The 139236-nt window shown below is 37.9% G+C and overlaps 14 protein-coding genes, 2 long non-coding RNA genes and 2 pseudogenes across 28 annotated transcripts in view; 9 read left to right on the top strand and 9 right to left on the bottom strand.

The window, feature by feature from the left end:
* The window catches only part of LOC137941819 (protein DETOXIFICATION 16-like), a 4516-nt gene extending 1984 nt beyond the window's left edge, over positions 1–2532 (bottom strand). The window contains exons 1-4 of one of the 2 annotated variants that reach the window (XM_068787408.1): positions 2078–2532; positions 650–1110; positions 259–345; positions 34–90 (exon numbers count right to left, since the gene is read on the bottom strand). In XM_068787408.1, coding sequence (XP_068643509.1) covers positions 34–90; positions 259–345; positions 650–1110; positions 2078–2368 — 896 coding nt within the window. In that variant the 5' untranslated portion in view covers positions 2369–2532. Of the gene's footprint in view, positions 1–33; positions 91–258; positions 346–649; positions 1195–2077 lie in introns of both variants that reach the window. The other variant, XM_068787407.1, reaches the window with a different exon arrangement.
* Positions 2533–4180: 1648 nt separating this feature from the next.
* Positions 4181–5866, top strand: LOC137941483 (uncharacterized). Its single transcript, XR_011110407.1, has 3 exons — positions 4181–4360; positions 4933–5060; positions 5223–5866. It is a non-coding gene; the product is annotated as an uncharacterized lncRNA (long non-coding RNA).
* Positions 5867–6964: 1098 nt separating this feature from the next.
* LOC137941652 (sec-independent protein translocase protein TATC, chloroplastic-like) lies at positions 6965–10422 on the bottom strand. Of its 2 annotated transcripts, none has more exons than XM_068787154.1 (4): positions 10142–10422; positions 7941–8266; positions 7563–7853; positions 6965–7461 (listed from the first exon to the last, which is right to left on the bottom strand). In XM_068787154.1, the coding sequence occupies exons 1-4, from the start codon at positions 10371–10373 to the stop codon at positions 7252–7254; spliced, it is 1059 nt and encodes a 352-aa protein (XP_068643255.1). In that variant the 5' UTR covers positions 10374–10422; the 3' UTR covers positions 6965–7251. The 2 variants fall into 2 exon arrangements, with proteins under 2 accessions (XP_068643255.1, XP_068643256.1); XM_068787155.1 differs by having other exon boundaries at positions 7941–8257.
* Positions 10423–10951: 529 nt separating this feature from the next.
* Positions 10952–28549, bottom strand: LOC137941213 (peptidyl-prolyl cis-trans isomerase CYP21-4-like). Of its 2 annotated transcripts, XM_068786529.1 has the most exons (9): positions 28314–28549; positions 28028–28199; positions 27902–27941; positions 27739–27783; positions 25486–25571; positions 24520–24657; positions 24237–24387; positions 15427–15472; positions 10952–11370 (listed from the first exon to the last, which is right to left on the bottom strand). In XM_068786529.1, the coding sequence occupies exons 2-9, from the start codon at positions 28177–28179 to the stop codon at positions 11363–11365; spliced, it is 666 nt and encodes a 221-aa protein (XP_068642630.1). In that variant the 5' UTR covers positions 28180–28199; positions 28314–28549; the 3' UTR covers positions 10952–11362. The 2 variants fall into 2 exon arrangements, with proteins under 2 accessions (XP_068642630.1, XP_068642629.1); XM_068786528.1 differs by lacking the exon at positions 15427–15472.
* Positions 28550–33812: 5263 nt separating this feature from the next.
* Positions 33813–35562, top strand: LOC137940857 (palmitoyl-acyl carrier protein thioesterase, chloroplastic-like). The gene is made up of 6 exons (XM_068785975.1): positions 33813–34199; positions 34351–34484; positions 34574–34687; positions 34783–34951; positions 35048–35116; positions 35230–35562. The coding sequence occupies exons 1-6, from the start codon at positions 33813–33815 to the stop codon at positions 35560–35562; spliced, it is 1206 nt and encodes a 401-aa protein (XP_068642076.1).
* Positions 35563–36579: 1017 nt separating this feature from the next.
* LOC137941172 (CDP-diacylglycerol--serine O-phosphatidyltransferase 1-like) lies at positions 36580–43682 on the bottom strand. Of its 6 annotated transcripts, XM_068786466.1 has the most exons (14): positions 43514–43682; positions 43225–43305; positions 41055–41252; positions 40498–40563; positions 40314–40373; positions 39606–39696; positions 38813–38867; positions 38623–38702; positions 38403–38519; positions 38238–38322; positions 37886–37977; positions 37115–37368; positions 36942–37030; positions 36580–36851 (listed from the first exon to the last, which is right to left on the bottom strand). In XM_068786466.1, exons 3-14 carry the CDS (start codon positions 41240–41242, stop codon positions 36724–36726), a joined length of 1305 nt encoding a protein of 434 aa, XP_068642567.1. In that variant the 5' UTR covers positions 41243–41252; positions 43225–43305; positions 43514–43682; the 3' UTR covers positions 36580–36723. The 6 variants fall into 6 exon arrangements, with proteins under 6 accessions (XP_068642567.1, XP_068642566.1, XP_068642570.1 ...); XM_068786465.1 differs by lacking the exon at positions 43225–43305; XM_068786469.1 differs by lacking the exons at positions 43225–43305; positions 43514–43682 and adding an exon at positions 43414–43472.
* Positions 43683–46307: 2625 nt separating this feature from the next.
* On the bottom strand, positions 46308–50049 carry LOC137940856 (DExH-box ATP-dependent RNA helicase DExH5, mitochondrial-like; annotated as a pseudogene).
* A 6627-nt stretch (positions 50050–56676) lies between these two features.
* LOC137940040 (T-complex protein 1 subunit delta-like) lies at positions 56677–58615 on the bottom strand. Its single transcript, XM_068784946.1, has one exon. The coding sequence runs from the start codon at positions 58399–58401 to the stop codon at positions 56809–56811; it is 1593 nt and encodes a 530-aa protein (XP_068641047.1). The 5' UTR covers positions 58402–58615; the 3' UTR covers positions 56677–56808.
* Positions 58616–58916: 301 nt separating this feature from the next.
* LOC137940041 (fructose-bisphosphate aldolase 3, chloroplastic-like) lies at positions 58917–62742 on the bottom strand. The gene is made up of 6 exons (XM_068784947.1): positions 62528–62742; positions 61618–61887; positions 61443–61552; positions 61181–61271; positions 59704–59973; positions 58917–59373 (listed from the first exon to the last, which is right to left on the bottom strand). Exons 1-6 carry the CDS (start codon positions 62681–62683, stop codon positions 59095–59097), a joined length of 1176 nt encoding a protein of 391 aa, XP_068641048.1. The 5' UTR covers positions 62684–62742; the 3' UTR covers positions 58917–59094.
* A 387-nt stretch (positions 62743–63129) lies between these two features.
* Positions 63130–67305, bottom strand: LOC137940506 (WAT1-related protein At3g18200-like). The gene is given in 9 exon segments (XM_068785611.1): positions 63130–63389; positions 63482–63633; positions 63715–63873; positions 63991–64039; positions 64041–64238; positions 64322–64438; positions 64541–64603; positions 64696–64899; positions 67280–67305. Coding segments are annotated over 9 exon segments (1134 nt in total). The 3' UTR covers positions 63130–63223.
* LOC137940505 (probable protein phosphatase 2C 8) lies at positions 65884–77266 on the bottom strand. Its single transcript, XM_068785609.1, has 11 exons — positions 77123–77266; positions 75635–76100; positions 75257–75365; positions 73228–73264; positions 70385–70429; positions 70158–70210; positions 69538–69687; positions 67244–67327; positions 66568–66657; positions 66417–66464; positions 65884–66193 (listed from the first exon to the last, which is right to left on the bottom strand). Exons 2-11 carry the CDS (start codon positions 76054–76056, stop codon positions 66086–66088), a joined length of 1146 nt encoding a protein of 381 aa, XP_068641710.1. The 5' UTR covers positions 76057–76100; positions 77123–77266; the 3' UTR covers positions 65884–66085.
* A 3121-nt stretch (positions 77267–80387) lies between these two features.
* Positions 80388–90685, top strand: LOC137942087 (protein PHYTOCHROME-DEPENDENT LATE-FLOWERING-like). The gene is made up of 14 exons (XM_068787769.1): positions 80388–80519; positions 82358–82445; positions 83919–83983; positions 84193–84273; positions 85265–85345; positions 85427–85588; positions 85671–85769; positions 86496–86582; positions 86667–87207; positions 87286–87589; positions 87673–87887; positions 87966–88114; positions 89005–89043; positions 89172–90685. The coding sequence occupies exons 1-14, from the start codon at positions 80388–80390 to the stop codon at positions 90474–90476; spliced, it is 3348 nt and encodes a 1115-aa protein (XP_068643870.1). The 3' UTR covers positions 90477–90685.
* Positions 90686–94534: 3849 nt separating this feature from the next.
* Positions 94535–101302, top strand: LOC137941552 (2-oxoglutarate and iron-dependent oxygenase domain-containing protein CP2-like). 2 transcript variants are annotated; one of them, XM_068787011.1, is made up of 9 exons: positions 94535–95054; positions 96203–96250; positions 97538–97714; positions 97858–98008; positions 98108–98194; positions 98616–98740; positions 98880–98998; positions 100547–100658; positions 100927–101302. In XM_068787011.1, exons 1-9 carry the CDS (start codon positions 94758–94760, stop codon positions 100960–100962), a joined length of 1152 nt encoding a protein of 383 aa, XP_068643112.1. In that variant the 5' UTR covers positions 94535–94757; the 3' UTR covers positions 100963–101302. The 2 variants fall into 2 exon arrangements, with proteins under 2 accessions (XP_068643112.1, XP_068643113.1); XM_068787012.1 differs by lacking the exon at positions 100927–101302 and having other exon boundaries at positions 98890–98998; positions 100547–100652.
* Positions 101303–101839: 537 nt separating this feature from the next.
* On the top strand, positions 101840–107909 carry LOC137941070 (nuclear poly(A) polymerase 1-like). Of its 2 annotated transcripts, XM_068786315.1 has the most exons (13): positions 101840–101896; positions 101986–102694; positions 102781–102858; positions 102954–103061; positions 103487–103549; positions 103646–103807; positions 104966–105079; positions 105165–105227; positions 105316–105645; positions 105747–105911; positions 105995–106915; positions 107497–107558; positions 107651–107909. In XM_068786315.1, the coding sequence occupies exons 2-13, from the start codon at positions 102578–102580 to the stop codon at positions 107691–107693; spliced, it is 2226 nt and encodes a 741-aa protein (XP_068642416.1). In that variant the 5' UTR covers positions 101840–101896; positions 101986–102577; the 3' UTR covers positions 107694–107909. The 2 variants fall into 2 exon arrangements, with proteins under 2 accessions (XP_068642416.1, XP_068642417.1); XM_068786316.1 differs by lacking the exon at positions 101840–101896 and having other exon boundaries at positions 101907–102694.
* A 2784-nt stretch (positions 107910–110693) lies between these two features.
* Positions 110694–111567, top strand: LOC137941964 (E3 ubiquitin-protein ligase RHA2A-like). Its single transcript, XM_068787605.1, has one exon. It carries the CDS (start codon positions 110847–110849, stop codon positions 111327–111329), a length of 483 nt encoding a protein of 160 aa, XP_068643706.1. The 5' UTR covers positions 110694–110846; the 3' UTR covers positions 111330–111567.
* A 3825-nt stretch (positions 111568–115392) lies between these two features.
* Positions 115393–122034, top strand: LOC137940855 (uncharacterized; annotated as a pseudogene).
* Positions 122035–125486: 3452 nt separating this feature from the next.
* LOC137941735 (uncharacterized) lies at positions 125487–134092 on the top strand. Of its 3 annotated transcripts, XR_011110437.1 has the most exons (5): positions 125487–125703; positions 130500–130843; positions 130936–130971; positions 131073–131168; positions 133478–134092. It is a non-coding gene; the product is annotated as an uncharacterized lncRNA (long non-coding RNA). The 3 variants fall into 3 exon arrangements; XR_011110438.1 differs by lacking the exon at positions 130500–130843; XR_011110439.1 differs by lacking the exons at positions 130500–130843; positions 130936–130971.
* Positions 134093–134518: 426 nt separating this feature from the next.
* On the top strand, positions 134519–136435 carry LOC137941827 (uncharacterized). The gene is made up of 2 exons (XM_068787417.1): positions 134519–134822; positions 135624–136435. The coding sequence occupies exons 1-2, from the start codon at positions 134661–134663 to the stop codon at positions 136185–136187; spliced, it is 726 nt and encodes a 241-aa protein (XP_068643518.1). The 5' UTR covers positions 134519–134660; the 3' UTR covers positions 136188–136435.
* Positions 136436–139236: the final 2801 nt, after the last annotated feature.

Genomic DNA, 139236 nt, shown 5'->3' with positions numbered 1-139236 from the left:
AATAAAGAAAGCTGATATTGACCTATGACTGACCTGACCGCTCCACCAAGGCCAAATGGAATCATAAAGGCCAGTGAAGCTGTGTTAAGGCTGCAGAGGTTGATGAAAGTCAGTACTACAGAGTCTGCTTTTAGATTGTTCAATCTATTCTACTAGATATAACTGAACCACGAAGCCTACAAGATGATTACAGCTGTATAGATCTAGCTCTAGTTCATGTATGTGAAAATTTGATAATATTCACTGCAAACTACTAACCTTATGGATAATACTGATGTTTCTAGTTTTGGATTCGGAAGAAGACCAGACAGTAGGACTAGAAATTCGAAAGACCAGAACTCCAAGCTGTTTCAAGTCAAAAGAACAAGCAAACTTCAAGACATTAAGAATCAAATTTTCAATCAGTTTGAACATAGTTTCAGAAAAAAAGATCGAGCATATAGATCACCATATTGATTACTGTAAAATGGGCAGAGTTACACCACCCAATTGAAGGATCTCACTACGAACCGCTAAATCAATATGATTTCATAAAGCGTACCAAATATCCTGACTAACATGCAAGCCCATTGCTCTGATACGATGGGTAAGCCCTGACATGAGAATAGAGTCATGGATCCTCAATTTATTCAAGTGTCAGATAACTTACCAGACCATAACAGCAGAAGGCACAGCAAGCTGTATAAAATGGAATACATCATGCAAAGATTCCTTTGATAAACCAGTCCAAGTTTTCTTGCAGGCTGGAGAAAATTTGACATAGAGTGCCAACAATAACACATTAGCCCAGTAAGAAATGGAATTTGCTAAAGCGGCTCCTTTGAAGCCAAGTCCCGATTCAAACACCAATATCCAACAAAGAAGGATGTGAACCAAAGCAGTCATTCCAGAGCTTATCATCATAGGAAATACAATATTTTGTGCTTGTAGAAATCTGACAAGGCATTGCAGAAGTCCATAGGCAAAAATACTTGGGATCATCCAACGGGCATATAATCCTGCTTGTGCTGCTATCTCTGGATCCTGTCCGATGCTAAGGAGAATGAAGCCTGTGTAGCCCCAGATGGTTGCAAGAGGAACGCTTACAAGTAGAAGGACAAACATGCCTCTCTGCATATGGATACCAAGCAAATGATACTGTTTTGCTCCATATGATTGCCCGCACAAAGTATCCAATGCACTTGCCATCCCCAGCTATTTAATTGAAGAGCCAAATATTCGAAGTGTGAGGGAAGAGAAAAAGACTTATCTATATTGATCCTAGAATTTAAGCTACGCCCATTTACTGATTCAGAGCTGAACTGCAAAACAAGTTAAAAGACGATGAATTGTACAAGGAAGAATGCAGAGTTGAAATTCCTTTCGCGTTAATTTCTTTGAGAGAAAGTGATTGTAACTACCCATATTACAAAGTCATCAAAGAAGAGACACAAATAATAGCAGATTGAAAACGAGCTTTTCAAGATTTGGCAAAAAACTATAAGATTCTTTAAAATTTGGATGATGAAGCATTTTTTTTTCATCTGTAAACAAGTGAGAAAGGCGAATTCATTAAGAAGAGAGCCTCCAGAGGTGATTGGAGGACGAAGCAGTTGGAAATAATATTAAAAAACATCGTTTTGAACTGCAAAAACAAACAGTCGAGAGAAAAATGCTTTTTAATCTAGCAATAAAGTCTTCATAATGTGTTATATCGAGGTCTGATAACAGAGAAGCAAAACAGAGATAGTGCTTCTAAACACTAGATCTTCGGAAATATCTTATCAAGATGATGTACCACAAGATGGGCGCCCTCTAAGTTAATTCTACAGAGAAAGAAACAAAGCATTTATAAAGAAAAAAGACATCGCCCGTAACAATGAAATTTGTTTATAAAAATTTATATTTCCTATTTTCGTAATTATTATCCACCACTCGTGGAGTAGACTTTGAAAAAAATCAGGTTAATCAATGGTACTATTTGGATATAGAAGATGTCGTTTCAAGCTAGTTACAGGGGTCAAAGAAAACGAAAAAGTTATACTGCCTGATGCAGAACACAGAAAATCTATTGAAGAAGAAAGGAAGGCACACTTACCAAAAAGCTAAAACCGGTGACCCCAGCGAAGGAAGTAGCCATTGCAGCACCAGAAAGAGCAAGCTCCCCGAGATGACCCACAAACATAACAGAAATGACTTGCAAACACATCTGCAACAAACTAACAGATATCAAAGGCCCAGACAACCACAGCTGCCTCTTTACTTCTTCAAATACAACGTTGCTTTCACAGCTATCTTCCACAGCCTCCCCCGCAAATACGTAGCCCTTCTCAGAGCTCGAAATGAGAGAAGATCGTAGAGTCGTCCCAGGTCCATCTTGTTCTTCCATTTCTCTTTCTTGCCTGTGTGTCTATGCGGACTACTGCAGAGCCGCGACAACGAAGAAGCCAGATCCTAAGCATGTGTATAAAGAACCACAAGTTCAGTAGGCATTGTTTTGAATGACAAAAATATCCTTGTAGTGCTGCAGCCTGGAGGATTGACTCTGGATTTTAAGATGCAAATTAACAGGAAATAAAAGCTCTCCAATAATTCTAGTGTGCATGCAGAAAGAGCCAATTATCAACCCAGTGCAAGTACCCAAAAAAACAAAAAAAACAAGATCAGAGCAAGAAGTGATTAAAACCAGGGTTTTGCCACTCGGATCGACCTTCGGCATCGCCCAATCCCAAGTCTTCTAGGGTGAGTCGTGTCGGCTCTTCCGACTAGGCTGGCCGAGTACCATATCTCTCTAGAACGCGACTCATGTAGAAAAGTCGGAAGGGATACGACAGAAAATTTGATAAGACGTGATGAGTCAGATAACAATGCAGTGAACATTCTGTTCATTGTGCAAATATTTTTATTAAATACTTTTAACGTGATAATATTTATTAACTTTAGGTTTTATCAATCAATATTTCTACCACTTATTGATTATTGTTTATTTATTATAATTATAATTATAATTTTATATTACATACAAATTTAAGAGCTTCATCCATCATAAATGGCTATAAGGTGACAATTTTATGGAGGGAGGAGACAGACGAAAGAAGAGTTGAAGAGGCTTGAGGTGGAGATCTAGTGTCAATGACGGAGGAGGACGGTTCGGTTCTGGTTGCCGGTGGCCATGAGACTTCGACAAGGCAGCTTCGGAATCTGGCACGGATGCGGCGATGGAGGTTCGGGGACAGCCAGGGCAGTAGTTGAGGCGACGGCAGAAAATCCTAATCTCTGTTTTTTTTGCCGTCGTGACTGTTTATACCGGGAGATGGATCGGTGAGTCAAGTATACGAACCGTGACCCGCCCTCAGTCTGGTCCCGACTCGCCCGTTGAGTCACCAAACCATGATGGAAACAGAGTCTCCAGGTGGTTGTCGGGTTCCATCATTAAATTATCACGACTAAAGAAACGAACAGAAGCGTCAGCTGTGTACCATTTTTCTTTCCTTTGGTGCAGAGAGTCGTCAAAGATTATATAAAGTTGGTCGTTTGGAAATGAGCTTTAGACGAGATACCAAAACAGGAAGGGAACAGAGTCACGACTGTGGCTGAGTCATATCTTGATGGCGATTGATTTGGGTAAAACACGCAAGGCAATTGATTTGGAAATGGTTCTCTTTTGTTTGGTTTGGACTGAAAGTAGATACAACCATCAAACAAATATAAGAAGATTTGAGAGAGAGAAAACAAATTTGTTCGGACTGAAATAGATACAATGATCATGTAAAATTGTTGGAAACAAGAAGAGAGAAAAAGGAAATTATCCTTCAGAAACCTTCTCAGTAAAAGGTTTAAGTAGGCAACCCAAAGCGTTTCTAATCTACTTAACTAAACTTGTTTAACACGACTAAAACTCTAAATTTTATAGAATAGGGTGGATATTTGATTAACTTGTCATGGGCTCCTCCCTCCATTTCGTTAGGATCCGAGCACATTTTGAATCTTAGGCCCACTTTACTTCTTTCGCATACCTTGCAAGCTTCTTGGATGTAAATGGTCTTTTTCTAAACCCAAAAGCCCACAACAAGGAGCCACGAGACGATTTTGGCTTGTGGGTTCATATCACCTAGAAGTCACGTTTCCATGTTAGGAGAAGGCGACTTCGACTTCATGCATAAAGTTTGGCTGGAGAGGACGTCTCGCTCGCATCTCTCCGTAGCCCAGTCTTCTCTTCGCATTCAGCCGAATTTTCCACTTCCCGACAAAATTTTCTGTTCCCCTTTCTCGTTTATCTTTCCCTCTTTCCGTTTTCCCTCCCTCTCTCGTTATTTTCTCCGGATGATGGAGCTGAAGCTCCTCGCGTGTCCCTTCTCTCACCCGCTCCTATCTCCGGCAGGTATATTTCTGATTCCTCACTGATTGTGTTTTTTTTTTTTTTGGCCGTGTTGCTGCTATCTGGAGAGTTGTTTCTGTAACGCATTACGGAATTTTGTACCTCTGTCTGAGATTGCTAATGGTATCTTCCCCTTTTTTCTCTGCTACTGCCTATTCTAAACTATATATGATGAGTTAAAATTGTTAAATAATGTTAATATGATGAACTAAATAACGTGAGATCTTTATGGCGGTTAGAGAACATTTGACTTCAAATGATTTATCTTTCTCTTCTCTTCTCTTTCCCGTCTTATCTTCTCCACTCTAAAATCCTTTCAGTCTAAATATAGATAATTTCTTAATTGTCTACTCATTTCAGGACAGATTATATAAATGTTAGAACAAAGTCATTGATTAGCCCTTAGATATATGTGGATTCTAAATCAAACGAAAAAAGCCCGTTTTTTTCTTCCAAAATCTTTTTCTCCCCCCATTTTGCATGTAGTTTATGGTCAAGTTACTCTGTTTTCCTTTTCTCTTTTATGTTATTATTATTGACCTAAAAAATATAATACTGGTTTATTTATTTTCTAGGGTGCTTATGAACTTGGATCAGTTGCAAGACAATGCTGCTTCTGTTGCCTCTTCTGATCTACTCAGAAATATCAATGAGCATCTAATGGTTAGACATGAAGCTGCAAAGGCCCTTGGCTCTCTTGCAGGTAAACAACAAATTACCATGAATTTTGTGGATGTAACTGATGGAAGTTTTTTTTTTTTTTTTAAAATAAAAAATTTCTGTACAGATTTGTCTGATTTCTGTAGTCCTTTCACCTGTTCCTGAACTTCATCCTTACTAAGTACTGTTTTCACTTGCTTTTCAGCTTCATGCCTCCTACTGTATTTGTTTCTGCATGCATGGCCCTTCTCAGAGTTGTGAGGTTTCCTCAGCATAACTGTTCTAGCACAAAGATGCGACGACCGAATAAAGAAATATCTTTCACCCTCTTATTTACTTCATAATAATGATCTTATTTAGCTGAGACGATCCATAGATACACATCTTCATTCCTAGAAATGACACCCCACAGACCATACCAGATGAGAGCAGAGAGTAGCATAGTAGTGTTTAGTACTGAGTACAGATTCAAATAGGCAGAAATAAAGTCATCGCACAAGTTGCTGCTCGAGGGCCTGCTTTGGTCTCCAGCACCTCAATGTACAAATCCATAGAACCTGTCTGAAGTATCCATTTCATCTTCCTAATAACAGACATTCATGATGCAGAGTTGTTGAATTAGGGTAGTTTTAGCAATCAATTAGACTATGAATTTATGTAGCATTTCGTCTGTCTCAAATTCCTCATCCTCCAGCAATGTCTCCTTGTCACTTTTATTACTTTCCTCTTGGGAGGGGTAGTGAGGAAGTAATCCTTGCTTTACATTTTAAAATAAAGAAACGAGATTTAAATTTTTTTTTATTTTTTTTATAAAGAATGAGATTTACATTTACTTGGGATTTTCTTGGATGTTACTGGAAAATGGAAATCTTGGCTTGTGTATTGTACTCTTGCAGAAATAAACAATCCATACCCAGGTAACGAAGAAATCCACGGAAGGTTTCATAAGCTAGAACAGATTCTTTTTCCATCTCCCATAAATTAAAATTAAAATTGATACCTTCTTTTGAAAGGGAATTAGCTAAAATCCAACGGAATGTCTGCGTTCATAGGTTATGTTATGACTTTCATCTTCCAACTCCTGTTTCTCTGGGTCTGCTTTCATCTTCCAACTCCTGCATCTCTGGGTCAGCTCTGTGAATTTCCTCTTCAATTCATCTATACGGCACACGATCTACTCACCTTTTATCCTGCTAACAATTACAAGAACATGCAATCCGTCGACAGACTCAACTTCCCTACGCCGCGAATGAAAAACCCAGACTCACTTCCTTTCTCCACCTCTTTCATCTTTTCCACCCTCCCTGGTTTCAGCATCGATTTCGTTCTCCAGAGTTTGAGTCTATGACAACAACTGAAGCAAAAATTTCCTGTACGATTGAAAGGATTCGAGCAGAACTCACAATGCTTCCCGAAAGGTTTATATCAGGCTTGTGACTATTTAGATTGCTCCTTATTAAAGGAAATTTGACTTCCTTCGGGGCCATTGAATACTGGTATGGGAGATAAAATTGAAGGCATGTCCATGAGTTCGTAGTCTGTATAATTTATTACATGATACACGTTATCTACTTCAATATATTGTAATACAACTTGTGAATCAATTGTAAACATCAGTTAAAAATCTTTTTCATTTTTTGAAGCGATGAGAAAAATCACACTCAAATCTGACTATTAACAATTGTTTTGTAAATTAATAGGTACAGAAGAGTCGTTTGAATATACTACCTTCATTTATTAGCCATGATCCTTTCGTTTGCGAACACGACCTCACCATTGAAAAGCCCATATAATAATCATTTTACGACCTCGTATTCAATAACATGCAGGCAAATCTGATTCCTTTTTTGGAAAATTTTGCAACCTCTTTCGAGTATTTATAAAATCCAATTCAGCCAAAAACCTAAAATCTCATCATAGAACATGAATTTATGAAATGGACTCGAGGATGATGGATTCATCACCTGAATTTCTTTTTTCTTTTTGTGAATCTTAATCCATATCTACGGAATCATCAAATGAATATGTTCATTCTGCTGTAGTGAGACGAAATTCCACAGCAGTAAGTTTCCTTACCAGCGGTGAAAAAGAGAGCCACTGACCCGAGAAGACGACAACAAAAAAAAAAAAAATAGTAAAATTATAAACAAGAGGGTGCTTACCCTCTACTTTGCCATATAGTACATTAATGGCTCTCGTAATGCCACGGAAACCAACAAAGCATGGAAGCTCGTTCAACGACCAATTAGCTTAACCGTCCAAGCTCCACCCAAGTAGAGACCCAACAGTGGCCCCGCCAGGAGTAATTGAGTAAGAGGATCAGTTGACGGCGTAAGAATAGCAGCAGCCACAACTGCACCGACTACAACATATCTCCAGATTGATAGCATTTGGTCTCCAGAGACTAAACCAACCTGTCCTAACAGAAGTTGGATAACAGGAACCTGTGGAAGAGAGAAACCATCTTGAGATCAAATGACAGAAAGTTGGTTTAAGTTGCCATAAGTCTCAACCAGAATTAATCTACAACAACTGAAGATCATACCTGGAATGATAAGCCTGTGCTGAACATGAGCACCAATACAAACTCGAAGTACTGATCAATTGACCATAATGATTCCACAGCCCCTTCAGCATAGTTGATAAAGAAGCTCAAAGCAGCAGGAGTGAGTACAGAATAGGAGAAGAAGATACCAGCATAGAAGAGCACTGAAGAACCTAAGACAATAGGCCCCAAGAATCTTCTCTCATCTCTTGTCAATCCAGGGAGCACAAAAGCTATTATCTCATAAAGAATAACAGGGCTTCCAAGAAGAAGACCAGTGTATCCAGATACCTGTTTGGAAGATTGTTACTAAACTGAATCCATCAGAATTGCATTGATGAATATGAGCCATAGCATAAAAAAGGGTCTAATCGTTACCTTTAGAGTTGTAAAAAAAAATTCCCCAGGTGATAATTGGAGAAATCGAACCCCCTGAGAACTAACAGGAGCCTCAAGAAGCACTATCAGTTGTTTAGAAAATGCAAAGCAGCCTAAAATTGCAGCTCCGACGCCCAAAACTGAGACAAAGATTCGCCCTCGCAGCTCTTCTAGATGATCAAATACACTCATCTCTTTATCATCCGGGAGAAGCTCTTTACTAGGATAGAGAAGGTTATAGAGGGAACTGCCTTCAGAGTTTTCTTGCTCTTTCTGTGAAGATTCTGCTTGTGTGGCTGTTCTTTCTAGTGAGGAACCTGCCAATCCTGCAGTGACTAGTAAGTATGAGAATTTCAAAAGAACATCTAGACTTCTTTCCTCAAAAAATGTTTGTAATGAATAGATTACCCATTTCGTACAGGCTTAATTGAGTGAAGACAGAACCCACTGTGAAATAACAAAAAACCACGATAGAAAATGACAAAACCAAACACAAGGCAGAGAATGACACACCACTTTAGTTGGGTATTCCACAAATTTGTTATATGTTAGTGAGCATTAAAGGCGTAAATAGATGCCTAGTAAAGAACTCCTGTGTACAGTAGATATTCTCAGGTGCCTTATCTTTTACAGAACTCCCTAACAAGAGATGGTTGACATCTCATGCGGATATTTGATATTTGCTGACAAATTTCTTAGAAAAATCTATAAAGAAACAACCAAAAGAAGATTTATAAAGAAACAACTCTGTCCTGTCTGTAGACTCGTCCCTTACCAAATGACAATACCTTCAATTTGATACACAGTGAAGAAGGTAATGATTTATCCTTAAATTTATTGAAAAGAAAGAAAAAGGAAAAAGGTATGACAAATAAATAACTCAGGTGATCCTACTTAGGCCCGTCGCATTTGCAATGATGGTCAGACAAATAAGGAATGATTTTGGGCCTCACCAGCAGCATAAATTACTATTTTCTACTCCTCTTTAATGTTTATATTTGCTATACATAAATAGTTTTTTTGACTGAGCCACCATTTAGACTGCCAAATAAATGACCTCTGCAATTTGCCTGACCTTAACAGTTTTCTTTTGCATTTTCTTTTTAAATAGTGACCTCAAAAGCGTTTCTTTGAGACAAACCCAGAAATAAATTATTTGAATGAAATGCAGTTCATTCAAAATAAGGGTTAAATACAGTCAACTACCACAAGAATTGTGAAACTACATTCACTTCCACCCAATCAAATCCCTTTTCCCCTTGCTCTTCCCTCTTTTATGACTTTAACCCTATTAAAATCATTAAAAAGATTTAGATTTTTTTACATAATAATTTAGTTAAACAATATAATTTAAAATCACTAAATAGATTTATATTTCTATACTCAAAATAATTTATTTAAACAATTTAAAGAGTTATATTTAAAAAAAGGGTTGTTTTGCATCTTCTCCTTCTCTCTAAGCACCAGGACAGAGGGGAAGGTACTTTCCTCCTTCATCATGCAAATTGATATACAGTTTCCTTCAAGAGATTGTCATGATCCTCCAATTTTAGAGTATGCTTTAGTTTATAAGATCCCTGTTCCTGATATCTTCTTGTCTCTGTTTCCGAATTTCTTAAGCTCTATTTATGATTTGCCTCTATCCAGCTCTTCCTGTATGGTCTCTCTCCCTCATTGTGCTTTTTGATTAAAAGAAGAAAAAAAAGATAAAAACTTCAGGATAGGAGGGAGCAGAAAAGTAGGGTCAGAAGAGTGAACATGATACAGAAGACTCGATAACAGGGAAAAAAGAATATTCGAAATTATCTAACAGAAATAACAAAATTAGCAGAAGCAAGAACTGACAAAAACCGTCTAATCTAAAGTACGGAAAGAAGGAAGCAGCTCACGAGAATATATAGTCATCTAAGACAAACCAGAAGTTAAAAAGAGCTGGGATCTGAATCAAGCAAATACCTAGATATCTATCTCCAGACATCCAAAATGCCAAGGACAAAGAAAGCTGATTCTACAAAATCAAGCAAGTAAAACTAAAGTAGAATCACTAGATTAACAAGTATGGTGTGTATACATGAGTAAATCCCTAATTAAAGAGAACTCCAAACAACATAATCCAAAGTACTAGGAGAAACAGACAGGTGAGTCATTTAGGGAACAAACAGCAGAGGAGCAACAACCAAACCCAGGAGTTTTTACGTTACCATTCGGCCTCTCTTCAACAGCAGAACCAACGCCACCAACCACAAATCCTTGTTCTGATTCTTTACCACTTTCAACAGCACAACAAACGGTTCTAATTATCCTCTTTTTGCTTTCCAGGCTCCGTAAGTTCAGTCTTTTCCTTCCAATCAGTAGAGAACTCGGTTTCCTACTTGAATCAATACAGCGAAAGCAATCGACCTGAAGATTAGGAACAAGAGCCGCGCTCCCCATTTTTTCCCTCTTTCTTCGAAGGCCAAAAAAATTGGTCGGAAAAGGAGGATTGTTGAATGTTGACGGTTGCAGGTCAATCGGGATTGGAAGATATATTGCGGCCGTATGTACGTGCAGGTTGTGAAAAGCCACTCGTGCGTAACGCATGCCATGGGCTAACGTAGTATAGCTCTCATGGGCCCAGAATAATGTTACAAAATATAAGCTAAAAAACATTTCCATCATTCCTTTCTCCTTCATTTTTCATGACCTGTTAAATATGAATTGTGCTCCTGATCTGCATCCACTTAGGTATGGCTTGAGTTGCGACTTTTTTGTACCTTGAGCAAGGCTTTAAAATTAAATCTGTTGCCTTATAGTTACATAAATTTTTTCACCAAATTACTCATGTAATCTTACTGGTATTAAATAAAGTCTATTCGATTTTATTCAATCAGTGCTCATTTTCAGCCAAACTTCTGCCTCTGCCCCCACATTTTGGGCTTCCTCGTTGGATCCATTAGTCCTGGATTACTTGTACAGGATTTAATCCTTTCCATTGCCATATAATGTCTACGGTAGCGCGAATGCAAGGCTGCTTTCTCCGTTGGAAAACCCAACATGAAATACTTCATCTCATTGTTTTCTTTAATACAAAGAACCAACAAAAATTATTCGTGAAACTGAAGCATGGGCCATGGGGACAAATAGAATCATAATGATACAACTGACAAAATAGAAGTTGGCGACCCTTCCCGGAACAGGCATATACGAGCTAAAACATTCGTATCTACTGTATCCCAACAAAAGCCATCTTCTTGTTAAAGCCGAGTTTACATTCAGAAGGTGCCGAGGTGTGAGCAAAGTAATATCCCAGACAGAGGTTGAAGTAACTCAGTGTCAGAAAGCGTTCAGCATCCAAGAATGAAGATCATGGTTCTCGTTTCAATATGATATTGATGATCCCTATAGGAGACTTGGGGCGGAAGTGTTCGTCGGTATCAACCTCTTCAATTTCCTGAAAGCAGAGAAAAATCACAGTAAAATAAACACTTGAATCAACTTCTCCCAGTAACTGTGAAAAATAAAGACAGTGCATAGCTATATAATTAGAGAAAATTATAAATTTGTGCAAAAAATAAGTTTAAACAGAGTTTTGATAATAATTATGACCAACCTGTTCAGTGCCCTTATCAGTTTGGCAAAAGAAAACAAATGTTATTTTTTTATCAATAAAGGAATGCAGAAAGTTATGCAATGAAAGAAGATTATTATTTCCCACTACTTAATTTAGGTATTCGGGCATCAACATAAATAATTTAAACTCTTCCCTGTTTTAATTAAACCCAAAATCATAGCAACTTTTATATTATAACAACGTAAATGGTGCAAACTAGTTTAGTAATTCAATGACAGACACAATCCTACTTTCTATGAGTACAAAATTCTGTTCCAAAAAGGCAGAGCAAAGACTTATTGGATAGACAAACCAAAATTGATAAAAAAAAGCTGGGAAGTATGATGGCTACAAGAATTCAGCAATCCAACAAACTTGCAAACAGGTGGCATTGCAGATTTTGGTGATCACACTTGATACCAAAGTCACTAGCTGACAAAAAGGAATAGTTGTAGAAGTGTATTTTTTAAGTTGTAGGAGTAAAAACTGAAACATTTAGGTATTCTCAAGGTAACAAATAATCTTCCTCTATTAAGAAGTCACCCAAAGGACCTCAAGTTAATGACCAAAGCCCAAATGGGACAAGAAAGTAAAATCCCAAGTAAGGGGCTCAAATTCTTCGTTGCAAGGACATAAACAACCTCATAAAATTTGTACCAGTTTCAGGTTTCACAATGACATCAGCCCCCAATTTACAATTCAGAATACTGTTCTTCTTCTTTTTTTTAAAATTTACTTATGGACAATGCAAATTTTATTTAAAAAGGGTGCAGATGGTTCAAAATCATGCACAGTAGTGAAGTAAAGAAACCATATTCATGACAATTTTAAATACTAAAAACTCCAAAAAAGTTGATGAGACAGCATGGACATAAAGTTGATGAGCCATCAGAGTTCATAAGACTTCCAAAAAGGATTTACCACAAGCAAAAATAAGATATTTAAGTAGCTGTTGCGAACCATAATAACAACCCATTTTCACACATAAAAAAGAAGTTATCCTTTTAATATCAGCATAGGCATATTCAGATAACAATTAAGAATTTTGCATCCCTAAAGGTCCTTAACTATTTCGACAATTTACAAACACACAGAGAGTCTCTAGCAGACTAGCAGACTCTGACATCGGAATACTGATACCAAAGCACTATTGCTATGATATCGACAACGAATCTCTAGCAGACTTGTACACAGCGGAAGACAACCTAGGGAAACAGGGCAGCGGAACAAGAATCCTAGGGACTGCTACCTGCCAGTCTCGGGATACAGGCAGTGGATGACATCTACAGGCAGCGGAAAACAACAATGACTCACACAATACTATTCCTATAGTCACACTTCGTCCGTCCTATCAGTTTACTATTAGGCTACTTTCCTGCTTCCTACCACATGTCACCGTTATGTACTCGTTTGTGTCTATTTCATAGCTATCTAGTAGGCCCAACATGACTTTTGCTGCTACCTAGAACTTCTTCGGGGTTTGACCCTATTCCTGTCGGCTTACCACCACGTGGGCAATTCCGTCGATGCGGTCCTCACGGTCTTCAGAGGGCCCCGAGCCGTTCCTATTAACCGTTGCGGCTCCATGGCTGCTTCAGCAGGGTAGAGCACAACTCCGTTTCGTTTTCTACCTCGAAGCGTAACCGAATAATTCCAAGTCTCTAGCTTCTGTCCTATTTGGCACTATTTCGATACTATTTCTTTTTGACGAGTGAACAGTAAACATGAATAGTAATCATGAATAGTAAAAATGAACAGTAACTTTGGAACACTGTGGAGATTAATACATAAATGCGGAACATGAACAGTAAAAACAACTACTGTACGAATCACAATATTACAAACATGCGGAAATATAAAAAACATTGTCTAAAACAAAACATAAAATACATACCTTTAAAAAAAGGAAAAAGAAAAACTACTTATCTACATAACTCCCGAAGTTACCGACCGTGGCACCGGTCGGTTCCCTCTTTTCTACTCAGCCATTACGGCTGTTAAGCACATACCGTGCTTGAGGAACTTGCCGGAGAAAGATCGCCGGAAATCTCCTTCTTCTTCGGAACTAATGCTCGGCTATTGTTGAGTTGCTCCAAGTTTCGATGTCTCAACCTCTGGAGGAGCATCGTATTTATAGCTGAAGATTTTTCAGTTCTTCCACCTTTACCCTTGATTGAAAGGTGTGTGTTTAAAGACAAAGGGTAACTTTTGTCTTTTTGGCATGTCTTTTTTACCCTTGCATTATTACCTTTCGGCGCCGAAAGCAGGGGTAGAAATGTCGTTTCTGCTTGTGACATCATGATGATGACGTGCAGGAATCTTGTTTCGCCATCTTTGTTGACTTGGTGTAGCCGTCATTGATGACTTTTGTAGCCGTCATTGCGGATTTTTGAGCCGCCTTTGCTGACTTTGTTTTCGTCGTGGGCCTAGTCTGCTGACTTGGCTGCTGACTAGTCGGTTGACGTGGCTGCTGACTGCTCATTCGGACAGCTGCCTTTCTGTGCACAATTTACAGGTGTGCTCCTTTGGAAAAGTCTTCTGGGCCATCTGGCAAAAGCTTTCCTTTGATGTTTTGCTAAAGGGGATATTTCCTCCAAGAAGTTTCTTCAGCGTAGCTTCGAGACTGGTCTGGACGGTTGCCGGAGTCTCTTTATAGCTTTTCGAGATGATCGTCAGTGGAACGGAGGTCTTGTAGACGAAGCTTCTCTTTTTCTGAATCAGCTGTTGTATGAGCTGTATCAGCTTCTTGAGCCCGTGGATACGTCTGGTTGGCCAGACTGCTTCTGGGCAAGGCTTGGCTTTTGGAACATGTCTGGGATCATATTCCATATTTGCGTCACCTTCTTTGATGCTTTCAATAGTCACAACAGAAATGCTTGGAAACATCTTTGTGTCAGTAACAATTTCAGCAATACAGGAAACGAAATGAAGTCGAATTCCTTTACTCTTTGTTATGGAGATGAAACTTTTGCAAGCCTCCATAATTTCCTTTGGCATTTTCTCCAATACTGATAAGTCGGTGGAGGGCAATACCATTTGTTTTATGAATCCATATGCATAAAGCATGGATGCATATTTTGAGTCTATTTCATGACTCAGCTTCACTTGATTCCAACTGTTGCTGGGCTCAGTGGTGAAGAAGGGAGTGTTCATCCCTTGTCCAATTTGTTCATTCCATCTCTGGAATTGAACAGTATGATCGGATTCAATCTTTGAACGAACGCTGTCCACCTTTTGAGGGCGTAGCGAGGGTTCCTCAGACATAATGTCCGAAAGTTTTAAAGGTTTAAATTTCTTTAAAAACTCAAACTCATTAAAACTAGTTTTATCTGGTTTATTTAGGCTTTTCAACCTTGTAAACTCAGACGGGGTAACCAATTTTGTCTTGAATGATTTCTCATTCCTAGACAAGTCCGTTTCCATCAGGGATGGATCCGTTAAGACTTCCTTTTCAGTTCTAGACTGACAGGTAGAAGTCCCTGATTCCGATTTCAACGAAATCGTTAAGGTTTCCTTTCCAGCTCTTGACTGGCAGGTAGAAATCCCTGATTCCCCTATCTTCAGAGAAGATTGGGTTGTGATTTCCTTCTCATGCCTGGCATGACCGGTAGAAATCCTGGGTCGACCTGTGTTTATCAAAACGCTAAAGTCATCCGTCTGCTAATTAGCTGACGTTGTGGCTTCCTTTTCTCGCGATGGAGATCCGGTAGAAGTCCCGGAGGAGCTTGGCATTTCATGCCGTTGAGTGAGTTCTTTTAACTCTTCGGTTAATTCCTTAACCTTGAGTTGTAAGACTTCTCCACTTAACCCGTAACGGGCACAATTCTCATGTATGTCTCCTCGTTCTGAAAGAACTAAAAGACTGTCGAATAGTGACTGTAGGGTTGAGAGCAATACCGTGAGTGTGGCAATTGCTGCTGCTGAGGGGATCCATTTTACCTGTCTGTAACACAAGAAAATTCTCGAGTGGTAAGAGTATGGTTAATTATAAAAATTCTCTATAATGCATGATGCAGGAGTAGAGAAAGTATTTTATGACAATAGTGGGAGATAAATCAAATCACCACGCTTGCTACCATTTCTATAACGGGAAGGCAAAAGCATAACCGAATATTAGGCAAAAGTTGTGCCTGAAGAGTCACTCATATTTTCTGAGTTTTCCGAGGAGGAAGACTCAGTTTCGAGATGAAGTTCATATACTTCATCTTCTGACTGGATGTCATCGTAATGGATGATTTCCAATCCATTTTCTTCGGCTAGTAACATGTATATACTGTACCGCCGTTGTTGTTTATCATTTGGACAATCTCTGGCGAAATGTCCTTCTTTCTGGCATATCCAGCATTTGCATTTGCTTGGGTTTTTCTCCTTTGGGCAGTATACATTTGACCCTTTACTGGATGTGGTGGGGCCAGAATTTGTTCTTTTCTTAAAGTATCTCTTTTTAGGAGTATACCTTGTTGTAGAACTTTTTTGTATCCTAAATTTTTTCTGTTGAAATTTCTTAGGATGTTTTCGTTGCTTATGGGAGGTGTTTTTGCAACCATAAGCTCCTACATTTTTGTTCTGGTTTGAACAACATAATGTTTGTTTATTTGCCTTACTACTTTTCTTTTGTAGTTTTTGGGCTTCACAAAGATTTGCCAACATGTCTTGTACAAATCTATGTCTTCTTCCTAAAGTATCAATGTTTAGGAAAATATCCATGGTTAAAGTACCAAGTTCTGGGTTGTTTTGCCAATACTTTGTAATGTAGTCTTTTTCTGCTACATGTGCAAATGGTTCTGGCAATTTTGCATAAAAGATAGACAGATAAGGTTTTTGGTCTTCTTTTTGTGTTTGTAAATGGTATTAGAGCCTAGTATTAGACTTGGTTTTGTATGTGTCAAAGAAGTCAAAGCTTATCTTTGATTCTTTCTGTTTAGGTATACATACTCCCAAACAGTTACGACCCATACCGGTCACATCCCAAGTAACATTTGTAAGGAACAAATGTACAAAACCAAAAGTCCATTATGGAACGAAATAGGTCTAATCCAGAGATAAGACTTATCAACTATTTGCGACTGCGAGAGTATATCATGACCAGAAGGTATGATAATCAAATCGAATTCCAGAGGGTCTGGATTCGACAGTTAAAAGATCGACTCGCACGAGTTCAAGCCAAACTCAAAGAGCTCGAAGAAAATCCTTTAGTTGTAAATTATAACAACGAAGGAAGAAGAATAATCCGAGATGGACGATTCTTAGGACTCGGTCCAGTAGGATTAAAACAAGTTATCAAAGACCTGAAACACCAAATCAGGATTGAACAACTTGAACTTCAAGAATATACTATCTAAGCAATTCTTAGAAGATTTGGTAATCATTCTGCAAAGAGAAATCTACAGAATGACCCATGAAGAAACCGTATCTCAACCTGTAGACACCGCTTCAACAGGAGAAGCCTCTACAAGTACATACGGAAAACCAGAAAAAACAAAATACTGGTATGTTGTCTTCATAGGAAGAGAAACAGGAATATATGACAGCTGGGAAGAAGCCCAAGCTCAAGTCATAGGATTTCCCGGAAATTCTCACAGAAAATTCCGGACAAAGGACGATGCTGAACAAGCCTGGATAGCATCCCAAAAATAGATGATCTATTGGCAAAAACTTTTAGATCATTTGCAACGAAAGAGAGAAGGTCTAGCCTTCACTCTCTTGCTAAGAAACATGCTTCAACCAGAAGATGATACTATCTTCGCCAGGGAAATGTACAATTTCCATTGGGAAAGGTATACGAATCGCATCCATCTATTTCGATGCCAGATCGACAAAATCAAACAAAAGCTAAACCTCCTAGCTTTGTAAAAATGAATGAGTTTTTATATTTAATGGATATGGAAACTCCATTACCATTAGGCCTTCCTGACATCACCGGATGACTTAAAAACCTAGTGTACTTTGCAACACCCTGCATAGCACCTAGAAGAAAAAAGGATCCAGCACCACCTGCTTTTAGGATCGCTTCAGAAGCATCATCCTCCACCGATGATGAAGTTTACGCAGAATATAATACCTTCGGTCGACAACCGATTTATTATGTTCAAGAAGAAAAACCTTCTTCTAGTAAACAACAAGAGCAACACGACAGTGAACCAGAAGCCTGGGAATCTGATGAAGTTGCAGAAGAAGAAAATACCAAGAAAACAGACTACTCTGCTAAAGACAAAAAAGCAGATGATCTTGGTAAAAGGTTTCGAATGCTTCGTGGTAGCGACCATTTTGAAGCAGAAACTTCAAGGGTACGAGATACCCACATGGAAGATAGCTTTCAAGATAACTTCCGAAACCGTACTGCGGTTCATCCGCAAGAACGAGAAAGTTTCTCCCACTCCAAAATATCCCTGGGAGGACAAAAGTATTCGACAAAATACACAAATGTCGATCCTTCAAATGCTACTAAGGGACACCAAACCATAGATAGCATAAACCCTTTTGGATTTTACCTCAACTTGGATTGCCCCAAGGATGGAGAAAAAGTCCTTAAAGATTGGGAAAGAAGCATGAGCAATGCTGCAAATATGCATGAACCTTGGAACCAAGAATCAGCATTTAATTTCTTTACCCATGTTTTACAGGGTAATGTAGCTCTTTGGTGGGACAACCTTCCCGAAGACCAAAAACGAGCTAATACCTCAATATCGATAGCCAATATCTTGAAAGGATTAGTGGCTAAGATATCAAAAGAATTTCTAGGAATACATCCAACCCTAGAAGCCTACAATGAGAGTACTAAGCAAAGAAAACGTTTAGAAACTCTTCAGAAATTAAACAAGTTACAAATCTGTAACATTTGTTTTTATGAGAAGTATTACTGCGAGTTTGCAAGCTACTTCTATAAACTGCAAAAAGAAGATCACAAACCTTATCTGTCTATCTTTTATGCAAAATTGCCAGAACCATTTGCACATGTAGCAGAAAAAGACTACATTACAAAATATTGGCAAAACAATCCAGAACTTGGTACTTTAACCATGGATATTTTCCTAAACATTGATACTTTAGGAAGAAGACATAGATTTGTACAAGACATGTTGGCAAATCTTTGTGAAGCCCAAAAACTACAAAAGAAAAGTAGTAAGGCAAATAAACAAACATTATGTTGTTCAAACCAGAACAAAAATGTAGGAGCCTATGGTTGCAAAACCACCTCCCATAAGCAACGAAAATATCCTAAGAAATTTCAACAGAAAAAATTTAGGATACAAAAAAGTTTTACAACAAGGTATACTCCTAAAAAGAGATACTTTAAGAAAAGAACAAATTCTGGCCCCACCACATCCAGTAAAGGGTCAAATGCATACTGCCCAAAGGGGAAAACCCCAAGCAAATGCAAATGCTGGATATGCCAGAAAGAAGGACATTTCGCCAGAGATTGTCCAAATGATAAACAACAACGGCGGTACAGTACATACATGTTACTAGCCGAAAAAAAATGGATTGGTACTCATCCATCACGATGACGTCCAGTCAGAAAATGAAGTATATGAACTTCATCTCGAAACTGAGTCTTCCTCCTCTGAAAACTCAGAAAACATGTCAGACTCTTCAGACTCCTTCTCTAAATGAGTATCCGCATAAACGCAGAGCATGTTGCATCTGGAAATTCTTATATCACGGTCATGCTTAAACTACCCGGATATATCAAATTCCATATACACGCTCTCGTAGATACAGGAAGTTCATATTGTCTAGCTAGACAAAATCTACTTCCCATGGATCTATGGAAACCTCTTGAAATACCACTTCAAGTAACAGTTGGCTCCGGAGAAACAATCTCTCTTCCGGCCGAAGCCCGCAACATTCATCTCGACATTGGAGGTGAAAAGTTTCTGATTCCAAAACTCATTAGTTTAGGATCAGACATAAATTCAGGACCAGATTTAGTCCTAGGCAATGAATGGCTCATGTTTCATGCCCCTGTAGAGCAAACACCAGCCTACTATAAACTTCGATGTCGCACTCGACGTGAAATCGATAATATTGTTGTATTTGTCTATGCAGTAAAACCCACTGAAGCCTATGCCATTTCTGGCAATGGAGCTGTCCTCCATCAGGTCTTCAAAAAAGGCCTCAAGCGTGGTGATGAGATTCCTCCCTTAGAAACTCTGCTCCTCGCTGAGTCCTGTGAATCTGAAGTTCAGCAACTTCTCGAATCCACCTGTTATGAGAAACCCTTAGAATGGTGGCATAAACAAAAACCATATGCAGACCTCGAACTTCTTAATCCTGAAAAAGAAATCCGAGAAAAACCTATGGTTTATACTCCTTCTGATGTTGAAGAATTCTCAACACAGATACATGATTTGCTGGCTCAAGGTTTAATCCACGCAAGTCATTCTCCACATACATCTCCTGCTTTCCTGGTAAGAAATCACGCAGAGATAAAACGAGGTAAAGCTCGAATGGTCATTAACTATAAAAAGGTTAATGAAGCCACAAAAATGGATGGCTACTATCTTCCTAACAAAGAAAGATTAATAGCTGCCATAAGAGGAAAACAATGGTTTTCTAAATTTGATTGCAAATCTGGGTTTTGGCAAATTCGTCTAACCGAAAGAGCTATTCCCCTAACTGCATTCAGTTGTCCTTCAGGACATTATGAGTGGCTTGTAATGCCCTTTGGGTTAAAACAAGCACCCAACATATTTCAAAGAAGAATGGATGATATCCTCAAACCATTCTTTAAATTTTGCTTAGTTTATGTTGATGATATCCTAGTCTTTTCAGAAATCAAGGATCAATATAAAGAGCAATTACTGAAGGTCTTAAATGCCTTAAAAAATGCTGGGATAGCACTCAGCAAAAAGAAATCAGAGTTGTTTAAAACCAAGATAGATTTCTTAGGTCTAAACATCTCAAAAGGAGAAATCATTCTTCAAAATCATATTCTGGAAAAACTAGCTGCTTTTCCGAATGAAATTGAAGATATAAAACAATTTCAACGTTTCTTAGGATGCCTAACATATGCTGAACAATTCATACAGAATTTAGCAGAAATTAGGAAACCCCTTCAAAAGAAACTAAAGAAAGACGTCAAATGGGAATGGACACCCACTGATAGTTTTGAAGTAATCCGGATCAAACAAATGATGAAACACCTCCCGGTGTTAACTCTACCCGATCCAGATGCAAATCTGATTTTAGAAACTGACGCCTCTGATCACACTTGGGCAGCAGTCCTAAAATGCAAAATCAATGATTCTGAAAGAATATGCAAATATACATCAGGAACATTTTCATCTGCTGAAACAAACTATCATTCTTATGAAAAAGAAATTTTAGCAGTAAAGAATGGGATAAAAAAGTTTTATATTTATCTCGCTCCCAAAGAATTTCTGGTAAGAACTGACTGTAAAAATTTTGTCGGTTTTATGACAAGAAATTTAGAAGATTCACTTTGTCGCGGTAGGTTACTCCGTTGGTAGCAATGGTTCTTTCAATTCTCTTTTACTGTTGAACACATTAAAGGAGATAAAAACTATTTACCTGACACTCTTACTCGAGAATTTTCTTGTGTTACAGACAGGTAAAATGGATCCCCTTAGCAGCACCCTAACGGACCTAGCAGCAGCAATTGCCACACTCACGGTATTGCTCTCAACCCTACAGTCACTATTCGACAGTCTTTTAGTTCTCTCAGAATGAGGAGACATTCAGGAGAATTGTGCCCATTACGGGTTAAGTGGAAAAGTCTTACAACTCAAGGTTAAAGAATTAACCGAAGAGTTAAAAGAACTCACTCAACGGCATGAAATGCCAAGCTCCTCCGGGACTTCTACCGGATCTCCATCGCGAGAAAAGGCAGCCACAACGTCAGCTAATCAGCAGACGGATGACTTTAGTGTTTTGATAAACACAGGTCGACCCGGGATTTCTACCGGTCATGCCAGGCATGAGAAGGAAATCACAACCCAATCTTCTCTGAAGATAGGGGAATCAGGGATTTCTACCTGCCAGTCAAGAGCTGGAAAGGAAACCTTAACGATTTCGTTGAAATCGGAATCAGGGACTTCTACCTGTCAGTCTAGAACTGAAAAGGAAGTCTTAACGGATCCATCCCTGATGGAAACGGACTTGTCTAGGAATGAGAAATCATTCAAGACAAAATTGGTTACCCCGTCTGAGTTTACAAGGTTGAAAAGCCTAAATAAACCAGATAAAACTAGTTTTAATGAGTTTGAGTTTTTAAAGAAATTTAAACCTTTAAAACTTTCGGACATTATGTCTGAGGAACCCTCGCTACGCCCTCAAAAGGTGGACAGCGTTCGTTCAAAGATCGAATCCGATCATACTGTTCAATTCCAGAGATGGAATGAACAAATTGGACAAGGGATGAACACTCCCTTCTTCACCACTGAGCCCAGCAACAGTTGGAATCAAGTGAAGCTGAGTCATGAAATAGACTCAAAATATGCATTCATGCTTTATGCATATGGATTCATAAAACAAATGGTATTGCCCTCCACCGACTTATCAGTATTGGAGAAAATGCCAAAGGAAATTATGGAGGCTTGCAAAAGTTTCATCTCCATAACAAAGAGTAAAGGAATTCGATTTCATTTCGTTTCCTGTATTGCTGAAATTGTTACTGACACAAAGATGTTTCCAAGCATTTCTGTCGTGACTATTGAAAGCATCAAAGAAGGTGACGCAAATATGGAATATGATCCCAGACATGTTCCAAAAGCCAAGCCTTGCCCAGAAGCAGTCTGGCCAACCAGACGTATCCACGGGCTCAAGAAGCTGATACAGCTCATACAACAGCTGATTCAGAAAAAGAGAAGCTTCGTCTACAAGACCTCCGTCCCACTGACGATCACCTCGAAAAGCTATAAAGAGACTCCGGCAACCGTCCAGACCAGTCTCGAAGCTACGCTGAAGAAACTTCTTGGCGGAAATATCCCCTTCAGCAAAACATCAAAGGAAAGCTTCTGCCAAATGGCCCAGAAGACTTTTCCAAAGGAGCACACCTGTAAATTGTGCACAGAAAGGCAGCTGTCCGAATGAGCAGTCAGCAGCCACGTCAACCGACTAGTCAGCAGCCAAGTCAGCAGACTAGGCCCACGACGAAAACAAAGTCAGCAAAGGCGGCTCAAAAGTCCGCAATGACGGCTACAAAAGTCATCAATGACGGCTACACCAAGTCAACAAAGATGGCGAAACAAGATTCCTGCACGTCATCATCATGATGTCACAAGCAGAAACGACATTTCTACCCCTGCTTTCGGCGCCGAAAGGTAATAATGCAAGGGCAAAAAAGACATGCCAAAAAGACAAAAGTTACCCTTTGTCTTTAAACACACACCTTTCAATCAAGGGTAAAAGTGGAAGAGCTGAAAAATCTTCAGCTATAAATACGATGCTCCTCCAGAGGTTGAGACATCGAAACTTGGAGCAACTCAACAATAGCCGAGCATTAGTTCCGAAGAAGAAGGAGATTTCCGGCGATCTTTCTCCGGCAAGTTCCTCAAGCACGGTATGTGCTTAACAGCCGTAATGGCTGAGTAGAAAAGAGGGAACCGACCGGTGCCACGGTCGGTAACTTCGGGAGTTATGTAGATAAGTAGTTTTTCTTTTTCCTTTTTTTAAAGGTATGTATTTTATGTTTTGTTTTAGACAATGTTTTTTATATTTCCGCATGTTTTTAATATTGTGATTCGTACAGTAGTTGTTTTTACTGTTCATGTTCCGCATTTATGTATTGATCTCCACAGTGTTTGTTTTTACTGTTCCAAAGTACTGTTCAAAAGTACTGTTCATTTTTACTATTCATGATAACTATTCATGTTTACTGTTCACTCGTCAAAAAGAAATAGTATCGAAATAGTGCCAAATAGGACAGAAGCTAGAGACTTGGAATTATTCGGTTACACTCCGAGGTAGAAAACGAAACGGAGCTGTGCTCTACCCTGCTGAAGCAGCCATGGAGCCGCAACGGTTAATAGGAACGGCTCGGGGCGCTCTGAAGACCGTGAGGACCGCATCGACGGAATTGCCCACGTGGTGGTAAGCCGACAGGAATAGGGTCAAACCCCGAAGAAGTTCTAGGTAACAGCAGAAGTCATGTTGGGCCTACTAGATAGCTATGAAATAGACACAAACGAGTACATAACGGTGACATGTGGTAGGAAGCAGGAAAGTAGCCTAATGGTAAACTGATAGGACGCACGAAGTGTGACTATAGGAATAGTATTGTGTGAGTCATTATTGTTTTCCGCTGCCCGTAGATGTCATCCACTGCCTGTATCCCGAGCATCTCAGGCCCCCTTTGGATAAGTTTCCTTTTCTGCCTCCCACACTCCTCTTGCCACAGTCAAAGAAACAACCAAATAATAAGCAAAAGGCATGGTTGCACTAATGGACAATGATGTCAATACTTATTTCATTTTTCCACCATGAAGGGGTCTAGCTGGTTTCAGTTCAATCCATCTTGTCAAATATAAAGTTCTTCGGAAGATGTGATTTAGGTGCAAAGCCCTCAGGAATGTGACACTGTTTAGTTCTGAAGACAAAACTAGTTAAGCTTTTATGCTTGGACAAAATTAATACAGTTCTCCTAAAATGTTCTAGACAAAAACAAAAAAGAGAAGAGAAACTTCACTGAATGGAAACACCATGACCCATTTCGCAAACTAACAATGCTTGAGTATTTGGCTTACCTGAACAATATCCTCGCCCTTGATGACCCGGCCGAACACAATTAGCTTATCATTTAAATCAGGGATAGGTGCAGTTGTGACGAAAAGCTGAAACCCTGAGTTATCTTGCTTCATCTTCGAAGTTCCAAGCATAAAAGCTTCATGCTTTGGACTGGAAATATCATAAAAAAAACAATAAATCATTATTTTACTTTTTCGAATGGCAAAATATCATTATTGTGAAAAATGATTTTACATAAATCAAAGAAGAAACAGAATCAACAAAACCTAGAAGCAAACAAACCTAGTTGCAAGTTGACTCTGAGTTTTCCCACGGGAAGTCCAATCTTCTGCAGTTCCAACTCCTTGAGGCTCTCCTCCCTCAATTACAAAGTTCTTCACCACACGATGAAAAAGCATGCCTTTGAAGTATCCCTTGTTGCTGCATGAGGAGATTTTTATCAGCTTTTCCATTCTGAAGAAAACCAAGAACATGGAAGAAACAGATAAATATTATCCTGAAAGTGCAAACGTCTTCAATAATTCAGAAAAGCCAGAACAAAAACAAAATGAAAATGACAACTCCTTTCCACAGAGACAATGAAAGCTCAGAAAACTAAAAAGCCCAAGAAAAAAATAAAATAATGTTTTTTCTTGGTCAAAATATTTCAGATTGCAGCTACAACAATGCATTGGCAGCAAAAAGTAAAAAGGAGAAAAAAGAGAACATTCAATGTCCAACACAGGGTTCATTGTACCAATGCAACAATTTGTCTCTCAGACAAAAACTTTTGGATATTGAACCATCTGATACAGGCTGCATTGCCTTATACAGATTAATAATGCTCCATGTTAAAGGTCAGGGGTATTTTGGTAATTTCACTTTAGGGTATTGTGTTCTGAACTTATAGTTACAGACATGAATGAGATGTGTTCATCAATATAATTTTTACTTCGGTTTTTTAACTGTTTGGAGGCTGTAAGAGAGATAGCTAGAGTAGGGATATTTTATCCTTTTCTCTTGTAATTACTAGAAGCTAATAATAAAGAGGTTAGGGGTTGACCTTTTCCCCTGACCAGATAGTTTCCTTCACTGTCTTCTCTTTCTTTTTCTCACTTTCTTCTTCCAAGATTTCATTATTGTACACTCCGTAATTGGTAAAAGATTTTTAAGTACCTATCATGGTATCCAACCCTGTTGTAATTCATCCAGGCTCCCCTTCTCCACACATTTATAGTTTGCATAATAGCATATCTCAGAAGAACTCACCACAGGTCAAGGAATCTATCCACAATCTCAGGAGAAGACTCTTTGTGAAGCTCCACGGTTATCAAACCTTTTGAGGTATTTAAAACCTAGTACAATACAATAAAAAAGGTAAACAGCATGCCAATAATGAAATCAAAATTACATACAACAATTGGAAAGAACATATCAGTCTGAATAGTGCTTAATAATTCAACTTTGTATTTCAAGCAAACCAAGCAAAGATTAGAATATCATGAATCAGCCATTTCCAAAACAATAAAAACTAGTAGTCTGGTCCAAGGATGGACATATTTCATAAACAATGACAATATGTTATTTATCACAAGAACATATTATCGTGTCACATATCACATTATCATAAGGTTCTTTGGTCCAAGGATGGATCTATGTCATTTACCAGAGAGGCTGTTGGACAACCTCCAGCAGTTGGCCAAGCAAACAGATCAGAAACAGCCGCTCCTGGTTGTCATAGGCCCAAGTAATTCACCATAATTTAGTTAAGAAGTGGAAGGTGGACGATGATTGTGGAGGACAGATTAATAAAAAATATAACAACTTTTTATACAAAGGTCTAACGTCAATAAAAATACCAAACCATATGAACTTCTAACATTGGGAACCTAAAATGATGTCATCAACAACTTCAAGTGAATGTCCTTCTCAAGAGGGTGTTCTTCTCAGTGATATTGTTGTAAATAGGCTCTCTTGATAATTTCCCCTTGTTTTTCTTTTTACTTTTCTGCTCTTTTTATTTTTAGCGGCTTCCCCCATCTCCAGTAGGGGGCCCACCTGTTTCCCCTTCTCATATTACTCTTCAATTTTCAAATAGCAAACACAACATCAGGCGATGAAAGAAGAAATAAGAAGATTTTGCAAAACACAAATGTATGAGAAATTTTAAAAACAACATTTAGAGAAAATGGTAACAAGAAGAGATAAAAATCGTTATTTTACTACCTAAATATTAATACTAAAACAACTTGTAACATAAATATTAATAAATTAAAACTAACAAGACAAACAACCTGATATTTCTATCTTTCCAGTGAAAGTAGAACAAAATCAATAGCCAGTTCTCTTAAATCAATAGCCATGGTAGTGCTCTTAAATATGGTCAAGTAATTGTAGACATTAAATTTCATATAACACAATAGCGAAGATCAGTGTCAATTCAAAATTTATCTCTCTAAAAGAAATACCCTCACTTGTCAAATGGCATATGCATAGTGGCATTGATGGTAGACTTCAAAGTATTACGTCATCATCAAATCTATAACCATGATATCAATGAGAATTATGAAAGTGGATGAGTGCCAAATTAATATATCATAAATTAAATTATTTATTATTTAAACTCCCTCTTATCAATTGTCATTACCATTGTAGATGCAAACAAGAAAAAGTAAAACCAAGCACACATCTAATTTAGTATAACCAAGATAATACTCAAGGACAAGGAATACCACTGGAATTAATTAACAACTCAAAGATTCCTTTTGAAAAAATTCAATGACTAAAGAGTTACATCTATGAAAAAACTCACATAGGTGATTTTGGCGTGTGGGAGACCTAAAGCAATGGCCTAACTGCCTAGGTTGATGCCTCTAATAACACCAGAGGGAGCACTCTAATGCAAGCATCAGAGACATGGATTCGTTTTCGTTCCAGCTTAAAGTGACCCAAATCCAGCTTATAACTTGTCAGTGAGCAAAGTCTAATCCAATGAAAATAGCAATCCCACTGAGGACATCTACTTAATGGTTTTATCACAGTAAAACAGCTTATGCATATGACATGTGTCTGCTGTATAACTTTAACCCGTTGGTTTTCTATGTTTTGTAGTGGCATATGCTCATACCTCCTGATAACTCAAGTCTCCTGTATTTAACAGGAAGACCATCATTTCTAACCTTTAGATCTGGGTATTGGAAATTGTTCTCAAAGTTGAGTTTAAGAAATGTGGAAGCAATATTCCGGGATGAACATCCATCACAGTTGCAACAAATGATAATCAAAACAACAGAAAAAAGAGAAAATAGTGAGGTCCACATAAAGGAGAATTTCCAGATGTAGATATATGTCTGATAAACCGCTAACTCTTCCCCTTTTCTTCTCTTTCTATATTCCTAGATCCACTGTGGGAGATGCAACAAAGGTTTTAAGCTGGTTGTCCTCTTTTATGGAGCTTGAATCATAAATATAATGAGCAGTCATAAATCGATATATTAAACTACTGTAGGTGAAGGAACTTACAGCATAACTAGGAAGCTCAAATTTCAATTCTCTAGCTTCAGCATCCTGTAACCAAAAACCATCGATTTGAAAAAATGTCGCTAAAAAATACACTAGTAGATGAAAGATCCGATAAAGAAATCTCTTAAAAAAGTAAATTAGCAGAAAGTGTGACTGAACATGCCTCGATATTTTGCGAGCCATCTTCCAGTTCAGTTCTCGACCTGCAAAAGAGTGATCTCAACAGCATGATTTGCAATTAAATAAATGAACTCGAGAAGTACGTATGAAAAGAGGAAATACGACCAACCTCAGCGACCAATGTCTGTATGTTGCAACCAACGACAACACGATCAAGACAACAATCAAATTGCAAGTGACTATAGTGCTGATGCTGATGCGAGTAGGACCTTTTTTCTTCTTGCTTTGAATTAGAAGAGCCTGAGGTTTGATTCTCGCCATCTAGGTCTCTTTACACGTTCCTGACGAAATTAAAAAACCGGAACTTTTAAAATCGCACAAAATCACACTGACAATACTTAAAATAAATAAGAAATTATCGAAAATTTTAAAAGCAGAAGATTAAAGAGGCTTACCAGAGTAAGCGTACAGCAGAAATGGAAACAGAATCAGACTAGGTTGTGAGGAAATTTTTTTCCTATATTTCTCCGTCTGAGCAACTGACTACTTTTTTTCCGTTTTTTTCTCTCTCCCTTTCTCCACTCTCGTCTTTCCAGCGATCGATCTGCTCTCCCACACTTTCCTCGCCGTGTCCGCTTCGGTTCGGGATACTTCGGTGCCGTTAAAGATCTTCAGCTCCGCAAATTTTATCTATAAACTGCGGATCGTGCGAATGTTGGAAAATGGAGCTGTGAAGACATGCAAATGTCATGGGCTGAGAATGAGAAGCATCGTGGGTCAGAAGCCTTCATGGGCTGAACTTAGGTCAGAAGAAAAATCAGATAGCCGCCTATTTTGATAACCAAAGAGTCATATAAGACGCTTACCAATAAAGAAAAGTCATATACATTTTTCCGTTCATTTGTATTTCCATGATATCCATTTAATTATAAATGAAGATGAAGAAAATCTTTACTCATACAACAATGGCTAAATGATGGATTATGTCATAAGAATGAAGTTTCCAAATAGTTCTTAGAAACTATAATTTGGGGTTAATGACTCAATTAATGTTTGAGCATCATCTAATAGTTAGACCCTATTGTTAGCATGTAAATATAAGTCGATTTATCACTCTAACGACGTAACTTCTTGTTTTGTTCTATTCTTTTTATAATAATGTTGTAGAAGGTAGAGGGTTGTTGCTTTTTGGACTCCATAACGTTTTAAGTCTTCACCGTTGAGATAATGAAGTAAAAAAAAAAGGAGAAGAGGAGAAGGTGACGGATGAGAAGCAGAAAGAGAAAAGGAGTAAGACGTTGAGGAGAGAAAAGGGAGACAATTTACGGGTTGTCAACTTAACCAAACCTTCTCTTTTAAACTTTATTTATAAATATAGAAGTACTAGTATTACAAGTATACCTAAGCTAGCAAGTTTTGCTTTTATAAATGGGTGTATAAATATCTTTTCTACTTCTATGAGTAGAATCATGGTGCTCAAAACTTGCTAGCTTAGCTTTTACACACATTGATTCTTCTCAAAAGATATTTGTATTGATCTGTGGGGCGCTAACTTCGTGTTTCTAAAGATGGTGTGTGTTTCTTTATCTCATTCTTTGTTGACTTTTAAAAGAAGGTTCAAGATCTTTTACGAAGGAAAAATATGAAGTATTCACCAAATTTAGGCATTGAAAATAGAGTTGGGGAAATAATTAGATAAGCAACTAAGGTTTTAAAGTCTAACAATGGTAATGAGTTCACTTAAAAAAAATAGAATTTTTAAATAATAAGGTATTGTTTATCATCCTACTACTTTTTTGTACAACATAATAGAATAGGGTGGTGAAGATGATGAATAGGAAGACACTCTTAGATATAGGTGCATGAGGCTCTTTGCAGACTTAGAGAAAGAATTTTAGGTAGAGACTATTCATGTAGCATGCTATATAATAAACATGTCTCCCTCTTTAGTGGTTGAACTTAAGATACCTGAGGAAGTATGGATCGGTAAGCCAGTTGATTACTTTTACTTTGCATATTTAGATGTCCCACATATGTATATGTACAAAGGAGTAATGCACCAAGTTAGATGTAAAATCAAAGTATTGTATTTTTCTAGGGAATGAGAAAGAGGTAAAACTCAATGTTTAAAGAACTCCATGAAGGTAAATAACAAACAAAAGAGATAGAGAAATCCTTTATGCAAGTGGAGACAAGCGAGCGGAAATAAAAAGTAGAAGAGTCTCATTTTGAAGCTTACATGTTTCATATGATAAATACTCTACTACCAAAAGAAAATAAAACAAAGTATACAAAAACCATTGAGATACCAAGATGAAAATCATATGCCCTGATGATGGGATCCGATAAGCCATGTTCATATAAAGAGCAATTAGAGGAAATGATAATGGGAGTTGTATGTTTGGAGTTATGATAGGGAAGATCGAATCTCTTCAGAAGAACCAAACTTGAGAGTTAGTTCCTTTACCAAAAGGAAAGAAAGCCAAAGGTAACAATTGGGTCTATAAGATACATGAGAGGGCAAATGAAGAATTGGATACTGTAAAAAGTGCAACTAGTTGCCAAGGAGTATGCACAAAAGGGGTGGATTTCAATTAAACTTTCTCAAGCGTGATTAAACACTTCTATATAGATGCTCTTAGTTATGATTTGTTATGTATGATAAAACTTGAACAATTAGACGTCAAAATCATTTTCTTTCATGGTGATGCGGAGGAAGAAGTATCTATGATAGGACCAAATGGGTGTGTTGATCAAGGAAAGGAAGATTGTGTATGTCAACTAAAAAGGTCACTCTATAGCTTGAAACAAGTACCACAATAATGGTATAAACATTTTGATTGATTCATGTTAAGGCATGTAGGGCTGTAACCGAAGCAAGCATGATACATGTGTTTATTATCATTTGTTTGATGATGGTTGTATTATTTTGCTTATGATCTATGTAGATAACTTATTGAGTTGTCTCTAGCAAGAGTGAAGTACAACAGTTGAACTCTTTGTTAATTATAGAGTTTGATATGAAAGACCTAGGGGGTGTTAGAAAAACCTTAGGCATGGAAATAAAGAGAGACCATTCTAAAGAAAAAATATAGTTGTTAAAAAGGAAGTACTTGGAGAAAGTGTTGGCTCATTTTCACATGAGGGAGGCCAAACTAGTAAGTACTCCATTGGCTAACCATTTAAATTATTTTTTAATTTGTGCCAAAGACTACATAGAAGAGTGCATGTATGAAGTTCCATATGCAAGTGTTGTTGGGTGATTATTGTATGTTATGATTCGTACAAGGCCTAATACTTCACAAACTGTTAGTTTTGATAGCAGGTATCTAGGCAATCTCGCAAATGGGCTGACATATGCATTGTATATGAAAGGAATGTGAGGTCAATGTAAATTTTGATTATGTACATGATATTGATGATATAATGTCTATGAAGGGGTAAATGCGAAGGACCTATTAGTTCGTCGATAGCCACTGAGATGTACATAAGTTTTCTTGCTATGAGCTTGTCCTCTAAGTGAGACCCCTAATGGCACCCCTCAGACATTGCAATTGCAAAGGTCGTTGGCTTGAGTGATTTGTCGAACCTCCCTCTTACTATTTTGGACCCACTTGCTACCATACATACACATCCCTTGGCTCCTTTACGCAATAGTGGCACTCATGCTTCCCTTGCAGGTGTGACCATTGTCAGCTTGAGTGCTTAGGTTTTCGAGCCTCCCTGAATCATAGTTTGTTGGCTAATCCTTGTTTGGTCATAAGGATTATTATTCTTACTAGGCCAAGGGCGGCCGGCCTAGGGGTTGCTGTTTTCTCCTTTGGTCATTAATCTCCTTGTCAACTTTCATTGACACTAGACTTGAAGATCAAACTAGTCATTTAAGAGTGTATAGCTACCTTAAAGCAACAAAAGAAGCAGGTTGAAGGGGTTAGTTGGTGAGTTTGCATTGTTCAAGAAAAGGTGAACATATTATGTGATAGCCAAGTTTTTTTTTGTCTTACAAAGAATCCAATACTTCATACAAGAACCAAGCATATAAACATCCGATTTTACAAATTAAGAGAACTCATTGAAGAAGATGATGAAACTCGGTCGGGAAAAGTGTATATGAAAGACAATGGCTAATTTTTTGAGAAAACTGGAGAATTTAGATAAGTTCAGGCATTGTATAAACCAGAAAACCTTCAAATTTGCTAATAACAGTAAACATATCCAAATTGAGTTAGTAAAACAAGAGATTTCACATTAAGGTGGAGGTGACTCATATCTTTGTCAGCTTCAAATTAAGGTGGAGAATGTTAAGTCAAAGGGTGACTTGAACCCTTAAATTATTTTGGTTCACTTAAGTCGTGGACCCCATCAAGTTAAGGGCCCACATTGGCATCCAATATGATCAATCTTTCGTATGGATAATGGGAGAGGGTTTTAAGTGAATAAAAAAAGGGAAAAACATATGAGATTTGTGATTATCACATCTTGTAGAAGCTTGTATTAAGTATGAAGGCTCAAAGGTGAAGGAGAATAAAAACCATAAAGCGAGTTTTTCTTTATAATACTCTCTACAATAGTGAATTGTTTACTCTCGTCCTATAGATGTAGGCAATTGTCAAACTATGTATATTTGGTGTCTTCTTTTAAGGTTGTGTTTTTTTATATTTTTTTGCATCTCTTTGATTTTTTTTTTTTTTTTGTTCATCTGATTTGATTTGAACATAAGGATCATGGTTTCGATCTTTAAGTTTGTATTGCATACATAATGTCAACGTAGATGGATACGTCATTTGGAGAGCAAATAGCAAGAAGAGAGACTTTTAGAGAGAAGAAGAGGAAAAAAAGTGAAACATTGGGACTAAACCTAATGTCAATGCAATGTCACCTACACTTTCTTCTCATAATGTATTGAACAAATTTCTTTAGCTTGCTTTTCAAATGTTCTTCATCAATTTACCTTCACTTGGGGTATGGATAACAAGTCAAATCCAAAATCATACAACTGTCCAATTACTGCACCAATAGTAATTGAGACTAAGTTATTCCTATCGATTCACCATACAAATCAGTGCGTGCCATTTGAGAGATTTATTTGTCTCAAGTTGATTCGATCCTTGTCTGTCTTGCGTCCTCAGTTTTCTCCACCAAAGACGCCAGTGGCTGCCCAAGAAAAGACACCGTTCGAATTTCCTTTGCTCGATTCAAAGTGACAACAAATTCTGGTGTAAGAATCTAGTGTTGAGTTCCAACTTCAGTTTAAAGGGAAAAAACACACTTTTATTATATTGGGATTGTAGAATCTGTCGAAGAGAAGTAATTTAAAGAGGAATCTGGTACACAATTCTCCACCAACCATTGTATATTAGAAGGTTTCTTGGAGTCTTTGGATTCTATTAAGGGGAATGATTCCTGAGAAAGCTTTCAATTTTAGCACATTGGAGATGTTTTTAGAGTGTAACGCTATGTGACGTGGAAGAGGTCTTACCCATTATGTTAACCAGCAAAAGGGACCCAAATCGATTGGATTCGAAGTCAGAATATTGCTAGAGAGAGAGAGACCGAGAGAGACAGAGAGGAAGAATGTTTGGCCAGTTCGATAATTTCCAGCCCAAGCACGAAGGAACAGATGGGGGGAGTGGTGTCAGCTAAGCCTCATTCCCACAGCCAAATGACAAGAGCCCCTTCAACCAATGAGTTTGTCCTGCACTGGGAACGATCTTCCCAATGCTTTAATACCATAAATCCCACCATGCCCACAGACCTCCCTCCCTCTCCCACTACAACCCAGAGCCTCGTTCTAGTCATCTTTCTCTATGACAAGAGCTTCACAAGTTTGTCTTTCAACCGTCACATCACTTCGACTGGTCCGCCAGCTCCCCTCTATAAGATCATCGCCAAACGCCTCCCGCCTTTTCAAACTTTTCTCTTCGTCTCTCTTACACGCAGACCCACGACGAGCAATGGCCTCTCTGTCCTCTTGTATGTTTGCTTATAGAGTCAGATCTTGGGCCATCAGAGGGAGTGACCCGTCAACCCAGAAGCCAAAGATGAACTCCATCAAGATCAATGGGAACACTAGTATAGGAGGAACAGGTAAAGGTGAGGCTCCTAATTATACATCCAGCACAGCGGCGGCTCTTTCTTCCGTAGCCTCCGTCGCCAAGCCCACCTACGTTGAAGATCAGTATCGTCAGAATATCCCCACCAAGAAGCAATTGGTTGATCCATTTCGACATGGACTCATCATCGAAGGTGGGGTTGGGTACAGACAAACGGTTGTCATCAGGTCCTATGAAGTTGGCCCTGATAAGACCGCAACATTAGAAAGCATTCTTAATCTTCTTCAGGTTCCAATTTTCATTTCTCAATCTCGTCACTCTCTATTGCTCTCTCTCTCTCTCTATTAGAGTTTCAGAATCACGGATATGAAAAAGCATTCATTCACCCAACTAACGTTTTCCGGGTTTTGCTAATCCGTGACTTGTTCTGAGCTTGTAGGAAACTGCGTTGAATCACGTCTGGATGTCTGGTCTTCTTGGCGATGGATTTGGTGCAACGCATGGCATGTTGAGAAATAATCTCATATGGGTTGTGACCAGAATGCAAGTCCAAGTAGATAGCTACCCCATCTGGTGAGTTCTTCGTCTATGACTGATTACTACTGTTCTCTCGGTATCATGTTCGTCAACTGGGTTGACGGCTTTCTTAACTTGGATTATAGGGGAGAGATAGTGGAAATTGACACATGGGTTGGAGCATCAGGGAAGAATGGTATGCAAAGAGATTGGTTGATTCGAAGCCATCTATCAGGACAAGTATTTGCTCGTGGTACCAGGTTGAGCAACCTGAATTTATTGCCTGTGTTCTTTCACTACATCTCTTCTCCAATATAGTCGAATCATATATCTAAAAGAGTTCTTCTGTGTGCAGTACCTGGGTGATGATGAACCAACACACCAGACGCCTCTCCAAAATGCCAGAAGAAGTGAGGGACGAAATTTCACCTTGGTTTACTGACAGGCAGGCAATCCCAGAAGAGGCTTCTGATAAGATTGAGAAATTGGATGATAAGGCGAAATATGTGATCTGCAACTTAAAGGTATATGCAAATACAGAATCAACCAAATAAAGCTTCATTCTCCTAAGAAGTTACTCATAAATCGACATTTCTTCCTCCCTAAATTTCTATATGCAGCCAAAGAGGAGTGACTTGGACATGAATCACCATGTCAACAATGTGAAGTATGTCAAGTGGATGCTTGAGGTAAAAGAAACCATAAAACACAATCAATTTTGTTCATTCGTGGGGCTATCATCCACAGTGAAATGCATACAAAGAGTTGAGAAAGGCTAAACACGGAATTGTTTCTTCTGCAGGCCATCCCCGACTCCTTCTTGAAGAATCACCAACTTTACAGTATAATACTGGAATACAGAAGGGAGTGCGGAAGTTCAGATATGGTCCAGTCCCTCTGCCATCCTGATGAAGAAATTGTAAAAGAAGAAAGCAACGAAACGGAACTGGTCAGAAGGTTCTCTCTAGCACCGGAGATTGTCAATGGCAACGGAAAGATGAGCTCCCTTCAGAAATGGCCACTAAGGTATACACATCTACTCCAGATAAAGGGGGAGAGCAAAAACGAAGAGATTGTAAGGGGAAGGACAAGTTGGAAGAAGAAACCTTCTCTAAAGCCCTTCTCGAACATTTAGGAGGTTGGCTCAAGTTGGGCACTCCAATTGTTAATTAAGCAGTTATAAAAAAATGTCAAGTGCATATATTGTTTTTGAAGATTTGATGCTGCCAAAGGGGATTTCTTGAACTCATTGTGCAAATAAAAAAAAGGTGGCTGATGTTGTACGCAGACAGAAGGCTCGAATTTTTGGAAGCCATTAGTGGGAGAGCAGTTCGTTAACTACAAGAAGCGTTTGTGCTGGTAAATGTAATGTTGATCCAAGGAAATATCAGTTCATATGTGACTTTTTCGTTTTTCATACTTGACATATGTTATTTCGACAAGATGTCGGTGCGTCTATGATGTGGACAACAGAACAGGTCATGGAAAGAAAACGATGAAGAGGGTTCTTAATAAAATTCAAGCAACGACAAGTGAAACCTCAGGGAATAACGAACTTGAAATTATTATTTTTTTTGTTTCAAGGCTTTAGAGTCAATTCACTAAATACAGTGATTCTCGTGCATATAACTAGATTTTAATAAAACAAAGATGCAGCGCTTATGCCTATGGATCTTTTTGTTTTTTTTTATAATTTGACAGAAGCTAAAACCGATCACTTCAAAAAATACTCTTAAACTGCGCCCACGTCGTTTCATCATGATCGGACAATAAATTCAATCTTGGCTTTCTCAGTTACTGTTGGTACGTAATGTCGTGGTGGCTTTAACTGATTGGTCACACCTCAACGTTTCCGATCGGAAGAAACGGGCAACCGTAACTATATGCCAAGAAGAGGGGGTTTCTATTAAGAAGCATGCAGTTGTCATTTTCATGTCCTTCACTTGTTGTAAGTTGAACAAATCAACTTGTCCTGTGCCCTTCCCACCATGATAACACACATTTTTGCATGTAGATTCATACTCGAACAGGAAACACAGGAAGGAAACCATATTTTTTTCTATGACGACAAACCGGAAATCGTGAAAAGTAAACGATGCAACAACGAGATTGCTAAATTCAAATGGCAGCTAACTGATGAGCGCGTAATAAAGAAAATCTATTAAGACCTATTCAGATCAAGTAATGGCAGAAACATTTACAAAACATGAAGGTAATACATTTATATACAGGAAGAATATCCCGCAAAATCGGCAAAAGAAATAAATAATAATCTACCCTCAAAAAGGCAAAACCATTATGGCCTCTTCTTCCCTAAGGTCCGATTTAGCTGCCATGACCATACCAGAAGAAAGATCACAAGAGCCACTCCAGATGTTGCCCAGAAAACTACCAACCACGCAGGCATTGGGTTGGGAAATAACCCTGAGAAGATAAAAGAATGAGTCGTAAAACATTTGTCAAACTATAGCAGACTCATTAAACGTGACATATATTTAATGGTATAAAATTTACCATGACCAAACTTTATGCAGATCAGGAGCTCCACAATACATATGGCAAGCGATAGCCAACAAAAAGCTCCCACTTTTTTTACTGGTTTCCTGGAACAAAGAAACACGTGTGAAACAAGAGAGAGCAAAAAGAGAAAGTGAGAGAGAAAGCAAAAGAGAGAGAGAGAGAGAGACCTGTCTTGCAAGTATGAGTTGTACTCACGAATGGTTGGTATTGCAATTAACCACCATAAAATCAATCTGTATATAATCACGGGGTTCCTAGGAGGAATCCAAAGGCAGAACTTGAGAAAGAAGGTATTGAGCTCCACAGTTAAAAAGATAATACACAAGCTTAGCACTTGTATGAACCGCCATGGGCCAAGAAGAGGGTGCCACTCATCCTTGTCCCAGTGAGCTGGTGTGAATTGGCCCAATGTCCGCTTCACCTTTTTAGAGGAAGCAAAGAGATAGGTCAGGAAAAGAAAATGGGCACCAAACAGTCCCTTTTAGTTTGTACCAAAAAGAAGAAAAAACATGAAAATTAGCTTTAATCTCATGACCAACAACATTCTCACATTTTATCCCTATCCTGTACTTCACCATTCCCATCCTTCTCTGTTTTCTCTCCTCTGTGTTTGTTATACATTCCAATGTTATTTCAGCCTATTTCCTGTTTCTTTTGACCAAGTATAGATCAGGTAATGAATGCTAATAATGAAAACAGTGATCTTGAATATTATTTGCGATGACCTAGAGATATTTAATTGGGAGGATGAAACATATATTTATTAGGTTTATCCTTACACCTCGATAAGTTACAGAAACTACAAAAACTAACACATGATTGTGGAAAAAAATTAAGAGTAATATGTTAAACTAGATACACAGGAAGATTGGTTTAGCTTTTAGTGTGAAACTGTAACCAAACAAAGGCAAAATACAGAGTCATGCCAAAGGACATACTTTACTGATGATATTTGGCTGGCGACTAATACCAACCCACTCATATGTTTTACCATCAAAGTATCGCACAGTATGCATTCCTGCCCATATACCTGCATTATTAAACAAAAATAGAGAAGAGTAAGCACCAACCAAAGTTTTATACTGCTTCCTGAGTAAAAAAAGTCAAGATGTAAAGCAATTGATCAGGCTAAGTATCTGATGCTTAGTTGGGAGAATGAGCTGACTGAATTGGAATAACCACCAATCTACCTAACCAAGCCAATAGGTACCAATTTATCCTCTTGACAAAAATAAATCATTAAAGAAAACAATAAATAAAATAACATATTGGTCAACAATATTTGCTTACCAAACCAATTGCAAATTAGAATATCGAGTATGATACTGTCCCACCAGCACTCATTGAAGTTTGGTAACATATGGCGAAATGTTAGCTGCAACATATTAACATTAGAGTTCAAAGTACCCAAATACAAGAAAAACCAAGCAAATAAAAGCACCAAGAGAAGCCAACCTCCATTAGTTCAAAGCCGATTGACAAGACCCACAGAAGGGGTTGATTACGAATCATTATAGCTTTCCCCCACCATCCAAAAATATGAGCAAGGACAAACTCATCGAATAATGTTTCCTGAAATTTAAATAAGCCAGTGTCGCTTTCACTCAATTTGATGCCATATCTAAGGGACTGATAGCGGAAATCAAAAGATGGAAAGTGAATGAAGTTATCATACATAAACATTCTTAAACCTGCTTGTGGGGTTTTCTGGTAGATATATGCGGCAGTCAGCTCCATATGATCTTTCAGGAAGTTCTGTGACAAAGTCAATAAAATATAAGTAGACAAAAATAATCTCATTATTCACGTACATTAACTGTCAATAAAACAGAGAGTGTAACAGGTTGCAGATTCAGAAGCAGTACCAACACCAAGATCTGGATGGAGGTATTTCATAAATTGTTGAGCATCATCGCGTTGCTGGAGACAAAAAATTGAAAAAGTAAAAATATTAACTGTGTCATCTTTGCAGTTAAAAACTCAATTAGATGTGAATATAGTTATAAAGGAAATGTATCTTTATCAATAGCAAAACCCTATTCCTAACTATAAAAATAACATAACAATGACAAAGAAACAATGAAAGCATGGAAAAGACAAATTAGTACCAATATGATTTCTGGAAATCATCCTTGTCATCAAAATCTCAAAGCCTTACACTCTTTCACTTATTAATTTGATTAAAAACCACACCATCCAAATGGGCAAGCGGAAGAAATGTCTTATTATGTAGTCTACTTAAGTGGAAAAAATGGGAACCCAAACTACATAATCTGGAAGAATTTTGCAATTGACATCATGGAGATGCTGTTCAGGGAAACCAATTCATCAACTAAGTAATAAGCAGTTATGATCACATTGAACCGTATTTTCTCTGCTTTACCCAAGGTTCTTCAAGTAACTTTCATTTGAACCTCTCTTAATGGGTGAGAAAACCACTCCACATTGTTCTCCACTATGCACTTAATACATACTATATTTCTTTGATTGGAAACAGAAACCAAATAAATAGAAAAGAAGCAGAATTGTACATTTTCTAGTTTGATGTGCATACAAGGTAAACAAATTTGATGTGCATACAAGGTAAACAAGTTTGATGTGTATACAAGAAAAGTAAATTCTAGATATTTAATAAAACAGAGAGAATAGAAAAGGTACCTGGAAAAGCAAAAATGTAAGGGCAACAAGGTAAACAACTGACATCCCATGAACTAAACGCCAAATTGCAGGGTGTGGCCGAATAAGTACACTGGGAAATATAAAAGAGAACCTTACTATTGAACACTTGCAAGCACAACAAGAACACAACGAATATATCCATACAAACTTCCACATAATTTAATTGTTTTCCATATTATTCAGCAGGGTAAACTACATAATCCATTTTAGCAAACAAATCCAATAAGAATTTCTTTTCTTTCCTTTTCTTTTTGAGTGTGTTTGTGGATTTGAAAGAGGTGAACAGGAGGTTGAAGGACATAGCAGTCAAAAGTTAAAAAAGATAAGCCAAACTATGGATACGACCAAACTCAAACAAGAAAACACCATCATCATGCATATGAAATGTGATGGCTGTCAAATCAATGTGACAGGATGACAAAGCATACAAAATGAGGCAGCCTAAAGAAAACCCATGCATACCACTCTTTTATGCTTGTGAGGAGTCAAAAAAACACACTACTTTTTTTAAACCTTAAGATACTATGATTGTTAACAACTAAAAACATCAGCAGTACCATCTTAAAGAAGTAAGACAATACCAATACAAATGAAAAGGGCAAAGCAACCTTTCAAAATACAGTTCAATTATTTTTCAAACAGGAGTTTACAAGACAGAAGGGAGGGCACAAGATGGTTGAAACTTACGTTGGAGGTGCTTGAAGCAAGCAATAAGCAAGAAACACTACAATCATAGCCCATACTCCTCTGTGAAAAAAGGCGTTGTACCAATTATGAATTTGACATATGAAGTTAAAACAAACAAATAGAAAAAGGGGAACAAATATTAAATCATATACACCAAATTAACAGATAGATGAAAATGCAGTACCTCTTAACAGATGTAACAACATCAGTAGGAGAAATGTTTTCTGGATCAAGAGCCCCACTAGCCCATCTGAAAGAAAGTAAAATCGAGCATTGGATTAACTACCTCTATCTTTAGAACCAACAACATTGTAAAATCCAGAAAATGTTCCTTCCATCATGCATGCCTTTATTAGCCAGTAGAGTACCTCCTATACTGAGCACCATTGTCACATATTCCACCTTAAAAACATGACTAAGTGCTCTCACCCCACCTAAGAGGTAACTCCTATAAGATGTGGTCTTATAAGAAACCAAAATGTGTCAAAAAAAAAAAAAACAGCAATTTTGTGCAGATTTAACTCAATGAACATTGAAAAATGAACAGTGTCCTGATTGTAGAGTATGATAACAAATAATGGTTAGCAATCCTCTAAGCTGTGTAATTATTTTGGGGTTTTTATTCGGATTTGGGTGGTACAAACTAAAAGAAGGTTTGAGCAAATTTAGTCCATAACTAAGAATAAGCAACAAAAGTCGATATCCAATGCACATTAGAAGTTAAAGAGCTCAATGCCTCACATGAGCAGGCAAGCACCGATAAGCAGCAATGTAATAGTGCGGGGCTTGTAGGCCCATGCTGTCCATGGATCAAGTTCCTCAACATCATTCAACCATGTAATTTCACGATGCTCTTGACATACAATATCCTTTCTTCTCATTTTACGGTGACCATTAAGCTCCATCTGCCCCATGCCTTGGACATACATAGACTGCTACCTGTGTATAGACAACAATAATAATAATATAAGCATTCGAGAGGGGTGTCATCATTTACATGGTAGCATAGAATGAATCTGCAAAATACAGATGTGTGATATATATTATGGTAAACCTGAAGCCAGATTCATTTCTGAAACATGATACTTTTCTCAGTGTTCTTTTGTAAGAAATAAAGGAATTGAATATGTTCATAGATGACACCAGATATTTCTGTGTGCCATGATATATAATCAAAACAAAAAAAAATCAACAAAGGCAACCTTCAATTAAAGTGCCAACAAGAGGTACTGTTTATTACCCTTGTTTTTAGTGAACAACTCCACAATAGTTCACAGGCTTCATAACAGTACAGCTTGAGGGATCCATGTACATGAATATCATATACGGTTGACCAGGTGACATCTTAATTTGGCTTCTCAGTCAGATAAACCTAAAGGTTAGTCCAACTCCAAACCTAGCATGCTAATTGGATAAAGATTTGCAAAGCCCAGAGGGCACAGAAACAGAAGGTCCAGATAGAAAAAGATCAATCCACAACAGCCAGTGAGTTAATACAATGAAGCAAATAGCATATTTGTTAAGCCCAAAGGTGTTTTTTATGAGCTTGAAGATTTATGTATAGACCTAAATATTTCATGGCTTCACACTCGGAGTGTGCCAAAAGCATGGCTGATGCTTCAGCACAAGCAGGGGTTGAGTAGTAACACCTCGCTGTTGAAGACATCCTCCCACTCTGAGCTTATCATTCTCAGTTTTCATTCCTTATTCATTGGCTGGATTTTGTATTCTCACTAATGAGTACCCTCATAATTGTATTCTCTCTCCCTAGAGAGACCCTGTTCTAATGAATTCAATTTTCTCACTGGTATAAAAATAACCATACAGTATGCACCTTTGATTGTATTCATCGTTTCAAATAATTTCTTCATCGAAAATGATTTCTTTTCCTCATGGCATGTGGAGAACAATTTCTTTTCTCTCCTTAATAAAAAATGGTTTAACAAACTTTACAAGGATGTGCATCTCAATAACAATGTCCGAACTCTCAGCAGAGATTCTACACATGAATACACACTCGAAGAGGCTAACTTACAAAAAACCACCCTACAATAACCGTGAGTCTTGAGAACATGAAAGCTGAAGCTAACTGCCTTTCACGAACTGAAGCTTCAAAACCATAAAAAGGACCCGATTCATGTAATCGGACATAGTTGCTGGCAGTAAAACTTTTACCATGAAATCAACAGAACATGAAAATCGTCGAGTAATACATTAAACATCCAGCAGCGGGAGAATCACACAGGCACGTTCACAAAGCAAATCCCAACAAACGAGAAAGTCAAACATTTGATGAAATTCCGGCAGATAATGAAATTTAACCACATGTTTGGGGATTTTACAATTTGCCATATAAACCATTTTTACGAATTCCAGCTCAAGTATATTACATCTTCTAAATAAACAGATAAAAGGATTCACATAATCAATTAACTGCACTAAGCAACATCCAAAGTGACCACAAGTGAATAAGAAGCGGAAGAATGAAAACACTTCTAGTGAGTCCAGTAAAAGAAACGAAACCAAACCGGCCTCACTTACTTGATGCGTGCACGCGAATTAATGGACAAATCTTAGTCAGTACAGGGAGAGAAAACGCATCGCAACCGACGAAAGCCAATTCCAACACGAAATCTTCGCTAGAGAGCTCGAGAAAAATAAAACTCCAATTCAATCCAAAAAATATAAGTAGATCAACAATTGAAACCGGAACTCGAACAAAAGTCCAAACGTTTGTTCCAAAACAATAAAAAATAAAAAATATTTCCTCTTTGACTTCGAACACCTACACCTTAACGATATCACACTTCTGCTTCATGTTTCAGCGAACAAGAAAAAGCACGAAACATAAATGCATACGAGGAAAGATCTGAATCATAATAAAAAGTTTGGCAGAAGAGTTACGAAATACCAAATGCATGTAACGTCGAATCGCCCATCAATAAATGTTTATATCGAACAAAGTATCAAGGAAGTCGAGAAGAGAACCTCTCTGAAGTCAGAAATAAAAAGAAAAAAAGTAAAATAAGAGAATAGATCATCACATATAACCAGCCATCACAATTATCAAATCGAAAAGAACATTGATTCCCTACAGTACCTTCGTTGCAGAGCAGGCAGGAAGAAGGAAATGAAAACCAGGAAGAGAGAGAGAGAGAGAGGACGGAATTACAAAATAGTAAAAACGCAAGAACTTTTACCGGAGTATATTCGTTTCCATTCACCTACGTATACTCCGCCTGCGCTGTACGATCAACAGACGAGGAGATCTGAGGCGTCCGAAAACCCAAGTGAGTGACAGAGGAGTTAAACCCGACTCAGAAAGCGTGAGGCAAGATTTGGCGAAGAAGCGCGAGAGAGAGAGAGAGAAACGAGGCCAAGAGGAGGAAATCAAAGAGAGAGAGTACGACGGTCAAAGCTAGTTTTTAAGGTGTTTTAGATACGGCGGCAAAAAGCGCCTTTTCACTTAGATCACCAATTTGCCCCTATATCTCTCTCGCATTTAAACCCATCAATAAAATATATAACACCTGATGGTATCGAAAGGACCCAAATACCCTCCCTTAAGGATCCTGTACGTACACTCTCAGGATTAGGTTGTTCATCATAACCACCTTGTCATGGAATATTTGCCAGTTCAGTTTTGTTCATTATATCTACCGTGCATTTATGACGGGCTCAGGGTCATCAATTCTGCTCTGGGTCCCAGCTAGTTGTCACACAAACCCATTCGGAACTCCATAATCATCATTACTAAGCGCGAGGCAATCACACTAACTAAGAATATTATTAGCAGTTACTTGTCAAAAACAAAAAAAAAAAAAAGTTATCATTATCTTCATCATTACTGATATCTATGATTGATTTCGACTGACTGGTTGTGATTCTCGAAGACTTTCATTTATTCAGCAATGATGATAATTTGGACTAAGTTAAAGGAGGAGGAGATCCACCGAGATAAAAGGAAAAGAGCCAGGTTTAGGATTAGGGAGAGATGGGTAGTTTGGTCAAAATAGTGTAGATGAGGTTGAGCCGGCGAAGGAGGTAAAAATAGCTAAAAAGGGGTTTGAGAACCGCCCCCTACCGTGGTCTGACAAACAGTCCGTCTGTGCATTTCTATGTTTATCATTATTTCAAGTACTGTACGATTATGGGCCTAACTATTTAATTCGAATATTCTCCCTAAATACCTCATCCCCAAATTGCGTAAGCTTGTGGTATACTTGAAGTGATGACTCTTCACGGAAACCCAATATTTCTCTGCTTCTTCAAGCAATACCATTTAGGATTTACTAAAATGTTTTTTTTTTTTGCCTTAATAAGGAATCAGGATAGGGAAAGATGGATTGGGAGGGAAGGGTAAGAAGGTAAATTGGGAGGAAAGCACAGAGGGAGAGAGTTCACGTGCCTCGGACGCCGAATGCGGTCTCGAGAGGAAGCGAAGCAAGGGAAGAGGCAAAAAAAACAAACAAATGGGGGTGGAGGGGGGAGGCTTTTATGTCTGCTGACTTGGCAGATGTTGCGAGATGGCAGGCGTAATCGCTGTGGCGGGGAGGGGCAGAGAACAGATTCGTATAAAAAAGCGACTCCAATAATAAATAAGGAGAGAGAAGAGGACGAGGAAGAAAAAACTGAAAATGTAAGTGGGACCCATCTGCAGCAAAAATTCTTTTTAAGTGGACATTGATTAATAAATGAGTGGAAATCGACAAGATATAGGGGGGGGCCACCGTCAAATCTGCCGCTCTGCCAGCCAGCCCGGGACTAGTTGACAAACACACTTCGCCTCCACTGTCGACACTCGATACTGAGATAAAGCTCAAAATCTCCGATTCCTAATTCCAGGCTCGCCACCCGTCCCTTCTACCGAATCAGATATTTCGGATTCTCTACACGAGGGCCCACATCCATTGTCGGGCTTGGCTTAGTTGGCGGGCCCAGGTTTGGATGGTTTTAGCTGTCCGAACGCATTAACAGAATCGCTAAACATGAAAACTGAGAGGTCAGGAATCCTGTCTACATGCCTTTAGGGTTTAACCCAACCCAATCTGGCTCACGGCGGAACCCACGGTTCCGAATGATTAAGAAACAGGTGGGTCCTGAAGTCTGATATTCGCGAAAATGCCACTTCTTAAAAAACGGAGCCCGTGATGGGCGTTTGACCATTGACCAGCGTGACTAATTGACCGACGGAGATTGGATCAGATGGAGTAAATAAAGAAGGTTGGAGCCAATAATTAGATATGTCTTCACTAGAGAATAAAAATGGCACGTGAAGATAGATATGGCGAAGCTTTTGCGATTCAAAAAGTCGGTTCGTGAGTACGTTTTGGGAAGGAAGAGGGAAAAAGTGGGGGAGAGTGGATGAGTATTAGACTCTTAGTCTTAAAAGCCGAATCAGATTCGACAGATGAAAAAAGTCATTAATTCTGCTGTTAACATGACGTAATGATCCTGGAACCAGCTGATGTGATAGGATTGATTAGAAGGATCCCCAGACCATGTAATCTATAATCTATACCTCTCAAAATGCTGAAAATCCACGCAAATATCTGTCGAATTATGGAATAAAATGGTGGTCGTTCGTGTCAGTTCTTATGGCTCCCACCCCCCGGCGGAACCAGACGTCGTCCAAACAAATAAATTTACAACCAATCTCATCCGATGCGTATTGAGTCCAACGACAAAAAAACGAGGAAACCACCTGGTCTACCATGATTACGTTACAAAAAAAAGTTTTATCGCCTTCACATGTCCAGACACTTCTTGGAAAGACTCTTCAACAGTTGCGTCTTTACATCAGATGTTCCAATTCACATTAATGATACAGCTGTGAAGACAGTATATACACAGAACAACAGAAAATTGAAATTTTGACAATTATCTCTATTCACAGTTGTCATGCGGGGCAAGGAGCAAGCTCTAGTTTAGAAGTCCCTTCTTCTTAAAAGAATCGGTATTTCTTCCTTTCTAGCTTGCTGTTGATAGATCAATTTATGACCGTCTACGCTGCTGCTTTTTCCTCTTTTTAAGCAGCAGAGACATGTGATTGACATCTTTCTGGACGGGTACAGCACTACCTATCAACCACTCCTTTGCCTCAACTGCTGCTTCTTTTTCTGCTTGCTTTTTGCTGGAAAAGGGCTGTCCAACAAATTGCATGCCATGGAACTCAAAACATGCTCTGAACATACTGTTCTTCAATTGCTTAGTCCTGCAAGTTGGAGGCTCATGACCAGTTCGGGCTAACGGTGTTTGAAGCTGATTCTTAGAGTTACTTCCACCAACGCCTTTCCCACCTGTTGAACAAGGTGCAGCTTTCATCGTGGGTCTTGGTTCACGTGGGTCCTCCGAAACCAGTATCCTCATAGCTGAGAGGAGTTGTTCATGGACATAAATGTTTGCTTTTGGATTCAGGAGCTGCCAGAGAGAAATACTTTAGAAAGAAATTTAAATAGGCAAGAAGACCAGATGACATCTGTGTACATAGAAATCTTTACATCTACAAAACAAGGTTTAGAAACCAACAAACAATGCATAAGACACTGCAAGGAATCTAGCCATATGTAAAAGAAACATAGGCAAGTAACCAATTGGAGTGTCTTTCTTTAACTGGAGTGCCTTTCCTTGACAGACACAATGCAAAGCCCACCTTTCACATTATCTAAATGTGAAACCTGATTCCTATCTAGAGGAAAGTAACAACTGGGTTTGACTGCAAACACCCACACCGAGAGACTCTGGACGTCTATGAGAAATGTTTTGAAGTAAGATATTCGAAAAAAGTTAAAAGCACCCAAAGAACCTTTTCAAAAAAATCGGAATCTTGTTTCAGCTCAAAACAATCATAAGGTCCAAATTAAAGAATCTAGGGGCTAAAATCTGAAAATTCAACAACCCTAGAAAGCATTTGGGAAGCTCCACTAATGAGCTTAGGAGTGCTAATTCTACTTTTGGAAGTTCCAACTATGAGCTAGAAGTTACTAATTCTAAGTTCAAGAAATGAACCAAAACAGCATATTTTACAAAGACAAGTGAACAACAACGAAATCAAGTCATCACAATTTAGTAAGAAAATCATCTTATAGTTCACTTCCATTTCTAAGCTATTTTAATCCATTACTAGTTTAAATTATAATCTCCATGTGAAATGTGTCACAAGCTCTTATTCTGGATATCAAATAAAAAGAACATCATATCCTGGTCTAAATCAAGTTAATTCACTTGATATAGAATATAATAAAAATGAACTTTAGAACTAAATTTAGTGCTAGGCTTAACCAAAGTTGCCTAAGATTTTACTTTCCTGTTTTAGGTGTTATAAGTGTAATTGGAATAAGACCTTTCAAAATGAATTGAAAAGTATACAGAGATCATATTGTTCTTAAATAATCTATCCAATGACTTGAATTGCCAATTTTCTGTAAGTTTAGACCCAAGCTACTGTAGTTTGTTACGATCTGCAGATTATACCATCAAGCCTTTACAACTTCTTTTACACCCAAGACGTTCCCCATGCATTTCGTCCATCGACATTTGGACTGCAATCAAGTGTGTCATCTCAGCTTGATGATCTTCCAATTCTTTTGTCCATGTAAACCCTGATTTGCATCAAGGTCTCTTTCAACAAAGAGAATTCTTACTCAGGTGGCACAATTAATCTTCTTGACTTAAGGGTACCAGTAATCACCTTTTTTTTTGTGGGAATGTTGATTACACACTGTACAACCCAACACCCTGGTGAAACTTGAACCCAAGACCTCATATTAGAAAGCCCTCCATGTGGCCATTGAGCCAAGGGCACCAGTAATCTCCTTGATTTGAATTCTTACTTGACAGTCAGTCAAGCATTGGACACTTATTATCCAGAAACGCCAGACTTGAATGGCTGAAATATAATTTTCTAGCTTAAAGTAAAACAGGATAGAGCTTACTTTTGTATGAATTAGCTCATCAAGCTCTTGCTTTAGAGTCAGGTAAATATCCGCTAAGTCAGACTTCATGAAGAACTCCAAGTAACCAAATAACATTTTCAAGCATCCATCCTGTGCAATAGAGAAGCAAAAAATATAAAATTTAGTTTAGAAAAGAAAAAAATATACTGCAGTTCATGAACTAAAATGGACAAGGCAACATATCTCAGCTGAGATGTGACCAAATGGAACTTACAAAGCCTCTAGAAGAAAATTATCCTCCACATAGTAGTAACATTGAATCAGACAAGGCAGTTGAATTTCGAAGGAATACCGCATTTACTTTAACTTTCTCATTGAAGACAAGCCATGGATATGGAATTTTTGGTTCCCGAGCATTCACTGAATTCTGAACCAAACAGAACTAAAAAGATAAATAAACAAACAAGCAAAACTTTAAAGCACCAATAGCAGAAGATCATTTCAGATAGCAACACCAGCCACTTCAATTACAATGGTACAGAAGAACTTACAGAATGAAACAAGACCTGACCATCCTCCATAGTCTTCAACTTTACTGATTTCTCCTTATTCTGCAAAAGAACAAATAAAAGTTACTGATATCTGGATCACAGAAAAATGCCACTTGGTAAAGTTTGTGTACATTTTCACCCCAAATCAATATCATTCTCCATGTAGATAATATACTAAGACTAATGCAATCAATTTCAGACCAGACATAGCCACCTACACCACTCAACTGACTGGAAAACCAACAGTTAGAAACATAATCGGGATTGTCAACCTCAGTTTCGGTGACATTAAAATTAATTGCAAGAAACATCACTAATCACAACAGAGGAAATTCTAGGATAAAGGCCAGCACCTATGACTGCCCGAACAAGATCTCGTCATGGCTCCACATGTTGCATGTGCCAGAATTCTCCTCAATCAGACCAGTGTCCTTAAGCAGAGAAAAAAATTGCTTCCGAATGGATTCAATAGCTTTTAGAGTTTGCACTGAAAGAAAAATCCTCCAACCATATTCATGTCCATTCAGTGACCTTTATGCGTCTTTCCAGCCCTCATAAACCCCAGGCAGAGAACTGTGCTTTAGCAGTTTCAGCAAGCAGCAAATAATGAGTAGAAACATTAGAAAAATGAAAATCTCTCATTTATCAAATATTAACAAAGTCGACTCGGCTGTATAATAGATTTTTACTTTAATCGGCCAACTGCTTTTCAGAAAGCTCCCACAATCTCATCAAGATGTTATACCATTGGCTCAATTGCAGAATTCAAAATTTGTTAACCTTTGTTAATGGGGAGTCCTATTTTGACACTTTTTCTTCTATTTTTTCAGGGTTCGATTTCTGCAAGAGGATTCTTCATGGTTCTCTACTACTGATTGAACAGTTTAATATACTATTACTGCCCCTAGAGGGTCATCTCAAGGTTCTATACGGGAAAAAGCTGTCTGCATCACCTATCCTTGTGTCAGCCATATATTAGTTACGTTTCTTAGACGTTTTGATTGCTAATTTGGTGAATTTGATGATAGCAGGTGTTATTCATGGCTTAATAGTATACTACTGATTTTGTAGCATTTTTATGCCCTAATCTGCACAAGTAGGATTAACTTTCTGGTGTATCTTGTGTGTTGATCAAATTACTCCAGCATGGCTTGTGTGTTGTTTTGGGGCTGTTAGGAGGTACGTGTAATTAAATGGATAGATTTATATGAATTGGTCGAGGTTTGTTCTTATGTTTCTAAAGGTAAAAAGGAAGGTGAATTACCTCAAAGAAGATCCTCCTAATCCCATAGCTGAGGATTGGGAGGCAGAAGATAATCAATTATTAACATGGTTGGTTAACAACATAGAACAAAGGTTTAGTGATCAAATTATAAGTTGTGGGACTTTTAAAGCAATATGGACTACATTTGAATCTATTCTTTCTCTAAAGAGAAATTTTTTCAAAATATATGAACTATATGTGAAATATTTCAGCATGCAGAGGGGTGATCAATTAGTTACTGATTTTTTTTTTTTAAATGAGAGGTATTTTGCAAGAGATTAGTATCTTTTGAAATGCAGATGAACTTCGCAAGGAGAAAAATCAAATTCGGGTGGCTTAATTTCTTGATGATCTTGAATATGAATATGATGTCATTTGAGCCCAGCTATAAGTAAATAAAAATGTATCAACTCTTGAACAAGCTTTCAATCATGTAATCCATGTCGAAGGTGCAGTGGGCAGTAAAAATGAGATAGATAACAAAACCATTGATGCTACTACTCTTAATCAATTCTTCCCTCAACAAATATGAAGCTGCACGAGGTCATGTTGGAAGTGGGAGAGGTTGAGGCAAAGAGTCTTCCACTCGAGGACATAGATCGTCCACTTGTAGATAGTCCACTACCTATAGTTGTTATGAATGTTTTAGGTACAGGTACCTCGAATTCATTACCTAAGCCACTACAAGTGTATCAACAACGATATCGTGGCTCAGAAGTTCCACTTTCACAGGACATCCAAGTACATGAGGCCCCTACTCTAGTCCAACCATCATTTGTTTGCTTCCACACCTTGGTAATCCGATTTACATCGACCAAATTCTCTTTGAAAGCTAGAAAGTCATGATTGTCTTGTCCTATATATAAACATGTATCTTTTGGTTCTTTATCACCTTCCTATAGATACCTTATCATGTCCTTGTCTACATCTTCTATTCCTAATTCATTGCAAGATGCTCTAACTTTTCCTCAATGATAACAAGCAATGGATGAGGAGATGGAAGATGTTATTTATATGGGTACATAGAGTCTTTGCGATCCCCCTACAGAACAACTATTGTAGGTTGTTGGTGCATGTACACAATCAAGTATATCGCAAATGAGAGTATTGCACAATAAAAAGCTCAGCTAGTTGCAAAATAGTGCACTCAAGCATTTGGAGTAGATGTGTTAAACTTTTTCTCTAGGTGCCTATCGTACTTCTGTTTGAATTTTGATATGTGTGGCAATGAATAAAGGATGACTCTTCTTTCAACTCAATATCATACATATATTTCTCTATGGTGATTTGAAGGAAAAGGTCTACATGGAGCAACTTCCTGGTGGGTCAGTTGAAGAAACCTATTAATGGCCTTAAGCAAGTCATAGAGCGTAGCAAGGTAATTATGGAGTTTGGATTTTTTTAGGAGCCATTATGATCACTCTATGTTTGTGTTAAAAAGATAGTTTGGGTTGTGGCTCTAGTTTTATATATGGATGATATTGTATTATCTTAGAGTAATTGTACCGGGATTCAAGAGGTCAAGGAGTATCGAGTAAAACACTTTCAAACAAAAGATTTGGAGCAGTTGAAATACATTCTTGGAATTGAAGTAGCACAAAGTTGGAAAGAGATTGCCCTATCTTAGAGGAAGTATGTGTTAGATATGGTAAATGAGTATGGATTATTGGGTGCTCATCCTATAGAAAAATCCGTGGAAGTTAGTCATAGTTTTCATAATGATAAGAGCCCTGAACTTAAGACTACAACACAGTACAAACGTCTAGTTGGGAAGTTACTTTATGCTATGATTATAAGACCAGACAATTCCTTTGCAGTAGGAGTGGTTAATCAATTCATAGAATATTCATCACACAAATACACTTAGAAGTTGTCCATAAAATTTTGAAGTATCTAAAATAAGCTCCTGGAAAAAGGTTAAGGTACACTTCTCATAACAAAGTTGATGTTAAGGGATTTTTCTTATGATGACTATGCTAGATCAAATCAGATAGGTCTACAACCAGATATTATTATTATGGGGTGGTAATTTAGTTGGAAGAGTAAGAAAAAAAATGTGGGTGACTTGATCAAGTGCAAAAACCTAGTGAGCTATGGTGCATACTGTAAGTGAACTCTTGTGGGTACAATCAATTTTGGTTGAGATGGAGATTTAAGTCAATAATTTTATGGTCATGAAATGTGATAATTGGGGGGTTATATTTATTGTTAATAATCCAATATTTTATGAGAGGACCAAACATATTGAAATTGATTTACTAGTCTACTGAAAAAGTTAAAACAAGTCATTGTTGGGATTGAACACAACCCCCTGTTCTCCCTACAATCAAAGTCAAGAGAGTGAGTTGTCATGCCGTCAGTCATGGATGACGCGATAGCGGTGCGTCTCAATGAAACAAATGCATAGCCCATGGCTCGATTTCTTAAACTCACAAATAGGAACGAAGAAGAGAAAAATCTATGACTTTTGAAGGCTTAAGCAAAGGGGCGTGGGAAGAACAAAGGACCTCAGAGACATGGTAAGTTGAGGGCCATAGTCAATAGAGCCACGCAAGAACGCGGAATAGGGCATGTTAAGGGGTTTTAGAGTTGTCTTGCAAAACATCTTATAAATAACTCTTAGGGTCACAGAGGAGGAAGGCTGACAACAAAGCCTCTATAACTAACTAGTGGAGAGAAGTAGACTACTAAAATGTAGGGTCGATTCAAGGGGACAAAGTAGCTTCATTAGTTGTACGCGCCAGAAGCCCGCATGTCCGGTCGCCACCTAGGACAGGTCACAGTTACCGGATCAGTAGGAAGCATGTAAATTACCATTCGACCAGAAAATTAAGTCATGCCATTAGACTCTCAATCGATTTCACTTGGGAAACTAGCTGCAAAAGCATGTGTTGTGTAAGTAGAGAGTAAAAGTGAATTCACTTTCATTTGTCATTTCACTCGACACTCAACATTGAGACTCCTCTTTTCCTCTTTCTTCTTTCGGCTCGTCATGTTGTTCCTCGTCCTTATTTCCATTCCATTTCGACTCTTTTTGTAGCACAGATATTTTTTTTGAGGTAGTGGCAATGCCAAAACAAGACTGAAAAGGAGAGCTCAAGGTTCCCCTTCAGTCTCCTTCTACATATACTCCATTGGCAGAAGTCTAGAAAGTTGAACATGGCGGGGTTATTGTCTGTATCAACAAATTCCTGATGGAAACGAGCTTTAGACGATTTTCGTCGAGTTAGATTCCCAGGAGGATAAGGATGTCTTTGGCCTTGTCTGCAAGCGCTAGCTCAATTTGCAGAGCACTGAATGGAATAAGCTTTGTAATAGAGCCGATCCGCTCATGCTCCGAAAATTGGCCACCAAGTTTACTCGTCACTTGGAATTGGATCTCTCTTAGTCCATATCTAGATCATTTTATCTGGGTATTACCAACTCCGATCTCTCCATTGTTGTTGCTGGTTTTGGCTGCTTGTGCCTCCTTAGTTTGCAGAACCATAAAAGTACCAATTTCCGTTTGGGTCTTATTTTCTCTTTTTGCCTACTATTGAGGGCTTAAATGTTTTGTTATGAGCGTTTTTTACTAGTAACGTAGTACAAGGATGAGATTTTCGATCTCAGGTGCATTGGCCAAGTTTTCAATTGATTTATCACGTTGGGTTATTTTGGTTAGAAAAATAAAATTTTAACTCAGAAAAAGAATTGCGCCTTTTGTTTTTCTATTCGTTGGTCTACTTCGTTTATCATCTTGTTGAATTTTTTAAGATTAGAAATTCAGCTTCTTATAATAAAGTAAAAAATTATGGATGTTATTACTACAGTTTATCGTTGTGAATGTTATCCTTTTTTTTTGGGTTACCTTATTCTTTATCCAAATCCCTTTTTTTGTGAATGTTGCTACTAGGTTATTATTTCATTAATAAAATACCCTATTTATTTATTTATTTATTTATTTATTATATTCATGACTTTTAATAATATATTAAATTACTAATTTAAGAGTGATAATTTTGATATTGTAAAAGTAAGAATTTGACTAAGTATCTAAACATTATACAAGTAACCATGTTTCTTTAGGTATATTATTTTTATTTTTATTAATTAAATATTTTTATTTAAAACTTTTAAATTATTTATCTTAATTTATTAATTAAAAAGTAAAGTTAAATCTATCAGAATAGTTTCCACTAAATTTTTCATTGTGCACACTAATACAAGAAAATATTTTACATTACATTTTCTATTGAACACATTGACACAAAAAAAAATAATTCACTTTCACTAAGTAATTCATTCTCACTAACTTTCACTTTCCACTCCACTAAGCCCCCTTAGGAATTAGAAGCAATTAATGCTCCACTAGAAAATTATATTAAAATTTATATGAAATTTTAGAATATAGCTCTTGCCTATCGAATTAAAAGGAGGTTAAGATGATACCCATTACAAATATGTATAAGAATTTAATTTTTTCCATCCATAAATATCTAGTACAGCATTGATCTATTTGCATAAGGAGATCAGATTTTAGAAACCTTGATACCAATGGGCAGCCTTAATATGGTCATATCGACTCAATTTCGCACTTGGGCAATCGAATTAGGGCTCACTTAAATGATTTCAGAAGTGTATCCCTAAAGTCATCCATGTTGGATTAGACCTGATATCTTGTATAAGATTTGGGTCTAGTTGGTCTCACTTTGGATCATTCAAGTTCAATCTAACCCAATTAAACCATGTTTTGCTTTGGGTTACAAGATAGGTTAATTTGGTTGAAACAAAATGTCCTGATCCACATATTTCAAAACAAATTGTCTTAGCTAAGTCAAGCTGAACGCCCAACTATGAGATGCAGGTTCAAGCTGTAAAACACAACACGGTCGAACTATTGGGTAAAAACAGAGCTCCCGTCTGGAGTGTCTTTCAATACCATTGATACAACTACATCCAGTCCCCTTCTCCTTTCCCTTCTTTACAAATTGAATCAAAGTCACAAATTCGACTCCTTTTAACTACATCGTCCTAATACTAACTAGACGACTCCACAGATGGAATCCTAACACCTTCACTGCCAAACAAACTATATTTTAAATACCACCTCTAAACAAATCAAGACCAGATGGCCAAAATACGAGAGAAATCCTCTTGAGAGTTGCCTACGATGCCAAGTAAAAATTTCAAATCCTGTGCTCTCTCTAATTTCTCCTGCTCATCTAGTACAACCCCACCTCCAATGGGTTCTACTACTATTAGAAAAGCCACTGAATGGTGTTATGGTCAAGTATTAGTAAGGGGAGAGGTTATCTATATTTTAATGCAGGCAACGTTAAGTAGCAAGGAAGTCCAATTCTGTTCCCAGTTGAATCTAAAATGAACAATAAATGGTCATGCTCAATGAAATCCACTAAAGCTACTATGCCATGAACAAAGCAGATAGTGAAATAGGAAGTTGAGATCTGCCAAGTGATATTAGTCACATAAACGATTAGGGATTGTAGAAAAGAGATTTCTCCAGAACCAAGTCCCTAATAGATGATGGTCATACCTGCCGCCTCATGAATATTCACAACAGTTAAGGATTAGTGGAAGAAAAAAAACAGAAACTTATAATGCCTAGTGAGTCTCCATGATACACACAGCTATTCTGATTTGTGGGTTGTCTGTGCATATATAATATCCTAATTGAGACCAGCTATATACTTAATTAACATGAAATCAAGGACTGTACAACATTTCTAAACCACTCAAAAGGATTAGGAAAGAAATCCTTAAAAGAAATCAAATAACCTCCAACAGCGTAGAAACGTTCCCCCAACATGTACCTCAATAACCAATTATGATATTGGACATAGATATAACTTTAGGATAACTAGAATTTGCCTTCCTCTACTAAGTTACCTGAGTAAAGTGAAATCCTCGATACTAGTCACAACTTTTAACCAATATCGGGCAAACAACATATATTTTTTACTTCACAACAACCAGCAAAATAGAGCAACCAACATGCTTTTTTTGAAGATAAGAGTAGCCAAGATTCTGCACTCACATTATTTTTACAAGTACACGAAGCAAACAGCATCACCAACAATACAAAACTATACACTACATATTAGTTGCATCATACCTTTTAATAATAGAACATCTAGGGAGATGAGAGATGTACATGCTTTCTCTGTGAGAATTCATTCCCACGTTCAAGTAAATGCACTTCAAAGGTGTTCAACCTCAATGACTCAATAAGTGAGTAGGAACAATAGCGCGTAAACTTTTTTGAGTTTGAAAATATTATAGAAAGTCAATAAATCCCGAAATTCTCCTTCCTGGTACTTTTAGCTTTTGTAAAATCATTGCGCACTAGATTTGTGTTCATCTGCATGCCATTTGTCATTAACCATGGAAGAGTCTCAATTTGATGCCCTAGTAGATGGATAAAAACTATAAACCATCAATGCACCACACTTAAATACAACCCCCCTATACATGAATTACTTAAACAAAAGTAACAAATGAACATAAAAATTACCTGCTATCCACAACATATTAGTACTAACAGAGCAAAATATGAACCAATCCTATTACATAAAGAGTCGAAACAAAATGAGATCAAAACATGGACTCAACTATCAGAGCTAAAAGAAACGAAACCCTGAATAAGGATTCATGTCTGTCAGGAACGCTAAATAAATATTAAGCAAAATTCAGGAAGTAGATTTCACAGCAATTCTACAACACACATTAGAGACAAAAAGAAAAACTTGGAAGCTGTCCCATTCAAATATCCATCCGGTTAACATGGTCTACCTCACAGTAACGATATCATCTATTTTCAGAATCATCCTCACACATTCTGTTGCCAATGAGATTGCACTCGTACTCACAAGCAATGGCTGCACCACATTCTCTTCCAGAATATTCGTAATTTGGCCCTTCCGGACATTAATCCCGGTATTAATTTCCCCTTGAGCATGCCTATTTCTTAATTCTGTAACTATTGCAATTGGGTTCAAACCTGCATTTTCAGCCAGAGTGTATGGAATCACCTCAAGTGCCTCTGCAAAAGATTTGACACAATAGCTCTCCATCCCTTGCAACGCCTTAGCCCAAGCACTGAGCTGGCGAGACATTTCAATTTCTGGAGCTCCGCCACCGGCAATCAGAAACTTCTTATTCACCAAGCAACGGACCACACACAAAGCATCGTGCAGGCTCCGCTCAGCCTCATCAATCACTAACTGGTTTGACCCGCGAACAAGTACCGAGGCAGTCCTACCCATATCCCTAATTCCAGTGATCTTAACAATCTTGCCATCATTTAGAGAGACCTCCTCGACCAAGTCGGCAAATCCTATTTTTTCTTCACGGAAATGTTCGATATTGGATATCGGAAGACAGTTTAGGGTTTTCGTGATAAACTCAATCTCATCCCGCTCGATATCTTTGATCACGAGGATCTTCGCCTTCGCAAGGTAATGCAAGGAAAGATCAGTCACAGCATCTCTCAAAATTGACTTTTGAATCAAAAGCACGTTACATCCAGTGGTTCGGATTTTCTTAATCATACCCAGAATGTGGTTTCGCTCTTCTTTCAAGATGCGGTCCATTTGAGTATAGTCTGATACCACAATACTCTGTTCGATGTCAGTTTTGGGCGGGGATATTTGGAACTGAATCACGGCAATCTTGGCGTTCTCGACACGGGTCGGGCCCCCGGCGGAGTGGCTCACTCTCTTGTCAAAGACAAGGCCCTTGACAAGCTCGGTGTCGTCAACAGTTCCACCAAGCTTCTTCACGATCTTGATATCACGAAGGTCGACAAGATCGGGGTGGGCAGGATCAACGACGGATAGCACCGCATCGACGGCAAGCGGCGCCAAGAGCGTGGAGTACTGGCTGACGACTTTGGAATTGAGCGAGGTGGCGGCAGCTTTTAAAAGGGCGTCGCGGTCGGAAAGCTCGAGCGGTACGGCCATGGCAGTGAGAATATCGTTGGCTTTGAGGGAAAGCTTGTGGAGGGCGTCAGACACAACTGTGGGGTGGATCCCGCTGAAGAGCAGAGTGTGTGCGTGCTTGAGGAGGGAGCCGGCGAGTACAACAACGGTGGTGGTTCCGTCCCCAGCCACGATGTCTTGGGACTTGGAGAGCTCGACGAGGAACTTGGCAGCGGGCTGGAGGACATCCATCTTGTTGAGTATGGTAGCACCGTCGTTGGTGATGATGACCTCGCCTGAGCCGGTGGAGATCATCTTGTCCATTCCCTTGGGACCCAGACTCGTACGGACCGCATCGGCGACGGCACGGGCGGCAACGATGTTGGCAATGCGGATGTCGTCTTTTCGCTTATTATCGACATAGCTCTCCGTCTTGGAGGAACGCTGTTGGAGGGTAGCCATTCGAGGACGAATCCGAGATGTAAAACCCTGAAACGTCTAGCAGCAGAAAAGATGAGAGGATAAAAACCCTAGCTGCTCCTTAGTTGAGTTCCGCACAAAATGAATGAAGACCAGACAAAAACCCTACTTCTGTCAAAGGTATGATACAATAGAAGAACTCCGAAGCGAGGGCGAAGGTCGCTTAAAGACTCCAGAAACAACCAAGGCTGCGTCTATGTCGCGAATTCGATGTCCCACATAGAATAGAATGGCAATTTAATTTATCTAATTCATATTCCTAAACATGCCTACGATACCCTCAAGATATATATTACTTACATTTCCAGCAATACCGGGAGTAGTCGCATTCTCCTATGATGAATTTCATCAATTAAGTCAAATTTTAGAAATGAAAAGGATATAGTTACTCTTTTTTAAATCTAGATTTTGATTAAGATTGTGGTCAGGATCATTTACTTGTTGATGTAAAAAAATAAAGAAAAAAATAGAGGTCCTTGCAAACCAAAAAGGACCATACTTACGAGTTGTATATAACTGAAAACGTCTAAAGCCCGCATAGACGTTCTTTTTGACAAAATATGATTATTCAAAAACATCAATCTTGCCAAAAAAAAAGAGAAGCTATACTTCTCCAAGTTGCTCTACAAATACTATAATGGACATAACTATCTGAGATGATGTTTCTAGTTGATCTCAATATTCGTAACCCTTCACGAACATTCCCTTTTTAGCTTCTTCATCCTCACCTCCATCTGAATATCGACCAAGCTGAGCGGTAGAGTTAGCCTTGGCACGAATCAAGAGTGCCTTCTGCGCTGCGCCAACGTTCTCAGGGCGTCCTTGCCATGCCTTCAATACACTGTTCTGAAGTGCTCGTGCATACGAGAATGAGACATGCCATGGGTTTGGACTTTGGTTCATAGCATTCAGGTTCAGTGTAGCTTCCACTTCAGACTGCCCTCCTGATAAGAACTGTATAAATGGCAAAGTCAGTATCCATAATGAATAAGAGGATGTATAAATGATAAAGTCAATATATATAATGAATAAGAGGATATAGAAATGACAAGTCAGCATAAATAAAGAATATGAGGAGGTAGAAAACTGTGGATGCCTAAATGCTTAGCTTATCTATCATTGTTAAAGCATGAGATAGACTACTTCTCTAAATTGATTAATCAGTGTTCAAAACATACATATAAATCCGCTTAGAGCAACGAGGAGCATAACCTTCAGTCGCCACACAAAAACAGTGTAGTTCAGAAAAGAATAGATAGGGCAGAAAGCTTTTAGATAACCTACCATGATGCCAGGGACTGCAGGTGGTACCCTCCTTTTAAGCATTTTCAGCGTGTATTTAGCAATGGTCTCTGGTGAAGCCTTCTCTTTGTGCTCTGCACCTGGGGTTACCATGCTAGGCTTCAATAAGATGCCTTCAAACGCCACATTGTTTTGTGTTAGGTAGAAGAAAACTTCTGCCCAGACATTCTCTGCCACCTCGAGGGTCCGATCAATTGAGTGGTCGCCATCAAGGAGGATCTCAGGTTCCACAATTGGCACAAGACCATTATCCTGCAAGTGTCATCAAATAACCGCTACTTGGGCTGTGTTTGTCCCAAAAGCTAACCATAGAGAAAAAAACCAAATGGAGAATTATGCGTTTGACCAAAAAATTCTGAAGTTTGTATACTATTCAAGTGACGGGAAAACGTTCACCCTAATTCTTCTTCTTCAACAAAGAGTTAAAGAGGGATAGGAAAATGAGTTTCTTCTTATTGCTACAATAAAAAACGATGAAAAAATAAGTTGAGAAGGCACAAACTGCAAGAAAACAAGTCAAAAGGGATGTGTTTTCCAATTACAAAAAAAATTCAATAAGAAAATCCGTTAAAGGTGATTAAACAGAAAACTATTGACGTAATTTGTAACAGATCAATCCTCCAAGTTAAACAGTGCAACTTGAGAGGAAGAAAAGACTCTGTGTTGTTTTTTAATGTTCTTCAGAGAAATTGAATGAAAATAGATTCCAAGAGTAAGTGCTTTGGATGCTGACAATCAAGAAGTTAAAAAAAGTAACAAAAAGTTTTTTTGGAATTTCACGAAACGTTCTGAACACCACTTAACCATACAGTGATAATCAACAATCATCACATCCAATAAGGTTCAGCCTGTAAGATTGCATCTATCAATTTAAAAAAACGAATAATCTTGTGAAAAGCCCTACCCATTTGTTCAAAATCAATAAGCTCTTACAACTATCTTTCAGGAAAAGGACTTCTCTAGTTTCAATTAAATTGTCTGGAACTGCAATGTAGGCCCAACATCTCAAGCAGCACACTTTTTTCACGAGTTATCTCAGGAAAACAAAACAAAAAAAAAAACTAAACAGTTGTCAATAATCCAAAGGGCTTTCAGACCACAGTTTTCTGGTGCTTTCAACAAAACTACAGGTTCTGAGGAACTCATGGAGATTCCCTATCAACTCCACACAACATGATCAACCACCCGCCCATCAATGACTCTGGTTCTACACATAAACTGGTAGGTTCCCACCAAAAATTCCCCCCAGTGGATCTGTTTTAGGTTGTTCTAGTATAGATTGGTAAGGGTTTCTATGTTGTCTCACAGCTTTGGTGCTCATCTCAGCTTTGAGTTGAATATACAAATAGATCCTTGTAGTCACGATTTCGCCAGTCTTCCTTGGGAAATCTTAATCAAATGAGCATAGAAGATGTGTTTCCAAAGCAGCAGGCACTAAAAACCTAAGAGCACAAAATACCTGAGAAATCGCAGCATATCGTGCAAGTCCCCAAGCAGCTTCCTTGACGGCCAAAGCTGATGGCCCGCAAGGAATGCTAACCACTGTCCTCCTGCAACCCAGTATAGAGTGCATCAGCTATGAAAAAAGTCAAGAATGAAGCAATTACCTAAGTCATACACACCAATCATAAGCTACAAAGAGTGGTATAGCGGATCTATTATGCTTGTCAAATCCACTCCAAGGACCACCAAGAATGCATTCTAGGTATCAGCACACTTACCACTTTGCAAAACGTGCACCTTGATTGTAATATTCAGCACATCTTGAAGCCAATCCATCCAAACCTTGGCACCAAGATTCGTTCTTTGATCCTGGTAAAGGAACCAAACCCTACAAAAAGAAGGGGCCGAATAAGTAATTTTATCCACAGAGAGAGAGAGAGAGAGAGAGAGTACCTTGTCCACTTTGATTCCAGGAGTGATGTTCCCCTCACGCAGACAGTCTACAAATTTCTTCCCATCCGTTGTTGATTGGTAGAGTGTCTCCTCAAATAGAATAGCACCAGAAATGTATTCACCTAGACCAGGAGTAGTCAGTAAAAGTTGCCTATATGCTTGTCGGTTGGCTTCTGTGTTGTCCAAACCAATAGATGACAGTCTTTTTCCACATGTTGCGTTTGATTCATCAATAGCAAGGATGCCCCGTCCAGTAGAAGCTATAGATTTCTATTAGCAATAACAGCAGATGCATCACATAATTCATCCAACGAAGATGCAATTGACTATTTTCAAAACAAGGCTAACTTGCTGTATATAACTTGAGAGGTTAGTGTAATATTACAAGCGCACATTTTTTGTTCATTTGACAGGCCATATCCACTTCCTTTTATTTCGATTATCGAATATTGCGGTTAGAATCATGATTACAGAAAAACCAGAACAATCAATACCAGGCAAAAACATAATCGTGACGGAACTGCAGGTTATGATCATAGCAATTTAAATCTTACGCAGGTTATGTTTTGCACGAAAGGATATTTTAACTTCTACTATGGTTCCAGTTACATCAGTCAAAGAGAAAATTGGATGCAAGACCATGACGGAATGAAGGAGAAACCTACGGGATCAAGAGAAGCTTAAATAATGCTAAACCAGAGAGGAAGGTGTCTAACCAGAGCCTGCTAGAAGTATCAAACTAGATCAAGGTATTCCGAGGATTTCTTATGTGGAGTAAACTTTTGAGAAAGCCAAGACGACAAGTTTCACATGAAAATCATATTCAGAATTCCAAATCCAAGCAAGCTCTATTCCACAGAATGATAATCATAAGAAGTAAGATCAGGAAAAAGATCGAGTAAAAACTCACAGCGGTCTGGACGAGCTCATCGGTGTAAGCTCCAGCACGGATCGGAACAGCAACTCGACGGGAAACCGGGCGAGCCGCATAGTTACGATTGAAGGACTGTTGTCCGATCCACTGAGAGGAGGAAGCGTTGAGTTTCACAAGACTCGCAGACGCCATTTGCAATTACTCTTTGATTTCCTCGATCAATATTCAGCCTTTTTTCCTCGATCGTTGTGTCTACTGAATCCGTTTCTATACATGGGTGAGTGGCATCGGTTTAATATATGATGGCTGTTATAATTGGCCCACGAGGTGAAAGTTCGGTTGCGCTTTCTTCACATTATGGGCCCAATTACTAATGGTACCCATAACAACTGCATTGGGGTTTTGTTGTTTAATTGTTTTGTAACATCAACTTAATGAAATAATGGGAACAGTGCATAATGTGATTGTGTAGGATCTGATATTCATGAAAACAAATTCTGGACATTAAAGCTGGACATATCTTTACGATCAAGCAAACAGCCACTATTATGTATGAACATGAACTTGAACAGCAGAGATTTTCTGCTGAGGTAATCTTAGACCAGCTAAGACAATAATCTTTCGAGTTTTCACTTTGTTTCGGATCTTACTGCCAGAATGAGAATTAAAAACTACTGATTTCTTTTGTCTATTAATTTTGAGATGGGTTTCTGATTTCTCTCTCAGGGAAGCTCAGCAATAACTGGAGTCTCTTTGCGGACTTTCTTCATCAATGAGAGGCTTTGTCAAACTGTTTTCCACCTCCTGGTTTTGGTTCTGGTTTTCCTTGCTGTTCTCTTTACCTTTCCCCCACAGAACGGAATAAAGACCAAACATGATGAGAATTGCGCCTACAATACTGTAAAAGAAATAACAAATTGAACAGAAACGTTCGTTAACTTTCCGATAAGAAGATGATGATTGAGTCATTTTCCTTCTTAATTAACTTACCCTCCTGAGTACAGCTGATCTCCCAGTATAAGACAAGCCATAATAGCTACTAAAACCGTCTGCACAGGCTGGAAGACAGCAACAAAAAGAGGTCCTCCTTTGTCAATGCACCATATTTGGAGAGAGAAGCTAATGCCCGAGGCTATGATCCCCTACAATATATACCATCATCATGGTTAAACGAAGCAAAGGAGAAAAGAAGGAGATGGGTGGCAGATTTCGGAGGCACTTACAGCATAGAGGATGGTTAAAAGCTCCCCTCCTGATTGAATTTTCCAATGATCAGTATCTCTTTCTACGAAGGCTGCTATTGCCAAGAACTGTATCACTCCGAAGAAGCAGGTAATGGAGGTGAGAGAGAGCCTGGCCGGATACTTTCTCAATACTGGGCCCTGCAACAATGGATACAATTGAAACTCAGAGATCTGACAACCAAGAAACGTATATTCATAGATTATGGATTTGGAGACGATTACATGTTAATTTGATAATTGCTGATCTCTAATTACCTGAAGCACGAGCCAGCCCGACCACGCAAAGCAGTTGCCGAGTAGGTCAACCTAACGTCCAGTGCCCCATTCCCTTTGAAGAGATAAACGCGGCTTCTTCCACTGCTCTTCCTAGTGGTTGTGTTAGCTGATGAGGGAGAAGAGGTGGACCCTTGTAGAGAGTAATTATGGTGGCGCCACCGACGCAAGCAATCGTACCCAACACCTTCGCCAACCCGTCTCTCTTCAAGACATTGACTTGCTCGAGCCTGGAAAGTAGATGATGACTGTTGACATAAAACGAAATTCAATTAAATCAAGCTTTCCGTTTCTGAACGAGAACGTGAATAACCTTAGAGCCGCAGCCATTGCGAATGTGATTGCAGGAACAGAGTTTTGAATAGCAGATGCGAACGTAGGAGACGAGTAATACAAACCCAACAAGTAAAATCCTTGATTAGCAGTAATCCTGAAAAAAAAAAAAGAGAGAGAACGAAATAATCGATAAGAAGCAGAAAAAAGAGAAGAAAGATACGTATGAAGTAATAACCAAGAACGATTTGAAACTTACCCACATAAAGCGAGAAAGAAAAGCTGAACCAGCAACGCAAACGTAAGAGGTGGTCTTTTCTTTCTGTGAACATTAACTGAATTTATCAAATACAATTCAAATGGCCGAAAACTCAGATTCCTGACTTCGCTTCGAGTAGAACAAAATGGACTTACTTTTCTAAAATGTAAGCAAAAGGGCTCAGCAAAAGCAGTGCAATGATGTTTCTGTAAACTGGGAACACTATTTTGCTAACACCCATATTGAGTGCAGTTCTAGAAACAATATGAAACCCTGCGAAGCAGAATTGCAGGGAAAGCATTGCCAGATAAAGCTTCATCTTCTCAGGCACCATCTTTCTCTGTGAATATAATCTTCGGCTTGTTTGAGCCTAACACATCGGTTCTTATATGGAGACGAAACAAGAATATTATAAGGCGTATGATTTGGTGCATGAAAGTTGCTGAAGTCTCCCGACAAGTCTGGTTTATATTTTTTTCTACCGTATCTTACATTTGACAACAGGAATATAATCCTGCAACTCGCCAACTCCTATCGGCACCATATTAAGGTGCAACTATCCCACATCTCATTTAAACGAGTTAATCATCAGCTTTGATTGGTCGAACTAGATCGCTGTAGGCTTGCTATAATTGCAGATGGACTCTCGGATTTATAACAGTTATTTACGGGTTATAACTCGTATGAATCGTTTCTTTTCGATTCGTTGCGTATTTGCATTATTTTTCAGAAATTGCATTACTTCCTACCTGTTGTCTGATATTTTATTTTCGATGATGTGATTGACAGCGATTAGGTTTCGTTGAGGAGACAGGATTGAGTTAGAACATGTTGGCCAGGTCGTACAATCAGTTAGGAAAGACGAAGTAGTTCTTCCTTCTCGTTCATTTAATCATGTCGCCACCACCCCTTCCATTTTTCTATTCTATACTTGATCGTCACAATTCGAAGGTTATTCCATTTGATTTGAGTCGCACATGTCCTATTAGGTGACTGTCGTGGATGGATAGATACTCTTCGTCCCCAAGAATCACTTGATTTTAGCGTCATTCAGTAACGATGTTTCTCATCTACCATTGGACTCCATATCCTTGCAGATTTTGATTAGCAGGAAATTGGTTGTTTACTGTCCCATTTCTTCTGGCATAAATAATTCCGTTGCTGTTCTAATTTGTGGCGAATGTGCCCACAGTATGCTAGGAGACCAGCTATAGCATAAAAAATTCTAAACTGTCTAGATAACTTGAGGACATAAAAAATTCTTATAAACAATCTATCGACTACTGGATGGTAAACTGATAAGAATAACGAATAAATGGATAGTGTAACTCCTTAGTAGGCATATAACTAGAATAAATGGATATCCAACCATAGAACAAAGATACAGGACATACACCATCTGAACATTGCCCAACCCATATGATTTACCATAAATTTAACAATCACAATCCGCAAGGCTAGAGCGTGACAAAAGACATGAAAGAAAATTTAATTCACCAAAATTTTCATTTAAAGTTGTATAAACTCGAGCAGTTTCACGGATAACTAGTGCCTGAAAACTATGACTATGGCAGTGCAATTGTCCTTGCAGCGTCGCTCACGAACAGCCTCCCTTACAAGGCGTCGGCTGACAACTGAGGCAGATAGGCCCTCCTGTAGAAAACAAAAATCTTATTTGGCAAAAGCTCAGGCAGTGATTGAGAAAGCACAAGGCACATAGAAGTCATACTGTGTGTGCCTTGGATGGATGTGAAAAGAAGTATGTTTGAGTGATAGAGAGACAATTTTATTAGAAAGCAATTGACAGTTATCCTAAGATCAAAATTGACAATTGCCTCCATTTCTTTCCTTAAAAGGTAAGAAACTAGAAAATTACCTTCAACAGCTCGTCAACAAACTCAACAGCATCACTTGCTCCAAAAACCTGATTACAAAACACCATCATTATTATAACTTTGCACATCAGAACAAGTAGCATATATTATGAATAAAGTTAACAGCTAAGAAAATGTAAAGACCAAAATTACCCCCCAAAGTCCATCACAGCCGAGAATGATAAAGTGCTCTCTTTCTGTAAGTTCAAATGAGTGCACATCTGGTGTAGCAATAACTCCGACCTGCATTCAGAATTGCCCTTTACGCACTCAAAACACTATGTGCCAAATTTCAGTTTCAGGTCCCAGATCAACGTAGTCTCACAAAGTAGTTTGAGTAGAATTCACTACACACCAAAATAATTATTGTAAACTAAATAGGGGTGTATGGTCTCATTCAGTCCTTCAGGTTAAGACCATTCAAGAAAGATTGAAAACAGTTAACCTGTAGCTTCCAAAAAACAGTTAATTATATATCGTCTCTACACAGAATGCCATCAAGCAAGAAGCATATCTGCCTAAATCCACAAGAGGAAGAAAAGCTTCTGAATCACATTTAATAAAAAAAATACAATTATCAGACACGAAGTTCAATTATCTGCACTGCCAGTTTCTTCAGCATTAGAATTAATTTATTTTTTTAACAAGGATTAGCTTTAAAATGAAGCCCAATAAAATTTTATTTTACAAGCCTCTACCTCTTTTCTAATTGGCATACTGCTCAAAATGACTCTATTATATACTTGTAGAGAGAAATGAAACCAATTAAGATAAGTGCAAGACCTTGGAGACTTAATATATAAGCTCAAATAGGAATATTAGTTTCAACCTTTTTAAATTGACGATCTCCAAAGGCCCTTGAAACCTCCAACCGGCCCTGTAATCTGCCATTCGAACCAACAGAGCCCCCAGCCTAAGAAAATCAGGAAATTTAGTAATGTCTTAGATCATAGATTACACTCAAGCAGGTAATAAAATATTTGCAACAAAATAAAACATTTATTGGTAACTATGAATACATCTATATGATTCACTAACCAATCATTTTTTTTGAAAGCATCATTTACAAATCATTAGATCACAACCACCTAAAAAATCTTCAACAAGATTCCCAGCTTATTAGATCATATAGCTGTTTATATGTAATTAATACTTGCAACATCAATAACAAAGACACTAATTAAGGAAAGGTTAGGGGACAAAAAAAGGTAACTGACTCAAAATCAGATTGAAAAGGGACTTGAATCTAGATATGAAACTGCACATTATAAAGATACCTTATTAACAAAAATAGAGATTCCTATACATATATTACATGACAAATCAGTGTAATATACAAAGATTTTGTAGACATTAAAAATGAATCCATTTATAAAGAAATTTATTTTTGTTGTTCAGCCTGATGTGCAGCTCCATTTCATGTTTTTAAGAAATTTGATGGAGTTTAGCAGTTTCAAGTTTTTTTACTCTCTTCCGCTTTGACTCATCTCCTTTTTTCATGCCACAAAACCAATTTGTAAGCCCAAGCATGGATTCCATAACTTAACAATTATCCACAATAAATATGACCAAGACAGGGTTAGAGAAGGAGAAAACAGGTAAATGACTCAGTATACATCACAGGTTTTACTTTGGATCCAAATGAGACTTGCATCTAGATATGACACTGCTCCTAAACGAGCAGATTTTTTAAAAGATTAGCCTTATCAAATAACAAGAATAACATTTGTTTTATATACACATAACATATATTACCTATACCAACAAACAAGTCCACACAATTTTGCAGACATTGAAAAGACATTCACTTATATATTTATTTTTTGTTGTTCAGTCTGATGCAGCAACATTTCATTTTTTATCTGATGGTTGAAGAAGCACCATATCCACGAATCTCTTTCTCTCCTACAATTCACTTATATAATACCTAATTCAATAAACAAGTCCACACAATTTTGCAGACATTGAAATGACATTCACTTATATATTTATTTTTTGTTGTTCAGTCTGATGCAGTAACATTTCATTTTTTTATCTGAAGGTTGGAGAAGCACCATATCTAAGATAGTGTTTTCGTTTACCTTCTCTTTCTTTCTCCTCCATCACTCTCCTCTCCCTCTTTGCTTATTGTTCACCCAACTATTCACAACTCCCCCAAAACCCACCCACCATTGGAGATTTTTATGTACTTTAATGAGATAAGAGGGTATATGTAGACAAATGACCATCTCTAGGCTGCACACACATAGGTCTGCCGATAATGTAGTCGACTCTCTGGCGAGAGACGGAGCAGCTTGTCAACACCTTGCTATTGGCAACTCATTCCCTTTGCCAAAGCTTATTTTGTTTGTATTAGTTCTTTGTTTTTCTTTTCCTTTTGGCTTTAGCATTGCTCATTTTATGTATTCTCTCATATAAACCTTTGCAATTTTTAGGGCCTTCTTAATGAATTTTTCTTCTCATTGCTCTAAAAGAAGCAATTATTCAGCCTTAGGCTCAATGGCCACATGGGAGTGTGAGTTATTGGGTTCAAGTCTCACCAAGGGTTATGAGAGTAGTTTTTTTATTATTCAAATGATAGTAAGCGTGTATAATCAACATTTAAAAAAAAAGAAAAAAAGAAAAAAAAAAGAGACAGTAAGGTAACTATAGCCATCCTGTCTATATGTATCAATTCATGATGAATGATGCAAATGAGTGAAATCTTCAATATATCAAAAGTATTCATCATGTTAATTGTCCCTTTTAGACCTAGTACAAGACTATATTACCGACCAAGGATGAGCTCTGGCAATGCCAACATGCCACTGTTATTGCTCACCAAGGGGTAGTTGAAAGAGTACCAGCTTTTGCCATTCAATGGCATCGCTAGTTTGTAAAAAAGTTGGTGAAAGGCCTGAAATAAAGCCGTCCTGACTATGTCATTAGAGTCTCCCTCTCTGACATACGAAGACTGACTATATCAGTTAGTTACTGCCATTTGGTGGATCAGGAAAGAGAGAGAGACATATATAAACATGGAGATTCGAGGTCCAAAACACAATAAGAATTTGGGCATTCAGGTCCCATTACACCAAAAGAACTACTCAATTTAGAATCCAAATTAAGATGTCTAGTAAGTACCTTTTGTATGCGAGCACGCTCCTGAGGATAAATAGCCTTATGTTCCCTGGTTATAACAATGGCCTTCAATGAATTATTTGTTCTATCTCCATTGACCAATGCAGACCTAGCTAACACTGCTTTCGCATCTCCAATATTAGCAACCAATACCTAAAACAAAACACATAAATGAATGAGATGAATTTACTAAAGCAGTAGGATGAAAAGAAACCTGTGTCACAGCATGAAGGTCTACATATGCATGAATGCACATTTGAATAAAAGAAAAGTTCTAGCATATAGACCTCAGCAACACCCAAGTAACAGCAAAACCACCAACTACACATGCATTATACATATATAGTGGTAAAGAAAACAGAAACCTACTTTTTCTCCTAAAAGCTTTTTTCAGAAAATTTGTTTGAGAATAATGAGAAATTCATAGCAAAGGAGAAGAAAAGATCACAGAGTACAAAGGCCTGAATCAACTATACATCAGCCATAATAAAGCTCAAAAGTGAAAAGAGAAGATTATAGACTTGAAAGTAGCACGCCTTCAGCCTTAAATATATTTTAATCAGTTTCAGTACAAACAGCTTATGAACAATTACTAACAAGAACCAGATCAGCATCAATCTTACACTTTGCCCCAAAATCCATATGCAGACAGCGGTTGCACCATCTTGCCATCCACCTGAAATATGTCAAAAGGTACATAAGAGTAACTAATCTTGATTAACAACAAAAGCATTTGTCAATAGCAATGCTATGGTAGAATGTAACAGAAAAGAGTCATATGGTAATCATTGATAATAAAAAAAACTATAACGAAGTCAGAAAATCGTGTCTTCAATAGAAATACATATACCTGCAGCACTTTCTCGAATTATCAGCTCATCAGTTCTTCGGAAACCTGGCAACTTGAGACCATTACTAACATACTTTGATATGATTAAAGTAAGTATTATAGGATTTGATCAATTAAGATGTCACCAATAAATGCAGAAACATAAAGGAGTTTCCTTCACATGCAGGTGAAACAGAATCAAGATCATCAAGTAAAATACTTGCATAACACCAATAAGTAATACAAATATCAAGGAGTGGGTACCATCCCCCTTTGGGTTTCTTTAATATAATAAAACTATTTTTCAAATAAGTTTTCCAGGCATATACAATCCCAGGCAAAGGCCCTAATAGGGCCTAAGAGTAATTTCCAAACTTCCTAGTAGTTTTATTGGTTATTAGGATCTTCCTATTTTGGTTAATATATCAGGTGTTTCGTACTTGTCTTTTTATCATTATAAGTTTCTTATTCATCTTAATTATTCTAAAAGATTCTGACTTTTACTGCTGTGTAAGGGATTTCAGTCTAATTCTAATAAGCAATTTGAAGTCTAATTCTAATAAGTTTGCATGTATAATTTTGTAGGAGAATAAAGAAACCACTTTCCAGGCCTAGGTCCGCATGTTTTCTTTTGCTCATAATCAATAAAGTCCTTTTTTAAGTGTTTTTTTTTTTATGAAGATGTAATTTTATTAAAAAGAAGGAAGAGAAAACTACAAAACTACAAAAGCGGAGGGTGCAAATCCTTTACAACGAGAGATTGCAGGAAAGCTCCCTCCTTGGCAAGCACATCTGCTACCGAATTAGCAGATCTCGGAATGTGAGACCAAATACAAGAAAAGGAAGAAACAATATCCAAAATCTCCTGGAATACATCCCAATGCCTCCATGGGGGAGAAGAATTGCGCTGGCACCAACCAATCACCACCTTGGAATCTCCTTTGATGTGAATAGGCCCACTACATTTGTCTTTGAACACCCGCAATCCATTAAGAAGGTCATGTAATTCCGCCGACATTGAATCGGATATGCCTAAAGGACCAGCATAGGAAAAACATTGATTCCCAGTTGAGTCTGAAATGACGCCCCCAAATCCTGCGATCCCGGGATTTCCAAGAGAAGATCCATCAAAGTTTAGTTTTAGGTAGCCAGTTTCCGGAGGGGTACATTCCTGCATGGCTGGGATTTTAGCTCCAATGTGCATCCTCGCCAAATTGCTGCAGTTGTCTCGAATGTCAGTACCTTTGAAAGAGGAGAGGGGTTTTTATGTCAATAACCAGGTTGATATTTGCCCTATCACTCTATCAACAATTCTAGCCTCAGATTCGCTTTTAGCATCAAACCGCCTTCTATTCCGTTCATTCCAAAGCCCCCATGGAACGAAGCTAGCACAAGCTAAGATAATCAATTTACCTAGGCCAGGAAGGGGATATCCCAAGATCGACTTGCAAAAGCTTATCAGGTCGACAGCAATACAAAATTGAATCTCCAATTTGCTTAAAATAGAGGTCCACACAGTGCATGAGAACTGGCACTGAAGAAGAGTATGACTGGTGGATTCATCTTTATTGTGGCAGAAAGGGCATAGTGGATCTATAGATGGGTGACCTCTTCTTCTGAGCACATCAGCCATGAGAATTTTACTTTGACACGCACTCCACATGAAAATTTTTACCTTAGGGGGGCACATAGATTCCAGACGAAGTTGATGTCATGCTCCCTTTGCGTCGGATCCCAACCGTTGATGTACCTATATGCCGAAGCAACTGAGAATTTCCCACTTTTGACAGGCCACCAAATGAGCTTGTCTTCATTGGAAGGCCAAATTCTGACATGATTCAAAGCATCTAAGAGGTTGCTGGCTTCCATGGCCTCCATGTCTGTTAAACCCCTTCGGGGGTGTAGGTTCACATTCCCTCCCTCAAAAGCATCCGCAACTGTAATTTCCTTGTGAGTGGAAAGAAGGAAAAGAGTACTGAAAGAGTTCCATAAAGGTGCCTGTCTTGTCCACCAGTCATCCCAGAATTTAAGAGATCTTCCATTACCCACAAAAAATCTACAGGCTGATGAGAAATTCTGAAGAAGCAAAAAAATAGATCTCCATATTGAGGATAGTTCTCTCCGGTTTCCTCTAGCCATCCACCATGGCATATTCCAACCCAACTTGACGCGAACCATATCCTTCCAAAGATTGGAGGAATTTGTGTTGTACTTCCAAATCCATTTAAGCATTAAGGCTTTGTTCATTTCTTTTGATTTCCGAATCCTTTTTTAAGTTTTACTACCAACTTTACTTATCATGCATCTGGTTTTGTCAATCCTTCTAAAAGTCAAGTTACAAGTCTAATGCCAACTGATTAGTAATTTGCTTTCGATAGTTCCAAGTGCTAACATAGCTCTATTATTTCGGAATTCTGCTACAGTTGCAACAATCAGCCGGAAAGGAGTTTCATAAGTTTCCCACGGTAGGCTCCAAGTTACAAGTTTGATACACCAACCAAATTGTGAGACATCCAAGATTTTGTAAGGCAAAATCTTGTAAATGAGAGTAAGTGGACATTCATCAATTAATCAAATTGCAAATTTTATGTTAGAGAAACCCTATGGAAAAGAAAACTTTCAAGATTTTGAAGATCCTCTATACAAAATGAAAAAAACTCTTCAGTCATTCCAACAGAAAAAAAAAAACTACTTTTCTAACCAATAGCCCATCACTTCAAAATTTTGAAGAGCAGAACGATATATTTTTATTAGTTTAAGATTCATTTCTTATACTGTTTCAGGAACTCCAAGAAGTTCTCCTTCTACAGATCCATACTTAGTAATGATACTACATCATGTAAAACCCAAGTTTAACATTGTACCTTCAAGAATGGCTTTCTTGGCAGCTTTTACATCCATCTGCCAAAGTCAAGAAAACACCAACTAGGTTAGTTTTTTACATCAAATTCAAGCAAGGTAACACATAGGAAGATAAATGTTTGAGAACTTCAAACAAAGCATCAAACTAATGGCACATTTAAAGAAGACATTTCTTTGCAGGACATAAATAAATAAATAACCAATAAATAAATCTAACAACAATTTATAGAAGAATCCAGTAAACATGATCAGGAATTTTCAAGGTTATGAATTGCAATTTTTAACCGAAATTATTTTATTACAACTCCCTTGGAGAAAGCCACCCAAAATTTATATCCTGGGGCAGAATTTGAGAACTTATAGCCCTCCATCTACCTCTTCCCACACTCAAAATCAAGAATAATCAAAACAAAGACCAACACTTAGAAGATAAGAGAATGAGCATATGAGGACATCAGTGGTAACTCATGCCCACTAAAACTCTTCCACCACCAAGGTCACAGACATCAACTATGAGATTAAGGGTACCTATGCATCAGAATTTCCATTTCAGGAAAACACACATTAATTAATGCAGATCTCACATGAAGAGTATTCATCCCCTTTTCAATCACCCCACCTCTATAAATGCCTTAGAGCATCCTGACATGTCTTTCTGCAAACTCAAATCTACATGAAACGAGAAAAGCTTCACAAGAATGAGATATCTCTACCCACACATAATCTTCTGTCAACCATCCCTTTGTATGAAACAATCAATCACATGTAACCTTCTATACAGCATGTTGATTTTCAGGTCTTCAATTCTGATCAAGATCAAAAGAAAAGGGAAGAGAAGAGGAAGAGAGAAGAGATCAGAGAGGAGGGTGCATAGTTCACTAAGCATCCAGTTGAAGACCTCAAGATGGGTGTCACCTTGGAAACTAATCCGAACCTATAATGGAGTTTGCTTTCATAACCAAATATAAATAACATGGAGTCCACAACTATATCTTATATCTCTATCAAGATTTCAGCGCATAAACCCTCTTCAGTAACCTTCAGCCAGCTTTTCCATAATTATTTATTCTCAACTTTGGACAATTTGTCACTTTAAAACATAAACAAGAGAAGCTAGATACTGAACTATGTGAAGAAACATAATGTCCTTCGAGTACTGAAACCTTTATGTTTCCTCCATTAGATAGATATTTATATTATTACCTATTCTACATTAAAGAAACAATTTGGCCATATAAAAGTAAACAAAACAGATAAAATAATAAACTACTTATCAATCACACAAGAAGAACCAAGACCCCCTTCATTTCCTGGATGACAGAATGTATGCAAAAATTTTAGTTTTATGGAAAGGTAACTGCAAACACCATTTGATCTCTGATCCTAACTATTAACTGAGTTGTTCTGTGATGATATGTCACTAGTAGAATAGTATAATGCCTATCATTGACATTTGATGGCTTAACATAACGTTGAACATGAATGACAGGCCTTTAAGATGGGAAAAATTGTACTCTCTCCTCTCTCTTATCATGATCATTATCTAAATGACTAACCATATAAAGCTATTTCTTTCTATTTCCTGGCAATGCACAATAAATAAATAAAACAGATAAAAGCCAAGGGGAAGTGGAGAAGAAATGATCTGGAAAGCATAAAAAACAATTAATTTGAAGATAAAGCTTTCTTACTTAATATCAGAAATTCTTTAGTTTTTAATTCTCATCAGCCTTTACCCTAATTTCGGAAATTGGAGACTTGCTAAAGCAAACATAGCCACTGGCAATATCCTTCTTGACAAAATTCTCTCCCACATTGATCAGTAGCCATGAAAACTTCATTAATACATGATAAGCCAATATCATTATAATTTGCCATCAGATTTCCACTAGACATAGTCTATTTGACCAATGCAACAGGTTTATGCTTACTTTAAACAAATAAAAAATAAAAAATACTTGACATGCTTATTATCAAATAAAACATGTTTTGGTACCAAAAACATTTGAGTAACTGACCAAAAAGACACACCAACTCACGTGGTAATCCTGCAGAAAGGACATTGGAGTGTAGATGGGTACGAGCATACTCTGCAGCTAAACGGCCACCATGACCATCGTAAATAGCAAAATGTGCACATCTGTTTACAGACTCCAAATAATTAATCATCATGTACTCGCTGTTTAGTCTCATAATCTAAAGAAATAGTTTGATAAGCAGTACTTAGGACAGCTTTTATATTTACTAGTATGAATAGGCATGTATAGCAAAGCCAAGATGAAACAAACAACTATCTTAATTAGACAGTTCACAATCTATTCAAAAAATTAAGAGTTCATAATCTCAAGCATAACATAATGGCGGTATCCAATTTTATCTGAAAATCATGACAAAAACAGTCTTGAGCACCTTAATTTCCCTGGATGTTCCAAGCTCGGATCAAGAAGTACAACCCATGCATCCTCCATGGAGTGCCTAGAACCCTTATCTTCTGCAGCATCCGCTTCAATAACAGTCAAGCCTCCTGAGCTGCCTGGCATATCTTGACATGAATTGGTGTTTCTTATCTGATCACCTTTCTCCGCCTCAGATGTTTGAGGTAGAACATTTTCACCATGTTGACCATTTGGTCCGACCACAGACTGTTGACATTTTCCATCAACATGGCTGCTAAGATCTTCCCCTGCTTGCTCCTTAATTTCAGTATCCAAGTCATAAACCTTAGGCTTCTTCTGAATCAAATTTTCAGCTTTGAAATCATTATGCCGTTTATTATGGGTCCCATCATCCAACCCCTCAACTGTTTTGCTTGAAATGAAACTGTCACCCATCACACTGTGGATGTCCAACTGAGGTCATCCAAAGAACTGTAGACCTACAAAACATCAATCAGCCGTGTCAACATGAGTCACTATGAACTAGATCAACAATTACAAATAATAAGGATTCAGAAGAAAACAGTAGTCTATATGACCTAGTTCTTAGACAATTGCACAATTTTCTACTGCAGCCAGTACACCCATGCAGACTTGTAAACTTGGATTGCTATGAACATTATTGCAATAAATAAACAAAATGTGCTATATTCACAAGTAACAGTCATTTAAGGTGGGGCAGGCTTCAGTTTCTTCAAGTGTCAACGAAAGATAATGGGCGGAAGCCCTTTAAAGGTAGAGGCAGTGAGAGTGTTTCTCTAATACCAAAAGGAGACAAAACTACAATCTAGGCAAGGATCACAAGGAAACCCACGCCAGACAGACTTAGCTCTCGGATGAAGGTACCACGGATAGAGAGGCAAAGAGTTATGACTAGCGCTGTCCATTGATGAAGAATGCACATCGCTACCTGTCCACTCTGTGGTATTATCATGTTCCGTCCTTTTGCCGCGAAAAGTCAGCAGTTAGATAGCAAAGCTCTAAAATTCTTTTGAACCAAAATAAAAAATTTACAGTAAGAACTACGACGAGTTCCTTCTCGATTCCCATACAAGAAATCGTTTAAACCTCTCAAGCGTGCCACAGAGACGTAACGTCATTTTTCTTTTTTCCGTGGCGGAAGGGGAGTGACGTTGCAAGCGTTGCACGACGGAATAGTATAAAACGGCAAACCAGTCTATGATCAACACAACTGATTCGATGACAGACCGAGACAGCAACTAATGAAATGCATTTCAGCCCGGTTAACAGCTTAAAGACATCCTTAGTTTCCGCAATCAGATTTTATTATTAAATCCATTAAAGAGACTAATCTCACTCACAGCACGACCAAACATTGCACCGAACTCTTCTAAGACGGGGTAGCGGGATAAGCCCTACATTTCTTTACAAATAAAAGCTCCCCGAACTTGGGAAAAGACGATAAAATGAAGGGGAAGCTGATGGAGAAGGACTTGCTTACCTTGATTAGAAGTGTCTACCATTTACGTCTGACGGAGCTAATCGTCAGTCGAATCTGTCACCACGAACGATCAGAATTCAGGCATCAGTAGATAAAAGGGCATTTTTTCTGCGATGCCACGCGCGTGCAAACACGTCGCAACGTTCTCTATCGTAGGCACTGAGCAATACGAATTTTTACAATATGAGCGAGGTGACTTCGACATCTGAAGCCTACGTATTATGGTACGATGGGCAATGGGTACGTGGTGCTATTTCATAAAAATGAGGGGTCTCCCGGCTCTCAACCATCAGCCGGGTCACTTTCTGCATCGCAGCAAAGTGTTCATCACAAATAAGAGACTGCTACCTGCACTCGAAAATCACAAGTAAATTAGCATCTGTTACGTGGTAGCAGAGTGAGAAGTCAAGTGGCAACCATGAAGCAATTTCATAGTCGGGAAAGACAGATCGAGTCACCAACGTTTCATCGATCTTCGAGAGAATAGCATAAAAACCCCGAATAATACATTGGAGCAATTACTTATATCAAATAAAAATAAAAATTTGGAGACATTGGACAATCACTTATATAAACAAAATAACAATGGAAAATAAAAAAGAGAATGAACTAAGCATCAATTATAGTTAGAATTAATAAATTTTGTAAATATTTTTAAAATAAAAATATTAAGAGTTGGTAAAATAATTTAAATTAACTTAAAATAGAACAATTAGATAAAAAACCGTATCCTCTTGTACCTAAGAGAAAATAATGAAATCAAATAATTGTTTAGAGATATACACGTGTGTAGGGGTGACATGATTAGTAAATAAAAATAATTTTCATAGAGATAGCAAAAAATTGTAACTATGCAAACTGATGTATGTCATTTTATGTTTTTTTCCTTTTAAAGCATGTAACCTAAGGGCATTATAATCGTTATAAACATTTTCTTACAATTATAGATACAACCTCAAAATATAGGGTTGAGCATTCAAGATTTTCCTCTTTGCTCAAATTCGTCCTTATAACTCTCTCTCTCTTTTTCTCTTCTTTCTCCCCGTTGGTTTATTCTCTCCTCCCTCCTAAAAGTTAGAGTTTCAGTTTCTCTCTTTCCCATGAGATGTCTTGTGTCTATGAGTTAACCCTATAAATCAACAATAATACATGAATGAACCGTGTCCTCTTCAATTTTCACACACATTCCTTTTCATTTCATACTTGATAAAGAAAAACTAACAATAATTTACTAATCTGAATTTGTAACATCACCAAACCGCTCCAAAGTGATGCATGTTTATCATTTATCGAAATAACTTGCTTGTATCGAAAGCAAGGGCCTTGCCAAACATTTGTTCAAATACATTCACAAAGTTTGTGATCAAAATTTCAACACTTATTTCAAGCTCGTTAACCATTTACTGCAAACTCGCAATGATTGTTGATGGGTTGTATTGTGACAACGATATGGTTTTCGATGGTGTTTTGAGAGGTGAGCTAAAAATGTGCGAAGAGGATCAATGGCCAAAGATAATGAGAGAAGGTTGCGAAGAAGGTGGGGCAAGAAAAAAGTAAATTAAAAATATAAAAATCAAAAGAAAACGAGATACATGAACTTGAAAATAATGGGGTACAAAAAGTAGTCAAGAAGAAAGGGAACCAAGGTGAGTTTAGCGAGAGAAAGCCTAAATACAAAGGTGTTTGTTTTTTCTTTTAGGTCTATTAAGCTAGTTATTATACATTTTAATATGCTCAATTGCAAAGTCTTAAACTCTTTTGTAATACCTTGCAGTTCAATGGTATAAGGTCATCACGATATTTTCTTTATTAATTTTTATAATTTCTTTATTTCTTTAGTTTTATATGTAAGTTGGAGCTTGGGCTCAAACTCGTTAATTTTTTTGAACTCGAGCTCAATTTTAATTTTAGGCTCGAGACCGAGTTCGAGTTCAAAGTATTTAAATCAAACAAAACTCGAACATATGCAAGTTCGAGTTCGGCATGGCTCGATGTCATCATAGAGGAATCCAAGATTTTGCAATAGAGCATACTAATTTCTAATAACGACTCAATAGACCTCGAACACCTTGACATCTCCTCAACCTTTTCTCCATTATTCTCCTCAACCTCCCCTAAGTCCTCTCTAACAACTTATTCCATCCTCCACCACCTTGACATCTCCTCAATTTTCTTTCAATTCTTCTCCTCAACCTCCCTTATTCATCTCTAACAACTTATTCTAACCCTCCAAATGCCTTCGCATCCCTTGATAGGATGGCTATAAGTTTCCTCTATTGGAGTTTATTTTGGTGGCAAGAGATGACTCATTTTCCTTGGTTTTTCACATTGATGATTTTCTCATCTCTCAACTTATCTCTCATCTCCTGTGCCATGTTAGCAGAAGGGGTTTTGACTTTCACTCAAATTCCTTCTCCATAAGGGGAGGAAGTGTTGAGAAACTACATTCTCATCATTGATCTGGTGGAATCCCTTCGTGATGGAAAATCTGAAAGAAATAATTTACTAACACTATATGCATGTTGTTTGAGTAATTGCATAACAAAAAATAATTACTCCTTGATAATAGAACCTATGCTATGTGGACTGAAATGATTTTTCAAGGGAAACCCATTATTGTCTTATGGAGTAAATGTGAAATTCATCCTTATTTCAATTAGTTTGTTCTATTGGACATGCCTCCTAGTCATATCTGGATAGGATTACTTTTGCCTAAGTTTACTAAACTTTGAGTTTTGAGTAAGAGGCCTAACCAATATAACCCAATAGACCGATCTGTTAGGTGCAGAAATCTACCGCCTACAGGGTTTGGGGGTTTTTCAATTTTATTAGACATAGTTTAAACTCCACTATCTATTTAGTCAAGTTTGGTTTAGATAAAAATATAATCCAATTGCACAGTTGTCTCACATCTGTGTATATTTGGTCGGACCACAGGGAGCAAGGGATGAAATATTGTGCCTGTTTAAAGGGGGAGAGAGAGAAAAGGTAAAATCCGCATAAAATTATTGGAGGGTTAAAACGTCATTTTACGCTTGTTACGAAAGGGTGCTGTACACTCACCCTCAAAAGCATCGCTGTATTCTGTAACGCTCCCTGCCGGCTTTCCATATATTTCTTTTATTTTGAAATATTTAAAATACATATAATAATAAAATAGTATTCTTCTGATTTCGTCCAATTTTATATGGAAAAAGCACAGAGAGAGAAAATAAAAAAAGGGAAAAAGGTACAGGAACAATCTCTCTCGCCCAACTAGTTAGAAATGGGGGTATCGTTCAAGGTCTCCAAAACCGGCACGCGATATCGTTCGAAGCTCTCTCAGCCGCTAGAGATTTGCACCAGCGACAATCCTGCAATTTCTGACCAGAAATCGGCTGGCCCTGCTCACAATGAGGTTAATTTTTTGCTTCTTTTGTCATTTGCATGTTTTGTTATTCTTTGATTACCATTCTCTGCATTGTCGACGAAATGTTTATATTTGAATGAGTCTAGAAGGTCACTGTATCTGTTTGAATCTGATGAACTTGATGTTTTGAGTATCTTGAGATGTTTCTTTCTAATGTGTTCGAGCGAGTGTCGTTACGCTTCCCTACCCACTACCAAGAAAACTGATGGTACAATATTCGTTCGTTCGCAAGTTCTCTCCTGTCATGTATTGGAGATGACAACAAGAATGTGTGTGTGTGTGTTTTTCTTTCGTTTTTCATTTATTTGTCATTGCGGACCGAGTTAAAGAACATTGAGGAAAACGCTACGGATTTGAGTGATACGTCAACTGCTTCAAATAGGCAATCGTATTAGTCACCTTGTACTTAAAGGTAGTGGCTTGAAGAATTTCATTCCATTAGTTCTCTACTATGAGTGGCATATGGATTTGTTAATGTCTTAATTTGAGTTCAAGAGGCGTGTCAAATAACTGATCAAGAATTGGTAAATCTTGATTCAAGAGGTCATGTTGTATGTTATGTTGAGAAGATATGAACCTGAATTTCTATAAGAAAATATGCTCCAAAACTGCAAAATTCCATGTGGGTATAATAGCTTTACTATGGTAGAATTGGGTTTGGTTTTGGGGTAGGTTTTTTAAAGTATAGTCCTGGTTGCTAGTTTGACACCGAATTTTTTCTTCACTAAAACCCATGACAAGGTTGAATTTCTGGCCTTTTTCTTGTGTAAAAATTCACAGCTGCCTTCACACATAAAGACATATTTTTTTTTTTGGAAAGAGTCATTTTGATTAGCAAGGGGTGTAATGTGAACTTATTTATAAAAGAGACTTTTTTCTTAATTATATTTTCTTTTCTAAATTTTTTCTCTCTTAAACCTATGCCATTATGTAAATAAGGGATAAAATTGTAATACTACTCCATGGGTCCAGATTGGGGATACCTGTTTGCACCACGAATTTGAGACAGGTCTTTTACGTAAACCCTCTCCTGGCCTTACAACGTGAGGGACAAACCCATCTCTGCATGGGGCTGGTCTGGTCCGGGTATATTAAGAATAGTCCCACATGGATAAAAGAGTAGAAAAATCATGTGCTTATTAGTTGCCAAGAAATCTCTTAGCTCGACTAGTTATTTTGGGATGAATCTTGACCCAACTTTAAGATGGTATAATAGCAAATATTTTTATGTGGTCTCTACCCAAAATTGTCCACATGTCGAGCCACAAATTTGGGCTTACACATGAGTGAGAGTGTTAATAATAGTCCCGCAGGAATAAGAGAGTGGACAAATCATATGCTTCTTAGTTGGGAAGAGGTCTCTTAAATTGGTTAGTCATTTTGGGATTGACCTTGATCCAACATTATTACAGGGTTTCCTCATTTAACCTGGCCAGGTTTTATCCCTAATTCAAACTTTGATTTAAAGGAAGTTCAAATTTTTTTGTCTGACAATTGGTTGCTAAATGCTTATAAATTACTTTTTCTTCAACACAGAAGTTTATTAGGTTTCTTCTTGATGCTTTTAGTGGTTGATGACAATCAAGTATGGTAATAGATCTGTTCTCATTGAGGCTATTAACACTGAATGATATTTTTGAAGCCAGGATAAAGAAATATGACAATCTCATAAGATCTTATCATGCTATTATTTATTACCTTTCCATTCTTTTTTATCTTGATGGTTTTCTCTTTAGGAAACAGTACCTGATCTACTTGGTGGATTCTAACTTTTCAAATATCTTCTAGCTTCAGAACTTTGACTAATGTTTACTTGTTCTATGTAGGTCAATATAGGGCTTGGTGATGATCATGTTGATCATGTTGGTTATTCAACTTCTTTGGTTAACTATGGAAGAGAACAGGTGGTGCCAGGTGATGTTAGTAAATGAATTTGAGAGCAGTGTTCCATTATCTTGATGAATAGTGATTTTGTGGGATGTCAGATGAGGCTCCTCCTCCTGGCCTTTTAGCTATATTTGTGATGAAATTAAAGATTTTGTGTGCCTTAATTGTAATAACCTGGCAGCTCATCTCAAGGGCTTCGAATAAAGAGTCTGACTCCCTGGCTAAGCAGGGGGTATCCTGCTCGTCTTTAGTTTTGGGGGAATTCTTCCTTCGTGTTCCATAAGGGCTCTCAGCCCCTCCTTGTTCTATTCTTTGCTCAGAATTAAAAAGCCAATCACTATTTCAAAAAATATTTTTTTCACTTGGCTATCTATTGAACTGTAACACTATAAAGAGTAACAGTTAAATTTTGAAGTGACTGGTCATTCTATTTTGTGTTTACTGCTAAATCCATTAGTGTTAATGAATTATAAGCTGAAATAATGAGTGAAACTAAGGAAAATTCATTATAAAGTAAAATTTCCAAGCAGAATAGAAATTAAAGAATTTTCAGCCGTAACCACTTCCATTTTTTCTAAATATGGTGTGTGTGCATGTGCATGTTGAAATATGAAACATGTAAATGCATGTAAATATATATTTATGTGCTTTTTACTTGTGTATGTATTTATATTTATGTATATATTCCTTCCTTTTGGTTTGTGTTTGGGCTTAAAATTAAGTACTTTGCCAAACTTCTGAGGTCTGCAAATAAGATTGAAGTCCTTTGTTTGCATTTTAGTGTTACTAACTACTGCTCTAGTTTGGAAAACTTCCAAGCACTTTTTTTTGTATTCAAATAAGTGGATGGGGATGTTGGACAACAGAAAGAGTTGTGATGATGCTGAGGGTTTCATCAGAAAACACAGAAAATTATAAGTGATGTGCTCTTCAAAAGTGAAAGGAAGGTGTTTACATGAACTGAAATTCCATAGCTGTAATTCTTGAAAATAAGGTATGGGGTCAAGCAGTATTCTTGATGTAACTCCCTGCAATGGAACAACGTTTTAGTTGTAGGATTTTTTGAGTGGTTGGAATCAATAATAAGAACTAAAACACCAGCTTCTGATACGGCATTTCAAACCCAAACTTTAGAGGTTGTCTAGTATAAGGTTTAAGAGATAAGCTAAACTAATATTTGACAAACCTGCTAGGGTTTCTTAATTAAAAAAAAAAAAAAAAACCTGCTAGGGTTAGTGAGAGGTAGGAAGTCTCTCTCTGTGTCGGTAACACTGGGTGATGTATCAGATATGAGGACTGATGTAATTTTAACAAGACATTAATGCCCATGATACATGGGGTGTAGTGGAATTTGCATAATGTGGTTAAGTGTTGGTCTGGGAACTCATTTTCTATTCCATAATATTTTTCCATGGCATAAGATGGGTTTCTTCTTTCTATTTAAGGAAAAGTAGGGCCATGACTCCACTCTAATAAGTGTGTGTCTGTGTTTTTTGGCAGAGCCTGAGGTTTCCTTTTCATTGATTTTGTTTCCTGAAGGGTTTGCTATTGGAAAGCCCAATGAGGTTTGTTTACAAGCTTCTATGATGTTCGGTTCCAAATTCAAAATATCATTTGCTTTCTATTTCAAAAAAAATAAATCATTTGCTTTGTATTTTTTTAAATATTTTTGCTAAGCTTACTGAATTTTTTTATTTTTGAAAACAAGCGTACTGAATTTTTTATTTTTTTTCACTTTTTACTGAAACATTGATTTTTTTTTCTGCAATTGAAGAAAGGACTTCTTGCACATTTGTTCCAAGACAGTCAGAGGTTGTTCCATCCTTACAATAGAGAATCTAAGACTCTATTTTCTGTAAGTAAATACTTTGCATTCTTCTTTTCGTAATGTAGGATAAATATTTTAGTGTTGTTGCTATCTGGACCTGCTCAGAATACTATTTACATTGATTTCATATGCTTACAACAAATGTCTGTACATGTTTATTTAATTTTATACAATGGATCCCTTTAGCTGTGGTCATTGAGAATCGGATGTTGTAATGACCCTATGTTTTGGAGCCTTATATTCAAAATTTTGTCTGGGTTGATGATGGTAAAAGTTGGGGCAACTACTTAAACCTTTGTATGTTAGACAGTGACAAATAAGATTTTGAGTTTTAGAACATCCACCGACAACACAGCACCATGCAACATTGTGTGTGTAACAGTAGGTTGGTGACTACTAAATTGGGTGGCTTTGATTGGTTTTTTATCTGAATCACCTTGATCTTAATAATTGTCTTGACTCTCTTGTGATATATTTGATTCTTTTGGAGTGAAATAAGATGGCTTAAGTGGACTGTTTAATGCACCCAGTTGGGGGGGATTTTACTTTGAAAGCATCTCATCCCAACAACAAAGTGTAATTTTGAAGAAATCAATAAACTAGTATACAGAATTTCTGTTTCCATAAATATTTTAAAAATAATTTTAATATAATAAATAATTCCAAATCGAATTAATGAATGTTTTTTATATAATTTTGATCTAAAATTTTATTGTAGTTGGGTCCTGTGGACCCCACTTGATGACTTGTATTTTGGATTGAATTATGGATGGTGGATATAACTAGTCCATCTTGAGTTTGAGTTTGAGTTTTAAGTGCGGGACAAAGTTAAGAGGAATGCTCCTACAAGTCTACCAGGTCTATGTTCGTCATTGGTGAAGGATGTCAGAATGATCCTTGAAAGCCTACCCCAATCTCAATGGAGAAGGGGACCTGCCATGTTGGTTATATTCTGATTGTGTTTTGCCTAATATTTGTTACTGTTTATTAAAGTATATTTGTTGCTATTTGCTACTAGGCAATTGAGAATGGCTGGTTGCCTGGAGATATTTTTGATGATTTACCTTGCAAGTATCTTAATGGAACTATTACCTGTGAGGTAAGTTACTGATATCTGATCAGTTATGACTATGTCTTCCATTATTGGTTTTAATTATACAAGTACATAACTCCTTATCAGGTACAAGATTACCGTAATTTTGCTCCAGAACCAGGAAATCCCGTTCCTATGGGGAATGGGCATCCTATTATTCAGAAAGTGCACCTTCAAATGTGCACGGAAAATGTTGTCAAAGATATGGCATCGATCTCGGATGACTCTTGGACCTATGGGGATCTACTGGTCGGTGATTTAATGCTTATTCTGCATTTTGAGATTATTTCTCAGATGGTCATTTCACATTTCTCTTTTCTCTTTGTTTCAGGAAGTTGAATCTCGGATAATTAAGGCCTTGCAACCGGAACTCTGCTTGGACCCGAACCCATCCTTTGAAAGACTTTGCAAGAGTCCCATTTTAGAAAAGGTAATGATGACCTGTGTGCATTACTTGTGTGTGATCGGGATGGAAATATGGAAGTAACCTCAATTATTTACAGTTAGGCTCTTCAATGGTGATTGTCTTTGCATGTCCGTATCTCCATGACACCATATGTCAATCATTAGTAATATTTTTTCTGGTGTTGGAGAGTTTTATTAAACAGAAGATAGAATACAACAGCTAGGAGGGGGTGGAAACATTCAGACCAACATGTTTGAGAGAAAACCCCCTCTTTTACAAGTTTATTGGCCAGACTATTGGCTGATCAAAATATGTGGCACCAAGAAATGAAAATATAATTAACTTAGTCAATAACCTTTAAAAAAGTACTGAATCTCCTTGAAATGGTGTTGGTTTTCCTGCACCACCTGGTTACTGGAGAATAGTTCTCTTCAGTGATAAGATGTTCTGAAGATAACTTGAAAATTCTCAAACCTGTAAGAACCTATCCGATCTCAGCTTTATTGGAATCTGAAGTTCCAAGAGGGCCGGAATAGGTGGGAGCATCTCATCATTTGAATTTCTGAACTCTCCACCTCAACCACTAAGTCCTGGTTGCCCATGGAGCTGTCAGCAAAGTTAAGATCGATGGAGTCCATAGGAAGAGGGAGCCAAGGAGTGTGACTGATGTGGTGGTGACTGGTGCATTCTAAGATAAGTCGATTATTTTGAAGACATTGTCTTATTGCCTATATTCTTACTGTTTTGTAGCTCAATTTGGGAATTTATGCCAGGCATAAGAGAAGCCAGAGACATGTAAAACCCGTTAAAATCATTACTGACAACCATCTTCAGAAGGTTTCTACCAGTTCCATTATTGAATATTTGAATCCTCAGCTGTCTATTATGCCTGCTGCCTGAAATTGCTTTCTGCATTTACAGAATTATGATATGGAGCCAGAGGCTGCAAGACGGGCATCACTTGTAGAATGTCAGATGGAGCTTCAGAGACCTGCGAATTGCTCTAGATCATTTCCTGCAACTGCAGAAAGTCCACCAAATTTAGCCAGGGGCATTAAACACGTTGTTACTGACTCCTGCAGTGACCCAAGATATCCCGATGTGGCTCTTGGGAAGAGGGAAAGATGCGAAGTACAATCTCTGTCTTTGCCTATGTTGAAGAAGCCTAAACAAGAGATGATGGATCATGAATATCGTCAGTTTACTGGAAATCAAGTAGGATCACATCTTGGAACTGATTTACAGAGGAGAGGCAGCCTCTTAGAGCTGCATCTTGAGGCACAAAAAATGCAACCTGTGAAATCGAGTGGCCAAAAGCACAATAAAGTTGCAATGAATCACTTTACTCCGTCGCCTCAAAGGAATAGTGGGAGCCACAACTGTGAGAAGGATCTAGGAACAGGTGATGCTTCCACTCCTTCTCACAAAAGAAAACCATCACAGAATCCTCGGCTCTCAGCAGGTGAACCAACTGCCTTCCCTGTTTCATCATGTAAATTTGAAGAAATTTCTAACTTTTTTTGGGCTTCCTATGGCTCAGGTCTTCCAGGTTCTGCACTTGTATCTAATACAGAAAAAGCTTCGTCAAGCACTTCTGGTAATTCTGGCAATAATGGTTCTCTAATACAAGAAACTCAGGGCCTAACAAAAGTCAAAGCTAATTCCCTACCTAACGCTTCTAGTACTAGTGGAGCTGGGTCTCCTCTGAGTGCTTCTAACTTTAATGCTCCATTGGGTGGAGATGCCTCCTCTGCAGTTTCCCAGCAAAAACTTCCTTTGTCAGGGTTTAAGGGTGATCCAGCTGTTCTCAACAAATTTATGATGATTGACATGGTAGTTAAAAAGTAAGCGTGAAAATTACTTTCCCAGAGTTCTCCATTAATATTGCAAAAGTCAGAAACTGAATATTGTTTCATGAATTCTTCAGGTACAATCTCAATCATGGGAGTAAAAAGCCTGACAGATATCTGGATAGAAAACCATTACAGCATTCTCCTCACCAGCTTATGAGACATCTCAGTCAAGATATCAAGGAGTTCAAGGATCCTGCTATGCCCATGTCAAAAAGCCTTGTTGGTGGTAGCACTGAAATTGGCAAGATCAGGACTCTGATGTTTGAGCGTGTGACACGTAGTTTTCAGGGTAAGTTCTGCTGTATGTGAGCAAGTGCCTGGCTATGTGTTCTACTTTTAGACTGATTATTTTCTGCCACTCTGGCAGGAACTGGCATGCATATAATTGTGCGAAAGGCTTTTTGTAAATTACTTTTGTCCAATAAACCAAAGGATCACAACGTTGAAGCCTGTGTTCTATATGGAGATGAAGATTCTAGTAATTCTTCAGGGTTCAGTCGACTTTTTCCTGACACTGTAAGTCAAATAATTAAAAGTTCGTTCTTTTTTATTTTTTAAGTTAAATGAGAATTTCTTTGTATGAAATTTGTAATTCAAGTTGGTAGGTATGTGAAAAAAATAAATGAAAGGACAGACTTTTGCTTTAACGGATTACAGAAGTTGAACTTGAAAAAAGATCTTCTACTAAAACACTCAAGCTTAGAGTGGAGAGGTGTATTCCAAGTTCTTACACCAAGTAATGGAACACTTCACAACTGACGTGGAATTATTTTCAACTATCTTCCGTACATGTGGGCCTTTTTTGTACCTTTGAACACATTGACAATTTTGGGTGGAAGCCTAAAAGAGACCTAACAAACTTGCTTTGATACCATGAAGAAATACATCTTGCTTAAAATAACTCAAGTTCAGAATGGGGAAGCATGCCAAATTTTTATACTAGGTTGTATATCCTGCCAAATCCAATGACAGATTATTCGCAACATAACTGATTTAAAGAATCTGGATTAATTTTATATTGGTAATTTTAGGAATCTGGTGGTATTCAAAAATTTATATAACTTCCATTAGAAAAAAACAAATTTATCCATATCTAATATGTATAGTGTGTTCTCTCTCTTCATTTGGTCAACTACATCATGCATCCTCTTTTTTCATTTGATAAGTCACCTTAGTACTGTGAGTAGGGCATCGATTTACCATCGAAGGTTGTGGAGTTCGGAATAAGGGCTTGGGTCTAGGTTTAAGGGGAGAGGGAGTTTTATGTCTTAGGTGAGTAGAGTTAGTGAGTCTTAACATGCTCATGATTTGACTATATTCCAGTTTCCAAAGTAGTCGAAAATAAGTTTCCACATTCTAAATAGTGAAATGTTGTTGTCTAATATGATGGTATTGGTGTCTTTCAGTGCTATGCTGACTTGTTTGCTGCTCAGTTTGCTGCTCTGGTATGTCTATACACTATTTGACCCTCATTTAAAAATACTCTATCAATTTCTTCATTAAAAAAATTAATGCATATTTCTCACTTTTCTCTATACTGTTATTCAGTCTCTTGACTACGGTTTTTTTGTAGATGCTGCGAGATGGTTACCAGCTTACAAATGATCACCTGCAGCCTTTTCAATACTGCTCTCCTCAAACTTCTGATAGCATAATTGCAGGTCATTTGAACGCCTTGCCAGCTATGGGGGCAGTTGAGCTACCTTATACTTCATCCAGTTGTGGCCAGAATTTAAATCTGGGTATGCCTGTGAGCAGTGCTACCATGAATCAACTACTGCCTTCTCCAAATATTCTGAGTAGACCCCAGACCCTCTTTAATGCAAATCTCCCAGTATCACCACTACAATTGGGTTACTTGGCCCAGCCTCCTCAGATGGATTCTGCTAGCCTTGCTAGATCCTTGCCACTTGTCACAAACAACACCACAGGCAGCACAAATCTTCTTGTTGGCAATCAGATGATCAGCAATGATTCCCTCTATCAATTCCGGCTGAGGCAACAATGTCAAAGACAAAATATTCAGCACCAGCACCAGGGAAAGATGATGGTTGGTGGAACCGGACCTACTATTGGCATGGGAAGTACGAGTGGTGGGTCCACTGGGTCCTCAGGGTCTCCGGGGATGGGGAACATGGTAGGCATGGGAAGTTTTCGTGGGGGCTTGTCATCTCCTCTTAGCTTGACCAGTCTAAACCAGATTGCTAATATCAGCCAAGTATCAGGTTTTGGTTTAAACCCACAAATACGCTCTGGAGGGATATTCCAAACTCAGGCTGCTGCCTTGGCAAAGATGAGATTTAATCAGAATCAGGGGAGGGGAATGATCAGTGGTGGGTCCATCAGGTGCCCAATGGAGACAATTGGTGGAATGATGGTTAGTGGTTCTATGCCTGCTGGGTCAATGATGAATCAGCAAGCCATGAGTGGAACTACAGTACAAGCCGCAGCAACTGCCACAGCATTGATGCGCCCACGAAAGCTTTCTACCATGAATCATATGTTGAACCAACAACAGTTATGGCAGCATCAACTAGAGCAACAGCAAGCCCTACAGCAGCGGATTGGCTCTGCAATGCAGCATTCACAAGCTAGTGGCTTGCCTGACCAAATGGATTCACCGGTGTCACATATTAGTTCACAACAGATGAGCCATCAGGGGCCAATGAGTCCACAGCAGTTGAGCTTGGAGGTGGGACCAGTGAATTCTCAACAGATAAGCCAACACATGACTGCAGGTAATATTGGGTTGGGTCCAGGGAGCCCACAACTGAGCTCGCAGACACATGGTTCTGTTGGAAGCATTACAAACTCACCCATGGAGTTGCAAGGAGTGAGTAAAGGTGGTTCCGTTAACAATACCAGTGCAGGGGAATAGGATATCAGTATATTTAGCACCTGGGTCACAGATGGTACAGCGTTTTTTTGCTTCTTCTCATACTGTAAATACAAAAGACTAGCTATAGATGTAAAGCAATTTTGCCTTCTTTTAGCTTTGCAATTAACGATAATTCTTTCTTTCAACTCTTCTTCTGTGGTCCCTAGAAATACAAATGACAAGCTATAGATGTAAAGCAATTTTGCCTTCTTTTGGCTATGCAATTAACGACAATTCGTTCTTTCAACTCTTTTTCTGCGGTCCCTAGAGGACAGTGATGTCAGAGAGTAAGTATGAAAACTTTTAGAGGAGCTCTTTTTTCATTTGTTTTCTCTTTCTTGCTTTTTCTTTATGCGTTTTTCTTTCTGCTCATTGCATGCAAGATCGAGGACCGAAAGGTTCTATTACACTAAATCAATACTTGTTCCCACTTTCCTTTTTGGATCAATGCCTTAAAAAGGCACCATCTTACATGTTAAACTTCCTTTATCTTTCTAATATGAACTGTGGTCTCAAATAATGATAAATATGCCAAATTTCATACCTTAATTAATAGTCCTGGAAATTTTTAAAATTCTGTAAAACTCTAACAAAAAGTTAGAGCTAGTAAAAGACAAATTCTGAGACAATAAAACTATGAAAGCTATTTTTTTCACTGTGGTAAATTTGAGTTTTAGGGCTCGTTTGGAACCCACATGAAAGAAGAAAATGGGAGAGTTATTTTCTGTTGTTTGGTAGCAGATAATTATTGTGAAAAAAATAAAATAAAAGTGAAAATTATTTTCTCTCTTAATTAATAAATTTTCTCTCACAAAATTATGAAATTTGTGGATAAAAAAATAGAAACTCGAGAGAAAATTTTATTCATCAAAATTTTAAAGTTTACTATTTTTTTTTTTTTTTTTTTCATTTTTCACAAGTATTCAAACAAGAGAAACTATATTTGTCGTCCTTCTTTTGTTTTATTATCTATAGGCATCCAAACAAGGAAAAAGAAACCTATTTTTCTTTTTTCTTCCTTTTCTTTTCTCTCTACTTTATGTGTTCCAAACCCAACCTTAGAGAAAAATAAAAATCTAGATAGTCTTTCCCTCTCTTCTCGTTGGAAAAATATATGAAGAAGGCACGAATAGAAGAAAGTTTAAATAAGAATTAATAATTTATTATTATTATTTAATTTTGCACGAAATGTTCCCTAGGAAAAATAGGCCACAATTTATTTTACCTTTAGATCGATTTATTTTTGTGACGCATGCTTTTATGAGAAGATTTCTGCAAAAAAGTGATGATTCGCTCATCTAGGTGGGGTTTCTTCTGGTGTTCGCATGCAATTGTACAACAACCGCTGGCTCACGTTAACCTGTTAGTGCATTGTGTAAGTAGTGTGAATTTACTTTCACTTGGAAAGTGACCGAAAAAGCATTAGTGCATTGTGTAAGTGGAGTGGTGACTTGACGCTTGACAGTTTCACTCGATTTCACTCAAAGGAGATGGGTGCATTCCTCATAGTCGGGTTTTCACACAGAAGCATTGAGAAGAAATAAGAGGAAGATAAAAAGCGCCGACTGAAAGGGCCCTTGAGAGGCGATGACATAGATATTGCAGAGGCCAATATGACAAAAGATGGAAATAACGAGGAGGACGGGAAACTGACAAAAGTTCCCTCGACAGAAGTGTTGGAAGCGGAGGAGCGCGCACTAGTGAAGAAGAGGGCTAAGATCACCACGAGAAGGTGGACAAGCCACAACGAATTGCTGTCGTGAAGGAGATGACACTTCCTTGTCTTGTAGTGGAGGTGGAGAATGAAAAGATAATGAGGAGCGTGATCAAAGATTGAACAATGAGGTTGCAAACGATATAGCTCGACGACTTACACTAACCCATTTGTTTCTGTCCTTGTTTCCTTTCGATTTCGATTTGTCCTTGCTTTTTTCTTTTCGCAAACTGCTGCCTTGCCTTGGTAACCGAGTGGATCAACTCTAGACAGGAAAAACCCTCTTAAATGACATACTTATGAGTGATATCTTTGGTGAATCAAAGTTGTAAAGGTTTGTTCTAGAGAAAGCCTAGTGAAATGTTACTTTATTAGATTTCAATAGTCTTCAGTTCACTTTCTCACCTGCATGCCCGTTCATCACTCATCTCCTACTTCAATTTTATTTAATTCATCTATTTGAACTTCATCTTCAAACTTGGTGTTAGCTCGGACGAGTTCATATACATCGGAAAATAGTTTTCGGTGTTCGTGCCCAAACATGAGAAAAATATAAAAAACAATAAAATTAGTACATTGTAACAGTATATTTAATTAAAATATAATACTTAAACCCAAAATTAGGTAAAACAAATATGATTACTTTACGAATAAGTTATTTAATGTATAATTAAAATATATTAATATACTAATTAATTAAATTAGATATTGGGGGGGTTAGTGCACATTGTAAGTGCGGAGGGAAAGTGGATTACAATGTAAAGTACTTTCACTGGGGAAAGTGAGAGGGAATGTAAAGTACTTGTTTGTGTTAGTGTGCGTAATGGAAAATGCAGTGTAAAGTACTTGTTTGTGTGAGTGTGTATAATGTAAAATACAGTGTAAAGTACTTGTTTGTGTTAGTGTGCATAATGGAAAGTGTGGTGTAAAATACATATACATTATTTATTAAATAAAATATTTTGATATATCTGACTTTCAGAAAATTAAATTAATATTAGTTAATTCATTTCACTTATGCTGCGCACTAACAGGGCCTATAAGTGATTTAACGTGTAGTATTAAAATTTATTAATATCTTAATTAATTAAAAACTATATTATATTACTTAATGATTATAGTTTATTATAAATTAATACAATAATTATGTGTAACTAGAATAAATTATTAAAAAAAAACATAAGTGAATATAATAAATAAATAAATTATTTTTTAATAACATAAGATATGTTTTAACATTAAAAGCCACTAATTTAATACAATAATAAAAAATTAATATAATAAATAAATATATATTTATCAATAACATAATATATTTTTATGTATTATTAATTAATAATATATTGTCACAAAATTTAAAACCACTGGTATAATTAATTATAGCAATGGGATAATTAAGCCAAAACAATTTATCAAATATTTATTTTGATAATATTTTAATTATGACTATTAAATCACTAATGTAATATAGTAATTATAAAATAAATAAAAATAATTATTTTATAAATAAAAAATATAAATTATTATTTTGACGACAATGGTTTAATTTTTCTTAACTTAAAAAAAATTAAACCATCGTCTCTCTCATGACGTGCGTCGTCTTCCTCAGCGGCGGGAGACTATAGTGGCCTCTGAATTCACTTACCATCACTTTCCCCTTACAGTTAGGGCCTTACGAAATTTAGAAAGGGAAAAAAAATGATTGGGCATTGATTGGGCGTTTCAGTTGTTGGGGTTTTCCAACCCTCAATCCGAATTGCCCGTTCAATGGATGAGTTGACTCGCTGCGTCACGAGTTGGTTTACTGATGGCAAGTGGGTCGTCCACAACTTATAAAATCCGCAATTAGATGGGCCCGGAAAAATACAAGTCAGAGGTTGGGCCCACCAAAAGAGCTTATTGGCTGCTAATTGAATCTCTCAAACAGAGATGATTGATTGCTGCTAATTGAATCTCTCAAACAGAGATGATTGATTGAAAGATTACCCAGCGAAAATTTTCACTCTGGAGACATCAGAAAGAGAATTCAAAAAGGCTGCATGTGAAATTACAGATTGACCCTTGGAGTTAATTTAGGAAATCTTGGGGCCCATCCGGGAATCTGGCATTGTTGTTTGGATAAAGATAATTTTATAACATCCTTCTTTCATTGGTGATTCCGCTTTATCAAAGGAGCAATATCGTCCACAAGGGCACCAAAGAACTATAAAATGCCTAACACGCATAGTCAATTCACAAGGTTCTAATGTAATTTCTCACAAGAATAGTGTCAATTGTAAAAGGGTAGCATACGTGACGTGAGTAGTGAGTACGTGAAGGACAATCTCAAATCCGACGAGGTTTTAATATCGTCTTCCCGGTTCCCAAACCCTAACGGCTACAGTAACTATCCAACGTCTAACCGGCAAGTCTACGTTCTCGGTATGAGATCCGAACCCTAATTTTCCTTTAAAAAGCACGGAATCGTCTTATCCTACCTTGTAATTCAAGCAATGCTCCCCACCAATTCCTGATACTGAAGCATTTGGTTTCGTCTTCCCCGCTCACGGGGCGCGATTCTTCAAACGATGTCATTGGACGGCTCTGTCCACCGGAGAGAAGAATCTGAGGCCGGAAACGGGAACGGAAATGGCGTCATATCGCCCATCCGTCCCTTGTACTCGGATCGACGACTTCGGTTGAATCCGAACACTGATCACAAGCCTGATAACTACGAGGATCTGAAATTGGATTTCAGTCCGTCTATTTTCAGCTCGCTTGAGCGTTATCTTCCTCCAAGCATGCTTCGAGTCTCCAGAGATGCTAAGGTTCAGTTCATGCAGGAAATTTTGTCGCGATATTTGCCTGAAGGAGAGAGAACGAGGGTAATTCGCGCTACCTCTATATCTGTGCCTCGCTCTGTTGAATTGTAGTGTTCAGCTTGATGCCTCTGTTAATGAATCAGGGATTATAAATAGCCCATGCTTCGAAAAGTTAGGTTTCTTTCTCCAGCGGTATCTTATTGATGCATCTGCGTCTGCGTTGATATGGGCTTGGTCTAGTTTATCTTCCCCGTTTTGTGTCCGACATAAATATATCCTGCTCCTATCGTCAATTTGGGTGTAATTCTTTGAATACGGCGTTAAGTAGAAAATTATCCCGTATCGTTAAAAAAAAAAAAAAGGCATAAAAACTCCAAATTTGGGGTTTCGAGGACTGGTCGCCACAACAATGTAAACTTCAAATTGTTTGTCTGGAAATTAACCGTGATTGGTCTGAAGCATTGACCATTTTACAAATATAATGGCTGTAGCCATCTGTTAACCCCATGCAAGTTTTTTTTTTTTTTTTTGTCTTCAATTCGGAACCTTATACAGGATAATTTACCTTGGCAACTATCCAATGGTGTGGAACTGATATTTCGTTATGCATATTTGTCTGCTCCTAAATCCGCCACCACTCGTTTCTTACTGGTAATTGATAGCAATGACTATGATTAGAACTGTCACTACCTGCAAATTCAAGGTACTTTTACAAAAAATCTGTTAAATTTTTCTACTTAATCTTTCTGTTAATTTTTTTTATTATGACTAACTACTCTGGTTATAAATGTCAATCACTGACTAGAAAAACAGAAAAATTCCTATTCTCTTATAGTAGGTTTGAAATATTTTTATTAGTCAGTAAAATTTGTTTACATATTTTTATCACTCTTGGCTCCTTTGAGACCTACTGGAAACAAAAGTTGGAAAATATTGATCTAGAAGCCCCTTGGTCAGTGCATGTTTCTACATAAGATGAAGACTGGCTGCTATTTGATGACTTTAGTAAAGATATGTGGATGGACTCCTCAATCTTGCTCCTATTTGTTTTCACATAGCTTGTGGATACTTTGTTTGTGAGAGCTCTAAAGGTGCTGGTGTTTTGCTTTTTACAGCTCTACTGCTGAAACTTTAAAGCCAGTGGTGTTTTGTTTTGTAAAATTCTACTTCTGAACAACATGTTGTTGACTTACTTATGTTCCCCTTTGCAGGTTCAGAGGCATAGGGAGTACAGGGAGAAAATAATATCAAATTACCAGGTTTCATTGAATTTGTCTGTTTTGCTGCATTGTATAGCAAGTGTATTGTGTATATTGTCAATGTCTTTTAAGTTGCATTATAAATTTTCTTTTTCTTTGAGTGGGTTTAGTGTTTTTTTATTTTGCACTGGCATGTTGGCAGTTGTTTTGTGTAGACCAAGTTGTGGTCTGTCCATTTTTTTGCATAATGTTCGCATGGTCAATCATGTCTTTATGCTTTCGACATATACTGTTAATGAGCAACTTTTCTGGTTGATTTGATTATTTCTTGATTCAGCTTATTTGGGAAGATGGAGCTAAGGCATTCGTAACTTTCTCAGCCGCGAGAATTTCGGAGTCAAGCATATTAAGCTTTTTATTTAAGAGAGTTTCTGAGAGTCTGGTCACTCATACATGATAGCCATTGTTGAATTCTAGCTATACTTTTATTTGATTACCTGGACGTTGGCTTTAGGAGATAAACGCAAGATTCCCTTGAGGCCTAACTGTGGTTAATCTATCTCATATTTGTGCTTTATTCTTGTTGGTTTTAAGTTATCTAAAAAGGGAGAGCACAAAAATGATCAACTTTCTTTTTTCATATTTTTTCTATAGGTAGTTATTTCAAATATCCATCCATTATGCTTGACTTTATGATCATCATGTATTGGCTTGTTTGTCTTTCTGTATTTATTGTGTATTGCTGGTGTAAAAGCTACAAGACCAAATTTCCTACTTTTTGTTTGCATTTAGTTATAATTCTATGGCTTCATCATCATCATTGTCTTCATTGAAGCCATTCCTGATGGTGTTGTCTCTGCTTTGATTTAGCAATCTAAATTTTGACAAATATTTTACACTGAATGTTAACTTTCATGCCTTCCTTTTTTAGCTCAATTTGAGATTTGCCAGTTAACAGTTTCTTGCTAAATAATATTGAGTTGTTCTTTTTTTCTGACAAGGAAAAAAATACTTATTATTTTTTGTTTATTTTATGTGTGATATAGTTGACATTGATTTGTCCCTTTTCTCATCTTACTTATTGGTGATCTTGTCTTTTATAGATTTCTTGATTTAGATGGGCGTTGCTCTTTGTCTTCCCCATAATTGAGGATATCTGCTGCTTTAGATGCAAACTGTGCTTGTCTAGTTGGCTTTAACTGTAGATTTTCTTGTGTTTTATTTTCTCTTATGAAGAATATAGAGTCTTCAAGAAACACTTCTGCTCACTTTTCTTAATTTCCGCTGGTGTTTTATTGATTTTGTTTGTGTGTGTTATTATTTTTTTATTTTTTTGTTGTATGCTAGCCACTGCATATGGAGCTATACTCTATGCACCCGGCGACCTTCTTCGTTCCGTCTTTTATCAAAGCGGTTTCTGGTAATACAGAGGAGAGTTTTAGGAGTATAATATCAGAACCCTCTCCAGGGGTGTACACTTTTCCAATGCTGCAGCCCAGTTTCTGTGAGTTGCTGTTGTCTGAGGTATTATTCGTGGTTCTGAGTTGGCTATAACTATGGTAGAATCAACTCTCTCTCTCTCTCTCTCTCAACCCACCCCTCGCATCCCCTTGCCTATATTCTATTATTTTATTTTGCATTTTTTTATGATGTTTCTGATTCTGTAGGTAGAGAATTTTGAAAAGTGGGTCCAGGGATCCAAGTTCAGAATCATGCGGCCAAATACAATGAATAAGTATGGTGCAGTTCTTGATGATTTTGGCCTTGAAGCCATGCTTGACAAGCTAATGGAAGAATTCGTGTGCCCCATTTCTAAGGGTGAAGAGTTTCTGTTTCCCATTATGTCAAAGTTGGCTTGTATCGATACTCCTTTAAAATTTGAACTTTTAACAGAGTCTATTTTTTGTTTTTATGCAGTGTTTTTTCCTGAAGTTGGTGGATCATCACTAGATTCCCATCATGGTTTTGTGGTTGAGTATGGGAATAATAGAGATGTTGAGTTGGGTTGGTACTTCCAACTTTTCTCAAATTATGAAAAGTTTTATTGAATTTTGTTACCATTACCTGAATATTTATTTGATTGAGTTGGATCGTCAATAGATTGTGCAAGAAAACCTCAAAAATGTTTCTGTTCAGCAGTTGTTCTCTCAGAGAATTGAAAACAAGTTCCACATTGAGACTCTTGATTGAATGAGGCCAACTAAAAAAAAAGTGTATCTGTGTGTGTTCGTGGGGGGGGGGGGATAATATGACAAGTCTGTGAATCCAAATTGAGATGATAGTTGTCTAAATTGATTTTCCGTCATCTCCAGCTTTGGTTTGTCACCTTTTCAAAGATGTGGATGTGAACATGAGATGAGGGGAGTCATTTTCTGTGGATATGAACCTTAAATTTCTCTAAGTCGCAGCAGTTTCATATTTGTAGGGTTTCATGTGGATGACTCAGAAGTTACTTTGAATGTATGCTTGGGTAAGCACTTTACTGGAGGGCAGTTATTCTTTCGAGGTACTCGATGTGATAAGCATGTAAATTCAGAAACTCACCCCGAGGTATTTCTATTTCTTTGTTGGTTTCTGATGGAGACTTCGGGTTTTTCTTCTTTTAGCTGACATGTGATCAGATATTACTTTCTCAAGATTAGAATGTTTGCAGTTGGGAGTTCTTATGACATTAGATCATTATTGTTAGGAAATGTTAGATTATTCTCATGTTCCTGGACAAGCTGTATTGCATCGTGGTCGCCACCGTCATGGTGCCAGGCCCACAACTTCTGGGCATAGGATTAATTTGCTTCTCTGGTGCAGAAGGTAAAAATTGTTCCGTTCTTTATTTATTTGTTTGTTACTCTGGTGCAGAAGTTTTTGGATCATGCATGCAGTATTTTAGTGAATTTTTTTCTGACAAATGTGGTGGTTGGGTAAAGCGGATGAAGATTACACAAGTGTTTTGCAAAGGGCAGGCAGGCAAATTTACTTAGCCACAAACTTTTTGTGTTCTCTTTTTTCTCAAAAGAGAAAAATGTTTGGGTGTGGGGTTTCCTTGTCATGACAGAGAGTTGAAGCATCTGGAAGCTCAACAACTGGTGGTCCTTGACATTGTCAGGAAGATCCTTGTTATCTATCTCTTCTCTGAATGAAGTGGTGTTTAGGTAGACAAATGCTTCATGTACTGTCGTAGACTTCTCATAGTTTTGAGTATTCTGTCATTTGATTATTAAGAGCTTTGTTGTCCATGTTCTGTCTGCCTTTTTTTTTTTTCTTTGCGTGTGAGTTGTGTGAAGCTGTTCGTAGATGTTGCCTGGTGCAACTAAAAATATTTAGTGTTTTATTATTACTCGGTGGAAACTCGTTCACCAAAGCACTTGTGCGTAATGCTCCTTCATGATGCATATTTTGCTTTGCTTATTGGTGAAGTGTGGGTATAAGACACCGCATGCTTCAAAGGTTTTACATGATCCAAAATTAAGAGCATCTTCTGAAGTTAAAGATAGTCTTTTTGGAGATTCTGGTGGTTACTAGGAAGTGATGAGTTGGGGAAGTCACATTTCAAATTTGTGATATTCAAATGGCTTCACTCTGGAGCACTGTCTCAGTGAACAATAAAGAGCTTTTTGAAAAGTTAACAAATTGTCTTTTAAGAGATTTTGTTCATTGGAAACTGCTGAATTGGGACTTGATATTCAAATTTATTGAGTTGAAGGTATTGTATTGCCATGTCTCTGAGGTGCTGGGAATGGGATCTGTGGTAAACAAGACTTATTGTTGTTGCAGCTGGTTGTGTTACATTATTTCTAGATGGCGAAGGATAGACTGGGTGGTCCTGCTTTTCTTCTGGTTATATCATATTGAATTCCAGTTTATATCTGTGAGATCTCATCGCACCCTAGTGAGCCCTTGTAAGCTTACCTATCAGAACCTTGATCTCTTTGCATATATTTAAAACAAACAAACAATTGGTTACTTTGGGTGGACATGGACTCACTGGAAATTGATATATGGCATCAGCCAGGTGAGTGAAATTTTTTTCGAAATGATGTAGATGTGGGGTGGTGTATATGGCGTACTCCTGCTTTTATGGCACTTTGAGGGGAAAGTGTTACCTGTCAAGACATGTTATATAAAAAAATTTCCATGATTTAAATTTTCTTGTGTTTATCATCATTCTTCAACTTGATCTGCTTTGCCTGCAAAGAGAAGTGTTACCTGTCAAGACATGTTATATAAAAAAATTTCCATGATTTAAATTTTCTTGTGTTTATCATCATTCTTCAACTTGATCTGCTTTGCCTGCAAAGAGAAGTATTACAAGACCCACCAGCATTCTAACTTCACTGCATGACCAAATTTTCCTTGCAGCTCTGTCTTTCGTGAGCTAAAGAAATATCAGAAGGATTTTTCAAGCTGGTGTGGAGAATGCCAACGTGAGAAGAAGGAGAGGCAACGCCAGGCCGTTGCGGCTACCAAACTGGTACTATAAGACCCAGAGTTGATTTTGGCTAACATGAGTCCTCTTCCATTCCGTTATACTCTGCTTTAGTCGTTATCATTAAGCATGCTTCAGCTTTAAAAACTATCATGTCGTATTCTAGTTATATTGCTAATTAAGCACCCTCAGCCCCTATTTCAATATCACAAACTATATCCGCCCTTTATTTTTCCTTTGGTTATAAGTATTCTATGGAATTGAGGCAAACATACAAAAAAAAATGATTTTTTTTTTTTTTTTTTCTGAACAGGAATTACTACGTGGAGAAGGGGAGTCCATGACCTGAGAGCGAGGACCTGTTTGTATTCTGCCGTGGTTGGGTTGTAAAATAGCTGTGCCCCTCACCCAGACGTCAGCTGTCTTTTGTGCTAAAGAAAATGCTTTTACTCTCAAGCCGGTGTCTTTAGCTGAATTATTTCTTGCTATGATTATTTGTATCACATTTGCTGTAAGGTCACCATTGACGAGTGTTGTATCTTCCTATTTATTTTCTACTTTACAGCTGTTGGGAAATTTTGAACTTGCTTTCAGTAAATATGTTTTGTAAACAAGCTAAAATCTGAAGATTACTGAAGCGACTGTTATCATGACAATATAGGTCCAAAGAAGGGTGCTTTTTCGTTTAAGTGGTAAAATCACAGCTAGAAAAAGATGCATCGGATTAGATTCTTTGCTTTTGTCATTCCGTGTTTTTAGAATTTAATATGAATCATTTTCCAAAAACACCTAATCGTGTGGAAAGTAGACGATGTCGAAAGTCTCATGCACTGTATCAAAGAACAGAATGCAAATCAAAAAATTAATTTTAATTTTAATTTTATTATTAAATTTATATTGAATACTTTATAAAATTTTATGTTAAATATTAATTTAATATAATACAGTAATTAATATTTTTTTAATGAACAATAACTTGGGTAAAAACAAGATCGGTGGGAGTTAGGTCCAAAATCCTTTAGCAGTAATAAAACTCGATTAATAAAATTGGGTATATTGAAAAATTATATATTTGATTCTATTAGCAGTAATTAAACTCGATTAATAAAATTGGTTATATTGAAAAATTATATATTTGATTATATAAAACTTTCAATAATTAAATTCTGAACGGACTCACCCTTATTTAAAGAGAGAGAATCGCGTCGGGTCAGTTCAACGAAACCGAAACAGAAGGATTGCCCGCAGAGAGGTCCGTGTGGAGTGGAACGAGTGGCTTCCAGGTAGGAAATTACCATTTACCAACAAATTATTGGTATTTTCTTTAACGTCACGGACTCACGGTACAGTCCAACGTTTGCAATCTTTTTAGATTCCGGAGCCCTACGAACACCTCTCCCTGATATTGCTCAACATCTGTGACGCTTCCTTGGCGGTTTCGAGTCTCCGATGCTAGGCGTCGGATTCGTCTTTCCTCTACGCAATTCGTCTAGCTTCCCAAGAATCCTCGAAGACGTCTCTGCAACTTAAAAGGGAAGACCGATAGTCGCCGTATCGTCGGAGGAGAGAATTTTCATTTAGGGTTTCAACTTCTTTATTTAGAGGTTTTTGTTTCCTGATGAAAGGAGAAAGCCCATTCGAAGGGTGGATGGATATGTATACGTAGGGTTTCACATTTCTTTGTGTTTTTTATTGTGGTTAAAATCTTTTTGTACAAATCCTATGGATATTTTCCTGATTGGAACCATCACAAATCTCTGTATTCCCATTTTCTGCTTTCTTTTTTTCCTTTCTTTTCTATAACTTTTTTCACGGTATTGTAATTTAAGCTTAATGGAGATCCCATGTTTTTTATTTTGAGATCCCAAGACGGGAAAATTTTCTGGCTATCTCTGTAATCTGCACAACAATTAGTTATTTTTAAATTAAAATCGTAAATACTATCAGTCCTCGCTGACGGACTTATGGGAAGTCCTGGATTAAATCAACGAAACAATGGGCAGTATCTCGGTGTTACCGAACCAATATCATTGGGCGGACCTACCGAGTTCGACGGGATCAAGACGCGGGAACTTGAAAAGGTTGGGTTTCAGCTTTTATGTATTGTATCTAATTTGATTATTGTTTCAGTCTTTATTGACAGTTCATTACACTATTATGTGATCAGTTCCTTGCTGACGCCGGGCTTTACGAAAGTCAGGAAGAAGCTGTGTCGAGAGAAGAAATCCTTGGGAGATTAGACCAGGTTGGCTCGTGGCATTGGGTTTCGTTATTAACTTTCATTATGTTGGTTTGTTATATGGTGAGATAACTGGAAGTTAATGAAGGTTAGCCGAACAGATTGTGAAGACTTGGGTGAAAAAGGTTAGCCGCGCAAAAGGATTCAACGAGCAACTTGTCCAAGAAGCAAACGCTAAGATATTCACTTTTGGTTCTTACCGTTTAGGGGTATGCATATTAACTTTATTTCCTCAAAAAAAAAAAAAATAACTTAAACGTTTTCTTATGCTGCGGTTTATAATGATTTCGTCTGTAAATTTGTTGACTAGTGGGGGTTCTCTTTGTTAAGATTTTGCTCTTTGGTTGGAATAATTGAGACTGGACATTATCTTAGTCTTGTTCAAAATGTTATTTTTTTGAAGAAAAATAATTGAAAAACTCAATCCTGATTACCACTGGTTGATTTTGAAAGGTAAAACGGTTTACCAGAGACATATGTGATAATTTACAATTATATTGCCAGTCAGTTGTAAAACCTCCTTTTTTTTTGGATTATTAGTTTAAAATTTCTTTTCCAATTAATTTTGTGATGCTCTGAACTTTAGTGGCTTTCTTTTTGTTTATCTTCTTATGTTTGCTTTTTATTCATCCAGGTGCATGGCCCTGGTGCTGATATAGATACACTATGTGTGGGGCCTCGACATGCAACAAGAGAAGTAGGTTTAGCTTTTTGCTCTTGCTTTTATTCCTTATTTGTTCCTGCTTGGTAAAATTGCTTTGACCTGAATTATTTTCTATGGACCCAATTGTAGGAGGATTTCTTTTTGGAACTTCATAACATGTTAGCTGAGATGCCTGAAGTAACAGAATTGCATCCTGTACCTGATGCCCATGTGCCTGTGATGAAGTTCAAGTTGAATGGGATTTCTATAGATCTTCTGTACGCAAAGCTTTCACTTTGGGTTATTCCTGAAGTAAGTATGTTTTCATTTCCTCTTCTCTATCAAGTGTGCAAGTTTCGTAATAGCTTTCACTAATTTATTCTGTAAGGTCTTAGATGATGTCATTATGATATGATGAAATACTCTATATCAGTTAGACTCAGGCAAATATATTGGAAGTCTATGGTGGAATGGTGTTTGAATCAAAAGCCAGAGGGCATTCATTAGAACTAGACCTCAAAGACTACATCAAAATCGACATATGAGCAGTATCACTGATTTGCCAGCAAGGGCCAGTTCTTTGCAGCCTTGGCTCAATCTTGGGAATAACTTACCTTTGGCTAGCGTTTTTTGGTTGCTTTAGTGTGTAGTGTTTTATCTTTTCAGTGCTTTGCTTGGGTTTATGTACTTGGTCATGCATATCAGCAAGCAACATTGAATAAGTGTATGCCACTCCCCCCTGTGGTGGCATTGGGATTCTCTTTGGGAAATTCTTGAAATTGTTTCTCAATTTTCTTGTATTTGGTCTCATATTCCGAGATTTGCTAACTTGGTGGCAGATGTGCTTGCCAAGTCAGGAGCAACCTTTCAATCTCTTGTTGTTAGGGATTTGCTCCCGGTTTCTTTATAATTTTTTTTGTTAATATATACATCTTTTTTCAAAAAAAATAAAATAATGATTTCTAGTGTGAGGTCTTGCTAGGGTGTAGTGTGAGTGTGTAATAAACATTAAAAAATAAAAATAAATAAATAAATCTTATTAGTTGTCTTACTTGGAAATAGATGAATGATGCTTTCTGGCAACAGTCTTTGGTGGAGTTGTAGATTCTCTGAACATTCTGTGATTCAATGTGGACCTACTGACTTATTGCAGGAACTTGTGTCACCCAAGGTACAGAATACCATCGTCTGTGTGACTTTAGACAGGTGTTTTAATTTGTTGATTTGCCTGGTCACAAGTGGCTTGTTAGCTTAGTGAAAGTTTTTGCTGTTTACTCTTATCTGTGATAGTAGTTTTATTTGACGTGCATAACATGGTGTTGCATCTCTGGTACGAGTAAATGATACCTTTGAGATTTCTGTTTTTAGGTCTAGGAATTGTTAGGAACCATATATGACAAGAATGCCTGAATAAGGATAACATAGTCTCCAAAGTGGTTTAATTTTCTTAACATTGCTGTTATTATGCAGGACTTAGATATCTCTCAAGACTCGATACTGCAAAATGCTGATGACCAGTCTGTTCGTAGTCTTAATGGTTGCAGAGTGACCGATCAAATTTTGCGTTTGGTGCCAAATATTCAAGTACTTTCTCTTTTCTGTTTCTCTTTTTATGCTCATGAGTCTCTGGGCACAGGGGACCTGATTCTGTCTCTTTGATTTGATCCAGAATTTCCGTACAACATTGAGGTGCATGAGGTTTTGGGCGAAGCGTCGTGGTGTTTATTCAAATGTTAGGATCTGTCTCATGTATCTATGTTATTTTGGAAGTACTTTTTTTTCCTTTGATCTTACACTCTTATTCCGTCTGTTATAATTAGGTTGCTGGCTTTCTTGGCGGTATAAACTGGGCCTTGCTTGTTGCGCGCATTTGTCAGCTCTATCCGAATGCATTGCCTAGTATGTTAGTTTCTCGCTTTTTCCGGGTTTTTACCCAGTGGCGCTGGCCAAATCCAGTAATGCTATGTAATATTGAGGAAGGCACTCTTGGCCTTGCTGTGTGGGATCCTAGAAGAAATCCTCGAGATAGACAACATAACATGCCTATTATTACACCAGCTTATCCTAGCATGAATTCTAGCTATAATGTATCCTTGAGTACATTACGTGTTATGACTGAAGAGTTCCTGCGAGGGAAGGAAATTTGTGAGGTGGGTTATTCGGTTTACTCATATAACCATTTATGAATTTTTTTTTGGCTTTTTACATTGATGCTTGGGACAAAATAATTATAGGTAATACTTGAGTGCAGGCAATGGAAGATAACAAAGCTGACTGGATTACTCTTTTTGAACCTTACCCTTTCTTTGAAGCCTACAAGAACTACCTTCAGATTGACATTACTGCCGAAAATGATTATGACTTAAGGAAGTGGAAGGGCTGGGTCGAATCTCGGCTTCGTCATCTTACTCTAAAAGTGAACCTACTTTTTTTTGTTTTTTTTTGTTCTTTTTATTGTGTAATGCTGAATTTGTTTTGAAAAGTTTGTCTTTCTTACAGATTGAGAGGCATACATTTGGTATGCTTCAATGTCATCCACATCCAAGTGATTTCTCTGACAAGTCTCGACATTTCCATTGCTGCTTTTTTATGGGTCTGCAACGAAAGAAAGGTGTACCTGTTAATGAAGGTGAACAATTTGACATAAGGACTACAGTTGAGGAGTTCAAAAATAATGTGTACAACCCCATATCATGGAGGCCTGGGATGGAGATCCAGGTTTCTCATGTAAAGCGCAGAAATATTCCAGCTTTTGTCTTTCCTGGTGGTGTCCGGCCATCTCGTCCAACTACTAAAGCAGCAACTGCTGAAGGGAAATTGGTTCCAAAATCAAAAAATTCTAATTCAGGGTCATCTGAGAAGTCATCATTGATGGGAAGAGGTGCAGATAAAGATGCAGATTTAGATGATGAAACAAAACAGAAGAAATTGGTTGAAGGCAGTACCGAAAGTAATAATTCACAATTGGTGAAGGTTTGTGAATATTCTGCAAAGTTATGCGAAACTGCGACAGGGGCAAATACATTAGCTATGGTTGCATCAGATGAATCAAAAAAAAGGAAATTGCACGAAGATGAAAGTGATTCAGTCACTGTGAAACAAATTGCGTTGATGTCTGGGAATATAGCTGGGGGATCTGTTTCCCCCATTGCTGTAAAAATCTCCAGTAGTGCAAGCTCATGCTCAAAGGAGGCAGAAAAGATTGCAATTGAGAAACTTACATCTGGTCACATGATAGACCAATCAACTTATCCAGAGGAGCTTGATGAGCTGGAAGATTTTGGTTCAACTGATCAGACTAGTGAAGTCAAAGGGGAGAAAGATGCCAATCAAGCTGAGGCTTCATCCTGTATAACAGGTCCATGCAACATAGGTTCCTTTGCTGGTTGCCTTCCTAATGGAGGCTTGGAGGAGCTGGAGGTCTTAGCTTTTAACTCAACTGTTTCTTCTCAAGTTTTTTTCAACTTTATTTCATTATTATGCAATATTGCTAATGCAGTGTCTTAAGTTATTTGCTAATAAAATTCTCATTTGCCTGTCTATCTTGTTGATGGAGAAACAAAGAAATTTAGTGTCACTATAATGAAGCTAGCAAACTTGAAAGTATTTTCCACTATTGATTTTCCAACTAGGTTCACCTCAGAGAAGACAGTTTGCAGTCTGTGTTTATCTTTTGTGTTCATTATTGGTTGGATTTTTCCAAAAAAAAAAAAAAAAAGAGAGTACTGGTTGGATTTGTTAATTGCAATTAGTTGAAAATATTTTGTCCTGGTGATACTGTTAAAAAATGTTATCTCAATTTTAGGAGTAACAGCATTATTTTGATAGCGTCAATTTCCAATAGAATAGTTATTTAGTTGCTTGATTCTTTCTATTGGGTTGATACAGTTGTAAGAGTATATTTCTCTCATTTGCTTTCTCTCTTCATCTTAGGCTGTATTTCAGTTTTCTTTTTTCATTTCATTGGGGAACTAAAAGTCTTTGTTTAATTCTTCCTGAAGCCTGCTGAGTTGCCTGGCCCATACACGAAATCAAAAGTCCCTCCAAATAAACCGCTGATCCGGTAATTGATTGTTTTGCTTGGAATTTTATATATTTGTGGCAACGTGGTTTCTTGCATATGATTGTGGTTTGACTTGTGGTTGTCTTTTCAAGGTTGAGTTTTTCTACTCTGAAGCCAACTGGGACTAGCACGTAGCATTCTTGTGGACTCCATCAAGAATCTCCTGAAACTTGGATGGCACTTTTTTTTTTTAAAATCTTTTTTCCTTTCTCTAGCCCATTTTTTAATATGGGTTCTTGTAAAATACTTGGCAGAGATCACTGGAAGAGTGATCAATTTTTCTGTCTTTGAAGAAGCGAAGAAGCAACTCTTGTAATAATCTTATGTATGAAAATCAGTTCGTTTGTAGAATTGCAACCTTTCTTTGTGCGCGATCCCTCTCTTTGAGTTATAGAATCTAATCAGAGGAAAGTATTGTTGTGAAAGTAGTCTGGTGTTTCCATTTATCAATTGCAAAACCGTGAACTCGAGTCTGGTTAGCATCTGGATTTCCTACTGATGTGGCAATGTTATGAATTCTCGCAACGGAGACTGCTATGTCAGGATTTTTTGTGAAATGTTTGTGCTCCCTTAAATTCGCATTTCGTTGATACTTCGAATTCTTTTCACTTGTCAAGGTTGATGATTGGGTTGAAGGTTCGCTGGTGGATTCATAAAGCGGGGAAAGTGCGAGTTGATTGTCTGCGGCGGACGTTGGAGAGAGACAAACTTCGCAATTAGAAACAGGAACAGGAATCTGTACCTCCGTTAAATAGTCGTGTGTATGTATGATTAATGAAACCACTAGTTGCTTCCCCTCCTTCTCCACCATTTATTTAGTGCAAGTGGGTGTCAGCAATCTTCGCTCTTCAGAAAGGTTGCTCGACAAGAACAAGAACAAGTAGTCATGGAGTTTCAGACTTTGAGAACAAGTTGACGGGGTTGATTGTGGCCATATGAACCCACTAACCCCACCGTCACTCTTGTTTATGCACATTTAAAAACTAGTACGACTCTTATCTTCAAAGATAGTGACTTATCAGTCAATTTTTTAACGAAAACGAAATATGCTTCGCTTTGAACCATATGAGGAAGCCAGCACCATGGAGGCAGATCCAGGAGGGCTTTCATCTCTTCGACTTCCACTTGTTGCAGTTATTAAAAAAAAACAAAAAAGGTCAATTCTTCTCTCCCATTGCCTGGAGACAAATGGGTCCCACATCCCTGATCTCAGAGGAAACAAAAAAGTAACAAAACTGGTGCCGGGAAAAAGGCCTTCATAACCCCAATTTTTGACCAAGGGAAGGAAGGGATTCCCAGCTTTTTTAGTATTAAAAGCTATGAAGATAACAAAATCAATTCACATGATCCTGACATTTTTTCTATTCAACATAGACTAACTGCAAAGCACCTTTGCCCATTAAATTCTATCAAGAAGGTTATATTTTTAATAATAAAAAAATCAGTCCAATTTGTTGTTCTTCCATGCAGGAAGGAACAGAAAAATGGTCTCAAGTTGGGGGTATCTTAGTTTTTTTATCGTTTCTCTGTGGGCATCAACTCACGAAAATATGTGTGAGACTTTCTAGTTTCTGAGTATAAAGCATGATTTCCTGTTCCATAATTGAACTGAGATTAGCATTCATGAGAAGGGAAGGATAATAATAACGAAACCGGATGCAGGTTCATGTGCATGTCTGATGTGAAATTAAAATGTTGGTCGGTGGATACGCAAAATCTTTGAAGCATCTTCTTCTTCTCTCTCTTAAAGCTCATAATTTTCTGGTCTTTCTCCCTTGTTTCCTTAATCCTGACCCCTTTAACCCCTTATCGGTGGCGTGAGGATCATGATAAATCTTCTTCTTCTCCTCTTCCTCTGTCCTTCCTTAATTGTTGGCCCTCTGTTTCTAATTTAATAATGCAGATTACCGTTTTGTATTTTTTATTTTTATTTTTATTTTTATTTTTAGTCGAATTATAAATAAATAAATAATTTTATAATACTCGATCGTCCTTTAAGAAGACAGGTGGTGGGCGCAGTAATTTCAAATTATCTGGGTCCCTTGAGAGGTCAAGATGGTGGGGCCACGCCCTACAAGTGGTTGCTGACATGCTTTATTCTGTGTTTATCCGTGTCTGGAGATTTTATCAGGGGGGTCAACTCGTAACTTCAACAAGATGACCCTAGTTTAACGGATTGTTCCCGAATACCCGACTCGCCTTAGATAACGAAAATAGGTTGAGTTAGATCAGAAAAACACCTTTACTAGGTGACTCGGTAGGAGTATCGGACAGTGCCCCGCCTAATCCGACTAATCGCAATTTGGGTCTCAATCCCGAATCGCAGAGCCGAGCCGTGGATTTTATATGATATCGGAAGGGAGGACCACTTCCGGACCGATTAGCGTCCCACAGAAAACACCACTTCACCACTAGACGTCAAACCTGACAGACATTTCCAAATCGCGGAAAACAGCTACGGTGCGAAGCGGAGTTGGACCCGGTGTGGGGCGGGGAACCCATTTTTCAAGAAACAAATCCCTACAAATTAGGAACTAATCAAAATAAAAATGATCGATGAACAAAGGGAAGGTGGAGAAATGAGATCTGTTTCGACGTTCTCCAGACCGAGCCGACATTCAATTTCACGGAGCTAAGACTGTGGCCCGTCGGAATTGGAATTTGGAAACTCCGGACCGGGACAAATCCTCGGTCGTGTTTTCTTTCTATGAGCAGTCATCCAAAGACCTCACTTGCCCCACCTGCGAATTGCGATTAGCGAAACCTCACGTCAGCATTCAAGTCTATCAAACTCTCCACCGGAACCTTGGATGCCCAACAAGGGCCCGGACCCGGACCCGGACCGTCTCCGCAAGGCTCATCACCTGCTTCTCACACTTACGCCACAGGAGTCTAGATAAATATTGGAGAGACTTCAAACTTTGAAGCCCCGCCACAATTAGTGTCTGTCGGAGAGTTAATTATCTGATCTAAATTGTTAAACGATCGGTGTCGCTGTAAACACCATCTTCTTCGTCTTCTCCGCGGTGGGGGTCCCACGCGCACGAGGGCATTACAGCGACTCGAAAACCCTAGAAGTCATTAAAAAAGTGAAACTCACATTCCCATTTATTAGTAGTGCTGGACCGCGTCTTCCTCTACTCATCAGAACCCCCCCTTCCTCTCTTCTCTATCACTTCACCGCCTCGGAGATACACACTAGGAAGAGCTCGAAACACAACGGAGGGAGAAGGAAGGTTTTGAAGACAAGGGAAAAATTCTCTCTCTCTCAAAAATAGGTTGAGAAAAATGGGTCTTTGTAGCGATCTCAACGACGTCTCCTCCGATTCGATTCCTCTCCTCCTCGTTGCCCTCCTTGCCAATTGTGTCGCCTTCCTCCGATCTGTGCTCTGCCACTTCCTCCAATCAATGGGTATTTCTATGTCGAGATTCGAGCAGACCGAGGCCGTGGGAGGGGCGGAGCTGCTGGGCCAGGTGGGTTCAGGCCTTGCTGGTTTGATTGTCCTTGCCGAGAAGCTCAACGTCCACCAGGTCTTCGATTTCCAGGAAGAAGGCCTCGAACTCGACTGTATGGTGTGCTTGTGCCGGTTGAGGGAAGGCGAGCAGGTTCGCAAATTGGGCTGCTCACACGTTTTTCATCGAGGGTGTTTGGACGGTTGGTTCGATCTCTGCAACCTTAATTGCCCGCTCTGCCGGGCGCCCCTTGTCTCAGAGGACCGCATCGCTGGTACGGAGCGCCAGCTTACCGGCGAACTCGTCTCCTCTCGATGATGATGATTACAGGTCTACATCCTTCTGTTCATTGTGGTGAGGTGGGGGCGATGTGAAAAAAATGTTTTTTAATCTTCCTTTTTATTGAGATATATGCCGATATGTTTTTTGTAATTTGACTACTGCCTTGTAGGGCTGTTCCGTCCTTGTTTTTCTTTTTTGAAGAGCTATTTTTGGTTACTTTTTACTGATGTAAATTCAGCTCTTTTTGTGAATAAAGAGAGAGGGATTCGATGGACAGATGATAATTGTTGTTTTTGGGTCGTTGCGTCTCTTCGTGTTTCCTTGTTCCTTACTCCTCTTGCACATACACGCTACTACCAAGAATCACTTTTTTTTCCAGAAAGAAAGCCACAGTTTGGGAATATATCTCCCTCTCGGGGGATCAATTGTATGCTTCTTCCATTTAATTAAAGGAACTGCATCGAAGATGGGAACTGTCAACAGCTTTAATTGGGCAACATGCAAGGTGGAGGACGCCGTGAGAGTTAAATGCATGATTTGTTCATGTATTCTAACGAGTCTCCAATCTTCAGCGACACATTTACCTTTATTTTTCTTTTATCCGTTGCATGCTTCTCTTTTGGGGCTAAAGGAATTTGCAGCTTTGGGGTCCTTTTTCTTTCTTTCGTTGATGTGAAGTGTGACTTACATGATCATGGTACATGATGTTGGCAATGATGGTGGTCACTCAGGACCTCGTTTTACTTTTTTTGTTCTGCCTCCTGCCTTTCCCACTTTATTTTGCTCCAGAGGTATGTTAATCCAGTGTTTCACTTGACAAGAGCCTACATAATGGCATCACCTATACAAAATTTGCACACATGTAAGATGATTTCAATGAGCATTTTTTGCTTGAGTATTTACCAAGTCCAATTCCTTCAGAACTCTTTTAGGCCAAAATGTGACCATTGCAATAAAAAAAAAAAAGGCGACAAAAAATATAAGCATTTTGACTAGTACAACATAGGCAAGCAAGAGGCTCTTCCGTCTACTCAATTGCCCCAGGTTTTCCAGCGGAAGCTCACTACTTTAGTTGCTCAAAATGACATCATGAGACCCATTCCAGGTCTCACCCATGAATGGTGGTACACCCTTTTTATTGGTTCTAAACCAACCGTTTCATCAGATTATGTGTCAGGTGTGACATCTTCTTCAACACAATCTGTCCCTTGGATATTGGATACAAGTGCTTCCTGCCACATGACCAACAAAGTACATGCTTAGATATGCTAGATAGGAGCAAAGTGGCAACCACCAAATTGGGTTGTGCTATTCTTGTACTGGATATCAGTCCAGAAGTTTGTTCCATAATCTACGTGTAGCTTATTTTTTGTTGGAAAAATGATTGCAGATCACACTGCTCTGTGCACATTTCATTGATTCCTCTTGAGCTCTCCTCCACCCAGTAGCTTTTTTCAGGTTTCTCCTTTCCATTACAAAATTACGTTAGTTTTCTTCTATGCTCAAAGCATATCTAGTAGATATTTCTTCTGAAAGTTGGTCAAGAACTGTGAATGAATAGAATTTTTCCTAATATTCGTACAAGAAAAAGTTAACTGTGGAGATCTGTTCACTGAAGAAGAATTAAATTTTAAGTGGGTCTTATGTATGGTAGGCTTCAGTTCTTATCAAAGCTTGGTTGTAACGATATTGGATGAAGGAAGAGCTGACTGGTGATCGTTGTTAATGGCTACGACTAGGATTCTTGGATGACCAAGCAAACTTCTGCTCTTTCCCCTCAATTATCTCTTTCCCTTGCGTCATTCTTTTCATCTCCTTTCCTCCCTTTTTGACGGAAAATACAATTAAAATTCGATTGGTCTCCATCGTGAAGCTTACCAAAACAGGGAGTTTTCTTTCATCCCATCACATCAATACAACTAACGCTATAATTCCACACACCTATCTTCCGTAAATCGTTTTCTAAGCGAAATCGCCGGTAAGCAATGCGCCTGACTTCCTAGTGGAGGCCATAAGAATGGGCTGGAACGGATTGTATTCTTCGTCGCCGTTAAATTGATGGTCACCAACTCGGAAAAGCAGGTCCTCGCAAGGACGAGTGGTTCGGGACCATCAACAAATGCTGTTTGCCCAACACGGAGAAAAAGCATGGAATGTCACAGCCATTCGTTGAGTTTCGTGGGGAATTGAAGTCTCCTTCACATGGCAGCCTTCAGCTCTTAAAGTTTCATCGTCTAAGGACCAAAATGGTTTCGTATCGTATACTAGCCTCTCTATTCAAAGGCCATCGCATAGATGGCTTGTCTCTTCTGCAGAGGCAAAACCAGATCCTTCTACCTGGAGGAGAAGGGTGCATGAGGTATCGGTGGTGGTAGGAGGTCGTGGAGGTGGAGGAAAAGGAGATGGTGACGATGGCGATGGGTCATGACACTGGATGCCTTCTGTTGAATCTAGACCTTTTTTTTTGGGTAGAATAAGGTGTGTTTAGTCGTTCGTTCCGAGGGTGACGATATAAATAAGTCCCGGAAGAGAAGCTAGTGGAATGAAATACGCGTACTTGAAGATTGTTTTGTGGCTGCTGAACAACTCGAGTACGCCTCTTTTCCCTTTTCTACGAACAACCCATGAAATCGATCGATGTCCGCAGGACTCAACCAGAAAACTTGTCGTGATTATCATCGCTGGTTTCTTTCCTTTTTTCCGCTCACATTTTGGACCAGTCAGGCGGGCGCACGTAATGCTGGTTTTAGACCTTCGCCTTTTAAATCCGATCAATGGCAAATTCTGGAGGTTAAATTTGCTGCAGGATAGCGAGGAAGAAGATAGTGACCAAATCTCTGGATATAGTTTCAACGTATCAAGCAGACGTAGTAAAACTGATCGTCAGTACGAGGGAAAGCACGTTTACTTACGATCCATGCATCGTTCAAGTGCATATTAAGACAGTAAAGAACTAAACAGTCGAGCCGCAGTAATTGACCCCACGTGAACGTTAAAGCGACAATTCTGTCTGGATTGCTAGATTCACGTGAGAGGATCAGACTCGAAGGAAACGTTTTTAAATGTTCTGACGACATGGGAAGAATCCTTAAAAGAGCATCCAGGGTCTTTTCCTTGACTCAATTCTTCACAGTTGTGAATACTTAAATGAACAACCGCAAAATTCGATGCCCAGTAGATGGTGTCCAAATTCTATCCCTTGAAACGGCTTGGCCACTTCCGCATTTATACAGATGTCTCCACGACTGGTTTTAAGCCTTTGGCAGCAAGGTAGTAAGGTTCATCGCATCTGTTTGCGAATTTCTTGTGCGGGAAGCTGGATGTGTTGCGTGATTCTGTCCTCATTCTAAATTAAAGATTTTCTGAGTTGACGTTGAAGCCATCCAAACCAGACAAATTAAGGGTTGTCATAACAAAACAAATATAATCACAGTAGGGGCAAAGACTTTATTGCAAACATAAAAGCATTACACTGAAGTTTTCTACTGTTTCAATCTTTTTATCTCTAATAAGGTGGTGCTGGTGGACAATAATGTGGTGGCGTTGCGAAGGGATTAAATGGAGCCTTGGTCCCAGAGGTGGAGGAGGAGGACCGGCTGGTTGAGGAGGAGGAGGTGGATACTTTGGACCTGGAAGCGGTACAGGCGATGGGCCTGGAGGAGGTGGCTGCTGGCTGTCATGGTAAGGTGAGCAGTTGCAGAGAGGTATTGCTGATTCTTTTGTATTTATGTAAACAGTGATGGATGCGTGGAGTGAGAAGACTTGTAGTTGGAGATCAACCGTTTCAACTTCTTCGTATGACTGGTAGCAAATTACCTTTGATTTTAATATCAAATTCACAATCACCAGTATGCTACTAGGCCAAGTGTCGTTGAATTTTGCGGCAAAGACAAGTTCTTTCACGTCCAAATAGTCTTTCTACTTGGCAGTACTATAAATCTTCATCTGCAGACGGAGATATGCGGGCGGGAGGCTCAGCGTGCGGCCTAGGCGCGCGTGGCTGGCTGATGGCACTAATATTCAGCCACGTATCATCCTTACTGAAATAATACCGAGATAATAACCATTTGCTGCAGATCACCCATTTTGGTGTAGAAAGGAAGAAGAAAGAGATAAAGGAAATCGAATCAACTCTGTGATGATGGAGGAGAGGCTCCAGGATTTTGTTTTAGTTCCATTGGGCCTTTTAATCATGTCGACTTACCACTTGTGTCTATTCTTGGTCACATTTATAGGTCTCAACGCCCTCTCCAGAGAACGATGGGTCAAGGTCATGATGACTGTGAGCTCCTGCTTCCTTCGCTCTCTACGATTATGCTTCTGTTCTCTTTCTTCTTTCTGTACAGAATTGGAACTGAACCGATAGATTTTATGGTTAACTTCATCTCTTTCTTGTTGTAACACGAGTGCTGTGCTATTTCAGTTTTTTTTTTTTTTTTTTGCGTGTTTTGCCCTTTCTGATTGGCAGTATGTAGGTTCCTAACAGCGCTAATGTCTCACTCCTGTGAATAGCAAGATTAAAGCTTTATATAATCTTCATATATTATTTGTATCTCTTACAACACTAAGCAGAGGCAAGGAAAAAATATTTAGTTCTTCGTTAGCTTTTTCTAATTCAGGCTTTTTAACATGGGAGCCAGCATTCAGAAGAAGACAACCAGATGAAGTAAACTCGATTTATGATAATACCATAAATTTGTGTCAGGATCCCCTGAAGAATGCAGGTGTTGCGATCCAAACAATTCGAAACAGCATGACGGCCTCAACCCTGTTGGCAACAACGGTATTAGAATGTAATTATTTTATTTATTAAATTATTTTTTTAATTTACCATTTTACCCTTTTTCCCTTTCCTTAATGTATAAAGATACATGTAATTGAAAACAGAGGTAACGGAAATATTTTGAATTTTTACGATTCAACCATCTTCGTCGTTTCGTCTTCATCGTCCCGACTGCGCCAACCCGACGAGCAACGGCTCTTTCATTCCTAAAACTCTAATATGGTATCAGAGCGGATGATCCTCATCCTCTGAATATTTTCGGCCGGCGGGCCTTCTCTCGTCCATTTCGGCGACCTTTTTTTTCGGCAACGGTCCTCGGTGACCTATTCCCGGCGACTGGCTTCAGCTATTGCCTAGACCCTTTCTGGCAGTGGCTGACTTCAGCTCTCTATTTCGGCGGATCTTCCGACAAAAAAAGGTTAGATTTCGTCGTCCCCCCCAAAATTTTGTTTTTCTCGACAGACTTCGGCCTCTTTTTTTTCTCGGCGAGATAGCGCCATTGCCGTGAAATTCGGTTTTTGGTAGTGGTGCTCTGGCGCCGTTGCCGTAAGGGGTGATTTGCCTCTGATTGGCCGAGAGGTGTAATTTTTTTTTGGTTTGGCCGAGAGCTCGTGCTCTCTGGACGTCTTTGCCTCTAGATTGGCCGAGAGGTGTGTTTTTATTATTATTATTATTATTATTTTTATTTATTATTATTATTATTTTTATTTCATTTTTGTTTTTTTTCTGGACCTTTGTGGTTGGGCGAGAGGTGTGCTGTGGTATCTTTGTTGATCACATTTTTTTGTTGAATTCTACAAGACTTTCATTTCTTTGGAGATTTTTCCTTGGGGGCTTAATGGAGACTTATTCATCGACGGGTGTTTCCGGTTCTGGTCTTCGTACCAGTTTGACTCGTTCCACTTTTGACGAACCATCGAACCCCTATTTTCTTCACCATTCAGACAGCCCCGGGCAAGTTCTTGTCTCGCAATTACTTATCGGTGAAAATTACACCAGTTGGAGCTGTGCAATGACCCTCGCCTTATCCATGAAAAACAAAGTGGGATTTATTGATGGTTCCATACCTGAACCTCAAAGTGCTGATCCCCCTTTGCTCAACGACTGGACCCGGAATAACCATATTGTCATATCTTGGATTTTAAATTCGGTTTCCAAGGAAATATCTGCGAGTGTTATGTTTGCTGCCTCTGCCCGCGAAATTTGGCTCACTCTTCGGGATCGTTATCAACAACGCAACGGTCCGCGTATTTTTCAACTTAAACGAGAATTGATGAACTTGCGCCAAGACAAGGATTCTGTTAGCCCTTATTTCACGAAGCTGACGACCCTTTGGGAAGAACTGAACAATTACCGCCCTCATTGCTCCTGTGGCAAATGTTGTGGTGGCATTAAGGACCTTATTGATTACCACAACATGGAGTATGTCATGTCCTTCTTGATGGGCCTTGATGACTCTTTCTTCCACGTTCGTGGTCAGCTGCTTCTCATGGATCCGATGCCTCCTCTTAATCGGGTTTTTTCTCTGGTTGTCCAAGAGGAACAACAACGGCGGAACCCTTATGCCTCGAGTTCGCACACCCCCACCGACACAATGGCCTTTGCGTTTAAATCTGGGCAAACCGACGTTCTTAAACCTGGCCCACAAGCCTCTCAGAAATCTCACTCAACTTACAGTGCTCCCCGAAATCCGAACCCCAATACTTCCCGAAATCAGAATTACCATGCTCCCCGGAATCCGAACAAAGATAAGTATTATTGTACTCATTGTAAGCTTGTTGGCCATACTATTGCTCGGTGCTTCAAGATCCATAGCTATCCGACTGGACCTGCCTCCAAACCCACGCAACATTCTCATGCTGCTGCTCATCAAGTTTCTATTGCTGCTGATAGCCCCGGTTCTACTTCTGTTGGGAGTCTCATGCAGAATCTTGACTCCGCCCAGTTCCAGCAACTCGTGTCTATGCTTTCCACACATCTGAGTAGCTCCGCACAAGTCACCACTGCTCCGGAATCTTCTACATCCAACTGCGTGGCAGGTATTTGTTTTTCTGTATCCTTAAATCCTTTAATTTCTTCACCTCACTCATGGATTATCGACTCAGGAGCTACTCGACATATTTGCTCTCACGCTCCTGTGTTTGTTTCCTTGCATGCTATCCCTCACACTACAGTTACTTTACCCAATAATACTCAACTCTTAGTCCATCATGCTGGTGATATTAAATTGCATCCTCACCTTGTGCTTAAAAACGTACTATTTGTTCCTCAATTCAAATTCAACTTGATCTCTGTTAGTGCTTTAGTTACTGACTCTGGACTTACTGTAAGTTTCCTTCCTGATTGTTTTGTTATCCAGGATCTATCCACCCAGAGGACGATTGGCAAGGGTGACAAAGTCCAAGATCTCTATGTCCTCAGTGCTCAAAATTTGCATTCTGTTTCTCATGTTTTTGTTAACAATGTTTCAGCCCATGTTTGGCATAATAGGCTAGGACACATTTCTTTCCAGCGACTTGAATTTTTGAAGGATCAGTTGAACTGCGATGTAACTAAATTACATAAATCAGATCCTTGTTATATTTGTCCTCTTGCTAAACAACGTAGACTATCTTTTGCGTCTCACAATAACTTATCAAAATTTCCTTTTGATCTTGTGCACTGTGATATATGGGGACCCTATCAGACTGTTTCTCACACTGGCCATCGTTTCTTCTTAACGCTTGTTGATGATTGCACTCGATTTACTTGGATCTATCTATTAAAGACTAAATCTGATGCTATCTCCGTGATACTGCGTTTCTTTAAAATGGTTTTTACTCAGTTTAATGCTAAAATCAAAGTTTTCCGATCTGACAATGCCCCCGAGTTATCTTTTGTTGAATTTTTTCAAGCTCAAGGAGTCTTGCACCAGTTTTCCTGTGTTGAAAGACCTCAGCAAAACTCAGTTGTTGAAAGAAAACATCAACACCTTTTGAATGTGGCTCGATCACTATTCTTCCAATCCCGAATTCCAGTCTCTTTTTGGACAGAATGCATTCTTACCGCGGTTTTCTTGATTAATCGAACTCCTTCTCCTCTCTTGCGAAACAACACGCCTTTTCATTTGCTATACAACACCGCTCCTGATTATCCCTCTTTTCGCGTCTTTAGTTGTTTAGCTTTTGTTTCCACCTTAGCTGCTCATCGAACTAAGTTCCACCCTCGTGCTCGAGTTTGTGTGTTTCTTGGTTATCTAGCTGGTGTGAAAGGATATAAATTCTACGATGTGGAGACCAAACATGTTTTTATCTCTAGAGATGCAGCGTTCCATGAGGAAGTTTTCCCTTTTCATACCATCACCCATTCCAATACAGTTCTTGATCCCTTTCCTGATTTGGTTCTGCCCCACTCCTTCATCCAACCTCCTTCTCTCCCAGAACTTGATTCTTCCCCTATTTATGATTCACCAGCTAGCTATGATGCTCCCGTTGCTGATATTCCCACTCATAATCTTCCATTGCTTGTTCCTTCCACATCTACAGGTACTTCCCTTCACAAATCTACTCGGACGATCCATCCACCTCATTATCTGCAAGATTATCACTGCAATTTACTTGCTGGTTCCTCTCCATCTGTTTTACCCTCTACGTCTTATCCGATCTCTAACTACCTCTCTTATCATTCACTTTCTGATTCGCACAGACAGTTTGCACTCAATGTCTCTGCTAAAATTGAACCCCAATACTATCACCAAGCTGTGAAGTGCCCTGAATGGAGGTTAGCTATGAGGGACGAATTGAATGCTCTGGAAGCCAACAAAACCTGGACCGTCACTTCTCTGCCTCCTGATAAACATACCATTGGTTGCAAATGGATATATAAAATTAAGCTTAAATCTGATGGTTCTCTTGAGCGCTATAAGACTCGTTTGGTAGCCAAAGGCTACACACAACAAGAAGGTTTAGATTTTGTTGACACTTTTTCTCCTGTGGCCAAATTGGTCACTGTGAAGGTTCTTCTTGCCCTTGTCGCCTCTCATCATTGGCATCTAGCTCAACTTGATGTCAACAATGCGTTCTTAAACGGTGATCTTTTTGAAGAGATCTATATGGATCTCCCTCTTGGCTACCTTAGACAGGGGGAGTTCCCTTCATCTCACCGTCGACTCGTTTGCAAACTTCACAAGTCTCTTTATGGTCTCAAACAAGCTTCGCGGCAATGGTATTCCAAATTTTCTCATGTTTTAATCAATTTTGGCTTTCTCCAATCAAAATCCGATTACTCTCTATTCACCAAAGGCCATGGTTCCTCCTTTGTTGCACTATTGGTTTATGTGGATGATATCATCCTTACTGGACCTTCCTCTAGTGTTATTGCTGAGCTCAAACAATTTCTGCATACTCAGTTCAAGCTCAAGGATCTTGGTTGTCTTAAGCACTTCCTTGGTCTTGAAATTGCTCAGTCCACACATTACAATTACTTGAAGACTCGGGTTACCTAGCTTGTAAACCCACTAATGTTCCCATGGATCCCAAACTTCATTTAACTACCACTGATGGTGACCTGCTTCCTGATATAACCCACTATCGACGGCTTGTTGGGAAACTTATCTATCTCACTTTATCTCGCCCTGACATTACTTTTGCCGTTCACAAGCTCACTCAATTTGTGGCCCAACCCCGCCTTCCTCATCTCCAGGCAGTATATCACCTGCTTTGTTATCTCAAGACCAACCCTGGTCAAGGTTTGTTGTTTTCTTCTACTTCTTCCTTGCAGGTACGCGCTTACTCCGATGCTGATTGGAGATCATGCCTTGATTCTCGCCGATCTACTACAGGTTTTTGCATCTTCATTGGGGATTCTTTGGTCTCTTGGAAGGCCAAAAAGCAGACCACCGTCTCTCGCTCCTCCGCCGAGGCTGAATATCGGGCTCTTTCTTCTACTGCCAGTGAAATTATTTGGCTGCAGCAACTTCTTCATGATTTTCAAGTCAAGATTGCATCTCCTGCATTGCTCTATTGCGACAATCAAGTTGCGATTCATATTGCTTCAAACCCCACATTCCATGAGCGTACAAAACATATTGAGATCGATTGTCATTTTGTTCGTGAACGGGTCACTTCGGGTGCCCTCAAGTTACTTCCCATTCGTTCTCAGAACCAGTTAGCCAACATGTTCACTAAACCTCTTCCTTCTACCCAACTTTTTTCTTTGTTGTCCAAGATGACTATCAAGGATATTTACAAGCCACCTTGAGGGGGAGTATTAGAATGTAATTATTTTATTTATGAATTCATTTTTGTAATTTACCATTTTACCCTTTTCCCTTTCCTTAATGTATAAAGATACATGTAATTGAAAACAGAGGTAACAGAAATATTTTGAATTTTTATGATTCAACCATCTTCGTCGTTTCGTCTTCGTCGTCCCGACTGCGCCAGCCCGACGAGCAACGGCTCTTTCGTTTCTAAAACTCTAATAAACGGCAATCACACTTAGTTTCCTCATTGGAGTAGTGGTGAGCATAACCAAGGACTCCGCAACGGCGGCTCTGTTGATCTACGGCAATACTGCCCCCCCTCGCCGCTTCCATCAAATACTTCACCATTTTTACTCTGTTTTCTCATCGCCTTCTTCTTTAACGTTCAATCCATCAGATATTACGCACATACAAGCTTTCTCATACCAGTGGCTCCTACTAAAGACTTGGAAGGTTCTCTGGAGTACGTCGTCAGGTCCCTTAACCAAGGAAGCTTCTTGTGATCTATCGGGTTGAGAGCAATGTATTTCTCCATCCCTCTCATCCTCTGGATCTTTGGTCCAATCCCGATGTTTGCGTGCTGCTGCTTCGTGTCTTTTATGCTCTATTTCTTGGACACCTCGAGTAATAACACGCGAAAGCTTCACGAATTTCTTGGGAGGGAGGATGAAGAGACCATGGAACTGAGAGAATGCGAAGTATGTCTTGACGTCTGATGTATATTTTAGTGTACAACCGAATGTTGTCCATGTTTCTTAATATTTTCTGTCGACTTCGTGTCCTAATTAGTTTTTTTCTGGAATTTGAAATGCTTCATGATTTCTGAGGATTTGAGGCATGAGAAGAGGAACAGAAATAGCACAGCACTAATAAGATCTTAGATTGTAGATTTTTCTAAAATTCATAATTAAAAAATTAAGTTTTCTTGGGTGCCCTTTAAATTTTTGCCACTAACGTAGTCTAAAGTTGTGTTAAACCCTAAACCCTAACACCGGAAAAAAAAATTCCGGTGTTAGTGCGCAGCATATTTCACTTACGCTGGGTTAAATGGAGCCAAAATACATTAGTGTCAACCCCCCTCCCCCGTGCTCTCCCTCTCTTCTCCATCTTGGTGTATTGTCGCAGGGTGGCTTCGAACCGAGCCGGCTCGTATTCGGCTCGGTTCGACTCGTTATATTTCGAGTTCGAGCCGAACTCGAACTCAGAAATAGGCTCGTCGGCTCGCGAGCCGACTCGTTAATTTAACTAGCGGCGGGATCGGGTCCCTCTCCCAAAAAAAAATTTTCGGTCTCTCTCCCGCCCTCGCTCTTTCTCTCCCGAAATTTTTCTTCGGTCTCTCTCTCGCCCTTGCTCTCTTCGTCTCCTCCTTCCCTTCTCTTTTTCCTCCGAAATTCCCTCTCTCGGCCTCCATCTCCCTTCTCCCTCTCTCCGCCGGTGCCCCTTCCGCCGCCGTCACACCTAATCCTTCCCCCCGCTCATCGCCTTCTTTGCCTCTCATCGTCGTCGCCCTCACCTCGTCGTATCCCAACTAGAGCGGCTATTCTGGACCCTCTCCTGTCGTCGTCACCCCCTACCACCGCCTGGTGCCGCCGTCCAATCAGCCAGCCACCGCTCTCGCCGGAACGGGAACCCCCGGAGACCTAAAGTTTCGGAGACCTAAGCTGAGGGGGGGAGATTATTTTTCCTCCCTCGACGCTCCGTCCCACACAGCGTGCGAACTCGCACGTGCAGTTCACACATGTGAGTTCGCACGTGTGGTTTTTATAAAAAAAAAAAAACTTGCAAATCCTATTCTCAGCCTGTTTTTTGTCTGGAATATGCAATAATACATAAAAATATAATATGTTAAAGTTAGCATTTGATCAAATTTTTTTGTTTATTTTTTTATTTTTTATAATTAATCTTGTACACAGTTAATTGGCTCATGTAATTATTGTATTAATGTATAATAAATAGCAATCAATAAATAATATAATATCTAATTTAATTAATTAATATATTAATTACACATTAAATTACTTATTTGTGTTGTAATCATGTTTGTTTTACTTAATTTATGGTTTAAATATTATGTTTTAATTAAGTATACTATTATAAGTTACTCATTTTCTTGTTTTTTATATTTTTCTTATTTTGGGGCACTAACACTGGAAACTGTTTTCCAATGTATATGAACTTGTCCACACTAACACCAAGTTTGAAATTGAATTTCATGTAGAGGAATTAAATGAATTTGAAGCAGGAGATGAAGATGAACTTCAAATTTTAAGTTTGTTGACTAACCCCCCTTATAATTCTTATATCCAAAGTAGCTTCAGAGTCATTATTTAGTGCTGGTAGTAAAGTAATAGACTCGTATAGTTTTTCCTTGGTACCAAATACATTTCAAACTTTGATTTGTGACACTGGTTGGGTTCGGACTCTTCACGGTATAAAGAAAAATCAAAAGGTGAATTTCTTTGATTAATTACTTATTGCGATATTTTCTAGTTTTATTTATTAAAATTTTGTTTTATGATTACAGCCTGAGAAGAAGAGTGTAAAGATAATGCTACCAGCTACATGATTTTTCATGTTTTTCTCATTATGGTAATTTTAATATTTTTAATGACATTAAGTAACTACTAGTGGAAGAGTATTTTTTTATCTGACAATAACTAATTTTATTTTTTGTTTTAGTCATAGGTGGAGATTTTGCTCAAGCAAAGACGTATATTATTTTCTAACATAAAGAGAAATAACTATAGTTTGTAAATTTATAATGGATTTATAATTTTTATTTGGGTGATTGTAAATTGATAATGATATTTCATTTAATTTTGTTGTGTTTGATTATTGTATGGAATTTATTTATAATATTATACAGTGTATGGAGTGTTTAGACTATTTTATGGAATATATAAACAATTTATTGGAGTGTTTATGGAATGTATAAATAATTTTATGGAGTATTTATGCAGGTATTATGTATGTTGATTATGCCCAATTTTATATAGAGATCATGTCGAATTTTATACAGGTATTATATATATACATTATACTTAATTTTAAGTATGCCCAATCTTATACATGTATTATATATATAGGTTATGTCCAAATTTATGTAAAATGTATACATAATTTTATATATATTTTATTTGGTATATAATTTTTGAAAAGTTTTAAATGTATGTTGAGGCTCGAGTTCGGCTCGAAGCTCGACTCGAACTCGTTGGGCTCGAAGCTCGACTCGAACTCGTTGGGCTCGAGCTCGATAACAATTTTAGGCTCGAGATAAGGCTTGGCTCTAAGCTCGGGTCAAAATATTTAAATCAAGCTCGGCTCGAACATAGGTAGGTTCGGGCTCGGCTCGGCTCGATGCCACCCATAATTGTCGGAGTGCCGTCGACGCGTATAGTGACTAAGAGGATGGTTTAATTTTTCCTAAGTTAAGAAAAATTAAACTATCGTCGTAAAAATAATAATTTATATATTTTATTTATAAAATAATTATTTTTATTTATTTAATATATTTATTCTATAATTATTATATTAAATTAGTGATTAATAGTCATAATTAAAATATTGTTAAAATAAATATTTGATAAATTGTTTTGGTTTAATTATTCCATTGCTATAATTAATTAAACCAATGGTTTTAAATTTTGAGATAATATATTATTAATTAATATTGCATAAAAATATATTATGTTATTGATAAATATATATTTATTTATTATATTAATGTTTTTATTATTATATTAAATTAGTGGTTTTTAATGTTAAAACATATCTCATGTTATTAAAAAATAATTTATTTATTTATTATATTCACTTATGTTATTTTTTATTTTTTATTTATTTTTAATAATTTATTCTGGTGGCACATAATTATTGTATTAATTTATAATAAACTAGAATAATTAAATAATATAATATAATTTTTCATTAATTAGGATATTAATAAGTGAAATGTATTAACGTACGCAGTAAGTGAAATGTATTAACTAATATTAATTTAATTTTCTGAAAATCAGATATATCATAATATTTTATTTAATAAATAATTTATATACACTTTACACCAACATAAAGAAGTAATTTTCAGTGTACCCTACATTGTGCATACTCAAATACTTTATATTCCTCTTACTTTCCACTTTACCCAGGAAAGAACTTTACAATGTAATCCACTTTCCGGATCGGAAACGGTCGGAACAACATATCCATGCCGGAAGCCTGAGTCTCGCCGGTCGCCCCTCCAGCCTTTCCCCCTCGTTCCACCGAGTACCCCGAATAGCTAACGTCGCCAAGGCCTTCTTCGAGTTCTCATCTCATTTCTTCTGTCGGATTTGATCATTGTGCGAGTGAGCAGATACGTAGAAGAGAGAGTTGCGCTGAGAAAGGTGATGTTGTTTTGTTCCGATAATCGATTTGTTTTCTCTAACTTGTGCATTGAAAGGGTTTCTCATGCATTAAGAGACCTATTTGAACACCCATTGATGTAACTATCTTGTGTGCGTTTGCCTGTTTCCCGTAGAGGTAAGGTATGCTCTCTTTGAGATCTCTTCGTGTCCATTTACTTTCTTGGGTTTCCATCCTTCACCGTAAGAACTTTTGTCCTTTGTATCTTTTAGACTCATCTCAATACTCGTTCATCTTTCCTATTTACTGATATGCCGCGGAAAGCAAGAAAATGAAGAAGCAATTTATACCCTTTCTTTCTGTACTAACTAGTACATTTTTGAGTCATAATTTTTTTTATTTTTTTTAAGGATTTCTCGAGCTGGCCCTTAGCTTGACTTTGCGACATTGTTATCTTTAAAATTTTGCTGTTCTTGTTGCTTCATCACTCTTTCTTCCATCAATTGCATTGGCTTCATGTTCTTATTAACATCAAACAAATCGATTTCTAGATTATTATTTCATATATATCCTGTGGGATGTTGATGGCTTATCCCTGTTCCAACTACAAGTTTAATTGCTCTAGACAAATTTACTACTCTTGATAGATGAAGTATATAAGTGTTCTGCATTTGCTATATTTTAGCTAGAAAGATGAAGTAGGCTAGATGCATGAAAGCAGAGTCAAGGATATAGAAATTTAGCCCTCTTCTTTATATTTAATATTCATTTTTTATTCATTTGGTGGTCAAATGACACAATGCTTTATCAAGAACTCAATACATGAATCCAAAGCTATTATTGTGTGAGCATAAAATGGCTGTGGAGAGAATGGAAGAGGATTCACTTAGCCAACTGTACATAGTTGGGAGATAAACTATCTTCATGATGATGGTGATGATGACTCCTAAATGTCCTTTCAGTGCACAATTAAATTGTGAGAGAAATTAAGAAGTTAATTTAAAAAAAAAAAAGTTGTGGATAACATCTCAAGTGACATTGATACTTGCAAGTCTGAATGGAATCATAAGAAAACTGAGAGAATCAAGTGCAGCTCTAAAAATAATGAAATCAGAATAAAGACTTACCATGGCAGTATAATTATTTTCTTCTCTTCCTTGTTTCAAAATTCCAATTGTTCTGTCTTCTTGGATTCTAATATGGATCTATCTGGTTCCTGTATGCTGTTATACGGATTTTTCATACAGAAACTGAACAGAAATTTTGGCTATTATTATTATTTTTTTAAAGTTTCTGTTGCTTTACATGGACAATGAGCTGCACTTATCCAATTCCAGTTGTAGGCTTTCATTTCTTGACCTGTTCAAGCATGTAATACTTTTACTCCAATTATTGAACGGAAAGAGAGGACACAAACATTGGATATTTTTGTATGCTGGATCTGTGCATCTACTGTTTGCAACTTCTTGAGTACATTGATCTATTTCAAGTTGAATCATAAGCATCTACTTTCAGTATCTGGGCCACACCTAGATTAAGATTAATATCATTTGGAGCCTGAATTGGACTTCATGACTTTGCCTGGTCAGAAACAACTTAATGATCAAGGAGGTTCAAGTCTGACCTGAGACCTTGCTCCAGGAAGTCTATCTAATGTTGTCAATAGGATTTCTCGATTATCTTAAAAGCATTCCATATATATCTTTTTTATTATTGTAAGTTTGACAAAATATAGTTTTATTCCAAAGATTTTCTAATGCAGCAATTTGGTCAAGTATAATTTCTGTCATCAAATTTTAGCTTGGCATGACTCCCACCTCAAAAGTTGCAGCATACGAGTACTGTTCATGATTATCTAATGTTTTTGTTAAGTTGGTTCCAAGGGATGGTCCTATTTAACAGTTTTAAATAGAACCTTATTATAAAAGTGTCAGTTCTATTTGCTTATTCCTATCTTTATTGATAAAAGTGTAAGCTGTGGATAGGGCCTCTGACATAATAGCCACATGGGGTTTTTAGTCTGAGGTCTTGGGGTCAAGTCTCACCTGGGAAAAAGGGTGTAGTGTGCGTGTGTGATCAGTTTAAAAAAAAGGTGTAAACTACTTAAGAAAAGCTGCAACCAATAGATGCATAATTTGAACACCTAGAAGCCTTTTTAAATCATTAGTATAGCATGCCCTTCTCTCTGAAAAAATAGAAAATAGAGAAGAAGAACAGAAAGGAGGGAAAGAAAATTGATGTACAGCCTGCTGGATGGAGAAAAAATCGACTCTCATCGGCCTTTTATGTCTCACTTATGTGGTTTTGCAAAAAAATTTAAAAACTCCTCTTAAGGAATTAAAACATAAGTATGTAAAACACCCTTCTAAAGTAACTAGATTTACACAATAACCACATCTGTTAAACGTTCCAATCTGGACCATTTTTTCTAACAAATTACAGATCTACCCACATGACAAATTACTAAAATACCCCTGACTTTTAACACTCCCCCAAGCTAGAGCATATATGCCTAGTAATCTCAGTTTGGCACAAAATTTACTGAAATCTGCTTTTCAAGAGGTGAATATATCACTAACCTGTTTTGTAGTCCTTACATGGGGTAACCACCTTACCACTTACCACTGCATCCCTTACAAAGTGCAGATCAACTTCAATGTGCTTTGTCCTCTCGTGGACCACTATTTTGTTGGCAATGAAGATGGTCACACTTAAGCACCATTAGGGTCTTTTGAAGCCAACTTTAATCTCTCAACGCTGACTGTATCCACACGAGTTCACCAATAGTATGAGCCATTGATTAGTATTTTGTCTCAACACTAGAATGCGCCAGAGTAATTGTTTTTTATTTTCTAACTAACAAGATTTCCTCCAACAAATACACAATAACCAGTAGCGGCCTTTTGGTCAAGTTTAGAGCTAGTGTAATCTGCTTCTGAATATCCTTCAACTCTGAGATGATCATCTGGAGTATGTAGTAAGCTTTTTGCTGAAGCTACCTTTAAATACCATAAAATTCTTTGTGCAGCTTCAAGATGAATGTTGCATGGAGATTCCATAAACTGGCTTACCAAACTAACAAGAAACCCAATGTTAGGTCTAGTGACAATTGCATATATCAACTGCCCAAGTAACCTTCTATACACGGTCTCGACTTTCAATAAGGTGCTACATCCCATAAATTATGACCAACCTCCATTGGAGAATCCATTGTTTTGGCGCCTAACAATCTATACTCATTCGTTTTATTAATACATCTTTTTCAAAAAAAAAAAAAATCTATACTCATTGAACGTTAGTGATATATTTTCTTTAAGGAAGAACTATCTCGTGCTTACTCTTAGCGTCTTCAATCCCCATAAAATATTTTAGGAACCCAAGATCTTCAGTTTAGAAATGTCTGCTTAGATAATTCTTCACTTCCTCAATTCCCTTGGTGTCACTTCCTGACAACACAATATTATCAAAATTCCACAAGAAATACAGTTTCAGATGCTCAATGCAAGACAAACAATGAATTATCATAGTAGCTCCACATAAACTGTACAATTACCGAATTTGTCAAAACAAAGCCCTTGGACTTTGCTTCTAAACCATTTAAAGATTTATGTAGCTTGCAAACCTTGTTACTCTCCCCTTGAGTAACATACCCAGGAAGTTGCTCTATATAAACTTCTTCCTATAAGTTGTCGTAGATAAACACATTTTTAATATCAAGCTGAAATAGAGGCCAATGCTTAGTCACTGTGATAGATACTAAAAGTCCAAATCTGACAGTACTCATGTGAACCACCAGGGAAAAAGTATCAAATACATCCACACTATATGTTTGGGTATAGCCTTTGGCTACCAACTGTGCTTTGTATCTTTTAATTGTCTCATCAACATTATATTTGATGGTTTACGCCCAATGAAAACCAATCACTATAGTATCACTAGGTGGATCCACCAAAGTCCAAGTCTTCCTACTTTGTAATGCAGACATTTCATCATTCATAGCTTTCTTCCACTCAGGCATAGGGGTGGGCATGGGTCGGGTCGAGGTTAGGATTACCAAAACCTAAACCCGAACCCAATCCCCGACCCCCAAAAACAAAACCGAATCGTCAAACCCAAACCTGACCTGATCACCATCTTTGTAACCCCGTCACCGACCCATCCCAGTAAATCCAACTTAAACTCAATCCGTCCCTGCCTCATCCCCATAAAACTCAACCCTGTTTTATATATTTGTCTCATATGTGGGTTGGGTTCGGGTCTGGTTTGGGAAAACCTGTCTCCGACCCATCAGGTGAAATTACAAACCCGAACCCATGTTTTTTGGGTTAGGTCGAGTTGGATTCCCTGTAAAACCCGACCAGATGCCCACCCCTACTCAGGCACACATAATGCATTCTTTACTTTGGTAGTTATAGAAGTACTGGACTACGAAGTAGCAAAAGACCGAAATGAAGGAGATAAACTATGGAAAGAAAACATACTTGAACATAGGATACCAAAGTACCATTTTTTATGCTAGTAGGGAGGTGCAAATCATCGAAGGTAGAACTTGCAGGCATGGAGGAAGATGATCTGACCATGTTAGAGGGAACCATCTCTCGAGCTTGAGGTTGTATTTCATGTTTGGATTGTTGTTTGTGCACCTTTTTGCATTGATAAACTTGCACATTGTATGAAATAAAAATAGAAGGTATGACAAAATTATCTATAATAGGAAGAGGAAGAGGAAGCTTATCAGCCACTACATGAGTAGATAGTGACTTAGACGTAGCACAAAAGAATGGTGTAGACTCAAAAATTGTCACATCTGCTGAAATATATGTTCTCTTGTTCACAGGATCGTAACATTTGTAACCCTTATGAGTACGAGGATAACCCAGACAAATACATGACAAGACATGTCTCTGACTGGGAGTCACAATATCTTCTTTTATCTTTTCCTTTGTATCCCCTGTGCAGACAGGATGCATTTCCAACAAATCTACCCTGTGGTGCATGCTGTGGTCATGTAAAACGAATCACTGAGAGAATCATACTGGTCAGTGAGAAGAGGAGAAGAAGCATACCCTAGTCTCCTTCCTTATCACTTTTTGTCTACCTTCCCCTCTCTTATCTATACATCTCGACTAATTCTCCTTGTTCCTTTCTATTTTTGGATCGTTTGGAAGTCCTCGCTCAAGGGTTAGTGTTTATTGTTGAATTTTTACTATTTTCCTACTCAAATTCACTCTGTAGAGTCATTGACGTCTTTTATTTCTGATTTTTTTTTAAAGCCATGGGTGGAAGGGCAATTGTTTCAGATGAGGAAGGTGAAACTAAATTTGTTTTTTCAGAGCTTGACCTTGAGTTTTTTTAACTATCTGCTTTTCTAAATTTGTTTGATTGTTTATGGTTTTCTTTGAATTGACAGGTGAATTCAAGGAGTAGCTGGATGAAAGAGCAGTTAGAGATACGAAAGCTGCTGATATTGATGAAGGCAAGGATGATGACAATGACGAGGATGAAGGTGAGGGATTTCTATTTTTCAAAAGATAAATGTTGGATTTTCTATGATTTAGACATTAATCAGCTTCCCCAAGTAACTAGAGTGTTTCTTAGTTTGAGTGTAATGTTATTGTTCTAATCGTTGATTTCCTTGTTTTTTGTTCCATTTTCTGTTCGAAGGATGTGTATCTCCAAGGTTTAATTGATATGCTATCAAGGATGAACATGTTTCTCTTCTTTAAATTGTTTCTTTCAAAGTATTTAGGATATGATGGGCATTGCTTTTCTCAAAGGCAACTAGGAAGGTCTATAGTTGAGAGTTGCTAGTCTTAGGTATTTTGTTGGTAAATTGCTGCTGAAATTCAAAGGGCACACACTTTTTAAAAAATGGGCTGATTTGGTTCCTCATGTTTTTTATTATATTGTTGAACTATTTTGAAATAAAAAGTGTTTTCTGATGTTAATATGGTTTCCTGAACTAATTTATTCATTTTTTGTTTTTATCGGTTAGTTCTAGTTTATCCTTATCTTTAAATATGTACCTTCTCATGGTTTCCTAGTTATAAGGCTGCCATATCTAAGAATGCTTCATTCTTCCAGCAAATAAAAACAGGAAAGAAAACTCAGGACTAAGGGCATAGCTTTTTTTATTCAGTTCATTTTGGGTTATCCACATGAATGCTTTAATTCTTGTTGACGGTTCTGTAAATTATATATGATTTGAGTATAGATTACTATCTGTATTTTGTATGAATCCAGCTTAGTTACTTGAAAAGTTTGCTAGGCATACATCTTGGGTTTCCGGTTGTTGAGAAAGATATTACTTTTGTTTGTACAATGAGGCTTATAAGAATGTATTGCAGTTTGCTTTGTGCATCTGAAGCTTGGTTTGTTCTTAACTTAGTTAAGCATGATATCTGCCAATGATTTTGGTTTGTTTCCCTATTTTTTATTTGGACGTTCTAAGAATTTATGGAGTGATGCTATCCCTATGACCTGCTATCTGATAAATACATGCCTAGTAGAGTCTTTAATAATATTGCTCATGTTCACAAACTACGAGGAAAATGGGTAAATCTTGATCATCTACGAGGAAAATAATGTTGCTAGAGAAACTACTTGTATATTCCTAGGATATTTTCCTAAAAAAACATAAATATTATCATTCCTAGAAATTCAACCCTTACTTTCAGCTATCCTCCATACTCCTAGTTGATCTTGTCTTCCCTATTCATCCTAATCTATCTCTGACATTGGCCCTTATTTTCATAAGCAAAATCTGACTCAACTGCAGCTATGGATGACCAAACTAAAGCTATTAATCACAATGTACAGGCTCAAGACTCACCTACGCCACCAGGTCAACCCTCACAAGCTAGTAACCTTCCTCTTGCATTGCAAAAAGAGCTTAAAATACTTTTAAACTTCCAAGTAGGTTGACTGATTTTCACCTTTACCTCTTTTCTACTTCTTATCATATCAATCAACAGATAGATTACACAAAAATTACCTCTCATTGTGCAACCTATCTGGGTGCCACATCACCCTCCAATTCTTGGACCTTTGAGGAAGCCGTCTGTCACCTAAAATAACAAACTGCTATCACTTAAGAACTTGATGTGGGGCAATTTACCCAAACCTTTGGTGAAGATTGTAAAGAAACTTTTGCTCCAATTGCAAAAGTGAATCCATTTGCAAAACTTTTTTACCTCTTGAAAATGGTGTTTTAATAAAAATGATGGTTGTGTCATATACATGGATATTCTGATGCAGATTGGGTAAGGATGTCCAATAGATAGATCTAACATTGGCTTTTGCATCTTTGTAGGCGGAAACTTAGTTACATAGAGAAGTAAAAAACAAAATATTTACACTTAATAAGTGTTGAAGCTACATATCGAGCTATGACATCGACTACTTGTGAGTTGCTAGTTAATTTGGTTCAAATCACTTCTCAATGAACTCAGTTTCCCAGTTACTTTTCTTGTATTTTTTATACGACAATCAAACTGTGGTTCACATTGACTCTAATCATGTATTTCATGAAAGGACAAAACATAGTTGACTACCACTTTGTTGACAGAAAGTTCAAAAAAAGACAATTGTTACACCACTGAGACTTAATATTAGAGAAGTTAGTGAGTGAGTTTGGTTTAACCCTTGCCTATCCCTCTGCATTCTCCCATGGATTACGTGAGTAGGACCTTTTTCTGTGTTCATGTTTTTGTCAAGTTGATTAATCATTTTTTTCAGATACTATGGGCATACAAACTTACTTGTATGGGAGGCTCCTCCTAGAGATTTGAATGTTTATCTGGACTACATCGTCAGGTGCCTCAACCGGGAAGCTTCTTGTGGTTCGTCTGTTTGAGAGCAATCTACTTTTCCGCCCTTCTCAACCTCTGGATCTTTTGGCCAAACCCCATGTTCGTGTGCTGCTGCTCTCTGTGCTTAATACTCTGCTGCTCTCTGCTGATCTAATACTTGAGAAACCTGAAAGACCATATGGTTCTTCCAGAAGAGAAATGGCCCCTTGTTATCTAAGATTATCAGAGGGAGAACAAATCTGCCTTATCGGCTAAGCTAAGTGCATGGAAACCCGGAAGACAAACAACTCATTCCATATTTCCAAATTAAGATCCAGGAATGTGAATGGATTGATGACTTCTTCGACTCTGAGGTCAAAGATGATGTCTACAGAAGCGAAGATGCATGTTTATTTAACGAAACTAACTTTAACTGGTTGTTGTGTAAATCTGAGCTCAATCTAATGGGTTTTAGGAGCCCAAAAGAGTTAAACTCAAATTCATAAAAGTTCCACAATTTCATACTTGTTACAATTCTGAACTTTGATATATTCGCCTCCCATAAACACAAGAATAGTGGGAGATGCAATGCCGAGTGTCCTTTGGCCCCAAGACTATTTTTTATTTTTTAAATTGATTCTTTTCGGAAGGTTAATAATTCAAAAAACTGAATTCAATCTGGATTATGGCTCAATGATCACATGGGAGAATTTCAGTGCAAGACATCGGGTTCAAACATGACCTGGGGAGAGAGGTATAGTTGGTGGTTTTTGTTTGAAATTTATCAGACACGTCTGAGTCTGGACTTCGTTATTGCTTAATTAACTTTCATAGACTCATGGATGAGATTGACCTATTTTAAATATTGATCGAAGAAGACAAGGTATCTCTAACTACACCCTGTAGGGGGACACGTTAACCAGTAGTAGGCCCCGTCCTGAGAGAAAGCACTGGTTAGTAGTAGTTTTTTCTCTTCATCTTCTACCATCTACGCGCACGGTACCGAATCCTCAAAAATATGTTTTAATGCTGTGAGTGTTTTCCCACTGACGTTGTGGACCCCTCTTGTGCACCTTTGCTATTTCTCTCGATGTGCTGCTCCTAAATCTCCGGGAGATAGACACTGCTTCGCCGCCTACTGAACATTTTAGGTTGAAGGGGAGAAAAAACCGAAGAAGAAACGGGATCTGAATCAACTGTTCGCGTGGATGGAGGAGAAGCATCTGGATTTCATTTTAGTTCCGTTGGGACTATTGATCATGTCGATTTACCACTTGTGGCTATTGGGTTGCATAGTTCGCAACCCTAAAGGGACAGTTATAGGCCTCAACGCCCTCGCCAGAGAAAGATGGGTCAAATTCATGATGACTGTGAGTTCCCCCATTGTCGTTGCCCGTCATGATTATCTTTCTTTCTCATTCTTCTCTCCATTCCGTCTTTCTAATTGGATTGAATTTGAAGGGTTTTAGGGGTACCTTCGTTTTTTCAGTTTTTACTTGTAAATGATCTGGAGAAAGATCAGATTCTTTCCTTCTGGAAGAAGTTTAGGGTACCTTCGTTTTTCAGTTTTTACTTGTAAATGATCTAGAGAAAGATCAGATATTACCTTTCTTTACATTTTTTATGTCAAACCGAGGAAAATCCGTTCGGTGTAATTGATTTGTTTCTTAGCTCAATTTTGATCGTTGTCCGCACCGACTGTGTGTAGCCCAATTACGGATGTTTGAATTCTCATGAACTGCTCGCTTGCTGTGGAGCTAATTTGTTCTCTTTTCTATTTTCAACTTTGCTTCCAAACTGAAGCTTATCGATACTCTGTAGCTTATTACTACGATTTTCTTAGTCTCTCAAGTCTGAAAGCTTTCTGGGAAATCATCTGTCTAGTCAAATGGTGACATAATCTATTGCAGAATATTGGGCCGTCGCTGGTGACATAATCTATTGTTTAGTACCGGTAGGGAAATGGTTTAAGCAATTGACAACATTTATGTTAATTTCACTTCGTAACTGTGTCTCTTACGCTAAGCATAGGTGAGGGGAAAACATTCAGTTTGTTTTAAGCTTCTACGGTTTTTTTTCAGTCATTACAGTAGCTTATTTCACAAAAGCATGGCCTCTGTACACCCAGAACAATTAACACAATTGATAATCATACCATTAATTTATCTCAGGATCCCCTGAAGAACGGAGTTCTGGCGGTCCAGACCATTCGAAACAACATCATGGCGTCAACCCTGTTGGCGACAACGGCAATTACACTGAGCTCACTCATAGGCGTAGTGGTGAGCAGCAGCAAGGACTCCACAACGGCGGCTCTGTTAATCTACGGCAACACAAGCCCCCTCGCCTCATCCATCAAATACTTCACCATTTTAGTCTGTTTCCTCGTCGCCTTCCTCTTTAACGTCCAGTCGATTAGGTATTACGCACATACAAGCATTCTTATATCGGTGGCGGCTCCTAAAGACTTGGAAGGTTCTCTGGAGTACGTCGTCAGGTCCCTCAACCGGGGAAGCTTCTTTTGGTCTCTTGGTTTAAGGTCCTTCTATTTCTCCTTCCCACTCTTTCTCTGGATTTTTGGGCCAATCCCCATGTTTGTATGTTGCTGCTTCATGTGTTTGCTGCTCTATTTCTTGGACACAACGAGTCATTTCACGCGAAAGCTTCACGAGTTTCTGGGAAGGGAGGATGAAGCGAATAAATTTAAAGAACGTGAATCGTATCTCCCTGTTTGATATAGCTTCCAGAGTATAATCGATCATATTTCTTGGTCTCCCAGGTCCATTTTGTATTATGTGGTAGTTCTGAAAACTGGAATACTATGTACCCTCGTCAAATCTGCCAATCTCTGGCAAACCAAGATGACAAAGAGATTTCTTGGCTTCATGCTAAAGGCTGCTAGTAGGGCTACAAATAGGTGTAAAAAATTTCATTTTTACTATTGTGGAACTGATTGGATCAGGTTATTAATATATTTATAGATGTTGAGAATAGGATCAGATTAACTACGTAGATTAGTAGTAGTGTTTATTTGGTTGATTAGTAGTAGTGTTTGATTTAACTACGTAATTTTGATAAACTCTGAAAAATTTTCTGAATATATTTTTAGGTGTGGTTTGCTCGCGGATGAACCCGATCGAGTTGTAGCTCTAGCAACAAGTGTTTTTAGTTATGTGGGTCGTTTGCTTCCTAACGCATAAGAATCGACAAACCTACTCAATTTGTAGCATTAAGGGGGGGTTAGTCAATAAAATGGATTTTTGAAGTTCATGTTCATCTCCAACATGAAGATCATGTCAGTCATCTACATGATCTTCATTTTTGTACTTGGTGTTAGTGTTGACGACTTTATGTGCACTGAAAAACAGTTTCCAGTGTTAGTACTCCCTTATGAAAAAAACATCAAAAACAAGAAAATGCCTAAACCCTTACAGTTAGGGGTGGCTTCGAACCGAGTCGGCTCGCGAGCGGGTCAAGTTCGGCTCGGTTCGATTCGTTATCTACTGAGCTCGAGCTCCGAAATCGGCTCGTTTACCTTAACGAGCCGAGCTCGCCCGAAGTCAAGTTCGGTTCATCGGCTCGCGAGCCGGCTCAAGGTGAGTCGGAATTGGGAACGGGAGCAAGAGCGAGGGGGGGGGAGGGGGGGGGGGGGTGGATTTTTTCCTCCCCTCGTAACTATCGAGCCCCTCCCATCAGCTGTTGTCGCCGCCTCTACCGCCGTCACAGCTGTTCGCCGGCTGTCTCTACCGCCGTCGCAGCTGCTCGCCGGCCGCCTCTATGGTCGTCCGTTCCATTTATTCCTCTCCTCGCCGTCGCCTCTGTTTCCGTCGCTGCCGCCTTCGTCGCAGCCGTCATCCCCGATGACAGGTCCTCCGAGATCATAAAGTAAAAAAAAAAAAAAAAAAAATTTCTCTCGAAAAAATTAAAAATAAATTTTATAGAAATAAGTTTCTATAAAATATTACTGTCTCATGTTTTTTTAAACATTTTTCTAATTGAAATTTTTTATTAAAAATCATATAATTTTCTAAGTAAGATTTTCGTACCAAGATTGGATTGAAAACTATATAGAAAATTTTTGAATAAATATTTAACAGTTGATGCTGTAATACTTTTAGCATGAAGCAATTTTCATTGTAATTTTGTGTTTGATATTTTATTTAATTAAAATTTTATGGATAAGTATAATAATATATTATATTGATTATTAATTTTTATTTATTTCCCTAGAAGCGACAATAAAAGGTCCATTTAACTTTCCTAAGAAAAATTTAAAATATTTCTTGTAATTTTCTAATAAGTCACTAATAATAATAAGATTTTATTTAAAAAATTTTTTGGGAATATGTATAAGAGGAAAAATATTTTTAGTTTTTCCTAAAATATAAATTTTCATCTAGGGGGATTCAAAAATTACAAAACAAGCTAAACAACAATTGAAGTAAAAAAGATTAATATTAGTACATTTTAATCCATTATTGAAATTCAATCCTAAACCTCCCCTATCATTATATTTCTTTAAAATGTATGCACAATTTTATATATAATTTATTCAAAGCCACCCCTACGGGTGAGATCATAAACAAGGAAAAAAAAACTCTTTGTCCCTTCCTCATGGCTCTTAAAGAAATTGAAAAGATATTTTAGTGGAAATACGTTTCTAGAGACTATTAGTGGTTTTTTCAATAAATGTTGAAAAGACATTTTTAGTAGAAATATAGGGACCATTAGTGCCTCATGTTTTTTCAAAATATTTTTCTAATTATAAATTCTTTTTAAAAATCATATAATTTTCTAAGTAAGATTTTCTTGCCAAGATGGATTAAAAAAACATACAGAAAATTTTTGAATAAGTATTTGACAGTTGATGATATAATACTTTGAGTATGAGGCAATTTTCATAGAAATTTTGTGTTTGACATTTTATGTGATTAAAAATTTATCGATAACTATAATAATATATTAGATTAATTATTAATTTTTATTTATTTCCTTAGAAAAGGCAATAAGAGGTCCATTTAACTTTCCTAAGAAAAATTTAAAATATTTCTTGTAATTTTCTAGTAAGTCTCTAATAGTAATAGGATTTTATTTAAAGGATTTATAGTTTTTATTTGGGTGATTGTAAATTGATAGTGATATTTCATTTAATTTTGTTGTGTTTGATTATTGTATGGGGTTTATTTAATGTTATGCAGTGTATGGAGTATTTAGACTATTTTATGGAGTGTATAAACAATTTCATAGAGTGTATAGACAATTTTATGGAGTGTTTATGCAGGTATTATGTATATTGATTATGCCCAATTTTAAGTAGAGGTCATGCCGAATTTTATACAAGTATTATATATATAGATTATGCTCAATTTTAGGTAGAGGTTATGCCCAATCTTATACACGTATTATATATATAGATTATGCCCAATTTTATGTAGAGGTCATGCCCAATTTTATGTAAAATGTATGCATAATTTTATATACATTTTATTCAATATATATTTTTTGAAAAGTTTTAAATGTATGTTGAGGCTCGAAGCTCGGCTTGAACTCGTTGGGCTTGAGCTCGATAACAATTTTGGGCTCGAGATGAGGCTTGGCTCGAAGCTCGGCTCAAAATATTTAAATCAAGCTCGGCTCAAACATAGGCAGATTCGGGCTCGGCTCGATGCCACCCCTACTTACAGTACACTTAATTACAACATAATCCTTAGACCCCAAATTAGGTAAAACAACTATTATTACTATACAAATAAGTTATTTAATGTATAATTAAATATATTAATA

This window comes from Aristolochia californica, unplaced genomic scaffold (assembly GCF_029961685.1).
Source record: "Aristolochia californica isolate CCGP_79_NKW_82.1479 unplaced genomic scaffold, dmAriCali1.0.hap1 SCAF_9, whole genome shotgun sequence".
NCBI classification, from domain to species: Eukaryota; Viridiplantae; Streptophyta; class Magnoliopsida; order Piperales; family Aristolochiaceae; genus Aristolochia; species Aristolochia californica.
This window is presented reverse-complemented; position numbering and strand designations above follow the sequence as displayed.

Bases quoted from the DNA above. Each gene is read 5' to 3' on its own strand.
- LOC137941652 (XM_068787154.1), bottom strand. From the start codon at position 10,373: ATGGGGAGCGCGGCTCTTGTTCCTAATCTTCAGGTCGATTGCTTTCGC. The intron at 7,854-7,940 runs GTAACGATTAGA...TCTTCCAAACAG, and splicing joins TTTTTTTTACAACTCTAAAG to GTATCTGGATACACTGGTCT. The intron at 7,462-7,562 runs GTATGATCTTCA...TCTCTTCCACAG, and splicing joins GCACAGGCTTATCATTCCAG to GTTCCTGTTATCCAACTTCT.
- LOC137941213 (XM_068786528.1), bottom strand. From the start codon at position 28,179: ATGGCGAGAATCAAACCTCAGGCTCTTCTAATTCAAAGCAAGAAGAAA. The intron at 27,784-27,901 runs GCATGTTCAGTC...TTTTGGTTACAG, and splicing joins ATGGCTCGCAAAATATCGAG to GATGCTGAAGCTAGAGAATT. The intron at 24,388-24,519 runs GTTTGTTTGCTT...TGATATTTCCAG, and splicing joins CAGAGTCAACTTGCAACTAG to TCCAAAGCATGAAGCTTTTA.
- LOC137940857 (XM_068785975.1), top strand. From the start codon at position 33,813: ATGGCCTCTCTGTCCTCTTGTATGTTTGCTTATAGAGTCAGATCTTGG. The intron at 34,688-34,782 runs GTTGAGCAACCT...TTCTGTGTGCAG, and splicing joins GTATTTGCTCGTGGTACCAG to TACCTGGGTGATGATGAACC. The intron at 34,952-35,047 runs GTATATGCAAAT...TTCTATATGCAG, and splicing joins ATGTGATCTGCAACTTAAAG to CCAAAGAGGAGTGACTTGGA.
- LOC137941172 (XM_068786466.1), bottom strand. From the start codon at position 41,242: ATGTATGTCCAAGGCATGGGGCAGATGGAGCTTAATGGTCACCGTAAA. The intron at 39,697-40,313 runs GTAAGTTTCAAC...TATATTTCCCAG, and splicing joins TTGCTTCAAGCACCTCCAAC to TGTACTTATTCGGCCACACC. The intron at 38,703-38,812 runs GTACTGCTTCTG...ACTTTGTCACAG, and splicing joins CCATCCAGATCTTGGTGTTG to AACTTCCTGAAAGATCATAT.
- LOC137940040 (XM_068784946.1), bottom strand. From the start codon at position 58,401: ATGGCTACCCTCCAACAGCGTTCCTCCAAGACGGAGAGCTATGTCGAT.
- LOC137940041 (XM_068784947.1), bottom strand. From the start codon at position 62,683: ATGGCGTCTGCGAGTCTTGTGAAACTCAACGCTTCCTCCTCTCAGTGG. The intron at 61,888-62,527 runs GTGAGTTTTTAC...TATTGCTAATAG, and splicing joins ATGAGCTCGTCCAGACCGCT to AAATCTATAGCTTCTACTGG. The intron at 61,553-61,617 runs GTACTCTCTCTC...TTCTTTTTGTAG, and splicing joins CTGGAATCAAAGTGGACAAG to GGTTTGGTTCCTTTACCAGG.
- LOC137940505 (XM_068785609.1), bottom strand. From the start codon at position 76,056: ATGGGTGACAGTTTCATTTCAAGCAAAACAGTTGAGGGGTTGGATGAT. The intron at 70,430-73,227 runs GTACAATGTTAA...TCAAGTTGCCAG, and splicing joins CAAGAAAGCCATTCTTGAAG to GTTTCCGAAGAACTGATGAG. The intron at 66,658-67,243 runs GTTGAAACTAAT...TTCTGAATGCAG, and splicing joins GAGATCGTCAATTTAAAAAG to GTCGGAGTTATTGCTACACC.
- LOC137942087 (XM_068787769.1), top strand. From the start codon at position 80,388: ATGGGGGTATCGTTCAAGGTCTCCAAAACCGGCACGCGATATCGTTCG. The intron at 85,589-85,670 runs GTCGGTGATTTA...TCTTTGTTTCAG, and splicing joins GGACCTATGGGGATCTACTG to GAAGTTGAATCTCGGATAAT. The intron at 89,044-89,171 runs GTATGTCTATAC...GTTTTTTTGTAG, and splicing joins CTGCTCAGTTTGCTGCTCTG to ATGCTGCGAGATGGTTACCA.
- LOC137941552 (XM_068787011.1), top strand. From the start codon at position 94,758: ATGTCATTGGACGGCTCTGTCCACCGGAGAGAAGAATCTGAGGCCGGA. The intron at 95,055-96,202 runs GTAATTCGCGCT...TCCCCTTTGCAG, and splicing joins CTGAAGGAGAGAGAACGAGG to GTTCAGAGGCATAGGGAGTA. The intron at 100,659-100,926 runs GTACTATAAGAC...TTTTCTGAACAG, and splicing joins CCGTTGCGGCTACCAAACTG to GAATTACTACGTGGAGAAGG.
- LOC137941070 (XM_068786315.1), top strand. From the start codon at position 102,578: ATGGGAAGTCCTGGATTAAATCAACGAAACAATGGGCAGTATCTCGGT. The intron at 105,228-105,315 runs GTTAGGATCTGT...TGTTATAATTAG, and splicing joins GTCGTGGTGTTTATTCAAAT to GTTGCTGGCTTTCTTGGCGG. The intron at 106,916-107,496 runs GTCTTAGCTTTT...TTCTTCCTGAAG, and splicing joins GAGGCTTGGAGGAGCTGGAG to CCTGCTGAGTTGCCTGGCCC.
- LOC137941964 (XM_068787605.1), top strand. From the start codon at position 110,847: ATGGGTCTTTGTAGCGATCTCAACGACGTCTCCTCCGATTCGATTCCT.
- LOC137941827 (XM_068787417.1), top strand. From the start codon at position 134,661: ATGGAGGAGAAGCATCTGGATTTCATTTTAGTTCCGTTGGGACTATTG. The intron at 134,823-135,623 runs GTGAGTTCCCCC...AATTTATCTCAG, and splicing joins GGGTCAAATTCATGATGACT to GATCCCCTGAAGAACGGAGT.